A 144179-nucleotide genomic window follows, 5' to 3' on the forward strand; every position below is an offset into this window, starting at 1 on the left:
TTCAGGAGCCTGTTGGTGTCCGACTTGCTCCAGTACCGCTTGCCTTGCGGAAGCAGAGAAAACAGTCTATGGCTTGGGTGGCTGGAGTCTTTAACAATTTTCCTGGCCTTCCTGTGCTTCCGGGCGCATATTGTTTTGCAGAGAGACAACATCCCAGTGGGCACAAACTGGTTGAATCAATGTTGTTTTAGCGTAATTTGTCAACGTATTTTGACTTGAAATTTCAACCACAGGATTATGTCATCATGGTAACCAAATGTCTAAATAGACAAACCTTGTATAACATATGTTGAATATGTACAATGTGCCGTTCAGCAAGGCTCTTAACCCTAGTTGCTCTGGATAAGAGTGTCTGCTAAATTACTTAAATGTAAATATAGCATTTGCAAAGTCATCAGCTATTGTTTCAGTTCAACACAGAATTAAACAAAAAATAAACCATAAAATAGGCCTAGGCTTTCAAGCTCTGGTTGATTTCAAATGTAATTATATTTAGTGATGTTGAATTGTGTTTGGTTGTCAACACAACCAAATATCAACATTTGAAGACAAATGCTCTGTATGTCTTGTTCCATCTGTGCCACTGACTTAGTCTGGCTCTAAAGGCCCAATGCAGACATTTTTATATCAATATCAAATCATTTCTGGGAAACAATTAAGTACCTTACTGTAATAGTTTGACATTACAATTTCTCAAACAAGAATTTTGATAGGACTGTCGGGGAGTTGTCTGAGTTGGGAGGGGGAAACTGAAAACTAGCTGTTATTGGCAGAGCGGTTTGGAAGACCTGAATCAAATGTATCAATAATTAATTAGTAGACAAACTAAAATTAAAGCCAGACTTAGTCAGTGGCACAGATGGAACTATCCAAGCAGAAGATATTTGGTTACCACTTTTGAAATACAATAAATAGCTTTATTAACTTGTCAACAACTTAACCAATGATATGTTGGATTCACGTATTCAACTCAACCAAAAATGTAAGTTAAAGAATGAGATTAAACCAGAGGCGCCGATGGAACTATCCAAGCAGTAGATACATCTCCTTTAAATGTTGATTCCATATTACTTTTGTAATAGAGTAAGTTAAGGCTATTTTACAAGCTAACATAACATTCAATGTAGCCCTTTCCTGTAGTCAAATGACCTAGTGGCCTCATGAGTGGAATGTTATTAATATTTTTTTTAACTGCAGAAAATCCGGTGTTTCTATGTCAAATGGTTTTGTTATATTTCAGTCTTCTGTGATGTAAATAAATGTAATATTGGGATGCAAACTCAAAATGTAATACATTTCAACTCTGTATCTGACATGGTACAGGTGTCTTCTTTTCTTTAAGCCCATAACCATGTGTGTGAGGTGTATACTTTTGTTTCAAAGTAGATTTGTTTAAGACTACCAAGAAACACTGAGCGACCTTGATTTAGTCCATTGCAGTAAAAGGTTAAATGGTGTAACACATCCATGGCCACATTTTTAGGTCACTTTAACTATAAATGTCTTCTTATGTAATCATATAACGTGTGCATGTTCAAGAAAGCATGCATAGGTCATCGCAGGTCTACGGAGATCTTCATTGCTGTAATAATCTGCACAGAATCTCGAACGGCATTGATCACTTGCACTATGTACTTTTTATGTAATCTCAACTGCCATCCAGGTCATTTGGTTCTGTTATTAGATGAAGGACAATGATAACACAATCTGTGGTATGAACAAAATATCTGACATTGTATTCCCATTTGAACTTTGTTGTGCTTAGGAAAAGCATAGGGATAACATATTGGAAATTCAACTAACTTTTGGCTGTCTTTTTGAGTGGGTGAATATAGTTTGTAATCTCATTGACCAGTGGGATGGGACCACAGGGTGGCTTTGATAATGGAGTTTCACCTACCAAATTATAGTTTGTTTCTTTTTGACAGCGCTTCCCAGTCAATACCCCAATTAACAGATATAGAAATTGCCAAAGTCTCCTATTGACATGATCAAAGTGGGTGGTTATGAATGGTTATTTAAGAAAATGTATGATTATTGCTGTGTTGCCTTTACAGTTTGCTTTCATGTGTGAAATGACAATACATTATTTTCTCTACCATCTGATTGGGAGTTGCATGCTATAACCACTACGCCTCACGCTATTTGTCCAAACATATGAGCTCACCATTGTTGCGCTTTGGGCAGCAGGTGACATTGAACAGTCACAGGGGACTGGGTGGCGCGTGGGACAGGGTTGCACAGGAGAGAGGCTCGGGCGCGTCCTCTTACTGTGCAAATAAATAATATTGGTATACCCCATAATACAGTGGAAAGAAACAGAAGTGTTTTCAACAATATCACTCCATTACGCGCGAGCTTGAAATATATGAAGAGGGGGGATGGCGATTTGGCTTGTAGGCCTAGACCTACTGTAAAGGGATGACACATTTGCAAATTACTATAAAATATAAAAAAAGAGAGAACAAAGCTCCAGTAAAACGTTTCTCTCCTCTCCAGCTCGCTCTGCAGCCGGACCCCATGTAAATATTTCAGCGCTTGTTCCATCAGCCTCTCGAGTCGTAAAGGTGTTATTATAAAGTCACGGGGATTTACGGTGTGAGCCTGCACGCGAGTTCATTCCTGAAAAGGGAGTGTCACAGGTAAGTTAGTGACAGCTATGTTTAGGGGGAGATACAGAGTTGAGAGAGGGTAGATTCATATAAGGTGTACAGGTAAATGTAACTGCCTAAATAATGGAAACACGAGTAAATGAGGTATACAAAGTATATTGAAAGCAGGTACTTCCACACAGGTGTGGTTTCTGAGTTAATTTATCACGTAACACTATTAGCACTATTTTGGCTACCATGGCTATGCCCCCATAGAATGACATTGCCCGCATCCACAGGGCACAAGTGGTCACTGAATGGTTTGATGAGCATGAAAACAATGTAAACCATACACCATGGCCTCTCAGTCCCCAGATCTCCACCCAATTCAACACTTGTGGCCAGCCCATTATCAGCCTGAAAACATCATGCAGGCACATTTTTGCAAAAAAGGTCAAATGTCACAGTAGCTGATACATTGCAGTCAATGTGAAAAAAATTGTGTCAGAATGACAATTTCTTCAGTATATTGCAGTCAATGGGAAAAGATGAGTGTCAGAGTTGACGTTTTTCTCAATACATTGCAATCAATGGGAAAATATGAGATTCTCAGGGTTTAAGTTTTTTCTCAGTACATTGCAGTCAATCGGAGAAAAATGAGTGTCACACATTTTTTTCAATACATTGCAGACAATGGGAAAAGATGAGTGTCACAAATGCATTGGGTGCAATGTGAAAAGATGAGTGTCACAGGGTTGACATTTACACTACCATTCCAAAGTTTGGGGTCACTTAGAAACATTTTTTTGTCCATTAAAATAACATCAAATTGATTAGAAATACAGTGTAGACATTGTTAATGTTTGTGGGTTCGATTACAGGCTCAAAATGCCCAGAAACAAATAACTTTCTTCTGAAACTCGTCAGTCTCTTCTTGTTCTGAGAAATGAAGGCTATTCTATGCAAGAAATTGCCAAGAAACTGAAGATCTCATACAACGCTGTGTACTACTCCCTTCACAGAACAGCACAAACTGGCTTTAACCAGAATAGAAAGAGGAGTGGGAGGCCCTGGTGCACAACTGAGCAAGAGGACAGTGTCTAGTCTGAGAAACAGACTCCTCACAAGTCCTCAACTGGCAGCTTCATTAAATAGTACACGCAAAACACCAGTCTCAACAGTGAAGAGGCAACTCTGGAATGCTGGCCTTCTAGGCAGTTGCAAAGAAAAAAACATATCTCAGACTGGCCAATAAAAATAAAAGATTAAGATGGGCAAAATAACACAGACACTGGACAGAGGAACTCTCTCTCTCTCTCTCAAAAGTTGGGTAAAAAACAAAAAAACTAAATGCCCTTAAATTGAGGACTTTTTGCAAATCCAATCCATTTTCCACGTTGAGTCATCAAATAGATTGTTTTCCCAGTGGCTGGTGTGGTCGTTATCAGGAGGTCTGGAAACTATTGCTAGCGTAGGGCTGATCCCAGCTATCTGAGGGAGCATCGGGCCTAGTCAAACTGATAGTATGTGTGTGTGTGTGTGTGTGTGTGTGTGTGTGTGAACCCGGCTCTCACTGGTGGACTTACCATTAGGCAGAAGAGGAAATTGCTCTACGAGTGTCACGGGACTCGTCTGAAGGTACCCGTCCGAAAAAATGTATACAGGTTATTTATTCCACTGAAAACAAATATGATACTTTTTTTCTGATGTTTCTTATATCTCTCAGATATAGGACAGACACTTCAAAACATACTTCCAATTGATTACATTTTAGTTTTTCCATGTATGAATCTATTATTCAATGAGTTTTTATGGGGTAATAGAAGTAAGGCCAAATTAAAAGTTTTTTTTATATACAGTACCAGTCAAAAGTTTGGACACACCTACTCATTCCAGGGTTTTATTAAAAAAATGGTACTATTTTCTACTATGTAGAACTATCAAAACTATGAAATAACACATATGGAATCATGTAGTAACTAAAAAAGTGTTTAACAAATCAAAATATATTTTATATTTTTGATTCTTGAAAGTAGGCACCCTTTGCCTTAATGACAGCTTTGCACACTCTTGGCATTCTCTCAACCAGCTTCATGAGGAATGCTTTTCCAACAGTCTTGAAGGAGTTCCCACATATGCTGAGCACTTGTTGGCTGCTTTTCCTTTACTCTGCAGACCAAATCATCTCAAACCATCTCAATTGGGTTGAGGTCAGGTGATTGTGGAGGCCAGGTCATCTGAAGCAGCACCATCACTCTCCTTCTTGGTCAAATAGCGCTTACACAGCCTGGAGGTGTGTTTTGGGTCATTGTCCTGTTGAAAAACAAATGATAGTCCCACTAACCAGGTGGGATGGTGTATTGCTGTAGAATACTGTGGTAGCCATGCTGGTTAATGGTGCCTTGAATTCTAAATATATCACTGACAGTGTCACCAGCAAAGCATCTCCACACCATCACACCTCCTCCTCCATGCTTCACAGTGGGAACCACACATGCGGAGATCATCAGTTCACCTACTCTGTGTCTCACAAAGACACGGCGGTTGGAACCAAAAATCTCACATTTGGCCTCATCAGACCAAAGGCCAGAGTCTGGTAAGAAAGATTTTGGCCAGACAGCATCAGATACATGGGCTACGTATAGTAAGATAGAGGGGAGCTGTATCGCTAGCTTGGATGCTTTCTCTGGTGAGACAGTTTCAGCCACTTGCGAATTGAAGGAAAGGTGACGGGTGCACAGTGTACTTTCCGTATTCTGGAATTATTTTGGATGAACGTGCGTGCGACGGTAACCTACTTTTTGAAGTGATTTGTTTGAAAACATAATGACTGGTTGTTGTCATGGCATATTAGAAGGTAATACAGTTTTACAGTTACATTTTTACAGTTAAATTGCATCTTTAGTATAAAAGCCTCTGCATGGGGCCTCCAAATCACTAAGACTGCCCCTGCCAGCTCTAAGAGGTTGTGGTACTGGTGAAATCTGGTCAGAACATCCTGTGTTCCTATCATCCTGTGTCTCTCCACTGAAGGGACAGCATGTGGCGCTGTTCCCTGACATCAATGACTACTTACTGCCGCCTCTGTTTTCAGGGAAATGTCTTTATATGGTACATGTTGACCTAGCCATCGGTCATATGACATGGCACTCTTAAGGGGTCTACACAGTCTACACAAACGGAGCTGACTAAGGTCCCTATGCGTCGCGTTTCAAAATTGCAGCCACACAAAAGTACGTATAACTAAGTAGAGAGCGCAACGTTCCTCCATTGGCTCCGTTTCCGTAGACTGTTTAGACCCCTTTAATGCCAGTGGACCAGTACAATCTCAGAGTAACACCACTAATGATGGAGGGTCATATGGTTGCAGGTTATGATGCACTTAAAACACACAATCTGCAACATGATCTCAACAACTCACTGCGTTACTGTAATGCATTGCCAAGTTATCCAACATATTTCTAAGGGTGGACAATTCCTCATTTGGACACAAAATTATGAAATGTGGACATGCGGTAGACGAATCCTAGCACAAACAGAACGTCTGGACCGCAACGCTCAGATCAACTGTCACAACGTTAGTCCCTACTGAAGCTCTAAAGCCATGGAGTTGTAGTCTCGGTTTCAGTCACTATGTGGAGATCACTTACGGATTCCCCCAAGATCAGGTTCAAAGTGGGTTGGCCATAAAAGCAGGTGGATTGCGCAAACTTGGGTTACCAGGAGCTTAAATATTTGATTGAGAAATAACATCGGAGCATTTGGAACAGCTTGGGTTAAGGAGGAGAGGGTGGATGGGAGTGGGTAGGAGGGAGGGGAGGGTAGATGGGAGTGGGTAGGGGGAGGGTAGATGGGAGTGGGTAGGGTAGATGGGAGTGGGTAGGAGGGAGGGGAGGGTAGATGGGAGTGGGTAGGAGGGAGGGGAGGGTAGATGGGAGTGGGTAGGGGGGAGGGGAGGGTAGATGGGAGTGGGTAGGGGGGAGGGGAGGGTAGATGGGAGTGGGTAGGGGGAGGGGAGGGTAGATGGGAGTGGGTAGGAGGGAGGGGAGGGTAGATGGGAGTGGGTAGGAGGGAGGGGAGGGTAGATGGGAGTGGGTAGGAGGGAGGGGAGGGTAGATGGGAGTGGGTAGGAGGGAGGGGAGGGTAGATGGGAGTGGGTAGGAGGGAGGGGAGGGTAGATGGGAGTGGGTAGGAGGAGGGCGGGGAGGAGAGGGACGCATATCCCTCAGGATAAGGTTGGAGATATGAAACTTTACGAAATACATCATGAAAAAAAACTGCTAATTGTTATGTCTAACGGGCACCATCATTGTTCAAGACACTTTGTTCACTCTGTGTTTGGGCTGTCTAACAAAGGCACAATAACTTCTTACAGTGAATGTAAACCAGCAGTGAAGTTCTGTATATGAGTGGAACAAAGACCAAAAAGTTAAAAATAAAATGCATCTGGGCTAAATCTTCTGTTTTTGTGATTTGAATGCCTGAGGACCATTTCCTGCCATCGCAGAAACCATTTCCTGTGCTGCAAATTCAGCTCTGGAACACTGAAACCCTTCCATGATTTCCCAGGGTCCTGGATTACCTGTATTATATTTTTTATTTGATGCCGCAACCAAATTGTCTCTACTAAAGGGGCAATTGAGGCCTCCCTCGCTGTGTGCTGCTGGCCACATGAGGAAAGGGGTTTAACAGTCACACAGATTCTGAGACAGATCTAGTATTTACAGAATTCCCAAGGTTACCGATCTCATACAGATAGAGGAGAATGGAGCCAGAGGTGATGGCAGAAACGTTATGAGAAATGAGGACAGCAGGGGGACAGCAGGTTTGAGAGGAAATGGAATAGACGTTAGAAGAAAGAAAAGATGGGTGAGAGGAGTAGAACAAGAACTTTGCAGGCAGAAGCAACAAGAGAGAAAGAGCTGAGGATCATGTAGCAGAGAAGTAAGATGAAAGGGGTTGAGGAGAGAGAGGGGTGTGATCAGAGTTTTTGTTCTATGATTTGTTCTTCACCATGGCGATCTAACATGGTTACATAACAGTGGACAATCATGCCCCTCCCCTCTTGTTCCCTCCGTGCCTCCATCACCACCCCCCTTCCCCCAGAGAAACCATGTAGGCGGCAGTAAGGAGGCAGATTAGCAGTCCCCCCCCCCCTAATCCCAGGACAAGGTCCGATTGTCAGGGTCCGGAGTGTGTGACGCTCGTGTGTTGAACGATGCGTGTGTGTGAGTATGTGCGGAGTTCATCATGTGTGAGGTCTGGAATGTACATCAGTGGAGGCACACGCAGCCAAGTAAGTGTTGAGGGGAGCTGATTTGAATGAATGGTCCAGTGAAGGTGATAAGAGGCTTATAGTATCAAAATCCCCCATTTCAAACAACTCTGTTCTTTTAGCAACGGATCCCCTATACTGTGCATTGTACTCTATACTATGATCTATAGGGCAGCACAAAAGCCTAATGCCAGACATGAATCAGATGGAATTAGCCTGTATACATACACCACACACACAAAATAGTCTTTACCTATAGCAGGTATCCTTGGGTCTTTATCTTCCATTCACTGCTGACAGTCAAGAAGTTAGTTCTTAGTTATGTTCCGAATTCTCGAGTACAAGATTGACTTCCTGTTCTATATTTCAAATGTCTGAGTTGTGATCTGTGAGTGTGAACTCCTGAGCTGTGTTGTCTGGTGACAGAGGGCTCCTCTCCTCAACTGTCTGTTTAATTCACTCTGGCTCAGTTTCATCATGGCCGCTTCAGCGTGTGTCTCGGTCTCGGGTTGCAGCGTGCGCACACACACACACACACCTGGCTTATGTAACAGAGTAGGGGGCTCAGACACCTGCTGTTGGGAGAAGGAATCATCATGCCAGTGGAAAATATCAATAAACATTCAACTCAAATCCATATCATACTACTATCCAGAAGATAGTTAGAGCATAACCCTGTAAGCATATCAGCTTCTCACAGTGATATGAGTTTGTGTGTCAAAGAAAAAGATGGAAGAGGGGGTACAGATAAAGGAGGAGAAAAAAAAAAGGCCAGTGAGGTGTCTGATGTAAGCCACCCCAGGCCTGAATGAGGAGGGCTGGACAGAGCCTGTCTGTTAGTGAGCCAGACAGACAGACACAGAACTTTGAGCTCTCTTAAGAGACTGTTTAAAACGTGGGCAAACAGATGACACAAAACATCTGTTCCCTCAAAGCCATCAAAGAACCAGTCAGCCTGCTCAGAGGAGAGAAAGAGGAGAAGCTGAGAGAGAGTAGGGGAGAGATGTTTACATCACTAGGTCTTGGCAGGGTAAATAAAGGGATCTGTTGATTAAGAGGCAGAATGGCATTCCCCTGGCATCTCTTAGCGCTGGGTTAAAGAAGAGGTCCCTCTGCATTTCCCTCAGTAATGCAATCACGTTCATATGCAAACGAGGCAGACCGGTCCTGAACACAACTCATTCAAGCTACCAATGACTCAAAACAAAACAGTCAGTCACGCTCATGCACACTCACAGACGGACTAGCAATCTAGCATAGATCCAACTGTCAACTGTTTGGCAGTTAGTCCTGGAGAAAGATAGTGGAAATGCATTGTAGTCATTTTCACAACAGGCAGGCAAACAAACAAAAATGGACACTGTTTGGTGACAGGCCCACTGATTCTTCCTCATAGAATAGTCTACATAGCAAACAATGATGACAGAAGCTAAGATGTCATCATAGCTTCAGAAGATATGAGATGTGGACTATGAACTCAGAGCTAACTAGACAGATAGCTGACTGCACTACCATTTCCTAATGTTGCACTATCGTGGATAACAAGTTTCACAGATATCCCACACACATTTTTTAGACACTCAAATTAAACTTTATTAGGGATGTTATTATATACTGTGTACAGTCTATATTATAGGGGAAAAGTGCACATACTTTAGTACAGATCGTCGACCTGTATGAGTACTATATTATATTCAGTAAGTCATATTCAATGAAAGCACTGTATTAGTGTGTGAACCATTGAGTGTCATTGACAGTAGAACGTTGGATTTGTATAAAAGCAGTACGTTACAAAAATTGCACAATTGCTTCAATTTCACAACATTGTGGTTAAGATCATGGGTAACACTACTTGACACCTAATGTCATAACTATGTCATAATAGCTGACATAAAACTGTCATGACCCATATATTTACACCTATTGTGACATATATTGCATTATTTTATGGCTGGTTATGACACCTACATAAGCTCAAAACCCTAATTTATTCAAATTGTTTTTTTTCTCCTGAGTTTGATTTAGTTTGATTTAGTTGGAAAGTTAGTTTCTTAAATTGTTTGTTGAAATTGATTCTAAAGAATCATGTTTCCCCCATCATATAAAAAACATGTAGAAAATACACTTTATGACTGTCAAGAAGCACTATGACCATCCTATGTCACTTCACTTGGACACTGTCAAGAAGCATTATGACCATCAGAATCATATATGCCAGATAAGAGCATGTACATGATAGGCCTATGTTAGTCATCAGTCCTGCTCCTGAAATCTGATCCCAGTCATCAGCAACAGAACATTGTGGTAGCTGCATGTCTGACATCAATGTGTGCACAATTACAATGATAATTTAATAGAGTACATTTCAGAAAATGTTATATAACATAAAAATACTGTTGATGTAGGTTATGGTGTAATGGATGTTTTGCCTTTTGTGGTAGGTTTTATGTAGGGGTCATAACCAGCAATAAAATAACGCAATGTCACAAGAGGTCTAAATATGTGTCATGACAGTGTTACGACAGGTTATGTCAGCTGTTATGTATGTTTCATAACATGTTATGACACTAGATGTCAAGTTAAGTGTTAACGGATCATAAATAGAACATTTAAAAAAGTGAATTGTTACATATTTCAGGGTACAAGAAAAATTGTTTGTTTTGTTCTGTTCTTTTCTCACTTTGTTTTCTTTCTAGAATTCCCTTTCTCTTCAATAAGGCATATACACATACATTCAAAAGCACTACTACATGGTACTGTAACAATAGACCAGCATTATTGAAAGGCCAGCTACTGTATTATTCTTCCAGTTACCTTAAACATGTACCTTCTGGAGAAGTTGTCTAAATGTTCCAACATACAAAGTGTTAATACATATATCTATATCTGTCAAATTTTGAGAAAACCAAGAGCTGGAAATACAAACATTCATTGTATCTTGTCAGATACGTTTGATTTTCTCCTTTCAGGCGTCCATTCACACTCTGCCTGGCCTAGATCGACTTCCTGTATGTGAGAGAAAAACAAAGCTTTTACAAAGAACGGGTCACACACTTTCTGTTTTCAGGCCATTAGAAATCTTAAATTGTTCATATCCTGACTCTAAGGAATGGTGTGATAGTGTTCTAAAATCATGAAAAACCTTCCAATAGCTCACATAGCGAGTTGGCAAAGTTATGGTTTCTACTGCCCTCCTATGTTTACCCATGAAACCATCAGGAATGGTGTGTAATGCTTCATCTGTTAAAGGCACTGCTCAAAGTCTGAAGGCATCAGTGATCTGTAGTGTTACTGAGAAATAGAGGTAAGATCCCTCACATCATTTGTCCCCCAGTTTTAGATGGCTATAGTGACTGTGTCAATGGGTTCCAGGGGACATACCCACCTAAAGACATTTGTCCTGGTTTAGGTCCACATTGACAACCGGATATCTCGCACGTGTGAGTGTGTTTGTGTGTGAGTGTATGTCTTTGTGCGTCTAGCATCTTGCATCAAACACACACACACACACACACGAGACCAGAGGGGTCAGATTTCATCCCTACAGTACCGTCCAGTCACATAGAGAAAGACGGGTTCTGAGGTTGTTGACATGGTTAGGACTGTAGGCCCTTCCACTTCCTGCTATCCCAGCAGCACCCTCTGCAGGCGGTAGGCGGGCACGCTGATCTCATCCTCTGACTCAGCGTCGCTCTGGGGGTTGGAGCTGCAAGGTGAGGTGCACTCTGGGGAGCACAGGTAGTGCATGAGGGGCAGCCGGTACTTCCCACAGAAGTCCACAAACTTGATGTGGCGCACGCACGAGTCAAAGTACACGCCTGGGGAGGGAGCGGAGAAACAGAGAATAAGCACACTTAAATAAATTGACACATACGTATACATAATCAATTATATACAGACAAGCAAAAAAAGACAGGGACAGAAATACAGACACACAGTCCAATGAGAAATTAATGTGGAGTAGAGGTACCGGCACACTTAGGATTGGGACACTTGCTGGCCAGGTCTAGGTAGTGCAACAGGTGAGAGGGCATGTCGCAGGATGAGTATGGAACGTTACGGCTTTTGATGGTACGACCCGCCAGCTCCAGCAGTGATGGGGGGTCGTAGGTCATCTCCTTGACGAAGCGCACCACTAGGGGGTTGCCGCGGAGACTGAGCTCCTGCAGGCGCACCAGGCTGAGGATCTCCCGGGGCAGGTAGGTCAGCAGGTTGTTATGCAGACTCAGGGAGCGCAGGGAGTGGAGCCTGAGGGGGGAGAGAGATTGGCAAGGCCATGGTTATTGTTTTGAGCATTATAAACAGAAATCTAGACTGAGGTTAGGTTATGGTTAAGTTGTAGTAGTCCACTATGGATGTATTGTAGTAACCAGTTGAGCTGTGGTGCTGGTGGGTTATGACCGTCTTAGCAGTATTATTATTATTATTATTATTATTGAGTTGTAGTTGTATTAAGTTTAGTTTTATTAGTATGTAAGGGATACGCAAGGGATATGCAAGGTATACATTGCCTATTGCAATACTTACTTGCAGTTTCCTGTGGTTATATTATGGGTGTGTTGTGCTTACCTGGTGAGCTGTGACAGTATGCTCTAGATGTTGTGGCTACCTGGTGAGCTGTGACAGTATGCTCTAGATGTTGTGGCTACCTGGTGAGCTGTGGCAGTATGCTCTAGATGTTGTGGCTACCTGGTGAGCTGTGGCAGTATGCTCTAGATGTTGTGGCTACCTGGTGAGCTGTGGCAGTATGCTCTAGATGTTGTGGCTACCTGGTGAGCTGTGGCAGTATGCTCTAGATGTTGTGGCTACCTGGTGAGCTGTGGCAGTATGCTCTAGATGGGGTTGAGGCTGTGTTGTGGTTACCTGGTGAGCTGTGGCAGTATGCTCTAGATGGGGTTGAGGCTGTGTTATGGTTGTGTTGTGGCTACCTGGTGAGCTGCGGCAGTATGCTCTAGATGGGGTTGAGGCTGTGTTATGGTTGTGTTGTGGTTACCTGGTGAGCTGTGGCAGTATGCTCTAGATGGGGTTGAGGCTGTGTTATGGATGTGGTTACCTGGTGAGCTGTGGCAGTATGCTCTAGATGGGGTTGAGGCTGTGTTATGGATGTGGCTACCTGGTGAGCTGCGGCAGTATGCTCTAGATGGGGTTGAGGCTGTGTTATGGTTGTGTTGTGGCTACCTGGTGAGCTGCGGCAGTATGCTCTAGATGGGGTTGAGGCTGTGTTATGGATGTGGCTACCTGGTGAGCTGCGGCAGTATGCTCTAGATGGGGTTGAGGCTGTGTTATGGTTGTGTTGTGGCTACCTGGTGAGCTGTGGCAGTATGCTCTAGATGGGGTTGAGGCTGTGTTATGGTTGTGTTGTGGTTACCTGGTGAGCTGTGGCAGTATGCTCTAGATGGGGTTGAGGCTGTGTTATGGTTGTGTTGTGGTTACCTGGTGAGCTGCGGGGGTACACCTTGTATGCGGTTGTCACACAGGACCAGATAGCTGAGGTAGGGCAGGTTGGCCAGCTCAGGAGGAATAGAGGTGATCAGGTTACCACCCAAATACAGCATCTCAAGACTGACAGAGAGAGAGGTTTAATATGTTTAGCAGCATATCAAGTGGTAATTAACATTATGTTAACAAGTAAAGCATGCCTGAAGGGATTTGGGACTTTAAAAACACCATAACATATTGTATACTGGACAGTTCCAAGTGGACACATGACTAGCCATGTTGACACATCAGTACCACAATGGGGTTCCCACATGTTGACATTGATGCGTATGTGACAGCAATGCATTACCAGAGTGAGCGCAAGGCATCAAAGATTGAGCAGCCGGATCCATAGTAAAAATGAGTATAACAGGTGTATGTAGATGTGACTATGAGGAATGGGCTGGAGCAGTGGAACTGCTAAACAAACTGTTTCAAAGAGGAGACACACTATGCACAAAGAGGTGCTGGAATTTCAATAGATTTTTTTGCCTACCTGCCTGTGTGTGTGTGTTTACTCTGACTTTGTGCAAGGGCCACCAGAGGTAGAGAGGCATTGCTAGAGAGTCCCAGTTCTTTTTTTTTTTCAGACAGAAGTTTAGATCTAGTGAAGACTGACGTTTAGGTTTGGAGCAATCAAATGCAGTGTAGGCTAAATACACAGTTCTAAGCAGCAGACAATGTGGGGTAGTCACATACACTGTTGGGGCGTGGATCAGAAAACCAGTCAGTATCTGGTGTAACCACCATTTGCCTCATGCAGCACGACACATATCCTTGACCAGGCTGTTGATTGTGGCCCGTGGAATGTTGTCCCACTCCTCTTCAATGGCTGTGCAAAGTTGCTAGATATTGGCAGGAACTGGAACTCACTGTTGTACATGTCGATCCAGAGCATCCCAAACATGCTCAATGTGTGACATGTCTGGGGAGTATGGAAGGCCATGGGAGAACTGGGAATTTTTCAGCATCCAGGAATTGTGTACAGATCCTTGCAACATGGGGCCGTGCATTATCGTGCTGAAACATGAGGTGATGGCGGCAGATCAATGGTATGAAAATGGGCCTCACCATCTTGTCACGGTATCTCTGTGCATTCGATAAAATGCAATTGTGTTTGTTGCCATGGGGCACTCTGTACAAAACATTGACGTCGGCAAACTGCTCGCCCACACGGCACCCGTCTGCTGGTACAGTTGAAACCGGGATTCATCTGTGAAGAGCACACTTCTCCAGCGTGCCAGTGGCCATCGAAGGTGAGCATTTTCCCACTGAAGTTGGTTACGACGACAAACTGCAGTTAGGTCAAGATCCTGGTTAGGACGACAAGCGTCTCGGGAATGGTTTCTGACAGTTTGTGCAGAAATTCTTTGGTTGTGCAAACCCACAGTTTCACCAGCTGTCCGGGTGGCTGGTCTCGGACGATCTCGCAGGTGAAGAAGCCGAATGTGGAGGTCCTCGGCTGGCGTGGTTACTCGTGATTTTTTTATTTCAGATCATGAAACATTGGACCCTCACTTTACATGTTGCGTTTATATATTTTTGTTCAGTTTACAAAACTGATGACTGAGGCAGAGAGAAAAAGATTACTATTGTCCAATGTCCACAAATCACCAATGGAAATGTACACATACACAAGCATTCTGCTTTATCCCAATCCCTCTGAACAGATGAAAAAGTGAAAAAAACAGAGGAACACTGGGGAAATGGAGAGAAAGAGAGAAGAACAGAGGGAGCAGCAGGGACAGAGAGACAGGGAATGAAAGGGATATGTAATGGCCTGTCACTAAAAGTGAGCAGTCAGCCCATCTGCCCCATGGTCTGGTCTGCCTGTGGAACTGATGACACAGCAGCGAGTGGGAGAGGCCATTATGTGTCGGGGCCTGAGCCCTGAGCCAGCCCCTCTGTCCCAGAGGGTCTAAAGAAGCCATTCATGGCCATCTCAACAACTCACTCTACAGTTACACCACTAACACACACAGAGGCCTAGTCCCATACAACCTCCATCATTCATGACTGTAGATCTGAGACAGTGTATATGTTCAGCTGTTCTGAAGTTGTCGGTGAAAGGCTCTCTTTACATGTAATATGTGTTGGTTAGTATGTTTACAAGACACAGTGAGTGACTGACTGTAACCCTATCTTTGAATTTTACTCTAGCTTTGCGTTATTGGGACGGTTGAGCTAACTTGTGCTAATTAACTTGTGCTAATTAGCATGACGTAAGTAACAGCAAACTTTCCAGGACATAAACTTGTTTTATATGGGCAGAAAGTTTAAATTATTGTTAATCTAAAATGCACTATTGTTGTTAATCCCATATAAACTAGGTAGCGCATTGTTAATCTAACGGTCCAATTTACAGTAGCTATTACAACGAAAAAAATACCATGCTATTGTCTCAGGAGAGTACACAACAACAAAAACATTTAAAATCACGGCAACTGGTTTGATACATTCACCTCTGAAGGTAAATAATGTATTTACATTCAGTAAACTTGCTCTGATTTGTCAGAGATAAAATGTAGCATAGTTTTGTTTGATAAAATAAATGTTTATATTCAAATGAAGGAACTGGGTTCTACAGTTTGAGCCCCTGCGATCTCTGGCTCCACACCCACCCTGCCCGGCCATGTAGATGTGTGAAAGTTAGTGTATAAGCTAATGATCCATCATGTATGACATTCCTGGGAGTGTGTAAACTTACATTTTGTATTACCATATACTTCTTGTATGTTCTCTATAGTTATGTACTTGAAAATGTCAATTGACCAATTTGGCACATTTGGGCAGATTTGATACAAAATATTGTCCAGTACTGCAACGCTTCACTGAATCAATCTGAAACTTATTGCTATCATCTAGTGGACAAAATAAAAATTGCACCTAAACTGCAAAATTATTTTACGGTCTTTCGCTTGCATTTCAAAGATGATCGAACAAAAAAATAAATAGAATACGCATTTTTATTTTACCAGATCTAATGTGTTATATATAGTGATGCACCGATATAACATTTTTGGCCGATACCGATATCCAATATTTTCCTTGCCAAAAACCCCAATACCGATATTGAACATTTTAGCGTTCTTAAGCATTCTAGTACAGTTAAATAGTTAACACACGGATGCAGCGGTCTAAGGCACTACATCTCAGTGCAAGAGGCGTCACTACAATCTCTGGTTCGAATCCAGGCTGTATCACATCCAGCCGTGATCGGGAGTCCCATAGGGCGGCGCACAATTGGCCCAGCGTCGTCCAGGTTTGGCCGGGGTTGGTCCGCCATTGTAAATAAGAATTTGTTCTTAACCGAATTGCCTAGTTAAATAAAAAGGTCACACACGCCTATTTCTTTCACTTACTTGCTGTTTAGTTGTTCAGTCGTTTCATTCTCAACCAGGATTTCTATGGAACGCCGTTTGTGTCTCTGCGTGTCAACAAAGATACACGTCAAATAACACTATTTGACCAATCCGGACCTGAATAAGAGTGCACGTCACATAATTTAACTCCCTTAATTTTTTTTACATAGTTATTACACTATCACTTAAATTTCATATGCATTCGAATTTCATATGTCACAACGATTCATCGATACGTATGCTATGATGCTGGTAAAGTTGTCTCACGCACCAACAGTGCTGCTCATAAAAAAAGGCTAGCTAGCTCATGGATGCAAACAATGTTCTTCCCCAAAAACAACAATCTGTCTCAGTAGTTATCGTTAGCTAGCTAACTAAACTCAGGAAAAAAAAGAAGAAAAAAAAACGTCCCTTTTTCAAGACCGTGTCTTTCAAAGATAATTTGTAAAAATCCAAATAACTTCACAGATCTTCATTGTAAAGGGTTTAAACACTGTTTCCCATGCTTTATGGTTCACTGAACTGAAATCTGTTGAAATCACACTGGATGTATTATACCTTAGAATTGCATTGGGGGCATGATTATTTTACTGTACAGCCTTACCTATGGATTGTGGCTCAATGACATGGGGTATCAGTCTACTCAGTGACACTCAGAGAACATTAGGATCGTAGCTGTTATTGTGGGACTCTGAAACAACTGTGAATTGAGCCACATTTATCGTCAGCCTATTGAACACTATTCTCGAGGAAAAACAACACTGTGTGGATGTTTTGGAGTCTGATAACTGAGGAGGACATTGGGAAAAAAATATATTGGGTATTGAGTAGACTATTATCCCATTTCATTGATCCCCAATCCTTAGGTAAAGCTGTACAGTGCAATATGAATGTCAATAAACACAATAGGCTGACTGGGGAGGTGATTTCACACAGTCACAGTCCGCGATAAGAGCTACAACGCTAATATTTGCGTAAACTCTTCACAGTTGTGTTCTTAAGGTGTCACCGATTAGACTGATAGCCCATTTCATTGCTTCACATTCCAATCTTGGTTAACATTATCTAGTATAAATATGACATGATTCCACCAATTGTAACCTTCTGCATCACTTTCAAAGAGGTACTTTTATTTTGAAGGCAAACCGCAAATTCCACTATTGTGCCAAATCCTTATTGTGGCTAGCTTCACAACACATAACCCGGTCAGGTCAAGTCTCACTAGCCAGATGAAGCTAGCTGGCTGCATATAACGTTAACTTTGGGCAACAGGGTTAAGTAGCTGGCTAACACTTACTCACAAGGATTCCTAAATCATTGCTAAGAATAGTGAAAATGACTGCAGTTTCTACTGGTGCTAGCTAGGTACCAAGCTAAAGCTAGCTACCCTAGAAGTTGCGGTCAAACAAATCATGCTTTATTACCAACGTGGTATTGTAAACACCGTTAGTGGCTAGTGTTTGCAGACTTTTTTGTATAGCTTTGACAGTGCTACTGATAGTAGTGGTGGCGCTTGGCTTGCACGTGCAAATTCAGAACACAAAACATTCTATAATAGAACTGTGTAATTTGACGGTCAAATAGTGTTATTTGACGCGCATCTTTTTTGACACGCAAAGACCCAAACGCCGTTCCATAGTATGTTCTGAAGTTAATAGCAGTGACGCTATTACTGTAACTCCGGCAAGGCAACATCTGATGAATAGCGCACTTGGTAACGTTAGTGTGTACCGGTGCTCGACCAGTTGCGAAAGCCGACATCACCCACAACAGAGAACGGTTGATTGTCAAAGGCAATGATTTGCATTATCTTAGCGTTAATGGATTTCACCTTCGAGTTGTCTCACTGAAATGTTCTTACTCTTTCATATGACTGCTTGAGCTACATAGCAGACCGTAGGTAGCCTAGTGGTTAGAGTGTTGGACTAGTAACCCAAAGGTTGCAAGATCAAATCCCCGAGCTGATATGGTAAAAATCTGTTGTTCTACCCCTGAACAAGGCAGTTAACCCACTGTTCCTAGGCCGTCATTGAAAATAAGAATTTGTTCTTAACTGACTTGCCTAGTTAAATAAAAGGTCAAATATACAAATAAAATCAAAAAACATTGTGGGTTAGGAATGCTGTGTTGCACGTTTAGCGCAAATTTTTACGTGGCGTCATTACATCATATAGGAATCCATGTCAGCTTTGACATCATTTTTTCACATCGGCGTTAAACTAGACAGACATCGGGACGATACCGATGTTGGCATTTTTAGCTAATGTCAGCCAATTCCGATAGTTTTTTTATATAAGGATGCACGAGATAGATATATATATACACACACACACACACACACACACACACACACACACACACACACACACACACACACACACACACACACACACACACACTCATTTCCACAAACTTCAAAGTGTTTCCTTTCAAATGGTATCAAGAATATGCATATCCTTGCTTCAAGTCCTGAGATACATGCAGTTAGATTTATTTTTCATTTTAGGCAAAAATTGGGGGGGGGGGGGGGGGGGGGGAAGGTTCCGATCCTTAAGAGGTTTTTAACAACATTGTAGCTACTCCACAATACTAACCTAATTGACAAAGGAAGCCTGTACAGAATACAAATATTCCAAAACATGCATCCTGTTTGCATCAGGGCACTAAAGTAATACTGCAAAGAATGTAGCAAAGCAATTACCTTTTTGTCCTGAATACAAAGTGTTGTTTGGGGCAAATCCAATGCAACACATTACTGAGTACCACTCTCCATATTTTCAAGAATAGGGGCATCATGTTATGGGTATGCTTGTAATCATTAAGGACTGGGGAGTTTAGGATTAAAAAAAATAAAAATAGAATGGAGCTAAACACAGGCAAAATCCTAGAGGAAAACCTGGTTTAGTCTGCTAATAAAAATGGGCAAATGTTACAGAATCCAGGTGTGGAAAGCTCAGAGACATACCCAGAAAGACTAACAGCTGTAATTGCTGCCAAAGGTGATTCAAGGTATTCAGGTATGTGAATACTTATGGAAATTAGATATCGCTGTATTTTATTTTCAATAAATTGGAACAATTTCTAAAAACATGTTTTCACTGTCATTATGGGGTAGTGTGTAGATGGGTGAATTATTATTTTTTAATCCATTTTGAATTCAGGTTGTATCAAAACAAAATGTGGAATAACTCAAGGGGTGTGAATACAATACTTTCTGAAAGCAGTGTATGTTAGGCTTATTCTTCTTTTCTCACCCTTGAATAAGACATGTAACAAAACTTGTTGCCAAAGATGGTAAAGCCCAATCCTGACTGCTTTTTAGTGATTTTACTATAGTCAATCATCCAATTAGTTGATGACAGTCAGCCAATAGGGTCAGGATTGATTACTGTAACTGGTTCGTTCCATGATATGAGTGCCTTTTGATATTTTAAGTAGACATTGGTGTACAATATTGTACCCTCTGACTTCCAGGAATATTTTAACCCACTTGACCACAAAAATTCACCAAGTTTTCAGCATCAAGCCCTAGTTATTTGTTGAAGAACAGTGCAGATGTAAAGTTTGGTAACAGAATGATGGAACAGACACAAACCATAATTCTGTTACCATGCTTTTCTATAAAATGTTTGTGGAAATTGTTAAAAGTAGTCATTGTACATTGTTATATGGTCTGTTCAACTTTGTAATCATTGGCTTTTGTTTGAAATACATTTTAAAGTGAAAAACCTGAGTCTCAGTGACACTTAACATGGAATTTCCCAAAAGTAATTTCTGAAGAACATTTATTTCATGTGAGAATTATTTTTTTTGAATTCACTTTAATATGGTTAAACTATGATAAAAAAAATAAAATCATAGTGTAAAAGCAGGTGAGCTGGTTCTACTCTTTCTTGCTGTTTTGTGGTGGAAAACGAGCATAACACGTCAACCCTGTTATCCATAGAAATGTTAACAATTATTTAAAAAAATTAAATGAAGCTTGCATTAAAAATGTCCCCTGCTGTTGCACACAACAAGGGGTTTTATGGCTGATTGAAGATTAAATCATCAACCCTGTTACGATCAACCCTGTTTCTTAAATGTCGCATATGAGAGAATGTTAAAATTAGGTGAAATCAAACGTTCCCCCCCCCCCCCCCCCCCCCACCAAGTTACTCACCTCAAATGGCACAGAATGGGTGGAACAACAACTATTAAAGCCAATGTGGGTCTGTTCCAGATGAAGTCAAAGTATTTACACACTTATCTTTGGTAAACATATAAATGGGCTACTGTTTAACAGCATGACATGACCCACATCCCGGTTGTACTCACTGATCTCTGACTTTATGAGTTCTCTTTTATGATGTTAACTATATAGTCAGATCAGTGGCGGTCGGTGCCGTTTTAGATGATGGAGCATGGCCTTAAGGTATTTATATTACAGCATGTTGGATGACTGTCATTCATATTCCATTTCACCCAGCTCAATGTAACGTTGAATAGTTTAGGCTATTACACAACACTCAAATTTTCCCTGTACCCATCATGAGGTTGCTACAATTTAGCCTATGAATGAAAGTTTATAATGTAGGTGCACACGTCAAGCGAATTTATTGTAATCAAGGTGACAGACAGTGATACATTCAATGCTGCCTTGCACACACTTGCCTGCATCTAGCTGATCTAAAAAAATATATAAATATATAACCCTTATTTAACTAGGCAAGTCAGTTAAGAACAAATTCTTACTTACAATGAATGCCTACACCGGCCAAACCCGGACGACGCTGGGCCAATTGTGCTCAGCCCAATGGGACTCCCAATCACGGCCTGGTGTGATAGCCTGGATTCGAATCCAGGCTGTGTTTGTAGTGATGCCTATAGCACTGAGACGCAGTGGCTTAGACCGTTGCGCCCGTCGGGAGCCTGCATCTAGGGTTTAATCATTAGTGCAGTTGCAAATTAAGAGTTTCTATTGGACCAATTCAGGTATGTTAATCCCCGTTTCGTTCCATTTGTTTCCGTTTAAGAAAAGTTTTTGAAAAGAATCAGCGGAATGAATACACCCCGGATCGCACGCAAACACAGTTTATTTTCATAGCAACCACATAAAAACAGAATGATCACTTTGCTCGTTGTATGCATGTATGTATGTATATAAATAATTCCTTCTTGCAACTACAGTTGAAGTCGAAGTTTACATACACTTAGGTTGGAGTCATTAAAACTCATTTTTCAACCACTCCACAAATTTCTTGTTAACAAACTATAGTTTGGCAAGTCGGTTAGGACATCTACTTTGTGCATGACACAAGTCATTTTTCCAACAATTGTTTACAGACACATTATTTCACTATCACAATTATACAATTACTAGACTAAGTTGACTGTGCCTTTAAACATCTTGGAAAATTCCAGAAAATGATGTCATGGCTTTAGAAGCTTCTGATAAACAATGTCAATTAGCCTGAGTCAATTGGAGGTGTACCTGTGGATGTATTTCAAGGCCTACCTTCAAACTCAGTGCCTCTTTGCTTGACATCATGGGAAAAAAATCAAAATAAATTAGCCAAGAATTAGCCATTCTAGACCTCCACAAGTCTGGTTCATCCTTGGGAGCAATTTCCAGATGCCTGAAGGTACCACGTCATCTGTACAAACAATAGTACGCAGGTATAAACATCATGGGACCACGCAGCCAGCGTAGGAAGTAGACAAGTTCTGTCTCCTAGAGATGACTTGTACTTTGGTGCGAAAAGTGCAAATCAATCCCAGAACAACAGCAAAGGACCTTGTGAAGATGCTGGAGGAAACAGGTACAAAAGTATCTATATCCACAGTAAAACGAGTCCTATATCGACATAACCTGAAAGACCGCTCAGCAAGGAAGCCACTGCTCCAAAACCTCCATAAAAAAGCCAGACTATGGTATACAACTGCACATGGGGACAAAGACTGTACTTTTTGGAGAAATGTCCTCTGATCTGATGAAACAAAAATAGAACTGTTTGGCCATAGTGACCATCGTTATGCTTGGAGGAAAAAGGGGCAGGCTTGCAAGCCAAAAAACACCATCCCAACCGTGAAGAAAGGGGGTGGCAGCATCATGTTGTGGGGGTGCTTTGCTGCAGGAGGGACTGGTGCACTTCACAAAATAGATGGCATCATGAGGATGGAAAATTATGCGTATATATTGAAGCAACATCAAGACATCAGTTAGTAAGTTAAAGCTTGGTCGCAAATGGGTCTTCCAAATGGACAATGACCCCAAGCATACTTCCAAAGTGGTGAGTCAAAATGGCTTAAGGACAACAAAGTCAAGGTATTGTAGTGGCCATCACAAAGCCCTGACCTCAATCCTATAGAACATTTTTGGACAGAACTGAAAAAGCGTGTGCGTGCAAGGAGGCCTACAAACCTGACTCAGTTCCTCCTGACAGAGCTGGTGTAATGGGCCAAAATTCACCCAACTTATTTGGGTAGCCTTAGGGACGGCTACCCGAAACGTTTGACCCAAGTTAAACAATTTAAAGGCAATGCTACCAAATACCAATTGAGTGTATGTAAACTTCTGACCGACTGGGAATGTGATGAAAGAAATAAAAGCTGAAATAAATTACTCTATTATTCTGACATTTCACATTCCAAAAATAAAGTGGTGATCCTAAACTGACCTAAAACAGGGATTTTTTACTAGGATTAAATGTCAGGAATTGTGAAAAGCTGAGTTTAAATGTATTTGGCTAAAGTATATGTAAACTTCCGTCTTCAAATGAATCTACACGCTCTCCGTCTCACACCTTTTCCCTTCGCTTGTGGACTTTAGTGCACAACACATCAGCGGTCTGTGACCAGGCGAACCTTCATTTCATGAACACTAACCGCTACACATAGCCTACATCGTCGTCACCTCATAGTCAATATAGCTACTAGAACTAACGCGTCAATAAAACCAAAAGCTTACCTTGACTTGGAAGAGTTCCAGTGTTGGATAGCCATAGCCAGCTAGCTAAAATGGCAATATTTTCTGTTTGAGTAGGCTAAACCCCCCCCCCCCCCCCCCAAAAAAAAAAAACATTTATTTGTTAAACTATTGTCTTTCTCTCCCTTTGAGTCAACTGCTCACCACATGTTATGCAATGCAGTGTCAGCTATCTGTAGCGTATGCTTTCAGTACTAGATTCATTTGCTGATCCTTTGATTGGGTGTACAACATGTCAGTTCATGCTGAAAGAACTCTGATAGGTTGGTGGACGTCCTCCGGAAGTTGTCATAATTACTGTGTAAGTCTATGGAAGGGGGTGAGAACCATGAGCCTCCTAGGTTGTATTGAAGTCAATGTACCCAAAGGAGGACAGAAGATAGCTGTCCTCCGGCTACGCCATGGTGCTACCCTACAGAGTGCTGCTGAGGCTACTGTAGACCTTAATTTCAGAACAGTGCATTTTAATCAATTATTTGGTGACATTTGAATATATTTAGTACAGTTTTATCTAAAAAGAATAACTTTGTTTCACTATTTTTGAAATTCACTGAGGAACCTCCCCTGAGAAGGATCCTAAACTGTTCTCACTGATATTAACCTACCACTGGCACAGTGTAAACATGATATAAGGAGAGAAATAAACAATTCTTCCAGATGACCTTGTTTTTTAGTACCGTTGGAACGCACTGCCCTGCACTTTATACAGACTTGGCATCCTTCACATATTGACCACAAGAGGCACCATGTGCAAGTGAGTGTTTGTGTGTGTCATTTATGAATACTAGTTAGTCATCCCAAAGGCTGTTTACATGTATGCTGCGCAGTGTGTACCCCACCATATGAACCACACATTTCCTGCTCTGAGTAACCTTGTGAGTGTGGCAATGGCAGTCTGTTATGCCCCTGCCCAAGAACATATAAGATTACTGGATATCTCACACACCAGTCAGGGTTGCTAAAGGCCTGATTAGCTGGATGTTGTGATGGTATAAAGTTTTAATTTCCTGAAAAACATACAGGTTAGGTTTCGATATAAAGTCTGCTTTAGTTTAGGCTCAGGGAGTGAGGATCTGTTGAAATCCATTTAACCACAGTCCTGGCAATCAAATAAGTGCATTATGTTTGTAAAGGCAAGCTACCATGGTAGTGGGCTACAAGACAGCATAGCATCAATGAAATGTATTTCTAAAGCCCATTTTACAATCAGCCGATGTCACAAAGTGCTATACAGAAACCCAGCCTAAAACCCCAAACAGCAAGCAATGCAGACGTAGAAGCACGGTGGCTAGGAAAAACTCCCTAGAAAAGGCAGGAACCTAGGCAGGAACCTAGGAAGAAACCTAGAGAGGAACCAGGCTCTGAGCGGTGGCCAGTCCTCTTCTGGCTGTGCCAGCTGGAGATTAAAACAGTACACGGCCAAGATGTTCAAACGTTCATAGATGACCAGCAGGGTCAAATAACAATAATCACAGTGGTTGTAGTTGTATAGCTTGCTCCCTCATCTCTGCCTCTGACAAGTCACTGATGTAAGGGCATCAGTTCAGCCTTTACAACCCTAACCCCCAACAGCATTGGCAGTTGAACTATCCTGTACCCGCTGAACTGAGAAGGGTGCAATTGCGGCCTGCAAGTCGGGGCATTCCTGGATCGCTTTATACTTCTATTGGTCAATTTAAGCTAGGACAGGCGGGATTCCAGTACAGTAGGTGTACTCCAGTACAATAGAAGGCATTAACGCACAATAACGTTGGATGCCAGCCACCGATAAACCCCACAGAAGAAGGGGCTGGTGTGACAACGGTAGCTAGCAAGTTTCACACTGGTAGACAGTGTCCTTCATCCCTGCCTGTCGGGCACTGTTTTCCTGCAGTTCTGTTAAAGACGGCGAAGGCAGGTGTTCGGCAGGCGGGAGCTAAGGACACAGAGTGCCAGCTTAGCGAGCTAGTCCGGTACAGAGCAGGTTGGAGACGGGGGCGAAAACATTTGCTAGCTAACATCCTAACTCGCAAGCTAGCCAACACATGGTGTTTCCCCAGCCTCCCGCCTGCTGTTCTAGCGGGAGGAGGGGGTGACCGGTAAGCAGCTAGCACAGTGGATCTGGGCTGATTCCGGCTGAGAGTCGGGGCACTCGGCTGAAAGTCAGACTCGGCCGACGTCATGTGGCTTGAGTCTGGGCTGCCTTTGGCAGTATTACTTATGGCTAGGATGCGGGGATTGAGCTCGGGCCGATTCCAGGGTGAGTTATCTGGCCCAAATGTATTACTTGGGGCTCGGGCCGATTGGGGCTACTCTCTGGCAGAATATTACACTGGCTGCTTTATGGAATTAACATTTCATTATTTATTTTTCCATATTTTCTCATTGTTTGAAATTCTTTAAAGAGTCCTGTGTAGTATTTTGATACTTTGTGCAAGGCAATTGATACGATTTAATAGCGTTGAGGATGGAGCCTCCCGAGTGGTGCAGCGGTCTAAGACACTGCATCGCAGTGCAAACTGCATCGCTACAGACGCTGATTCAAGACCCGTGCCGGGATGTCCTTGTCCCATCTCGCTGTAGCGACTCCTGTGGCGGGCCAGGGGCATGCACGCTGACACGGTCACCAGGTGTATGGTGTTTACTCCACAAAAGAACATTGTGTCGGATGAGTATAATTTGTATGTATACAATGTATAATAGTAATATTTAAAATGACTAAATTGGGTAATTTTGTATACATTTATTTAGATTTGCATCGGGACGCTTCTGGGGGGGGATTCTGGTAAGATGCCGGCAAATTCGGCTGAATTCCGGAAGACAGAAACGGCCTGATGTACTTGTGCCGATTCTGGGCAATCAATCATTTTGATTCCGGGCCGAGTCCGACACCGGGCCGATTCAATCAGTTCCGGCCCCCCGGAAGAGGGCCACTTCCGGGCCGATTCCTCATTGCTAGCTGGGGAGTGTCCCTAGCCCCTGCCTGTCGGGCACGGTTTTCTCCGGTACAGGGGAGCGACATGGTGTGCAAGCTAACTAGCAAACTAGTATGCAGTGTCACTAACAAGCTACTGTAGATAGTTAGCTAGTACATGGTGTCGTTCCCAGCCTCCCACCTGCTGTGCTAGCGGGACGCGGGGACGACCGGTAGACAGCGTCCTTCGCCCCACCCGTCAGGCACTGTTTTTCCGCAATGACTGTGAAGGCAGGTGTTCGGCAAGCGGGATTGAGGGACACCATCTACCGGTGTTGCTCCCGCTAGCTAGCAAGAAAGACTCCGTGAGTCAGGGGCATCATTTTTTTTTTTTTAACTGATAATATTTTGATTTCCCTTTGACCAACATTCAAAAGTGTCACAAGCATTAAGATGTCATGTTCGGGGGGAGGCGGCATTCATGCAGGAACCAATGTAATACGAGGGGGGCTTCATAAAGGAACCAATGGGATGGGATGGAGGGGACGTTCCAGTCGGAATGCCCACATGCTGGAACACCCAGAATTGCAGGCTGCAGTTAAACGCTATTGGCTGAACTCGCTGTTCGCCCAGGAAACTGACTACAGTTGGCCTAAACTGGTCATTGTGACAGGCCGTTTGTTGCAAATTATGTGAAAGTTTGTGATGTAATCACTGGTGACTGCAACAAGCTAGTTACTGTGGTAGCAGCTGGTACCGTTATGTATTCTACATACCTGGTTAAAATCTCAATTTCCGCTGGAATACTTTGGAGTCTGTTTCCCCCCAGGGAAAGTGATTGTAGCCGCTGCAACTTCAGGAACTGCGCTGGCATCTCCTCAAACCTATTGCCACTTAGATTCAACACCTCCAACGGCAAAGACCCGAATTCCTTGGGAAGCGAGAATTCGTCCAGACGGTTGTTCTTGGCTATTAGTGTTCTGAGCTTCGTTAACCAAGTAATGCCTTCACAGATGACCGATAGTCCGTTGTTGCTAATGTCAAGAAACTCGAGGTTGGAGAACATGCAAACCGATCCGGGAAGCGAGGGCAGTCGGTTGAAGCTTAGATACAACTGCTTGGTGCCCATCTTTCGCTCCTCGCTGATGTTGACCAAGCTCAAAGTGTTCAAATTCAGACGCGACAAGTCTAAAACACCCTCACCGTGTGCGGCTCCTTCATGCAAATCCATTTCGCAGCGTAGGCTACTCTTCAATATTCTGGACAAACTGGTGATTGCACTCTTTGTAGTTCTCCAAATAAAGAGAGGAGTCCAATGCCAATGGCCCGAGTTGCATGTGGGTGTCATGAACAACATTACCGTGAGCAACAATAGTGGAATTGCCTTCAAAATAAAAGTCCCCATTGAAACTGACGCAAACGGAGGAAAAAAGTGGAATCACGCCACAATTGCACTAGATCATGCCAAACAAGGTTGTAATATTATATAAGGACAAGTGTTAGTTCATTTTACAAAAATACAAACTGTGGATGTATTAGACCTGATAATTACATTAGGGATATTTATATTGCACTCTACAGCCAAACCTATGGATTGTGCCCCCTTGAAATGGCGTATCAGCCAACTCGGCGAGACCCACAGACCACCACTTTAGAGTTTTCACAAATATTAGCGCTTTTATCTGTTCGCATGTTTCAACTGAGACCTTTATTTTGAAGGGGAAACGTCGAGTCCGCTATTGTTGCTCACGCACTCATGCAATGTTGTTCATGTAACGTTGCAGTTGACGAAATGCTCTGAGACCAGGTTGCAACACGACACACTATATTTTAAGGAAAATAATATGGGTCGGTCATTTACATTTGGCAAGATTATTGTGTAGAATAGAGAGAGATCACTGTAAATTGCCAGAACCTGGCTGGTACAGACAAAGCAACTATTCAGTAGTGAGTATGTGTAGTACATGTTTCGGGGTTGGCTTGTTCCAGTAGCTCCTCCCTAACTGTTGAAGCCGTTCGTTCATTGGCCTACATGCATTTATATCACTTGGATCTGATCTGATAGAGTAACATCACGACTTTTATTGTTTCCCGTTTGCTGGTAAAACAGGTTTGACGTGCATCAATTTGTAATGGGTCAATAATAAACTAAAACTGGGAGAAAGTTGAAGATGGTGATGAACCAGTCTGCGCCTCTCCCCTGGATATTATGCATTCATCCACTAGTAGACTACATTATGTAAGACATCATGCGAGAGTATAGCATTTTATATATACAAAACGTGTATAACCTGATGTAGGTTTAAAAAGCAACATCAATTCACCCATATCCTACTTAAACCACAATGCCTCCTTGCAGAATAAAAAAAAGCACACTGTTTACAATGTTTAGTGACTTTTAAAAAGGATTATCATATTACAGCCACAATATGGACCAGATGGCATTGGAACACTGCCTCTTGGACCAATACAAATGGAATGTAGGCTAGATTTTCTGTAGAAAACCACACCAGCAACAATTCTCTGATAGACAGCTCTGATTCAAAAATGTGATTATTTTATATTTTTTTGTGTTTTAAGATTTTTATTTATTACTGTTTGAACGTAAAAGATAAACACACAGACAGACAGACAGACAGACAGACAGACAGACAGACAGACAGACAGACAGACAGACAGACAGACTGACACAAACACAGAAAAACACACAGGTTGAGACATTTGTAGTACTGTATGGGTTGTCTTTTATTGGCATATATACTCCTTATACACTCTGCATTCCTTTTAGAATAAAAAGTTATTAACCAAACTAGTTATGGAACTTTTACACAAACATTTAACAAGGACTAAACCACATAGCTCTAAGGTTACTATAAAAATTCTGCCAATTATAGTCTTGCCCAATCCAATTGTGGTTTAAAGCTTGCTGGACACAAGACCTCGACAGTGTGTGTCTGCAGGCCTATGTTTGGGTGTTAAAGGCACTGATTTAACCACAAATAATTCTCAGGATGAGTGGGATTTTGACAAATAAAACATAAAACAAATATGACACTCACCGCCACACTAGTAGCTCACACTCTCTCAAAAAACACTCCCTCATCACACACACATTATCTGACAGACGCATTCACTCTGAGTTAGAGATGCATCTAAGTTATGTTAGCTGACAGCAAGGCTAATCCTTATAACTGATCTTTGATAAGCACAGGTATAGTGTTGTTGCTGGGTCCAGAGTAATGCTTTACCTGGAGGGGTTCGTACATCATTTCATCATCATAGTCATCATCAGGCTTTGGTTTCAGTTCTCTCCCTGCTGTACTCAGTTCAGCTCTGTGCTTGGTGCTTGTTGCTTTCATTCTATATTCAACGTTTCACATCTAGATGACTATTGCTTCGATGTTTCTGAAACAAGCACCAGAGAGCGCTGATTGAATACAGCACAGGAGCCATTGTGATCACATATGATCTCCAACTCAAGCATATAACAAATTGTACATAGGAGCAAGTGTATTTGTCAAAAAGCAGGGCGTACTAACTAAACGGGATGATTCACTAAGGCCTGAAACTACGCTGCTAGTCACGGAGGGTGAAGTGCATTGGTCAAGTAGTATCATGGCAGTTCTGTAAGCAAATAAGCTTAAAGTCAAGTGTATGACATCCCACTACCTTCCCCTACAATAGGACACTGTCATCGTCTTGCTCTACACTTCTCTAACACATCTTGAAGGACTTTCAAGAGGATTTTGTTTCCTTGATGAAGACAGCTCACTCCTAATATCTCTAATCTTTCTCATTCCAAACAATTACCGCTTGCTATTTTACTAACAAGAGCCATACCCATGAATACTGTAACTATATTGTATACATAGGAAGAAGAAGAAAAATGTAACAGTAGAAAATGGCCCCATTCCTAGTGCAGGGTGCAGTAATACAATCACAAATAAAGACAGTACTTAACACAAGGAACTCCTAAAATAATACTCTAGACTGCCCCTGCATCTAACAAACATCAACAAAAAGACAGTAAAAAAGCTCTAATAATTAACATATGAGTAAATTCAGCAAAAGCACAGGGCCTCAAGGTACATCAAGTATAGAGGAAGAGTGTCTCTCTCTCTCTCAAGCCCTTCTTCTTTGGGCCTCTTAGGCCTCCTTTGTGCTGGCCTTCATCTTCTCCACTGTTTCCTGTGTTTGAAAGAGGGAGGGGGTAGAGGGAGAGAGATGGTGTGAGAGGAGAATGTTATATATTGTCATGAGAATAGCAATATACTGTATGCCATGTACAGTGCCTTGCGAAAGTATTCGGCCCCCTTGAACTTTCCGACCTTTTGCCACATTTCAGGCTTCAAACATAAAGATATAAAACTGTAATTTTTTGTGAAGAATCAACAACAAGTGGGACACAATTATGAAGTGGAACGAAATTTATTGGATATTTCAAACTTTTTTAACAAATAAAAAACGGAAAAATTGGCCGTGCAATATTCTTCAGCCCCTTTACTTTCAGTGCAGCAAACTCTCTCCAGAAGTTCAGCGAGGATCTCTGAATGATCCAATGTTGACCTAAATGACTAATGATGATAAATAGAATCCACCTGTGTGTAATCAAGTCTCCGTATAAATGCACCTGCTCTGTGATAGTCTCAGAGGTCCGTTTAAAGCGCAGAGAGCATCATGAAGAACAAGGAACACACCAGGCAGGTCCGAGATACTGTTGTGGAGAAGTTTAAAGCCGGATTTGGATACAAAAAGATCTCCCAAGCTTTAAACATCCCAAGGAGCACTGTGCAAGCGATAATATTGAAATGGAAGGAGTATCAGACCACTGCAAATCTACGAAGACCCGGCCGTCCCTCAACTTTCAGCTCATATAAGGAGAAGACTGATCAGAGATGCAGCCAAGAGGCCCATGATCACTCTGGATGAACTGCAGAGATCTACAGCTGAGGTGGGAGACTCTGTCCATAGGACAACAATCAGTCGTATACTGCACAAATCTGGCCTTTATGGAAGAGTGGCAAGAAGAAAGCCATTTCTTAAAGATATCCATAAAAAGTGTCGTTTAAAGTTTGCCACTAGCCACCTGGGAGACACACCAAACATGTGGAAGAAGGTGCTCTGGTCAGATGAAACCAAAATCGAACTTTTTGGCAACAATGCAAAATGTTATGTTTGGTGTAAAAGCAACACAGCTCATCACCCTGAACACACCATCCCCACTGTCAAACATGGTGGTGGCAGCATCATGGTTTGGGCCTGCTTTTCTTCAGCAGGGGCAGGGAAGATGGGTAAAATTGATGGGAAGATGGATGGAGCCAAATACAGGACCATTCTGGAAGAAAACCTGATGGAGTCTGCAAAAGACCTGAGACTGGGACGGAGATTTGTCTTCCAACAAGACAATGATCCAAAACATAAAGCAAAATCTACAATGGAATGGTTCACAAATAAACATATCCAGGTGTTAGAATGGCCAAGTCAAAGTCCAGACCTGAATCCAATCGAGAATCTGTGGAAAGAACTGAAAACTGCTGTTCACAAATGCTCTCCATCCAACCTCACTGAGCTCGAGCTGTTTTGCAAGGAGGAATGGGCAAAAATTTCAGTCTCTCGATGTGCAAAACTGAAAGAGACATACCCCAAGCGACTTACAGCTGTAATCGCAGCAAAAAGTGGCACTACAAAGTATTAACTTAAGGGGGCTGAATAATTTTGCACGCCCAATTTTTCAGTTTTTTATTTGTTAAAAAAGTTTGAAATATCCAATAAATTTCGTTCCACTTCATGATTGTGTCCCACTTGTTGTTGATTCTTTAAAAAAAATTACAGTTTTATATCTTTATGTTTGAAGCCTGAAATGTGGCAAAAGGTCGAAAAGTTCAAGGGGGCCGAATACTTTCGCAAGGCACTGTAGCTCTGATTAGATAGTAACAGACTCAATACCCAAAATTCCTCTACCCAGTGTTGTAGATATGTGGTAGTAGAGTAGTGGCCTGAGGGCACACACTTAATGTGCTGTGAAATCTATTGTTAAATGTACTGTAATGTTTTTTAAATTATATAACTGCCTTAATGTTGCTGGATCCCAGGAAAAGTAGTTGCTGCCTTGGCAGCAGTTAATGGGTCGCATGGTCTGTACAAGGTTAGTCATCAATAAAGAACAACTCTACCACTGTTTCTTTCTCAGGACAACTAAACATGCTGTATTGGCATAACAAAGCATATCTCCCACTCCTGATGGTCTAGGTCAGGGTTCCTACCCTAATCTAGCGCACCTGATTCTAATAATTAACTGGTTGATAAGCTAAATTAGATTAGTTACAACTGGAAATGGATCAAAAACCTACTGGAGGGTAGCTCTCCAAGAACAGGTTTGGAGAGCCCTGGTCTAGGTTAACTATTTGCATAGTCTTGACTGTTCAAACCACCCTTGATGTTGTGAGATATGCATAATAATTACTCATGGGCTGTAGTACACATCTTTCAAGGGGTGAAACGGGTGTAATAAACTCATTTGTTCTAAACTTTCAATAATATTGCAGCTAGTTGATAACTCTGTCTAGACAAATTCCAGAGCTACCCATCTGTCTGGGGAGATTGGAGAGCAGCCTGGTCTGTCCGTTGAACTTTGACCAACTGTTTCCTTGGTGACAGGCTGACCTGATGCTTGTTAAGCTCGGTCACACGGAGACTCCATTCCTCCTCGGTCATCTCCTGCCCTGCCTCCGCGGTCTCCTTGACAACCGCTGTCTTGTCTGAGAAAGAGATGCAAAGAATGAAAGAATTACAGGAACAATTGGAGAGAGAGAAGGACAGTTGTTGATTCCTTATCTGTTGTGCTATATGTGATTCAGATGACTTGCAGATGAGTCAGTGTGTCTATGCAGGTGTGCTGGTGTGTCTTTCCTCACCAGTACAGGTCATGGCAGTGCAGACCCAGTTGCCACAGGCACACACACAGCGGTTACACTCCACCTGTGTCTCGGCCCCATCTTCATAGGTCTCATCCTCCAGGGCACACTCTGCAGGGGGGCACATAGAATTCAGATTAAAAATAGATTGAGTACAGCAGTTATGGTGCCTCTCATACACCCCACATCTAACAAAGAGATATAAAATTCTGTGTTTTTAAGTTAAATCAATTTATTCTGTCTAAATAAAACATTGGCAATGCAGTTGAGTAGTGATGAGTTTATGCATAGTCCGCAGCAGAAAGAGAGCAACAGAGCCATAGATAGTGTGAGTGTGTTTGCATAGTATGTTAGAGCACTCTACTACAGTATCTGTGTCCCTGGCTCTGGTGAGGACCCAGGGCAGGCTCTGTTTTCCGGACTGGAATGTGTGCAGCTGCCTGCTGCAGCTGTGAGTGAGGTCACATACTGAACTTTCCCCTACATCATTAACCTGTTATAACCCCAGCATTTTGGGTAATTCTGGGCAATTCCGCTTAGTGTAATTGTAAGGAGTGCGTACTGGTGGCAGAGAAGTCAGATGCAGGAGAACAAAAACTGTGTTTCCAAACGGCGCAGTTTAATAACAAAAACCCACCGGAAAACAGAACAATCAAATAATGGGTACATAACCCGACACACACCAGGACAGACATGCACAAGCACTTACAATAAACAATTACCGACAAGGACATGAGGGGGAACAGAGGGTTAAATACACAACATGTAATTGATGGGATTGGAACCAGGTGTGATTGAAGACATGACAAAACCAAAGGAAAATGAAAAGAGGATCAGCGATGGCTAGAAGGTCGGTGACTTGGACCGCCGAACACAGCCCGAACAAGGAGAGGGACCAACTTCGGCGGAAGTCGTGACAGTACCCCCCCCACCCCCGACGCGCGGCTCCAGTAGCGCGTCGACACTGGCCTCGGGGACGACCCGGAGGGCAAGGCGCAGGGCGATCCGGACGAAGACGGTGGAACTCCTGCAACAGGTCGTACCCCTCCCACTCCACGAGATACTGAAGGCCCCTCGTCCGGTGCTTCGAATCCAGAATGGGGCGAACGGAGTACGCCGGGGCCCCCCCGATGTCCAGAGGGGGCGGATGAACCTCCCGCACCTCAGACTCCTGGAGCGGGCCAGCCACCACTGGCCTGAGGAGAGACACATGGAACGAGGGGTTAATATGGTAATCGGTTGGAAGCTGTAACCTATAACAAACCTCGTTCACTCTCATCAGGACTTTAAATGGCCCCACAAACTGTGGACCCAGCTTCCGGTAGTGCAGGCGGAGGGGCAGGTTTCGGGTCGTGAGCCAGACCCGGTCCCCCGGTGCGAACACCGGGGTCTCACTGCGGTGGCGATCTGCATTCCTCTTTTGGCGCGTCACGGCCTGCTGAAGGTGGACACGGACGGCTTCCCATGTCTCCTCCGCGTGCCTGAACCAATCGTCCACCGCAGGAACCTTGGTCTGACCCTGATGCTAAGGCGCCAGAACCGGCTGGTACCCGGTGGGAGTGGGATCCATGGGCCGCTCCTCTGTGTCATACGGCCAGGACAATGCATCTGCCTTAACGTTCTGGGAGCCTGGTCTGTAGGAAAGGGTAAACATGAAACGGGTGAAAAACATGGCCCACCTTGCCTGGCGAGGGTTCAGTCTACTTGCTGCCCGGATGTACTCCAGATTGCGGTGGTCAGTCCAGATGAGAAAAGGGTGTCTAGCCCCCTCAAGCCAATGTTTCTATGCCTTCAAGGCCTTTACGACAGCCAACAGCTCCCGGTCCCCCACATCATAGTTTCGCTCCGCCGGGCTGAGCTTCTTCGAGAAGAAGGCACAGGGGCGGAGCTTCGGTGGCATACCCAAGAGCTGAGAGAGCACAGCTCCTATCCCAGCCTCGGACGTGTCCACTTCCACTATGAACGCCAAAGAGGGATCCGGATGGGCCAGCACGGGAGCCGAGGTAAACAGAGCCCTCAGGTGACTAAAAGCCCTGTCCGCCTCAGCTGACCACTGCAAGCGCACTGGGCCCCCCCTTCAGCAGTTAGGTAATGGGAGCCGCTACCTGACCAAAACCCCGGATAAACCTCCAGTAGTAGTTGGCAAACCCTATGAAGCGCTGCACCTCCTTTACCGTGGTGAGAGTTGGCCAATTACGCATGGCTGAAATACGGTCCCTCTCCATCTCCACCCCTGAGGTGGAAATGCGATACCCTAGGAAGGAGACGGACTGTTGGAAGAACAGGCACTTCTCAGCCTTGACGTACAGGTCATGCTCCAACAGGCGACCAAGCACCCTGCGCACCAGGGACACATGCTCGGCGCGTGTAGCGGAGTATATCAAGATGTCATCATTATACACCACCACACCCTGCCCATGCAGGTCCCTGAAAATCTTGTCTACAAAGGCTTGGAAGACTGATGGTGCATTCATCAACCCGTACGGCATGACGAGGTACTCATAGTGCCCTGAGGTGGTACTGAAAGCCGTCTTCCACTCGTCTCCCTCCCGGATACTCACAAGGTTGTAAGCGCTCCTGAGATCTAGTTTGGTGAAGAAGCGCGCCCCGTACATTGACTCAATCACTGTGGCTATGAGCGGTAGCGGGTAACTATACCTCACAGTGATCTGATTCAGACCTAGATAGTCAATACACGGGCACAGACCTCCCTCCTTCTTCTTCACAAAAAATAAACTCGAGGAGGCGGGTGAAGTGGAGGACCGAATGTACCCCTGACGCAGGGATTCGAAGACATATGTTTCCATAGCCTCCGTCTCCGCCTGTGAGATGGGATACACGTGACTCCTGGGAAGTGCAGCGTCTACCAGGAGATTTATCGCACAATCGCCCCGTTGATGAGGTGGTAATTGAGTCGCCTTCTTTTTAGAGAAGGCGAGAGCCGAATCGGCATATTTAGGGGGAATGCGCACGGTGGAGACCTGGTCTGGACTCTCCACCGTAGTAGCACCAACGGAAACCCCTAAATACCTACCAGAGCACTTTCGCGACCACCCCGTGAGAGCCCTCTGTGGCCAAGAAACAGTGGGGTTATGACAAGCTAACCAGGGTAGGCCCAGCACCACGGGAAACGCAGGAGAGTCAATAAGGAAGAGACTAATTCTCTCCTTGTGACCCCCCTGCGTCACCATGCCCAAAGGAGCGGTGACCTCCCTAATCAACCTTGACCCTAATGGTCGACTATCTAAGGCATGAACGGGGAAAGGCACAGCCACGGGAACAATGGGGATCCCTAAACTATAGGCTAACACTCTATCAATAAAATGTCCAGCCGCGCCTGAATCGACGAGTGCCTTATGCTGGGAATGCGGGGAAAACTCAGGGAAAGTGACATACACAAACATATGTGCAACATAGGGCTCTGGGTGAGAATGGTGCCGGCTCACCTGGGGTGATGCCAGAGCGCCCTGCCTGCTGCCTCGATCCCCAGAGGAACCAACCCGGTACCGACCGGCAGTGTGACCTCTGCGGCCACAGATGATGCACGAGCTGGAACCCCCTCCAGTCTCCCTGCGCACCGCCCCTCCCAGCTCCATGGGTATTGGAGAGGGGGTGCGGGAGGACGGAACCACCAGACCCCGATCAGAACGTCCGCGGGTAGCCAGCAGGTTGTCCAGCCGGATGGACAGGTCCACCAGCTGGTCGAATGTGAGGGTGGCGTCTCTGCAGGCCAACTCCCGACAGACGTCCTCGCACAGACTGCAGCGGTAATGGTCAATCAGGGCTTTGTCGCTCCATCCCGCGCCGGCAGCCAGGGTCCTGAACTCATGGGTGCTCCTCGTCTCCTGCCTCAGATGGAAGAGGCGCTCACCCGCCGCTCTACCCTAGGCCGGGTGGTCGAAAACTGCCTGGAAACGGTGGGTGAACTCCTCAAACTGGTCCAACGCCGCATCTCCCTCCACACGGCGTTGGCCCACTCCAGGGCTTTCCCGGTGAGGCACGAGACGAGGGCGGACACCCTCTCACGGCCCGATGGAGCTGGGTGGACGGTGGCCAGGTATAGGTCCAGTTGGAGAAGGAACCCCTGGCAGTTCGCAGCCTTTCCGTCGTATTCCTGGGGCAGGGAGAGACGAATCCCACTGGGACCAGGAGGAAGAGGGGCACTCAGAGGAGACCCCGGTTGTGTTGGTGTAGGCACTGGAAGAACTCCCTGTCTCTCCCAGCGGTCCATAGTCTGGACAACGCGGTCCATGGTGGTGCCAAGATGGTGGAGCATTGCTGAGCGCTCCCGGACGCGCTCCTCCACCCCTATACCCGGGGTACCTGCTCCTGCTGACTCCATAGTCGGGTCGGTGATTCTGTAAGGAGTGCATACTGGCGGCAGAGAAGTCAGACGGCGCAGTTTAATAACAAAAACCCACCAGAAAACAGAACAATCAAATAATGGGTACATAACCCGATGCACACCAGGACAGACATGCACAAGCACTTACAATAAACAATCACTGACAAGGACATGAGGGGGAACAGAGGGTTAAATACACAACATGTAATTGATGGGATTGGAACCAGGTGTGATGGAAGACAAGACAAAACCAAGGTTGGTGACTTCGACCGCCGAACGCCGCCCAAACAAGGAGAGACCAACTTCGACGGTCGTGACAGTAATACTCACCATCATTTTTTCATGAATTTTGTAAAAAAAAATTTTTTTTTACACCAAATACAAACATTGTGAGTGGACAAAGGGGTGATGCCCATTTGAAATAGCATACAGTGGATTCGGAAAGTATTCAGACCCCTTGACTTTTTCCACATTATTTTACATTACAGCCTTATTCTAAAATGGATAAAATAGTTTTCCCCCCTCATCAATCTACTAACAATACCCCATAATGACAAAGCAAAAACAGTTTATTTTTTATTTTTGCAAATGTATTAAAAATAAAAACGGAAATATCAGATTTACATAAATACTCAGACACCCTTTACTCAGTACTTTGTTGAAGCACCTTTGGCAGCGATTACAGCCTTGAGTCTTCTTGGGTATGACGCTACAAGCTTGGCACACCTGTATTTGGGGAGTTTCTTCCATTCTTCTCTGCAGGTCCCCTCAAGCGGTCCGGGCTCCGGCTGGGCCACTCAAGAACATTCAGAGACTTGTCCCGAAGCCACTCCTGCATTGTCTTGTGTGCTCAGGGTCGTTGTCCTGTTGGAAGGTGAACCTTCGCCCCAGTCTGAGGTCCTGAGTGCTCTGGAGCAGGTGTCATCAAGGATCTCTGTACTTTACACCGTTCATCTTTCCCTCGATCCTGACTAGTCTCCCAGTCCCTGCCGCTGAAAAACATCCCCACAGCATGATGCTGCCACCACCATGCTTCACCGTAGGGATGGTGCCAGGTTTCCTCCAGACATGACGCTTGGCATTCAGGCCAAAGAGTTCAATCTTGGTTTCATCAGACCAGAGAATATTGTTTCTCATGGTCTGAGAGTCTTTAGGTGCCTTTTGTCAACTTCCAAGCGGACTGTTGTGTGCCTTTTACTGAAGAATGGCTTCCGTCTGGCCACTCTACCATAAAGGCCTGATTGGTGGAGTGCTGTAGAGATGGTTGTCCTTCTGGAAGGTTCTCCCATCTCCACAGAGGAACTCTGGAGCTCTGTCAGATTGACCATCGGGTTCTTGGTCACCTCCCTGACCAAGGCCCTTCTCCCCTGAATGCTCATTTTGGTCGGGCGGTCAGCTCTAGGAAGAGTCTTGGTAGTTCCAAACTTCTTCCATTTAAGAATGATGGAGGCCACTGTGTTATTGGGGACCTTCAATGCGGCAGAAATGTTTTGGTACCCTTCACCAGATCTGTGCCTCGACCGAAGCCTGTCTCGGAGCTCTACGGACAATTCCTTCAACCTCATGGCTTGGTTTTTGCTCTGACATGCACTGTCAACTGTGGAACCTTACATAGACTGGTGTGTGCCTTTCCAAATCATGTCCAATCAATTGTATTTACCACAGGTGGAGTCCAATCAAGTTGTAGAAACATCTCAAGGATGATCAATGGAAACAGGATGCACCTGAGCTCAAATTCGAGTCAAGTAAGGTAAGTAAGGTATTTCTGTTATATATTCTTTATCAATTTGCCAAAATGTCATTAAGGGATATTGTGTGTAGATTGATGAGATTTTTTAAAATGAATTTTAGAATAAGGCTGTAACGTAACAAAATGTGGAATAAGTCAAGGGGTCTGAATACTTTTCAAATGCACTGTACATGTTACATTAAATATACGTCTTTCAAACTTTCTTAGGTCCATCCTACACACAAAATAATGTACAATTTATACGTAGAAGAAAGGAAATATATAATTGTAAGCCAAAGTTAATGTTTCCTTCATAGACATCCAAAATAATTTCAAACCGAGCTATTCTTACTCGTTCCTCGATAGATCGAAAAAGTGTCAGGGAGGCCCAACACCACCAAATATGTTAATGATTGGATGAATAATAAAAACATTTACATTACTTTTGGTGAACAGTGTGCAGGTCGCTATTATGGGTTATGCTAGCTTTCTTATTATGCTAGCTTCCTTTCTAGTATCTATAGCTAGCTAGCTAAAATATTTATGAAAATTATGAAAAATAATATTTGATTGTCCCTGTGGGACAGGGTGTTATAACAGGTTGCACGGCCTCTGCTCAACTCAGTACAGTACAACAGACTGAGGAAAAATACTCTTGTCTGTAAATAAACCATATTTAGCTGTTTTTGCTTCAATTAATTTCAAGTATGTTAGGGTGAGTTACAGTAGATATGCGTGTGGTTGTGGTGAATAGGTTTGCTATTTTGATTAACATAATGTAAATCCCATGCACTTTAAACACATACTGCAGTTTACTGCATGTATCGGAGAGGTTGATATAGAGGTATTTGTGTAATGAACTGAGAAAAAAAAACGTGTGATGTCAGCAGTAGTGTGCAATGTTGTCATCATAGAGTCATGGGGTCAAGGGTCATGTGTCTGTGAGCTCACTCTTCTCAGGTGGGTTGAAGCTGGGCTTCAGGCAGTTGAGGAACTCATCGAAGCTAAGCTTCCAGTCAGCGTTCTCATCTGACAGCTCGATCAGGGCGTCCACACATAGGCTTCTGGGAACAGGACAAAGAAACACACACACAAGTTCACATTCACTGCCTGTACTCATAGTTATGTATAGCTGTTGAGATGGTTATTGGGCATAGTTTCTGACTGATAAAACAGTTAGTGGATGATTTTGCATAGAGAATCTTCCTACATTGTAAAACAAATCTGTTGTTTCAACTAATTATTATTAAGTAACTGGTTCCACAACCTTTTTTTTTTGTTTACTCAAATTTTCAGTCCAAGTGTTACCTGAACCCCCCTCAAAAAGTTGCCTCAAATTTAGCTCCAACTTAAGAAACATTTAAAAATCTACTTAAAATGATGTGTTTCCTCAGAAATGGTCTAATAATTTATGTTCATTCAACTATAAATTATTATTTGGGCATCTTAACTAAAAAAGGCTCTGTAACTGGTTACACACACAATGCTTTTAACATACAATATTTGACACACATTAACATACATTGTGCATATTCTCTTATTCAGTAATTACGATTCAACATGTCCTCACCTGAGATTTGAATTCACAACCTCTTGGTTTCATGGCATTCCAATCTTCCTTCCATCATGTCTGTGTCGAAGACTGATTTTACCTGTATTTCTACACTTTGCACTTCAAAGTAAATCTCAGCTTTGTTAAAAGTACACTCAATAAAAACTATTTTATTTATCATGGTGATTCAGGACTAACATTAAAACAGAATAATATGCGCCACCAACATTAGACAACTATACAAAAAAACCTACACTTGCTGTAATAAGTAAATCAAATCAATGAGAGAATAGCCAGATTAACTTATAAATGACCCAGACGTGGAGACATAGCAGGAAGATCAGAATGCCATGAACCAAGAGGTTGCGAATTCAAATCCCAGGTGAAGACATGTTGAATAATAATGACTGTATCAATGCACAATGTAATCACGAATGTCAAATATGTAAGTTAAAAGCATTGTTTGTGTGTGTAACCAGTTGCACAAACTTTTTTAGTTAGAAAAATAATAATTTATAGTTGAATGAACATATGAGACAACTTGAGCAAACACATAATTTTAAATTGACTGAATTTTGCCTCCGTTTTCTCAAGTTGGAGCTAAGTTTGGGCCAACTATTTTTTTTTCTTCCAGGTAGCATTTGGACCAAAAAGTTGAGTAAACAAAAAAATGGCTGTGACACCAGTGACTTAACAATAATTAGTTGAAACAAATACATTTGTTTTTACAGTATATCCATCCTTCATTTGCAGGGCCAAGAGTTTTCCCTGGTCAAGTCACATGGCCAGGAATGACTCAGGGTCCTACTCATGTGTGGGCAATATAAGTGGCTGATTTAATCAGTTTATTTTCTCCAAACCTGAAGAAGCATTGCAGCACTGCTCCACTGAGCAGCACAGTGGAAACCCAGGCTCTGATAATGCACAGAACAGATGTCTGTGAGGGTAATAGCCACAGGAGGCCCCCGGTGCAGTTTAGACTGGGTCACACAGGGTTTAAGGCTCAGAGAGAGGGAAAGTAGGGCTTAATATAGCACCAGCTCCTCAGAAGCCCTCTACTGTACAGCTGAGGATAAGATATAGATACTGTAGAGGTATTCATAAACACTACACCAGAAATAGATAAGCTTTTTAAAGATGAAATAGCACACAAGCACGCACTCACTCACACACGCACACTGACCTGAGCAGCTTGTTGCTCTCCTGGTCTGCGTATGACTGCATGTCCACGTTGGAGTCATTATGTTGGATGAACTTGAGGAGCTCTGAGGAGTCCAGCGTGGAGTCACCATTGTCGTAGTTCTATGTACACGCACACACACACACACGCACACGCACACGCACACACCAACACAGAGTTAGTAGGAGTAGAGAAGAGTTTCTCTATCAATCACTTTCTAACAATATCTCCCTTTAACTGATAGAACACCTGCTTCTAGTCTGCTAATCCAGAGAGAGGGGGGACAAATGGAAATGGAACTCTATAACAGCCATAGAGTTCTATTCTATAAAGAGAGAGATTGACAGACAGATATGGTGAATAGGGAGCGAAAGTGAGACAGTCTCCAGAGAGAGAGGGGGGAGGGATGCGATGGCCCTGCCAGATGAGAGGATTGAGGGGTTTGGATGCAGGGACCTGTTGCCTTGGAAATAGATATGGTCTTTAATCCCTTCCCCCATGTGGGTCCCCCAGTGTGAACCTCTATATTGGGGTGGAGGGATACTTAAAGTCTCCATTATATCTTTAGTGCGTAGATGTGGTGGTATGTGGGACTATACTAAAGCCTCCATTATATCACTGTGCTCTGTCTCTGTGGAGAGTTAATGAAACTCTCAGACACAAGGCACATAGAGGAGACGGGAAGAGACACGAGGACAATGGTCTTTTCATTTCAAATGAATCTCTCTTATGTTTTCATGTGTGTGGAAGAAACTGTAACCAGTGGGGATAAAATCACAGAGTTATATAGAGATTGCAACGTTGAATCTGTCCCATTATGGCGTCTGTGAGAGCACGGACAGCGCCATTGAGGCCATTTCCATTTTCTTATTCTACTACTTCTGGTTGGTAAACAAACTGTAAGGGTGCATACTGACACCTGGAGTGTGTTGTTTCAACAGGTATAAAGCCAAGGTTGGTGATTTACTGCCACGTGGAGTTATGGAATGTTTACTCATGAGTATAATTAATTGGCTAATTCCTCTTATGTGATCCTTCCTTAACCCATAGGAAGTCCCATCAAGTTGACTACTTAAAAAAAAGTCCTCAATGGCGTTGCCCATGCTAAAACAGACTTCTGAGCCCTAAAGTCCTTGATACAACTCTCAGTCCCTGTCGCTGAAAAACCTCCCCACGGCATGATACTGCCACCACCATGCTTCACCGTAGGGATGGTGCCAGGTTTCCTCCAGATGTGACGCTTGGCATTCAGGCCAAAGGGTTCAACCTTGGTTTCATCAGACCAGAGAATCTCGTTTCTCATGGTCTGAGAGTCCTTTAGGTGCCTTTCGGCAAACTCCAAGCGGGCTGTCATGTGCCTTTTATTGAGGAGCGGCTTCCGTCTGGTTACTCTACCATAAAGGCCTGATTGGTGGAGTGCTGTAGAGATGGTTGTCCTTCTGGAAGGTTCTCCCATCTCCACAGAGGAACTCTGGAGCTCTGTCAGAGTGACCATCGAGTTCTTGGTCACCTCCCTGACTAAGACCCTTCTCCCCCGATTGCTTAGTTTGGCCGGGCGGCCAGTGCTAGAAAGAGTCTCAGTTGTTCCAAACTTCTTCCATTTAAGAATGATGGAGGCAACTGTGTTCTTGGGGACATTCAATGCAGCAGAAATGTTTTAGTACCCTTCCCCAGATCTGTGCCTCAACACAATCCTGTCTCAGTGTTCTACGGACAATTCCTTCGACCTCATGGCTTGGTTTTTGCTCTGACATGCACTGTCAAACTGTGGAACCTTATATAGACAGGCGTGCCTTTCCAAATCATGTTCAATCAATTGAATTTACCACAGGTGGACTCCAATCAAGTTGTAGAAACATCTCAAGGATGATCAATGGAAACAGGACTCACCTGAGCTCAAATTCGAGTCTCATAGCAAAGGGTCTGAATACCTATGTAAATTAGGTATTTATGTTTTTTTTACATTTCTAAAAAACAGTTTTCGCTTTGTCATTATGGGGTATTGTGTGTAGATTGATGAGGAAATTGTTTTTATTTAATCCATTTCAGAATAAGGCTGTAACGTAACAAAATGTGGAAAAAGTCAAGGGGTCTGAATACTTTCCGAATGCACTGTATGTGAGGGGTAAAAACTGCTTAATTTTTTTTTTTACATGTGGTCCATAGTTTTGGACTTCATAGAACCAATATCACAACTGGAACACACATACACACAGCGACACACACTGACACACACACCTTGAAGTATTTGAGCAGGATGTCGGTAAAGTTGGAGCCCTTGACAAACCAGCCGTCTGGGACCACCTCAGTCTGCAGCCACTGGATCACACGATGCCTCAACTCATTACGGTCTGCTACGTAACACACCACTGGAGAGAGGAATGAGAGAGAGAGACAGTGGGTGTGAGTGAGCGAGACGGACGGAGAGGGAGAGCGAGAGAGAGAATGTGACACAGTCAAAACCCACAATCTAGCAGGTACTCTAGCCTTTCTGACACTCTCTAGGATGATCAAGAGAATCCACATAATCCCTGTTCTGCCCAGAGCACACCAGTACCTCCCCGCTCAGTATGAGGTCAAATGTACTGTCCTAACCCCTAACACTCCCTTTCAGTTAAGTCTAGTGATAGGGAGTGGATAAGGTTAGAACACTATTACAGAAGTGTGCTTGTTACTAGAGCACTGAGAGATTAGTAGAGCACTGATAGGGCACTGCGAGAGGTGTACTCTGTCTGATAAAGCCCCATTAGGACTAGAGGAGATAAGAGCAGAGAGATACAGAGCTCTGATTGGCACAAAGCCCACAGATTCACTGTGTCACAATCACTCACCTGGGCTGGCAGCGGCTTGCTCTGCTTTCTTCTCTGCAGATGACAAAGAGAGAGAGAGAGCAACTTTAATTCATTGTGCTTTACAGTATCTAGCGTTTCTCCCTATCTAGTGTTTTTCACCATGTCATTGTCACATTGCCACAATAACCATTAATGCCCAAGGACACCGTGACATGATGGCCTCTTTGTGACACTCGTACAACAACAGAGGAGTAACCGATTTATCATCAACCTGATCAATGTCCAGGCCAACAGACAGACACGAAGAGGTCATTGGGTGTACAGGTTCAAAGTTCAACACTAGGAGATAATCAGTCAGGTAAATTAAAGATGAGTATGGGACCATATGTGTCACCTGTCAGTTCGCACATAGACTGACTGTCATGCCAACCAGAGTATATAGGCATCAGATAGAAATAGAGGTCAGTCGTGTGCTATACACCAGACCTGGGATAACTATAGTTTTAAATATGCTTTTTGGAAAGTAACAAATAGTTACGTTGGAGGTGACTACAACTATTTGAATACAGATCTGAAAAGCAACTACTTTAAAAAAAAAGACATATATTTGAATACAGATCTCAGAAAGCGACTAAGTTTGAAAACTATTTGAATACAGATCTGAGAAAGCAACTACATTAAAAATATATTTGAATATAGATCTCAGGAAGTGACTACTTTTCAGAAACTATTGGATTTGCTGCCTTTCAACTAATGGCAGGCCTGTATCTGGAACGTCATGTTGCAGATAGAAATGTGATGAAAAAAGCACACATTATGTCCTATACTATTCCAATCTATCTGACATTTGATCTACACAATACACTTCTATCTGAACATTCTGTAAATTTCCATTCTCCTGAACAGGTCCCAGGTGTAGATAATCAAGTCAAACCAATCAACCAATGATATTGTGTACAGATAAGTATAAATACGTTGTGACAATATACTGCACAGCAAATTCTCCAGTGTAATTTAAAAACAATTATTAACACTGACAGTGTTGAGTCTGTGGACCCATATAAACACTGGAATAGTGTTACATTAACACACTGCTTAGTGTAAAGCCTTATTCCAATATTTTAGAGAGTGCCTTTCGAGTAAATTGTAGAGTTACCACCCATGACTGTATTTGTTAAGGACAGAGGAATTGTATTTATTTTTTATTTCACCTTTATTTAACCAGGTAGACTAGTTGAGAACAAGTTCTCATTTGCAACTGTGACCTGGCCAAGATAAAGCATAGCAATTCGACACATACAACAACACAGAGTTACACATGGAACAAACAAAACATACAGTCAATAATACAGTAGAACAAAAGAAAACAAAAAGTCTATATACAGTGAGTGCAAATGAGGTAAGTTAAGACAATAAATAGGCCATGGTGGCGAAGTAATTACAATATAGCAATTAAACACTGGAATGGTAGATGTGCAGAAGATGAATGTGCAAGTAGAGATACTGGGGTGCAAAGGAGCAAGATAAATAAATAAATACAGTATGGGGATGAGGTAGGTAGATAGATGGGCTGTTTACAGATGCAGTGATCTGTGAGCTGCTCTGACAGCTGGTGCTTAAAGCTAGTGAGGGAGATATGAGTCTCCAGCTTCAGTGATTTTTGCAGTTCGTTCCAGTCATTGGCAGCAGAGAACTGGAAGGAAAGACGACCAAAGGAGAAATTGGCTTTGGGGGTGACCAGTGAGATATAGCTGCTGGAGCGCGTGCTACGAGTGGGTGCTGCTATGGTTACCAGTGAGCTGAGATAAGGTGGGGCGTTAACTAGCAGAGACTTGTAGGTAACCTGTAGATCATACATTTTTGGTCCTATGGACTTCACCAAGTGAGATCCTAAGCAAATATTTAATCATAATTTTTTTAAATTATTAACAAAATACCCTACATGCAGTATTTCAATGCCCATGAAATATTTGGCAGCCATCAAATAAATATATTTTTTGGTTTCAAATAACTTGCATATATTCAAATAGCTTCAAATATTATTTGTTTTTCTGAGAGGTATTCAAAATATATTCAAATATTATTAGTTTTTCTGAGACCTGTATTTGAATATTTGAGGTTAAAGGAAATACACCGACCAAAAATATCAACGCAGTATGCAAGAATTTCAAAGTTTTCCTGAGTTACTGTTCATATAAGGAAATCAGTCAATTAAAATAAATTAATTATGCCCTAATCTATGGATTTCACATGATTGGGAATACAGATATGAATCTGTTAGTCGCAGACACCTTTAAAAAAGTTAGGGGAGTGGATCAGAAAACCAGTCAGTATCTGGTGTGACCACCATTTGCCTCATGCAGCCTGACATATCTCCTTTGCATAGAGTTGATCAGGCTGTTGATTGTGGCCTGTGGAATGTTGACCCACTCCCCTTCAATGGCTGTGCGAAGTTTCTGGATATTGGCAGGAACTGGAAGACGCCGTTGTACACGTCAATCCAGAGCATCCCAAACATGCTCAATGGGTGACATGTCTGGTGAGTATGCAGGCCATGGAAGAACTGGGACATTTTCAGCCTTCAGGAACTGTGTACAGATCCTTGCGACATGGAGCCGTGCATTATCATGCTGAAACATGAGGTGATGTCGGCGGTTGAATGGCACAACAATCGGCCTCAGTATCTCGTCAAGGTATCTCTGTGCATTCAAATTGCAATCGATAAAATGCAGTTGTGTTCGTTGTCTGTAGCTTATGCCGTCCCATATCATAACCCCACTGTCATCATGGGGCACTTTGTTCACAACGTTGACATAAGCAAGGTGATCATTTGCCCGCTGAAGTGGGTTACGATGCCAAACTGCAGTCTGGTCTAGACCCTAGTGAGGACGACGAGCACGCAGATGACCTTCCCTGGGACAGTTTCTAGCAGTTTGTGCAGAAATTCTTCGGTTGTCAGCTGTCTGGGTGGATGGTCTCAGACGAGGTGAAGAAGCCGGATGTGGAGGTCCTGGGCTGGTGTGATTACACGTGGTTTGCGGTTGTGAGGCTGGTTGGACGTACTGCCAAATTCTCTAAAACGACGTTGAGGCGGCTTATGGTAGAGAAATGAACATTCAATTATCTGGCAACAGCTCTGGTGGACATTGCTGCAGTCAATATGCCAATTGCACGCTCCCTAAAAACTTTAGACATCTGTGGCCTTGTGTTGTATGACAAAACTTCACATTTTAGAGTGGCCTTATTGTCCTCAGCACAAGGTAATGTGTAATGATCATGCTGTTTAATCAACTTCTTCATATGCTACACCTCTCAGGTGGATGGATTATCTTGGCAAAGGTGAAATGCTCACTAACAGGGATGTAAACAGATTCATTCACAACATTTGAGAAACAAGCTTTTTGTGAGTATGAAAAATTCCTGGGATCTTTTATTTCAGCTCATGAAACATGGGACCAACACTTTACATGTTGCTTTTATATTTTTGTTCAGTGTAGTTGCCAATAGTTTCCTTTACTGTATTCTCTATATTCAACTACCTTGAGTATTTGAAAAGTTGGTATTTTCAAATAAATTACAAAATACAACTATTTTCTGCCCAGGACTGCTATACACACACAAAGTAAACAAGAAAGGGGTGGTGTGTGTGTGTGTGTGTGTGTGTGTGTGTGGTGTGTGTGTGGGTGTGTGTGTGTGTGTGTGTGTGTGTGTGTGTGTGTGTGTTCCACACCCTGGCAGTGTCCATCATGAGCCACCTGGATCTTGAGGCCGGTGAGACAGGCATCTCGGTGGAGCTCACAGTGGTTGCGGTACGTCTTACTGTTACTGCCACACACTGAACGCTTGTGGGGCTTACAGCTCTGGAAAGGGAGAGGGAGAGATGTTATAACTACATAAATATATGATCTTGACTCTCTTAAAGCAGCAATCAGCAATAGAAACAATAACAAAGTACTTTCCCCGCCCATGTTTCCGTAAAAAGCTGAGTGTTGGGGCAGGAGAAGTACCACTCTAAAATTCATAGACAGAGCTATGGATGCAAGGACTGAGCATCCATGACATAAAAATTATTGTTTTAACCATGTTTGAGGCTATATAGTGTTTGTTTACATTTACTTTGTTTACAAACATTGGAGTAAAACAAACTTATATTTTGGGTTCCGATTAGGTATGGCAATTGAAAAATGCTAATGAGGCATAAATTGTATTCTTCAAGAATCAATGGGTACATTTCATTCCTTTTTAAGTCAAAACATTTATGAAGCAACTGCTGATTGCCCCTTTAAGGTCACACTAACCATGTTTCTATCCACAGTTTTGTTGCGAGTAAAGTTATACCATATAAACAAATCATGACAGCTGTGATGAAAACAGGAAGTTAAGGAACAATTTTATCAATGCAGACAGATAATTTGTTTGTTCGACATGGTGGGATCTTTTTGTGTCTGTAAAATGTATTATGTGAGAAATGGCAATGGAAACGCCTTTATGTGTAAATATTTATATAATAACCATTATATCAAAGTAAACTTGGAGTCACGCGATGACATGGTGTGTGGTCCTCCCACTACGACTCGGGAAACAATGCAGTTTAAATTAGGCTACAAAATAACGAAGTTATGATGAACTTCACAGGGTGGTGAAAACTGACTCAGTAAACCATGCAGCTTATTAGGCTACAGATGAAATAAGTTATGATGAACTTCACAGGGTGGTGAAAGTGCAAGGTGATGATCTTGATGCTCCTTCCCAATAAATGTTGGGAGGTTCTTAATCTGGTGACATGATGATCGATGCTTGGCTGCAGTTTTGACAAATAAAAACATTCTCACTCTTATCCATGATCTCATCATGTAGACTAGCCTACCCGCACGGTCCCTGTGAGCAATTGGCTAGAGCGCAGATGCCAAAACAAGAGTAGGCACATTTTCTATTTAACGCAACAGTTTTTGTGACAAAACTATCAGTAGAGTTGAACATTAGATGGCAATAGATTGAAAACTAGATTTGTATTCTGTAGATGAAAATGTAAGCAAAAAAGTAGATTTTGTGTGCACTATCACGCAATGATTTTTATCTGCAACAAGTCCACTGATTGGGAAAATGTGCATATTTTCTTTATGCATATTTTAGAATATTTGCATGAAAAGCTGTCATTTGAATTAGCCTTCCCTGTAGCTCAGTTGGTAGAGCATGGTGTTTGCAACGCATGGTGTTTGCAACGCCAGGGTTGTGGGTTCGATTCCCACGGGGGCCAGCACAGAAAAAAAATGTATGAAATGTATGCATTCACTACTGTGAGTCGCTCTGGATAAGAGCGTCTGCTAAATGACTAAAATGTAAATGTAATTACACTGTGCTGATCTAGACTGCAATGTATTTTCAAAATACTGTAATTTCTATTTTCAAAATACCTATACCATTGTTTACAGCGGTTCACATTTTGTGGCTCCACTTTCACCCTGCATTGAAGTCAGAAGTCTGATAGCACTATGGTGTGATAAGAGGGTCTGCTAAATGAACTAAATATAAATGTTTTTGTAAAAATATTGATAAATACTTTGTTGATGGAAAATGTACTTGATACGATTGTGATATACTGTCTCACCTACCTATCTTAAGACGAATGCAGTAATTATAAGTCGCTCTAGATAAGAGCTAAATGACTAAAATGTAAATGTAAAAATGGACAATTGCAAAGCATGCAGAGTATTATTCTAATAATCTATGCCCTGAAACAGGGCCAATAATAATATCCAGTGTGCGTTGCAGTTCATTTTGGTGTGTTCATTTTCACATACAGATTTACATTTTGGTCATTTAGCATTTACATTTTAGTCATTTAGCAGACACTCTTATCCAGAGCGACTTACAGTTGTGAATGCATACAATTTCATACATTTTTTTTCCTGTGCTAGCCCCCCGTGGGAATCGAACCCACAACCCTGGTGTTGCAAACACCATGCTCTACCAACTGAATGACTTGCTCAACATATCACAGTCATAGTATTTTGTAGTTTATTTCGATACATTGATCTTTATGGTATTTTGCCCATACCTGCCTATGGGGCTAGTTAGGAACCATCAATAAATTACACCTTGTATAGTGGCTTGCGAAAGTATTCAACACCCTTGGCATTTTTCCTATTTTGTTGCCTAATAATCTGGAATTAAAATAGATTTTGGAGGGGTTTGTATAATTTGATTTACACAACATGCCTACCACTTTGAAGATGCAAAATATTGAGACAAATGAGACAAAAAAACAGAAAACTTGAGCGTGCATAACTATTCACCCCCCTCAAAGTCAATACTTTGTAGAGCCACCTTTTGCAGCAATTACAGCTGCAAGTTTCTTGGGGTATGTCTCTATAAGCTTGGCACATCTAGCCACTGGGATTTTTGCCCATTCTTCAAGGCAAAACTGCTCCAGCTCCTTCAAGTCATACCACAGATTCTAAATTCGATTGAGGTCCGGGCTTTGACTAGGCCATTCCAAGACATTTAAATGTTTCCTCTTAAACCACTCGAGTATTGCTTTAGAAGTATGCTTAGGGTCATTGTCCTGCTGGAAGGTGAACCTCCATCCCAGTCTCAAATCTCTGGAAGACTGAAACAGGTTTCCCTCAAGAATTTCCTTGTATTTAGCGCCATCCATCATTCCTTCAATTCTGACCAGTTTCCCAGTCCCTGCCAATGAAAAACATCGCCACAGTATGATGCTGACATCACCATGCTTCACTGTGGGGATGGTGTTCTCGGGGTGATGAGAGGTGTTGGGTTTGCGCCAGACATAGTGTTTTCCTTGATTGCCCAAAAGCTACATTTTAGTCTCATCTGACCAGAGTACCTTCTTCCATATGTTTAGGGAGTCTCCCACATGTCTTTTGGTGAACACCAAACGTGTTTACTTATTTCTTTCTTTAAGCAAAGGCTTTTTTTCTGTCCACTGTTCCGTAAAGCCCAGCTCTGTGGAGTGTACGGCTGAAAGTGGTCCTATGGACAGATACTCCAATCTCCACTGTGGAACTTTGCAGCTCCTTCAGGTCTGTGAGCTTTGGTGGGCGGCCCTCTCTTGGCATGTTTGTTGTGGTGCCATATTATTTACATTTTTTAATAATGGATTTAATGGTGTTGGGATGGGATGTTCAAAGTTTCAGATATTTTTGTATAACCCAACCCTGATCTGTACTTCTCCACAACTTTGTCTCTGACCTGTTTGGAGAGCTCCTTGGTCTTCATGGTGCCGCTTTCTTGGTGGTGCCCCTTGCTTAGCGGTGTTGCAGACTCTGGGGCCTTTCAGAACAGGTGTATATACACTGAGATCATGTGACAGATCATGTGACACTTAGATTGCACACAGGTGGACTTTATTTAACTAATTATGTGACTTCTGAAGGTAATTGGTTGCGCCAGATGTTACTTAGGGGCTTCATAGCAAAGAGGATGAATACATTTGCACGCACCACTTTTCCATTTTGAATTCTTTTGAATTTTATGAAACAAGTTATTCTTTTCATTTCACTTCACCAATTTGGACTATTTTGTGTATGTCCAGTACATTTATACCAAATAAAAATCTATTTAACTTACAGGTTGTAATGCAACAAAATAGGAAAAACGCCAAGGGGGATGAATACTTTACCAAGGCACTGTACATGGGACAATATGTTAAAATTCCAATAGCTCCAAATTCCAATGACTTAAAAACCTCAAACCAACTATACATTTCAGAAATTCATATACATATATTAAAAGCATTTAATGAAAAAACTAAAAAGGTGTAAAACATTAAAATATTGTCAACATATTAGAAATGCTACCAAAAATAATTTACAGAAACTTGCTACAAATGATATTTAGAAAGAAGAAGCAAGGTACTTCAACCATATCTTTAATTTCAGTCTTCTCCATTTCCACGAACAGAAATTAATTGAAAGGATTTTTTTCCCTATTAATAGTGTAAAATTAACAGCTATACAGGAAAAACTAATGTGAAGGCCTAATTACAGAGGAGGAACTTCTAGATGCAATTAAAGCCTTCAAGTCCGGGAAAACTCCAGGGCTGAAAGGCATACCAGTTGAGGTACACTACCATTCAAAAGTTTGGGGTCACTAAGAAATGTCCTTGTTTTTGAAAGAATAGCACATTTTTTGTCTATTAAAATAACATCAAATTGATCGGAAATACAGTGAAGACATGGTTAATGTTGTAAATTAATATTGTAGCTGGAAACGGCAGATTTTTTATGGAATATCCTCATACAGTAGGCGTACAGAGGCCCATTATCAGCAACCATCACTCCTGTGTTCCAATGGCACTTTGTGTTAGCTAATCCAAGTTTATAATTTTAAAAGGCTAATTGATCATTAGAAAACCCTTTTGCAATTATGTTAGCAAAGCTGAAAATGTTTGTGCTGATGAAAGAAGCAATAAAACTGGCCTTCTTTAGACTAGTTGAGTATCTGGAGCATCAGCATTTGTGGGTTCGATTATAGCCTCAAAATGCCCAGAAACAAAGAATTTCTTCTGAAACTCGTCAGTCTGTTCTTGTTCTGAGAAACGAAGGCTATTCCATGCGAGAAATTGCCAAGAAAGTGAAGATCTCATACAACACTGTGTGCTACTCCCTTCACAGAACAGCACAAACTGTCTCTAAACAGAATAGAAAGAGGAGTGGGAGGCCCCGGTCCACAACTGAGCAAGAGGACAAGTACATTAGAGTGTCTAGTTTGAGAAACAGATGGCTCACAAGTCCTCAACTGGCAGTTTCATTAAATAGTACCAGCAAAACACCAGTCTCAATGTCAACAGTGTCATGACATGGCCCTCTTTGGGTATAGCGAGTACCATCCCCCTCTCTCTCGCCACCTCTCTCTCCCTCCAACACCCAGGTTCTGTTATCTCAGGTCATAAATTCCTGGAGGAGACTCTCTCCCCCACGGCCATGCAGTATAGAGAGAGAGAGTTTCACAGTAGAACAAAGGAACTTCTTCTAAATCACAGAACGTGAGAACTGAACAATATCCATGTTTTGGAGAATGTGTAAACGGTCGGTGGAGTAGCCAGCTACGACCCGATCCGTTTTGTTTCATTTTGTGACCTCATGAAAGACAATACAGCCACATTACCATAACTCTGTTTATACAGGAGCCTCCGTTATGAGGTTTGTGTCTAATTATTGTATAAAATGAATGAGTAAAGATTAAACTATTTGTGAAATTATGTAAGGTGATGTTGAACCATTAATGTGAGAGAATTGTATTCCCTTCAAAGTTTAACTTAGTCATTGGCCCGCTCCGTGAGCACAGACATGATCTGGCTCATGGGACAGCTCTTTTCTACTGTTCCTAATAAAACCCCCACCTGGAGAAATCCTCTTGAGACCATGCGTACCTCGACTATCGAGGGGGCGAAGGTTTGCGTAGAGACCACAAAACTTCAGTATAAGCTAAGGTTGTAATGGTTGTTGAATTCCTAACCAAACCACGTGGAGCATTGGCTACACGGGTGGAAATGGTTCAACTCTGAGACTATATTTCCCGACAGAATAAGAGCAAATCTTCGATACTAATTACTAGTCTGCAGCTAGGAATTATGTCGACCTGGAATGCGAAGACCGACAACCGCTGAAACATCTATGCTATAAGAACATTTCTGAATGGGACTCTGACGTATCCATTCTAACCATGAGAGACTTCTTGGAAGCAGATGGAGAGACGAGCCGATGAACTTTCCAACAGAAAGATGGACGATTCCAACAGAGATCTCTGACGACACACTGAGCGTAAATATATATTGATTGCAGTGATTCCCGAATGAGTGAGCGTTCATGTGCAAAGGATTAGCATTTCAATCAATATAATTATCAACTGTATAGTGACTCTTGTAATTCCCGCCCTTCTCAGTCCTCACCCACTTCCCTTTGTCCACCAAGCCGGGAACCTCCCCTATCATTTCATTGTAACCATATCTATATCCATGTTTGTTTGTTTATGCATTTCTGTGATTATTTAGTTAGTTAGTAAATAAATGATTAAGACAATTGATGTATGGATGATTGATAGCGAAGGCTGGGTTCGTGCAGATAACCAACAACTTATGACGTTTGGAATGAGACTAACGTGAGGTAAAAAATAATTCATTAATTAGAAGACTAATTGATCAGATATTAAAATATCTGAAGAGTTATATTAGGAAAATTATAACTTTGTAATCTGAAGATTTTCCTTGGTGGCCCGACTTCCTAGTTAATTATATTTACATGGTTAGTTTAATCACGTAATAATAATTACAGAGAATTGATTTGATAAAATAACACTCTTCAATTAAATGATGCCAAAGACACGACAACTGTGAAGAGGTGACTCCGGGATGCTGTCCTTTTAGGCAGAGTTGCAAAGAAAAAGCCATGTCTCAGACTGGCCAATAAAAAGAAAAGATTAAGACGGGCAAAAGAACACAGACACTGGAAAGAGGAACTCTGCCTCGAAGGCCAGCATCCCAGAGTCACCTCTTCACTGTTGAGATTGAGACTGTTGTTTTGCGGGTACTATTTAATGAAGCTGCCAGTTGAGGACTTGTGAGGTGTCCGTTTCTCAAACTAGAATGTTATATACTGTATATAGGGGATACAGCCATCCCAGCTCTGCAGATTTTGCTGCAAAGTGACATATTCATTAGATCACTTGTTTTAGTGCTGTCCATATGAACAGTGCGCTTGGAAAGTATTCAGACCCCTTGACTTTTTCCACATTTTGCTACCTTACAGCCTTATTCTAAAGTGGATTAAAAAAATTATCCTCAGCAATCTACACACAATACCCCATAACGACAAAGCGAAAACAGGTTTTTATAAATGTTTGCCAATTTATTACAAATAAAAAACAGAAATACCTTATTTACATAAGTATTCAGACCCTCTGCTATGAAACTGGAAATTTATCTCAGGTGCATCCTGTTTACATTGATCATCCTTGAGATGTTTCTACAACTTGATTGAAACTAAATTCAATTGATTGGACATGATTTGGAAAGGCACACACATGTCTACAGTTGAAGTCGGAAGTTTACATACACATTAGCCAAATACATTTAAACTCCGTTTTTCACAATTCCTGACATTTAATCCTAGTAAATATTCCCTGTCTTAAGTCAGTTAGGATCACCACTTTATTTTAAGAATGTGAAATGACAGAATAATAGTAAAGAGAACGATTTATTTCAGCTTTCATTTCTTTCATCACATTCCCTGTGGGTCAGAAGTTTACATACACTCAATTGGTATTTGGTAGCATTGCCTTTAAATTGTTTAACTTGGGTCAAACGTTTCGGGTAGCCTTCCACAAGCATCAAACAATAAATTGGGTGAATTTTGGCCCATTCCTCCTGACAGAGCTGGTGTAACTGAGTCAGGTTTGTAGGCTTCCTTGCTCATACATGCTTTTTCAGTTCTGCCCACAAATTTTCTATAGGACTGAGGTCAGGACTTTGTGATGGCCACTCCAATACCTTGACTTTGTTGTCCTTAAGCCATTCTGCCACAACTTCAGACGTATGCTTGGGGTCATTGTCCATTTGGAAGACCCATTTGTGACCAAGCTTTAACTTCCTGACTGATGTCTTGAGATGTTGCTTCAACATATCCACATAATTTTCCATCCTCATGATGCCATCTATTTTGTGAAGTGCACCAGTCCCTCCTGCAGCAAAGCACCCCCACAACATGATGCTGCCACCCCCGTGCTTCACGGTTGGGATGGTGTTCTTTGGCTTGCAAGCCTCCCTCCCCCTTTTTCCTCCAAACATAACGATGGTCATTATGGCCAAACAGTTATATTTTTGTTTCATCAGACCAGAGGACATTTCCCCAAAAAGTATGTTCTTTTTCCCCATGTGCAGTTGCAAACTGTAGTCTGGCTTTTTTATGGAGGTTTTGGAGCAGTGGCTTCTTCCTTGCTGAGCGGCCTTTCAGGTTATGTCGACATAGGACTCGTTTTACTGTGGATATAGATACTTTTGTACCTGTTTCCTCCAGCATCTTCACAAGTTCCTTTGATGTTGTTCTGAGATTGATTTGCACTTTTCACACCAAAGTACGTTCATCTCTAGGAGACAGAACGCGTCTCCTTCCGGAGTGGTATGAGGGCTGCGTGGTCCCTTGGTGTTTATACTTGTGTACTATTGTTTGTACAGATGAACATGGTACCTTCAGGCATTTGGAAATTGCTCCCAAGGATGAACCAGACTTGTGGAGGTCTACAACTATTTGTCTGAGGTTTTGGCAGATTTTTTTTGATTTTCCCATGATGTCAAGCAAAGAGCCACTGAGTTTGAAGGTAGGCCTTGAAATACATCCACAGGTACACCTCCAATTGACTCAATTGATGTCAATTAGCCTAACAGAAGCTTCTAAAGCCATGACATAATTTTCAAGCTGTTTAAAGGCACAGTCAACTTAGTGTATGTAAACTTCTGACTAACTGGAATTGTGATACAGTGAATTTTATGTGAAATAATCTGTCTGTAAACAATTGTTGGAAAAATTGTTTGTGTCATGCACAAAGTAGACTTTGCCAAAACTGTAGTTTGTTAACAAGACATTTGTGGAGTGGTTGAAAAATAAGTTTTAATGACTCCAACCTAAGTGTATGTACACTTCAACTTCAACTGTATATAAGGTTCCACGGTTGACAGTGCATGTCAGAGCAAAAACCAAGCCACGAGGTCGAAGAAATTGTCCGTGGAGCTCTGATACAGGATTGTGTCAAAGCACAGATCTGGGGAAGGGTACCAAAACATTTCTGCAGCATTGATGTTCCGCAAGAACACAGTGGCTGCCATCAGTCTTAAATGTTAAGTTTGGAACCACCAAGACTCAGACAGGGCTCTAGAGTTCCTCTGTGGAGACAACAAAGTAGTGGCAGGTAGTTTGCCCCCGGTGATGCGTTGTGCAGACCGCACCACCCTCTGGAGAGCCCTGCGGTTGTAGGTGGTGCAGTTGCCATACCAGGCAGTGAAACAGCCTGACAGGATGCTCTCAATTGTGCATCTGTAAAAGTTTGTGAGGGTTTTATGTGACAAGCCACATTTCTTCAGCATTCTGAGGTTGAAGAGGGACTGTTGCGTATTCTTCACCAAGCTGTCTGAGTAGTTTGAACCATTTCAGTTTGTCCGTGATGTGTACGCCGAGGAACTTAAAACTTTCCACCTTCTCCACTTCGGTCCCATCAATGTGGATAGGGGGGTGCTCCCTCTGGTGTTTCCTGAAGTCCATGATCATCGCCTTAGTTTTGTTGACATTGAGTGAGAGGTTATTGTTCTGTACCACACTCCCAGAGCCCTCACCTCCTCCCTGTAGGCCGTCTCGTCATTGTTGGTAATGAAGCATACTACTGCTGTGTTGTCTGCAAACTTGATGACCGAGTTGGAGGCAAGCATGGCCATGCAGTCATGGGTGAACAGGGAGTACAGGAGGGGGCTGAGCGCGCACCCTTATGGGGCCTCTGTGTTGAGGTTCAGCAAAGTGGAGATGTTGTTTCCTACCTTCATCACCTGGGGGCGGCCTGTCAGGAAGTCCAGGACCCAATTGCACAGGGCGAGATTGAGACCCAGGGCCTCAAGCTTAATGATGAGCTTGGAGGGTACTATGGTGTTGAATGCTGAGCTGTCGTCAATGAACAGCATTCTTACATAAGTATTTCTCTTGTCCAGATGGGATAGGGCAGTGTGCATTGTGAAGGCGATTGCATGATCTGTGGACCCATTGGGGCGGTATGCAAATTGAAGTGGGTTTGGGGTGACAGGTAAGGTGGAGGTGATATGATCCTTGACTAGTCTCTCAAAGTACTTCATGATGACAGAAGTGAGTGCTATGGGGCGATAGTCATTTAGTTCAGTAACCTTTGCCTTCTTGGGTACAGCAACAATGGTGGCCATCTTGAAGCATGTGGGGACGGCAGACTGGGATAGGGAGAGATTGAATATGTCTGTAAACACACCATGCTCTGTGCATCCTCTGAGGACGTAGCTAGGAATGCCGTCTGGGCCGGCAGCCTTGCGAGGGTTAACATGTTTAAGCGTCTTACTTCACGTCGGCCACGGAGAAGGAGAGCCCACAGTCCTTGCTGGTGGGCCGCGTCGGTGGCACTGTATTATCCTCAAAGAGGGCAAAGAAGGTGTTTAGTTTGTCTGGAAGCAAGACGGTGTCCGTGACATGGCTGGTTTTCCTTATGTAGTCCGTGATTGTCTGTAGACTCTACCACATATGTCTTGTGTCTGAGCCGTTGAATTGCGACTCCACTTTGTCTCTATACTTGCATTTTGCTTGGTTGATTGCCTTGCGGAGGGAATAACTACACTGTTTGTATTCCGTCATATTCCCAGTCACCTTTCCATGGTTAAATGCGGTGGTTCGCACTTTCAGTTTTGCTCGAATGCCGCCATCTATCCACGGTTTATGGTTAGGGTAGGTTTTAATAGTCACAGTGGGTACACCTCCTATGCACTTCCTTATAAACTCACTCACTGAATCAGCGTATAAATCAATATTATTCTCTGAGGCTACCCGGAACATGTCCCAGTCCACGTGATCAAAACAATCTTGAAGCATGGATTCCGATTGGTCAGACCAGCGTCGAATAGTCTTCATCACGGTACATCCTGTTTGAGTTTCTGCCAATAGGAAGGGAGAAGCAAAATGGAGTCGTGGTCAGATTTGCTGAAAGGAGAGCAAGGGAGGGCCTTGTATGCATCGTGGAAGTTAGAGTAGCAGTGATCCAGTGTTTTGCCAGCGCGAGTGCTCCAATCAATATGCTGATAGAATTTAGGTAGCCTTGTTCTCAAATTTGCTTTGTTAAAATCCCCAGCTACAATAAATGCAGCCTCAGGATATATGGTTTCCAGTTTGCATAAAGTCCAGTGAAATTCCTTGAGGGCCATCGTGGTATCGGCTTGAGGTAAGATATACACAGCTGTGACAATAACCGACAAGAATTCTCTTGGGAGAAAATACTTTCGGCATTTGATTGTGAGGAATTCTAGGTCAGGTGAACAAAAGTACTTAGAGTTCCTTTTTTGTTGTTACAATTACAACACAAGTCGTTAATCATGAAACATACACCTCCGGAGAGATGTTTATTTCTGTCGGCGAGATGCACAAAAAATCATGGTGGCTGTACTGACTCTCGTGGCAGGGGGTATTTGTTTAGAGTGTTTCGGGGTTTGTTGGGCTATGTGTTTATGTAGAGGGGTGTTTTGTTTAGAGTGTTCCGGGGTTTTGGTTAATGTTCTATGTTAGTATATTTCTATGTTCTAGTCTAGTTGTTCTAGTTCTATGTTTAGTTTATTGATTTGGCCTTCAATTGGAGGCAGCTGTTCCTAGTTGCCTCTGATTGAAGGTCCTATGTATAGGGGTGTTTTGGTAATGGGAATTGTGGGTAGTTATTTCCTGTTTAGTGTATGTAGCACCTGACGGGACTGTTTAGTGGCGGTCGTTTGTTTTTGTATACGTGTTTCTTTTTTGTTTTTTCCTTCTTTTATAATAAATAAGAAGATGAGTATACATTTTCCCGCTGCACCTTGGTCCATTACATACGACGACCGTTACAGTTACAATCCCTGATGTTTCTCTGGAAAGCAACCCTTGCACTAATTTTGTCTACCTTGTTATCTAGAGAATGGACATTAGCGAGTAATATACTCCTAAGCGGTGGGTGGTGTGCGTGCCCCGAAGTCTGACCAGAAGGCCACTCCATCTTCCTCTTCTGCAGCGACATTGTTTTGGGTCACCCTCTGGAATCAGTTCAAATGCCCTGGGTGTTTCGGACAAAGGATCCGCTTCGGGAAAGTCGTATTCCTGGTCGTAGTGCTGGTAAGTTGACGTCACTCTGATATCCAATAGTTCTTCCCGGCTGTATGTAATAACACTTAAGATTTTATGGGCTAACAATTTAAGAAATAATACATAAAAAAACAAAATACTGCAAAGTTTCCTAAGGATTAGAAGTGAGGAGGCCCTCTCTGTCGCCGCCATCTTGCCTTTTGTTTCTTTTCAGTAATAAGGCCTGATTCATGCAGTCTCCTTTGAACAGTTGATGTTGAGATGTGTCTGTTACTTGAACTCTGTGACACATTTATTTGGGCTGCAATTTCTGAGGCTGGTAACTCTAATGAACTTATCCTCTGCAGCAGAGGTAACTCTGGGTCTTCCTTTCCTGTGGCGGTCCTCATGAGAGCCAGTTTCATCATAGCGCTTGATGGTATTTGCCACTGCACTTGTAGAAACTTTAAAAGTTCTTGACATTTTCTGGATTGACTGACCTTCATGTCTTAAAGTAATGATGGACTGTCGTTTCGCATTGCTTATTTGAGCTGTTCTTGCCATAGTAGGGCTATCTTCTGTATACCATCCCTACCTTGTCACAACACAACTGATCGGCTCAAACGCATTAAGAAAGAAAAATATTCCACAAATTAACTTTTAAGAAGGCACACCTGTTAATTAAAATGCGTTCCAGGTGAATACCACATGAAACTGGTTGAGAGAATGCCAAGAGTGTGCAAAGCTGTCATCAAGGCAAAGGGTGGCTACTTTGAAGAATCTCAAATATAAAATATATTTTCATTTGTTTAACACTTTTTTTTGGTTACTACATGATTCCATATGTGTTATTTCATAGTTTTGATGTCTTCACTATTATTATACAATGTAGAAAATAGTAAAATAAAGAAAAACCCTTGAATGAGTAGGTGTGTCCAAACTTTTGACTGGTACTGTTTATACTTAAAATAATATATGGGATATTGGAAAATATGCAGACAATTACACATTACTGTTGATGTAAGTCACATGAAAAGGTCCTGACTTTTCAAAAATTCTTGGTTTCCTACCTTGTCAGGACATTCTGGTCACTTGTGGTCCCGATAATGAACACACACACACACTCACACACACGCCTCACCTCTATACACAAGCAGCTGGGCTCTCCCTTCTCAGTGACGACACACTCTCTTCCTGCTCCACAAAACACATTGGCACACACCTTACTCTTACTCTGCACCTCCTGAGGAAAGAGAACACACATTGTTAGTGCTGAAAACAAACACACAGCTTTGGCACATGAGCACACTGTCAGCACAAACACACACACAGATGGGTAGTATTTCTGTTACATGTATTTTAATTACTGAGTATTCTGTATGTTGTATTGCACTGGGCTTAACTACATTCCAACGTATTTTGTAAGAAGATACCTTGGAAAGCTGTAATTTGTATCCTATTTCTTTATAGCTAACTAAATGTATTTGTAAAAATGTATAATTTCAAAGAATGCTGAGTATTACTCGAATTATCTCCACCCCAAAACAAGGCCAATGACAATACCCAGTGTGCTTTGTAGTTGTTAATTTTCACACATACATTTTGGTAATTTAGCAGATGATCTTATCCAGAGTGAAAACGCATTCAACTAAGGTATATAAACAACAACATATCACAGTCAAAGAAAGTAAGAAGTTTCTGTAACCGTTAATGAGAATGTTGTTGCTGTTCTACAAAATACATGTGTAGTAATTAAGTACAATACTTTGCAAAATCTATATTATATTTTATTTTGATACATTGGTCTTTAGGGTCATTTGCAGTTGTATTTTGTAATATATGCACGGACGCACGCACACACAAACACAGGACAAAATACAGCATTTACATGTCTCAGACACAAGGCGCCACTGTTGCCCCATTCTCAGAAGAGCCAGTGTTCTTCAGAATATAATTAGTGGTTTCACATGTAGGGTGAGGTTCATTGGGCTCCTATCACACTCCCTATCAGGATACTATCAGTTTCGCTGATGCAATCACATGAAAGAGACAGCATAACTCAGAACCCCTCAGGAACCACAACAAAACATTCAGCAAACGCGCACACACGCAAATTGCTTGTGAATTTACAGCTATCTACTGTAATTATAAATTAACATACAGTACTGTAAAGAGCAATGCATTATGGGGGCTCAACGGCATTCAACTACACTGCTGTACAATTTTACTTCACCTTTATTTAACTAGGCAAGTCAGTTAAGAACAAATTCTTATTTTCAATGACGGCCTAGGAACAGTAGGTAAACTGCCTTGTTCAGGGGCAGAACGACAGATTTGTACCTTGTCAGCTCGGGGATTTGAACTTGCAACCTTTCGGTTACTAGCCCAACTAACCACTAGGCTACCCTGCCGCACTGTATTACCTGTTTTGCTGTATATTCACAGCAACATACTGTGAATTATGGTAAAATGTTGTGGGAAGGGAAAGAATCGCTGCCTCCTTAACATATTTAGAGCCGTGCCTTGTAAAGGGGCTATATTTGTTGAACCTGTTAGTGATAATACTGTACTAATTGAACTGATATGTGCTATTACTGGCCTAATAGGTGCAACAAATATACAAACATGCACGCTGATGACTGCCTCTCTAGCGGGGCACAATTTTTGTTACAAACTCCCAGAAGACACGGTGGCTATCTCATTGCCATAACAACCGGTAATTGTCCTTAAATGGGGCCAAGGCAGTTCCCTTCCAACAGAGCACAGACAGGTTCTCTCTCTCTACCTGAGTGAAGGTCTCTCACACTCATTCCTGTTTGTGGCAGCTGTTAGTTACCATGTCAACTACGTCATGCTCACCTCAAGAAACGACATAGTGTAAATAGGAAGTGGCCTGTAGTAAAAACCTTAGCCAACACAATGTGGCGATAGGGACAATTCTTATATTAGTAATAAGGCAGTTAAGAACAAATTCTTCTTTACAATGACGGCCTACAACGGCCAAACCTGGGCCAATTGTGTGCCACCCTATGGGACTCCCAATCACAGCCAGTTGTGATACAGCCTGGATTCAAACCAGGGTGTCTGTAGTGACACCTCTAGCACTGAGATGCAGTGCCTTAGACCGTTGCGCTACTCGGGAACTCGAGTGTAGTGTACCGATTCGTGATGGCATCATTAAAAGTGTGTGTGTGTGGGTTGGTTCTTCTATCCCTGTGGGGACTGAAAATCCCCAAAAGTCCCCACAAGGATAGTTAAACAAGGAAAATGTCTCCCTTGTGGGGACATTTCCCACATCCCCATGAGGACAAAGGCAATGTTTAGGCTTAGGTTTACAATTAGGGTTAGAAATAACATAAGGGTAAGGGGTTAGTTCGTTAGGGTTGGGTTGCAGGTAGGGTTAAGTTAAGAGTTAGGGGTTAGGGACAATATGATCTTTAATGTAAATACATTTTAGGTCACCACAAGGACACAAGCTATGTGTGTGAATAGTAGGAAAATACTAACTGTATATGTATCCTGTGGAGAAGATATGACCTCATACAGAACACACACTAACAGTCATTTTGGTTTTGTTCATTCTCTTTTATAATGTTAAATGTTTCTCTTGCACTTTCTTTACGTTGATTCTCTATTTCTGTGCTTTTGTCTCTCCTGAAACAAGGGCAGTATACTTGCCAAGTCCAGTTCACATGAGCAACAGGCCAGCCAATCACCAGCTGCCAAGCACAGCTCTGGGAGTAGCTTTACAGCCCTCCCAACTACCCCCTCCCTCCTCATTTTCAATGTGTGTGTGAGTGTGTGTTTAAAACAGGGTGTATCCACATCTGGAGTCTGAGCTGTGTTTTCCTTTGGGCCCGTTCCCATGGTCTATGTAATTCTTACCCCACCCCCTCCTCGGCTCCCCTGTTCTTCGCTCTCCTCCCTCCCGTGTGTGTGTGTGTGTGTGTTAGCGCGTGCGTGTGAGTGAGTCATGGAATGTGGGAGAAATCCCTGAAGGCTCCTGTGACCTGCCATCTCTCCAATCAGCTTTCAGGAAGCTAATGACAGGCTAACATGGAGGTCATATGGGGGCTATACAGCCTGTTGTAGTGTACCAACTACTGACCCTTACCAGAGAGAGAGAGAGAGAGAGGAAGGGGCTATACAACCTATTGTAGTGTACTAACTACTGACCCTTACCTGAGAGAGAGAGGAGGGGGCTATACAACCTATTGTAGTGTACCAACTACTGACCCTTACCTGAGAGAGAGAGGAGGGGGCTATACAACCTATTGTAGTGTACTAACTACTGACCCTTACCTGAGAGACAACCAGTCTGTTCATTTGGTGGAAAGGCATATACGCACACACACAAATACACACTAACACACAACCCTGTTTGGTGTAAAAGTTAAAACACACTCACACATCCCCCCCCTTCCACACAACACACAGCTGAGGTCATACTATAATACTTCTTCAAATGCTTCCCTGAGGGTTGGTGGAGTAGTGGTCCATTCAGACAGTTAGCTACAGATGGCCAGAGACCAGAGAGATGAGCCTGTTGAAACCTGCAGTCTCTCTCTCTGATAACCCTAGCAGAGTAATGGATGTGTTGCTTAGTTTAGTCTAGCTCCAGCTACACCTCTCCAAATATCGCCTGCAGGACCACCATTCATTTTAGCTAAGAGAGAGCAGTTTTTGTTCCACCAGCTCTGAATGGGGAGTTTCTATGGTGATGGGGGATGCGAGGCTCAGAGAGACGCATGTCTTACTGTCCTATTGACAGGGAGAAGGTCAAGCATCACCTAGGAATACAGTCATATCAGAAAGATATACATTCATATACACAACTAGCATACACATGCAAGCAGGCACACACACACTGAGGCTCTTAAAATATTGTGTTAAGTAATGGCCTTTGTGTTTTACGTTATCAGTTCAAATAAACAATCTGTCTATTCTGAGCCAATAGCAGCCAAGAGCTGTCTGGGTGTGATTAATGACTGGCCAATAATAAACCCCAACTGAGCCAATCGGAAACCAGAGCTGTCTGAGCGTGATTAATGATTTGCTTATGAATGTGTATTGATCAGTCTTTAAACATTTTGAGGCACTACAATCTCGCTAGTCCCTTCCTTCAAATCTCTCCCTCTCTCTCCAGATGAGGGAAGTGTATTCAGACATCACAGCTCTTCTCTACCATTCTCTGTCACTCTATAAGCCATGTAATACATTTTTATTAAAACTGAAAAGCTGAAATGTCTGGAGTCAGTAAGTATTCAACCCCTTTGTTCTGGCAAGCCTAAATATTTTTTGAATGACTCTCATCTTTGTACCCAACACGTACATTTATGTGTAAGGTCCCACAGTCAAGCAGTGGATTTTTTTTATATTTTTCTCCCCAATTTCGTGATATCCAATTACGATCTTGTCTCATTGCTGCAACTCCCCAACGGGCTCAGGAGAGGCGAAGGTCGAGTCAAGCATCCCTCGAAACACCAAAACGCCCTTTTTAACACCCGCCCGCTTAACCCGGAAGCCAGCCGCACCAATGTGTCGGAGGAAACACTGTTCAACTGACGACCGGTATCAGCCTGCAGGCGCCTGGCCCGCCACAAGGAGTCGCTAGAGCGCGATGAGCCAAGTAAAGCCCCCACAGCCAAACCCTAACCCGGACGGCGCTGGGCCAATTATGTGCCGCCCTATGGGACTCTCGGTCACGACCGATTGTGACCCTGCCCGGGAACGGACACAGATTCAACCACGAAGAACCTGGAGGTTTTCCAATGCCTCGCAAAGAAGGGCACCTATTGGTAGATGGGTAAAAATAAAACAAAAGCAGACATGGAATATCCCTTTGAGCAGGGTGAAGTTATTAATTACACCTTGCATGGTGTACCAATACACCCAGTCACTACAAAGATACAGGCATCCTTCCTAACTCAGTTCCCAGAGAGGAAGAAACTTCTCAGGGATTTCACCATGAGGCCAATGGTGACTTAAATATATAATGCCTGTGATAGGAGAAAACTGAGGATGGATCAACAACATTGTAGTTACTTCACAATACTAACCTAAAATGACAAAGGGAAAAAAATTACGCCTGTACAGAATAAGAATATTCCAAAACATGCATCCTGTTTGCAATAAACACCAAAGTAAAACTATAAGAAATGTGGCAAAGAAATTAACTTTTTTGTCTTGAATACAAAATACAAAGCATTATGTTTCGGACAAATCCAACACAACACATCACTGAGTGCCACTCTTCATAGGAAGAAAAAGAGTGATGGGAGAAGAAGAGGAGAGAGTGGGAGAAATTATAGGAATTGAGCTGCAGAAAAAGAGTCAGAAAATCAGAAACTGGAAGAAAAAGTGGGGATGGGTGAGAGGTCTGAACTTTACTTTATGTCCTGAACACAAATAGTTATGTTTGGGGCAAATCCAATACATGTCACAGAATACCACTCTTCATATTTTCAAGCATGGTGGTGGCTGCATCATGTTATGGGTATTTTTTTTATTTAACTAGGCAAGTCAGTTAAGAACAAATTTTTATTTTCAATGACGGCCTAGGAACAGTGGGTTTACTGCCTTGTTCAGGGGCAGAATGGCAGATTTTTACCTTGTCAGGTCAGGGATCCGATCTTGCAACCTTTCGGTTACTAGTCCAACACTCTAACCACTAGGCTACCTGCACCCCATGCTTGTCATTGGCAAGGCCTAGGGAGTGTTTTAGGATAAAAAGAAACAGAATAGAGCTAAGCACAGGTAAAATCCTAGAGGAAAACCTGGTACAGTCAGCTTTTCACTAGACACTAGGAGACAAATTCACCTTTCAGCAGGGCAATAACCTAAAACACAAGGTCAAATATACACTGGAGTTGCTTACCAAGACGATATTGAATGTTCCTGAGTGGCCTAGTTACAGTTTTGACTTATACTGAAACTCTATGGCAAGACTTGAAAATGGCTGTCTAGCAATGATCAACAACCAACTTGACAGATCTTGAAGAATTTAAAAAAGAATAATATGCAGATATTGTACAATCCAGATTTACAAAGCTCTTCGAGACTTACCCAGAAAGACTCACAGCTGTATTCACTGCCAAAGGTGATTCTAACATGTAATGACTCAGGGGTGTGAATACTTATGTAAATTAGATATTGCTGTATTTAATTTTCAATACATTTGCAGAAATGTTTAAAAACATGTTTTCACTTCGTCATTATGGGTTATTGTGTGTAGATGTGTGAGAAAAAAATATTTAATATATTTTGAATTCAGGTTGTCATGTAATAAAATGTGGAATAAGTCGAGGGGTATGAATACTTTCTGAAGGCACCGTATGCCCATATAAAACATATAAGTAATATACATATAGTACCAGTCAAAAGTTTGGAAACACCTATTCATTCCAGAGTTTCTTTATTTTTACTATTTTCTACATTGTAGAAAAGTAGTGAATACATCAAAACTATGAAATAACACATGGAATCATGTAGTAACTCAAGTTTTTTTAAACAAATCAAAATATATTTTATATTTGAGATTCTTCAAAGTAGCCACCCTTTGAGGGGCATCAGTCTTCATAATAATGTTCATTGTGACGAAACGTGCAACCCATGAATAGCAAGAGTTGATGTGTGAAGAGGTGATCTCTGTAGTAATGTTCATGCATGTATGAATTAATAATTAATTAATATTTACCGTTCTCATTCTAGGAGTGGATTTTCTTCTTTTTTTGCAGAGTTCACAACCTACTACACTTGTGAGAAACAAGTTTTGGTTTATTTAATAAATAACCATAATTTTTTCATTGTCTTTTATTTGGAGTGTTCAATGTGAGCAATGAGACTCTGTCTGGTTTCTCTTTCCTGATAATGTTGAGGGAGCGCGCTCCTGAGCATGTGTCTGGTTTCTCTGTCCTGATAATGTTGAGGGAGTGCGCTCCTGAGCATGTGTCTGGTTTCTCTGTCCTGATAATGTTGAGGGAGTGCGCTCCTGAGCATGTGTCAGGTTTCTCTGTCCTGATAATGTTGAGGGAGCGCGCTCCTGAGCACGCATAGCAGTACCTGGCCAACTGCTCAGAAAAGTAGCAAAGTGTTTTTTTAACATCAATTGCAAATGATAATATATTATAATTATAGTTCCTCACAGTAAGATATTTAAAAATAATATGAAAAAAAAAAATTCAGGTTTCAAACAATTAAGTATGTTTTCAAAATGCATTTTTCCTCAAGCTCACATTGTAAAGTGGTGGGAGATGCACTGATAGCCTGTTGCTTGCACTTGAATGGTGAATGAGAGCCAGGCTTCAATTACCAGTTGAGAAATAACAATAGTAGGCCAAGCTTTTTTTTAACCATGCACTAAAACTGTTTTTAACACAATCGCATTCAGAATTGTTGCCAATGAATGGGCTTATAAAAGCACATGTTTTATTCCAGCAGCAACCAGCTGAGGAGCTGCAGGAGAAATCCAGCTCAAAATAGGCTCTCTATGCTGCACCCGTGTCATAGTTGTGTTGGATAAATGATACATGATGACTAACGAAAATACACACAGGCCAATTTTATTCCACTAAATTATGCAAATTGACCTATAGATCGATAAGTATGATGGTCAAATGTATTTACATCGACTAGTATTTACATCACTGAATAAAAAGCATTATTTTGCAATGGGATTTATTTTTCACCCGGTCATTTCTTGGCCGGTTTTATTTATTGGCTTAAAAAACAACAACTCTAAAAGCAAGCAATTGCCGGCTAACGGAAACCCTGGCGGCCTGCACGCATGCAAGCACAGATCATTAGAGCAGGAAGTATGGTATAACGTAGCACCATAATAGCACCGCATATGGAATGGGAGGTGATGTAGTAAGAAGAAACCAGTGTACACCCACACATCACAGTGGGGGTTTAATTTCATAAAATGGGATTACTTCTGCGACTGGTTTACTTTCTCGTTGAGTGTATATATGCATGTGCGTCCACATGTGCACATTTGTGTGTAATGATCAACTGAGTCAGCAGTTGGATTGATGCTTCCTGTTGTGGGGTCACTTTACAACCTCCATTAGTCCCTTCCCAGGATGCACCACTGCACTCATTACCATACAGAACGTTGATAGCCAGTTTAAAGCAAGGATAAAACCCATCCCCCGACTCCTTCTCTGCTCCCTCTCTTTTCACCTGCAACAGAATCTGTAACTATTTTTTAAACAACAGTATTGCTAACAGCAACCACAGTAAAAGGTCAGTGAGATTAGTGTTAATCAATGCTATACATAAGCAATAAGGCATGACGGGGTGTGGTATATGGCCAATACACCACGGCTAAAGGCTGTTCTTACAAACAATGCAACGCGGAGTGCCTGGATACAGCCCTTAGTCATGGTATATTGGCCATATACCACAAACCCCCAAGGCGCCTTATTGCTATTATAAACTGGTTACCATCGTAATTAGATCAGTAAAAATGAATGTTTTGTCATACCCGTGGTATACGGTCTGATATACTACGGCAGTCAGCCAATCAGCATTCAGTGCTCGAACCACCCAGTTTATAATTTGAATTAACAAACCAATGCCCATATACATACACCCCTCTACAGAAATGTGTAAGGGGAGTTTAAACATAATGGCTCACAGACTCTCTTTAGCTCACCATGGATGACATCATGCCTATACTCCCCTCCCAATGAAACATTCATAGCTCTCAGACACATGTTTCTTATTAAACTCCAACGGGGAGGGGTGGAAAGGAGAGCGAGGGAAAAAAAGAGCACGAAGGAAAGATACTGTAGGGAACAAGAGAGGGTAAGAATATGAATAAAAGGGAGCCAAAATCTCATCAATATCTGGGTAAGAGGGTATCTGGGTAAGAGGGATGTTCCCCCAAACTCCCTCCTCCATCCCCGTTTCCTATTTCCCTCCCCTCCCTGCTTCTCTACACAACTCCCAGCCTCCCCAGGGTTGTCCTAGCCTATGCACACAACTCAGACCCAGGCCAATGCCAGTCCAAACCAGGCCAGAGAGAGAGGAGAGGACCTCTCTGCTCGGCTAAGGGACACATTGGAGGATAGCCCAGAGGAAAAAATACTTTACAGCAGTTTTAATTATAACGTTTTATAATATTTTGGAGGAATATTTTTTTTTCTCCAATGTCAGCTCCTTCATTTCTAAATGTCTACTTTTAATTATCCCGAAACAGACCTGTATCCTACAAAAACTACATATGGATCTTCACACTTTTGAGCCTAAGTTCCAACTAATCAAGCTTTCATCATACCTTTACTCCACCGAGTACAATTTAAAGGAGTTATGGGAGTTAGGGAGGGAACCCCTGCTGAGCAACCAGTAGTGAACTGAAATGACCTGCAGTGCATTAGACACCACACTAGAGCATGACAGTGTTTTCTCATCCTCCTCTGAGCTGAAACACCTGGTTCCTATTCCATGCATTTATATTGGATTGAGAGCGGAATGACCAGTATGTAGCTGTGATGAGGAAACAGGGTGATATAAGGAACAGTTACAGAGAAAAATTACATCCATACACATAGGCTCTCTGGTAGTCTTTGTTCCATACACATTGGCTGTGTCCGAATATTTGTACTTGCGTTCTAAATAGTAAGCATTTTGGGTATGTGAAAATGAAATACATATATTTTTTGTATGTGTCACGTCTACTCCCGCTCCTCCCCTCTGGTAGTCGACATCACATGTATACTAACCACCAATAATGGCATCCATCCTTATGCGCACCTGCACGTCATCATGAGGCACACCTGGACTCCATTACCTCACTTATTACCTCCCCTATATCTGGCACACCCTTAGGTCCTTTCCCCATTCAGTATTGTGTCTAGGTTAAGACGCCACTACTATATTGTTTTGGTCCATGTTTGTTGGTTTATTAAACGTGCCACCTGCTTCTCGACTCTCAGCGTCTTCATTACAATATGCATTAAATACCAGGACGTCATACTCATTTAGGCTTTTCAGCTAGCAGAATTCACTGGACATTATTGAGAAAGGGAATTGTCTTTCCAGACCCACATGTTCGACAACAGCTGATTATCAGAGGTGACAAGCTGTAATTTTTCTTTTTTAAAACAGAATGCCGGGAATCAACGCAATTGCACATTAGACTACACATTCTCAGTATGTATGAGACAGTATGTTGACATTTTTTGCTTACTACATTCGTTTTTACTAAACAATACGTTCTAAATAGTATGCAGTACGATTAGTACATAGTATGTCATTTTAGGAAGTAGTAGGCAAGACAGACTTCGGACATGGCCACAGACCAGTGTTTGTGTCTGGTTCTCTGGCCAAATGAAGCAAGAGAAAATACCATCTTGTATTGATCTGTATTTGTTTCTTGGAGATGTCATTTTGTTATATACGTATCTGTAATGGAATCCTGTATGATGTCATTATAAAGCTGCACATTCCATATCTCGTAAGTGCATGAGATTCAAGATCATGTCAAAAAGGAAGTAAAACAAAGACAAATGGAGGGAGAGGGTGAGAAGGGGGAAAGAGAACGAAATAGGTTGAGAGAGAGAAAGAGAGCAAGCGTGAAAGAGAGAAAGGATGAGAAAGAGGTAGGGAGAGAGAGAGCGAGAGAAAGAGGGAGGGAGAGAGAAAAAGAGGGATGGAGAGAGAATGCGAGAGAGAAGAAAGCAGGGTGAGAGATGTAGAAAGGGATAGAGAAAAATAAGTAGCAAATGAAATAGTGAGAAGAAAGAGTGAAAGAAAAAGAAAATGAAAGCTGTTAGTTAGGAAGTTGTCATGGCCTGAGCTTATAAGCACATCTGCTGGCTGTTACAATGTCACCAAGAAAATAAAGTCCCTATAACAGAGTGCCACCAATTAACCCAGCGTCGTCCGGGTTAGGGCAGGGTTTGGCCGGCAGGGATGTCCTTGTCCCATCTCGCACTAGCGACTCCTGTGGCGGGCCAGGCGCAGAGCATGCTGACACGGTCGCCAGGTGTACGGTGTTTCCTCCGACACATTGGTGCGGCTGGCTTCCGGGTTAAATGGGCATTGTGTCAAGAAGCTGTGTGGCTTGGTTGGGTTGTGTTTCGGAGGACGCAAGGCTCTCGACCTTCACCTCTCCCGAGTCCATACGGGAGTTGCAGAGATAAGACAAGACTGTAACTACCAATTGGATACCACGAAATTGGGGAGAAAAACAAAATCAGAGTGCCACCACCACCCTACCTAACCCAGTGGGCACATGGCACAGTCAGGACAATGACACCTCTGTCCTGTTGCCTCCATTTCCATTGCTAAATCCAAGGCGGTGGCTTCTCTTTCTTTCTCTGTCCATCTCTCGTGCTGACTTTGTGTCCCACTTTCATTATCCATACCCTCACCTTTCCTTCTTTTCCTGTATCCCTCTTTATGTGAAAATATCTTATTTCTGTTGTAAATGATCCTTTCTCTCCTTCCCAGCTCCCCCACCCTGCCCCTCTCTCCCTTATCCTCCCTTCTCAATCCCTCTCTTACTGTTCTCTCTCTCTCCCTCTCTCTCCACCCCACTTCTCTCCCTGCCTGTTCTTGGCAGCCCTCCAGTCTGTCTGGGTGGGAGGGCTCAGACCCAGGCCCAGACCAGAGGAATTGGTAGTTTCCCTGCCCCAGACACTACTCCCTCCATGGGGCCACAGTCAGGGCTAATGGCTGAAAGTGTGTTTGGCAAAGGAAGTGGGCCTGTTTGCAGACCTCTACAGTACAAGATGGAATATGTAGAATGGACAGCCATTTTGGGGACTGGAATGTTCAGATGCATGTTGGAGACCACGGTTATCATCAAAGTTCAATACACTGTGTCAATTCAAGTGTTCCGCCGAGTCGGATAGGTCCGTGTCCATTTTCTACATTGAATTATTGTGTCAATAACCATTTCATATTGAAGCTGCACTGAAATTAGGCTGTGTGTGTGTGTGTGTGTGTGTGTATATTTTGTGTGTCTCCCAGGGCTCTGCTTGGTATTAATTGCCCGCCAATTTGGGCCCGATGTTTGGGCATGCTGCCAAGTGCTATCTTTGTGCCTGGTCCTATCCCCCGACACACACACACACACACACACACACACACACACACACACACACACACACACACACACACAAGATGAAGAGAGATGGAGCTAGCTACAGAAAAGAGAAGCTAGAGAGAGGGATGATGGTGTTATAAAGCAACCATAGAAGGCAGTGAGGCATGACGTCTTTGTACTGTGTGTCCGCGTGTGCGTGTGTTTCTGTGTCTCTGTGTCTCTGATGAGGATAAGAGAGCAGTACAGCTGGTTAATGAGGATTCCTTTCATGACTAGACAAGAGTGAGGAGATCACACAACATGGCCATAAAACACTGGCACACACTCTGTCTCTCAATTCAAAGGGCTTTATTGGCATGGGAAACATACGTTTACATTGCCAAAGCAAGTGAAATAGATAACAAACGAAAGGGAAATAAACAATAAAAAATGAACAGTAAACATTACACTCACAAAAGTTTCAAAGGTATAGAGACAATTCAAATGTCATATTATGTCTATGTACAGTGTTGTAACGATATGCTAATGTGACCCGATTCAGGAAACTAGGCGTATGTCGCAAGTCTTCACAGGAGAGCTGTTTGAACGTAAAACATGTATTTTAATCAAAATGTGTTTCTTGGCAGAAATGCCTTCTCGAACATGTGAAGTTCATGTGCCTTAATATCAAACTTGTATTCCATCTGTAAATGCAAATACAATTGTTAAATTACGAGCCTAGTCTGTTTAGTTTCAGATATTACACATTTCTCATTTTGACAGAACGTGGTTTCATTTCAAGTGTACTGTTAGCTAGCTAACGTTAGCTGGCTGGGTCGCTAGCTAACGTTGTGTATGATCTTATTCTTCGTCTCTCAGACACATTTGCTTGACTAGTTATAGCCATAGAACCTACCTGCAGATTCAGGTAGGGTAGTAACGTCATGAGTTGTGATTATGGTCCATTGTTTAGCTAGCTACATGTCTTAACAAAATACATTTTGGAACGCTCAACACCCGTTGAATATGTCCGGTGTCAGTAAACGTCGGCAACAAAGCATAATTAAATTGTTGCCAGCAGCACTGTTACAGTCACCAATGCCCTGGATAACATGAAAACTGCCTAACCAGCTCTGCTAGGGTGAGTAAAATGGTCAGAGTGGGGTGTTCTCTCATTATGTGTCTGGAAGTAGCTAGCCAATGTTAGCCATTTAGCTTGGGTCGTTGACTGTGGTTGTGAGGTCAGAGCTTTTGGATCAATCCTACTTATTGGCCAGAGCGTCCAGCGTGCGCTCTGAACGTGAAACGCTCTGAATTTACGAACAAACAATCTGACAGCACAGTTGCAGGTACCAACGCTCTGGATAACATACCAGCCTACATTTGTCAATAATAGCCACAGTGGTCTATATCCCCCCTCAAGCCGATACCACAACGGCCCTCAAAGATCTTTAATGGACTTTTTGCAAATTGGAAAACACATATCCTGAGGCTGCATTTATTGTACCTGGGGATTTAAACAAAGCAAATTGGAGGAAAAGGCTCCTGAAATTCTATCAACAAAAATTGTAGACCTCCACAAGTCTGGTTCATCCTTGGGAGCAATTTCCGAACGCCTGAAGGTACCACATTCATCTGTACAAACAATAGTATGTAAGTATAAACACCATGGGACCAAGCAGCCATCATACTGCTCAGGAAGAAGACACGTTCTGTCTCCTAGAGATGAATGTACTTTGGTGCGAGAAGTGCAAATCAATCCCAGAACAACAGCAAAGGACCGTGTGAAGATGCTGGAGGAAATAGGTACAAAAGTATCTATATCCACAGTAAAACGAGTCCTATATCGACATAACCTGAAAGGCCGCTAAGCAAGAAAGAAGCCACTGCTCCAAAACCACCATTAAAAAAAGCCAGACTATGGTTTGTAACTGCACATGGGGAAAAAGATCGTAATTTTTGGAGAAATGTCCTCTGGTCTGATGAAACAAAAATATAACTGTTTGGCCATAATGACCATTGTTTTGTTTGGAGGAAAAAGGGGGACGCTTGCAAGCTGAAGAACACCATCCCAACCGTGAAGCACGGGGGTGGCAGCATCATGTTGTGGGGGTGCTTTGCTGCAGGAGGGACTGGTGCACTTCACAAAATAGATGGCATCATGAGGTAGGAAAATTATGTGGATATATTGAAGCAACATCTCAAGACATCAGTCAGGAAGCTAAAGTTTGGTTGCAAATGGGTCTTCCAAATGGACAATGACCCCACGCATACTTCCAAATGCTACCAAATACTAATTGAGTGTATGTAAACTTCTGACCCACTGGGAATGTGATGAAAGAAACAAAAGCTGAAATAAATCATTCTCTCTACTATTATTCTGACATTTCACATGCTTAAAATAAAGTGGTGATCCTAACTGACCTAAGACAGGGAATTTTTACCAGGATAAAATGTCAGGAATTGTGAAAAACTGAGTTTAAATGATTTTGGCTAAGGTGTATGTAAACTTCCGACTTCAACTGAATATACTCTATTCTATACTATGCCACGGTATCTTAATCCAATGCCGCTCTGCCATATGTATATATTCTTAATCCATTCCTTACTTAGATTTACGTGTATTTTGGGTATATGTTAGATATTGTTAGATATTACTTGTTAGATATGACTGCACTGTCAGAGCTTGAAGCACAAGCATTTCGCTACACCCGCAATAACATCTGCTAAACATGTGTACGTGACCAATACATTTGATTTGATTTGGCAGGAGGTTAGGAAGTGCAGCTCTCTCTCTCCATTTGTGTGTCTTTGCATGCCTGCCTGCGTGCGTGTGTGTGAATGTAGAACTAGAACAATTAGAGCATTCCTGAGTAAAAAAGACAGAGGACAGGCTGTACTGTACCCCATGTTCCAGCTCTGTTCACTCCTCCTTGGCATGGTATTTATAGCCCAGGCAGCACCTTCCAATGAGAGAACAGTCATCAACAGCTTCACAGCATGGTGACTGGGATGCAGCAACTCTGTCACTGTCAGCTCTAGTAAGGATATTACCCATCAGCTTGGGAGGCAGTTCCTCTACTATGACTCTAAAGTAGTCTGCTAAATGTAGTTTTGTGATTCTATGACCAATAAACACAAGAACGTGTATTTGTTTATACAGTAGAACAAGTGAAAAACTCATGGCAAACAATCAGTATCTACCATTTTGATCCTATGTCCTACATCATGTCCTTCAGCTTTGAGAGTACACACTAAGAAAAGAGGATTCCTCAAGGGTTCTTTGGGAATTTGAGCCCTTCTATGGTTCTTTGCAGTGATAATTAAAATACAGGGACGGCCGCTCATTGAAATAATTTGGGCTGTGTTTAGCACAAAGCTCTTTTTGTGCAACCGTGATTGCGAGTGTCATTCCAGTTTATCTAATCTGTTATGTTATGTGATTGCATGCTATATATGACTATATATAGTGATGGTGTCTTGGGTAATACTCATGTATGGCCTTGTGTTAATTGAGAATGGTTGACAATATCAATGGTTCTCAATTCTCTCCTCGGATCTCCAGCAGTTCAAGATTTAGCACACCTGATTGAACTTGTACATTGCCATAACAATACCTATGGAATTTTAACAGACCAAAAAATGTGGGTTCTTCAAAAGGATCTATAAAGAACCTTTGATATTGAGAATGGTTCTATAAAGAACTTTTCTTGCTAACGAACCCAAAAGGGGTTGTAACCATAGCGGAACCCTTATTGGTGCTATATAAACTCAGCAAAAAAAGAAACATCCCTTTTTCAGGACCCTGTCTTTCAAAGATAATTCGTAAAAATCCAAATAACTTCACAGATCTTCATTGTAAAGGGTTTAAACACTGTTTCCCATGCTTGTTCAATGAACCATAAACAATGAATGAACATGCACCTGTGGAACGGTCGTTAAGACATTAACAGCTTACAGACGGTAGGCAATTAAGGTCACAGTTATGAAAACGTAGGACACTAAAGAGGCCTTTCTTCTGACTTTGAAAAACACCAAAAGAAAGATGCCCAGGATCCCTGCTCATCTGCGTGAATATGCCTTAGGCGCTAAAGGGAGACAGGACGGACAGCTGATCATCCTCGCAGTGGCAGACCACGTGTAACAACACCTGCACAGGATCGGTACATCCGAACATCACACCTGCGGGACAGGTACAGGATGGCAACAATAACTGCCCGAGTTACACCAGGAACGCACAATCCCTCCATCAGTGCTCAGACTGTCCGCAATAGGCTGAGAGAGGCTGGTCTGAGGGCTTGTAGGCCTGTTGTAAGGCAGGTCCTCACCAGACATCACCGGCAACAACGTCGCCTATGGGCACAAACCCACCGTCGCTGGACCAGACAGGACTGGCAAAAAGTGCTCTTCACTGACGAGTCGCGGTTTTGTCTCACCAGGGGGATGGTCGGATTTGCGTTTATCGTCGAAGGAATGAGCGTTTCACCAAGGCCTGTACTCTGGAGCGGGATCGATTTGGAGCTGGAGGGTCTGTCATGGTCTGGGGAGGTGTGTCACAGCATCATCGGAGTGAGCTTGTTTTCATTACAGGGAAGACATCCTCCTCCAGGTTCAAGTCCGGGCTCTGGCTGGGCCACTCAAAGGCATTCAGAGACTTGTCCCGAAGCCACTCCTGCGTTGTCTTGGCTGTGTGCTTAGGGTCGTTGTCCTGTTGGAAGGTGAAGCTTCACCCCAGTCTGAGGTCCTGAGCACTCTGGAGCAGGTTTTCATCAAGGATTTCTCTACACTTTTCTCCGTTCATCTTTCCCTCGATCTTGATTGGTCTTTCAGTCCCTGCCACTGAAAAACATCCTCACAGCATGATGCTGCCACCACCATGCTTCACTGCAGGGATGGTGCCAGGTTTCCTCCAGACGTGATGCTTGGCATTAAGGCCAAAGAGTTCAATCTTGGTTTCATCAGACCAGAGAATCTTGTTTCTCATGCTCTGAGAGTCCTTTAGGTGCCTTTGGCAAACTCCAAACAGGCTGTCATGTGCCTTTTACTGGGGAGTGGCTTCTGTCTGGCCACAGAGTGGCTTCTGTCCGCCATAAAGGCCTGATTGGTGGAGTGCTGAAAAGATGGTTGTCCTTCTCGAAGGTTCTCCCATCTCCACAGAAGAACTCTGAAGCGCTGTCAGAGTGACCATCGGGTTCTTGGTCACCTCCCTGACCAAGGCCCTACTCCCCCAATTGCTCAGTTTGGCCTGTCGGCCAGCTCTAGGAAGAGTCTTGGTGGTTCCAAACTTCTTCCATTTAAGAATGATGGAGGCCACTGTGTTCTTGGGGACATTCAATGCTGCATAATTTATTATAGTATCCTTCCCCAGATCTGTGCCTCGACACAATCCGGTCTCTGAGCTCTACGGACAATTCCTTTGACCTCATGGCTTGGTTTTTGCTCTGACATGCACTGTCAACTGTGAGACCTTTATATAGACAGGTGTGTGCCTTTCCAAATCATGTCCAATCAATTGAATTTACCACAGGTGGACTCCAATCAAGTTGTACAAACATCTCAAGGATGATCAATGGAAACAGGATGCACTTGAGCTGAATTTCGAGTCTTATAGCAAAGGGTACGTATGTAAATAAGTTATATCTGTTTGTTATTTTTGGTAAATTTGCAAACATTTCTAAACACTTGTTTTCGCTTTGTCATTATGGGTTGTTGTGTGTACATTGATGAGGAAAACTTTTATTTCATCAATTTTAGAAAAAGGCTGTAATGTGGAAAAAGTCAACGGGTCTGAATACTTTCCGAATGCACTGTATATCGACTGTGTGTGAGTACAGAGGTTGTCTATCCACTGTGTGTGTATAGGGAGGTTGTCTATCCACTGTGTGTGTATAGGGAGGTTGTCTATCCACTGTGTGTGTATAGGGAGGTTGTCTATCGACTGTGTGTGAGTACAGAGGTTGTCTATCGACTGTGTGTGAGTACAGAGGTTGTCTATCCACTGTGTGTGTGTGTAGGGAGGTTGTCTATCCACTGTGTGTGTGTGTGTAGGGAGGTTGTCTATCCACTGTGTGTGAGTAGAGAGGTTGTCTATCCACTGTGTGTGAGTAGAGAGGTTGTCTATCCACTGTGTGTGAGTAGAGAGGTTGTCTATCAACTGTGTGTGAGTAGAGAGGTAGTATATCCACTGTGTGTGAGTAGAGAGGTAGTATATCCACTGTGTGTGAGTAGAGAGGTAGTATATCCACTGTGTGTGAGTAGAGAGGTAGTATATCCACTGTGTGTGAGTAGAGATGTAGTATATCCACTGTGTGTGAGTAGAGAGGTAGTATATCCACTGTGTGTGAGTAGAGAGGTAGTATATCCACTGTGTGTGAGTAGAGAGGTAGTATATCCACTGTGTGTGAGTAGAGAGGTAGTATATCCACTGTGTGTGAGTAGAGAGGTAGTATATCCACTGTGTGTGAGTAGAGAGGTAGTATATCCACTGTGTGTGAGTAGAGAGGTAGTATATCCACTGTGTGTGAGTAGAGAGGTAGTATATCCACTGTGTGTGAGTAGAGAGGTAGTATATCCACTGTGTGTGAGTAGAGAGGTAGTATATCCACTGTGTGTGAGTAGAGAGGTAGTATATCCACTGTGTGTGAGTAGAGAGGTAGTATATCCACTGTGTGTGAGTAGAGAGGTAGTATATCCACTGTGTGTGAGTAGAGAGGTTGTATACTTTGCGTGGCGTTAAGGGCCATTGTTCGGTTTCTTTCCTGTATTTTCAAAGCCAGATCCAGCCGTGGTTCTAATAACTGAATGATCTACTGTGTTATTACACCGGCCACCATGGGTAATGCAATAACACAGGATGCCTGGAGAACAGAAAAGTGTGAGCGTGTGTGTGTGCCCCCACACACAGCCTTCGCATCTCACTCTCACAGTGTGTGTGTGAGTGGGAAACGTCCACATCTTATTCACCAGATGCATCTCTCTCCTCAGTCTTCACACAGCCAGAGAGAATAGCCGTGAGCCCAGCCGTACTATCTGCAAACACAGCAATTTCTTGCCTCAGGAAGTACCCAGGCATTCTCTCCTTCATAATAAATCTGGAGCCAGCTTTCACATTTTAATAACTTAGCATTCATATGTCAGCAATATAAAGAGCCATCAAACAGCAACACACACACACACGAACACACAAAACGCATACACCTAAGGTACAGTATCCGCAGCTAAACTAACTAAACAATAGGGATTGAGACTTGAAATAATCACCGAAGACCGCCATGCAGTGCAACACTGTAGTCTGCCTTAAAGGCGCTGAATGGTCAATCTGACATCTGCATTCATACTAATTGCGCTTCACGGAACAGCGTATAGCTGTTGAGGAGAGCTGTTGTGAAGGAAGTTGTCAAGGAAATTAATTTGTGTTTATACAAACCGCCCCCACCTACCAACAACCAATCATGTCAATGCAGAGCTATACGGAGCCCTCTGCATTGTTAAAACATTTGGGAGGCGCAAGGAAATGCGGTAGGGAGCTCAATTTGGCCTCTGCATGCCTCCGGAGGCGCCTCAATTGTGTCACACCCTCTATACAAAGCCTCCGATCACATTTTCGGATCAAGCATAAATTGGCATTTACTAAACTTTAAACTGTATACCAACACATTGTATAACTAAACAATCCCCAAGACCGCCTTAAGACGGTGTACTAGCAGGCCACTTTAACATTCCTACTGGGTCTGTCAATAGGCTGTATATTAGCAGGGTAATTACCCTTAAATTATATATGTCTTTATAATGCCTCTCCCACATACATATTCCACAGCCACATTCCACAAACTCTGGCCTGTACTCAGTCTTCTCAGTGCCAGATGTCACCAATGAGATCACGGATCACAGATCCAATAAAGACCCACACAAAGGGCCTTTTTTTCAGCAGGCAATGACAGGGGCAGCACTCGGAGGTCAGCAGAGGGCCTGGAGGGTGTACTGCTGGTACTGATAGTGATGACTCTCTGGACATGTAATGACAATGAGTAGAGGCTGACTTAGTTCACCCTGCAATCAAGTCTAGAGAGAGAACTACAACCATGCTAAACCTCAACCCAAAAGATAACCTCTCCCAAACCTTGACCTATAATCTTAATCCAGAAATAAGGGTAATCCTGAAAAGCAAAGTAATTCCAAAGTAGCCTAATTCCTGAATATCCTTGGAATTCCACAGTAATTCCTGAACATATTTGGAAATTCCAAAGTGTTTTCCACAATCTAACCCCGAAGCCTACAAGTGTGTCAGGCTTGGTGACAATTCTAATTGGTGTCAATTCAGGAATAATTTTTTATTTCTTTTTTACATAAATAAATATATTTTCAGTTTATTGAGAAGTCATTGAAAATAGACAACCTGTGTTTATGTATGTGACAGATCTAACCGTGTGTGGTTTCAAGAGACCTCATCTCCAACCACTTTAGGTTCAGTGTTTACTCAGGCATTACTTAGCACCAGTGTGTGAGACCCACCCGGGTGAGTGTTACACACACACACACACACACACACTGACCACCCAAACACAGCCCCAGCACAGCAAACAGTCCTCCTGATCCCTGTATAGTTAGCTCAGCTGTCTATTAACCCTTTACACTCATACCCATATACGGGTTGAAAGTTGCCGATTTGGACACTGATAAGTGCCTAAATTCGAATGCAGTGGCTGTATAGTAACATGTAAAATGGGTCTCAGGGTCTCCGCTTCACAGGTCTGTATGAGTTTTGACTGATTGACATTCTGAACTTGAGCCCCTCACGCGACAAGAAGTTGCACCATCCCTCCCGATAATTGTGCAACTTTTTTGTTTTCTGAGTTAGGGAATTGCTGTAAATTACGAGGACTAGATGTATTTTGAAAGAGGAGACGTTGAGGATTATAATAAATACCGCTTTGATGTCATACAAGCAAGTCAAACACCCGTGAGTCCAAAAGTGCACTTCACATTTCCATATCATAAAACTCAGGTAATATACAGTGTAGACGTTTATGATCACTATGTTTGATGTACAGTTACAAGATGACATGGCGTCATACCCTGGGTTGTCCTGTATTGTGAAGAAAATTTGCCACGGACCACGCATCTGAATGCACTCATGACTCCATTCTATGCACACCAAAATTACGATCTGCTTCTCCGAATTGCCTTGTGAATATTCGTATCATGTTCCTGAATGTATCGTCAATGTAAATGCACATAACATTTCTCCAAACTGTTCCCCTTTACAGTGAATAAAAATATAAAGACGACATGTAAATTGTTGGACCCATGTTTCATGAGCTGAAATAAAAGATCCCAGAAATGTTCCATATGCACAAAAAGCTTATTTCTCTCATATTCTATGGACAAATTTGCTTACATCCCTGTTAGTAAGCATTTCTCCTTTGAAAAGATAATCCATCCATCTGACAGGTGTGGCACATCAAGAAGCTGATTAAACAGCATGATCATTACACAGGTGCACCTTGAGTGCTGGGCCACTCTAAAATGTGCAGTATTGTCACACAACACAATGCCACAGATGTTTTGAGGAGCGTGCATTTGGACTCCAGGACTGTCCACCAGAGCTGTTGCCAGAGAATTGAATGTTAATTTCTCTACCATAAGCCACCTCCAATGTTGTTTTAGAGAATTTGGCAGTACGTCCAACCGGCCTCACAATCGCAGACCACATGTAACCACGCCAGCCCAGGACCTCCACATCCAGCTTCTTCATCTGCGGGATCATCGGATGGGGCCACAGTGTCTTCTGATCCCTCCTGTCTCAGCCTCCAGTATTTATGCTGCAGTAGTTTATGTGTCGGGGGGCTAGGGTCAGTCTGTTACATCTGGAGTATTTCTCTTGTCTTATCCGGTGTCCTGTGTGAATTTAAATATGCTCTCTCTAATTCTCTCTTTCTCTCTTTCTGTCTTTCTCTCGGAGGACCTGAGCCCTAGGACCATGCCTCAGGACTACCTGGTATGATGACTCCTTGCTGTCCCCAGTCCACCTGGCCGTGCTGCTGCTCCAGTTTCAACTGTTCTGCCTGCGGCTATGGAACCCTGACCTGTTCACCGGACGTGCTTGTTGCACCCTCGACAACTACTATGATTATTATTATTTGACCATGCTGGTCATTTATGAACATTTTAACATTTTAACATCTTGACCATGTTCTGTTATAATATCCACCCTGCACAGCCAGAAGAGGACTGGCCACCCCTCATAGCCTGGTTCCTCTCTAGGTTTCTTCCTAGGTTTTTGGCCTTTCTAGGGAGTTTTTCCTAGGGAGTTTTTCCTAGCCACCGTGCTTCTTTCACATGCTTTGCTTGCTGTTTGGGGTTTTAGGCTGGGTTTCTGTACAGCACTTTGAGATATCAGCTGATGTACGAAGGGCTATATAAAAATAAATTTGATTTGATTTGATCATCTGAGATGAGCTACACGGACAGCTGATGAAATTGTGGGTTTGTACAACCAAAAAATGTCTGCACAAACTGTCAGAAACCGTCTCAGGGAAGCTCATCTGCATGCTCATCATCCACACCAGGGTCTTGACCTAACTGCAGTTCGGTGTCGTAACCAGTGTGCAAATGCTCAAATCCGATGGCCAATGGCTAGCTGGCGAAGTGTGCTCTTGGATGTATTGCGGTTTCAACTGTACCTGGCACACAACAGCGTGTGCTAGTTCCCGCCAATATCCAGCAAATTCACACAGCGGGACAACATTCCATAGTCCACAATCAACAGCCTGATCAACTCTATGTGAAGGAGATGTGTTGCGCTGCATGAGGCAAATGGTGGTCACACCAGATACTGACTAGTTTTATGATCGACGCCCCTACCGATTTTTTTTTAAGGTATCTGTGACAAACAGATGCATATCTGTATTCCCAGTCATGTGAAATCCATAGATTAGGGTCTAATGAATTTATTTCAATTGACAGATTTCCTTATATGAACTGTAACTCAGTAAAATCTTTGAAATTGTTGCATGTTGCGTTTATATTTTTGTTCAGTGTAATTGCTACCATTTTGTTATTCATTTCTATATTTCTTCTGCAAAATACATTTAAATGTAGCCCTATACATATAGGCCAATTCCCATGGGTGTAAGGAGTTAACTCTGTTTGATACCCATGGAGCCAAAGATAATAATGCTTGCAACAATATCACTTCATCAACTTAACAAACACTGAAAGAGGAAATTCACAGGATAGTGTGTGTGTGTGTGTGTGTGTTTGAGTGTTTTTCTGTTCCATCTGTGTGGTCCAAAACACTGTCAAAAATATCAAACCTTGCCCTATTTCCATCAGAGATATAGAGGACACATTCACATCCTGTGAACATAGCTAAACTAAATCATCAAAGATAAATATCTGTGCTTTTTTAGGATAGTCCTACAAACCACGATGAATAATAATAAAATAATATACTGTGTGGCCATCATAATCTACAAATGGATTTGGAAGAAGATCTTCCAATTAAAATGCAATTTTCTATTTGTCTCCATAATGAAGTCTAGTGCCCTTGGATAATGCCATGTTAATCGGTTCTCCCTTGAAACGAAAACCTTCCGTCCATCATGAAAAATAAAAATCTAGAATAAATCCAGGCTTTTAATTATTAGGCCCTATGTTTGTCACAAATATAACTAGACTAGTCTACATTCTAAGCGCTCCAGCTGTGCCACGAAAAGCAGTGCTGGATTAAAAATCATAGGCCCCGGGGCTTAGATATTTTATAGGGGATTAGATATTTTTGATGAGTTTAATATTAAACACGTAATTTAACTGTGAAAATGTTTTCTCTGCCTCAAGGGCCCCCTTACGGGCTTAGGCCCTGGGGCTTCAGCCCCTGTAAGCCCCTGCAATAAACAGGCCCTGCCTAAAAGCACCATATAAAACCATAGAGCCAGTAAAGGGAGCAGAGCCTTTCGAGTTTAATATAGAAGTAACCTATGTCAATCATAATATGTTGTTTGGTTTTGCATTAATTGCCATTTAACAAAACAATCTGAAGTCCAACTTACCTCGGTTTGACAGAGCGCTATGGCCAGCAATAGGAGGAAAGGGACACTTTGCAACATCTGGGAAGACAGAGGCAAGGAAGAGAAAAATATGAAAATATACGAAAGTTTAAAAACGCATGTTATTGGTTAATGTCAAGTAAAATAGTCAAAGAAATAAAGAGCAATATTACAAAATTACCATTTTGAAAAGCGGCTCTGTTCAGACGTCTGTTGCGGGCAGAAGGTGGGCGCAGAATGTATCGGTAACCGAGGCGAACGAGAGGTCTGTGATTTCAGGAAATTTGAGAAGCGCTGAGGAATTCCTGGTCTAGAGTCTTGCCCCCGATATGGCGTGACCAATGAAAATCTCCGGAGCGCAGGAACGTTATGGAGCGTTCACGTGCTAGTCGGAACTACGAAACTCAGAAATGTCCTACTTGCTAAACGGTTGTACCCAGTGGACATACAACGTGATGAAGACGTATTTTATTGGTTGAAATATGGTCGGGACTTCTTATAAACGGATCACAAGCAGGTTAAGATGTATTTTTCATGATTTTTCATTTCCCCTGTCTTATTTTGGCTGATATCTAGTTGTTACTGACCAGTTATCTAAATGCTACTCAATTAATAGACGTAAATCTATATAAACATTATACAAATTGGAGTAATGTTATTTTTTAGCAGGGTTTGCATGATACAGCTTAGCACACTTGACAAACAACAGCTGGCAGAGTACACCAAAGCAGGTTATGGTCTCATGGCTTACTGTACCACACTGAAACAAATTGCTGTACATTTACAGAAAAATACTTACCTTTGCTATTATAATTCTATATTACACTACAGTACTGTGAAGAGGAGTGCATTATCAGGGCTAAATGGTATTACACTACAATTCCTCGACAATGTAATTTTACAGTAAAACATTGTATTACCTGTTTTGCTGTATATTTATGGCAGCATACTATGAATTAGGTTGCATTGTGGGAAATGTTGTGGGCGAGGAACAAATCTGTAGCTCATGAACACATTTTGAGGCGTGCAGTGTAAGAGACTATATTTGTTGCACCCGTTATGCTGTACCCCAAAGAAAATAGTACCATACCGTAAGTTTGGAATCTAAAAACCTTGTCCTGTAAAACTAAAGTAACTTACTGGCTACTATGCAGCCAGTAATTTACTGTAATGCAATAACATACTGTATTTTGGAATCTAAAACATTTTCCTCTAAATCTACAGTAATTTACCAGCTACTGTGCTGCCAGTACTTCACTGTAATTCCATACCAACCCCAGAGAATACAGTAACATACTGTTTTTTTTGGTTTGCCAAAAAACTTTTGAACACTAATGTGTCCATGATAGTGTTGTTTCTGTCTCATTTATATATTTTGAGGCATGCCTTGTAAGAGGTTATAAGGCCTTTAAGCACTACAAACCCCAAATATTCATTGGTATAATGTAATATATAATTACTGTTAGCAATTGCTGTAATTTTATTACCATACAATTTAACTGTCACGACTTACACCGAAGTCGGTCCCTCTCCTTGTTCGGGCGATGTTCGGCATTCGATGTTACCGGCCTTCTAGCCATCGCTGATCTACTTTTCATTTTCCATTTGTTTTGTCTTTGTCTTACACACCTGGTTTCAATCCCCCAATTACTTGTTCATTATTTAACCCTCTGTTCCCCCATGTTTGTTTGTGAGTAATTGTTTATTGTATTGCGGTCCGTATTGTGTGGCCTTGTATTTACGACACGTATTGTGATATATTTTGAGTAATTCTTATCTGCTGTCCTGCGCCTTTCTCATCTCACCAGCTACACACAGACGTGTTACAGAATTACTCACCAAGAATGGAGTCAGCAGGAGCAGCACACGACCATATTGCAACATCTGGGCACCGCCATGAATCGCATCCTGCAGACGATGGATCGTTGGGAGAGAGGAGGAGTACGTACTCCCAAGGGAGTATGATGGGACGGCTGCCTGATGTAAGGGGTTCCTCCTCCAGCTTGAGCTCTACCTGGCGACCGTCCACCCGGCTCCTTCAGGACATGAGAGCGTGTCCGCCCTCGTCTCCTGCCTCTCAGGCAAAGCCCTGGAGTGGGTCAACGCCGTATGGAGTGAGGGAGACGCGGCGTTGGACCATTACAAAGAGTTCACCCGCCGCTTTTGGGCAGTTTTTGACCACCCGCCTGAGGGTCGAGCGGCGGGTGAACGTCTGTTCCACCTGAGGCAGGGGACGAGGAGCGCGCAGGAATTCGCAGTCTGCGCGAGGACATCTGTCGGGAGTTGGCCTGCCCGGACACCACCCTCACGTTGGACCACCACTTTTAATTTTCCATTTGTTTTGTCTTACACACCTGGTTTCAATCCCCCAATTACTTAACCCTCTGTTCCCCCATGTTTGTTTGTGTAATTGTTTATTGTATTGCGGTCCGTATTGTGTGGCCTTGTATTTACGACGTGTATTGTGATATATTTTGAGTAAATTGCTTTCTTTACTCTTATCTGCTGTCCTGCGCCTGACTCATCTCACCAGCTACACACAGACGCTTTACATTAACAATAAAGTACTGTATTACTGTTTTTCTGTTTATTTACTGCGGTGTTCTATAAATTATGGTCAAATGTTGTGGGCTGGGAAAAAAAATCGCTGGCTCATTAATATATTTTAGAGGTGTGCCTTTATTGTGACTACATTTGTTGCACCCATTAAATAAACACCAAATACAGTATTTGTAGTACTGCAACATACAAGTAACTAGCATCCAACCTGCTTGCACCAATCACATGTATGTACAGTGAAATGCCAATATTTAAATTATAGTAGCATTTACTTTCTCACAGTATAGTAGGCAACTTTTACAGTATTGTGCAGTATCATTGCTCTGATATTACAGTCACTTACAGGAAACTGGTAACAAGTTACTGAATATTACAGTAACGTACTTGGCACAAACCAGAGATGGGCAAAGATACATCAAAAGGTATCTTCTAACAAATACAAAATACCTTGAAGACCAGTATCTTTAACTACAACATGCTCAGGAACAGTTACAGAAACGTTTTACCTGATATGACTGTGGTGTTTCTTTTCATCAATCTTAGTTTAATGCACTGACTGTACATCACTCTGGACAAAAGCGTATGGTAAATTACCAAAATGTAAATGTAAAAATGAACACTACTGGCTATTATTCTAATGATCCACCCTCAAAAACAATTCATATTTTGATCAATTTTGGTATTTTTTGGGGGTGGAGCTCATTCACTAAACTAAGGTATATAAACAAGAACATATCAAGGCAACGGGTGGATACTTTGAAGAATCTAAACTCTAAAATAGAGTTTGATTTGTTTAACACTTTTTTGGTTACTACATGATTCCATATGTGTTATTTCATCGTTTTCATGCCTTCACTATTATTCTACAATGTAGAAAATAGTAAAAATAAAGAAACTCTTCACTGAGTAGGTGTGTCCAAACCTTTGACTGGTACTGTAAATATGATATTTCAGTAAATGTGAAATTCTTCTTTGTAGTCGTCAATGTCTTTATACAGCATATTGTTCATTGAGAGAGGAATAGACAGCCCTTACAACACAAGCTGGCTCCGCATGTAGTATACTTCAGGAAAAATATCTCTGCCATCGAGCTTTATTGTCTGGAAAAAAAAGGATAATACATTAGACTTCCCTGCACAGGCATTTGTTGAAATATATCAGCACAATATTCATGGGACACATTTCACTTTGATTATAACCCACAGACCCCCAAGATGAAAATGAATTGTTAACCTAAGCAGCTGATAGTGCATGAGTGGCCATGTACTATCGGCTACTGTACATGGGCTAATTAGTTGTCTAAAGCCAAATCGTCCTCTAAGTTACTCGTCCTTATCAATATATTAAAAAAAATACTGGACAGATATGCATGCAACTTTCACCTAGTAGTAGTAAACACATTAGGCGTATGAATATGGGCTGGCATTTTGATAGAAATTGTATATCACAGTTGTTTGCACAGATAGCAGCTATGGTAGCTTTTCCCACCTGGAGAAAAGGAACACCTACTTGGGAAGGGTGTTCATTGACTACAGCTAAGTGTTCAACACCATAGTGCCCTCAAAGAAATCCCTAAGCTAAGGACCCTGGGACTGAACACCTCTCTCTGCAACTGGATCCTGGACTTCCTGACGGGCTGTCCCCAGGTGGTGAGGGTAGGCAACAACACATCTGCCACGCTGACCCTCAACACGGGGACCCTTCAGGGGTGTGTGCTTAGTCTCCTCCTGTACTCCCTGTGTGACTCCAACAGAATCATTAGTTTGCTGACTACCTGACGTTGGTAGGCAGTGGCATGTATTAATGGATGCCAAGGGAAGCCAGGCTTCCCCAAAAAATTGACCAAGAAAAAAATATATTAAATAATTTCTCTTTCGTCTCTGCACTTCATAATTTTCCTTCAATTCGCAAGAGTGGAGAAAGCATCCTAGCTAGCAAAACAGCATTTCTTGGCTTTGTATATGATGTCCATCTATCTGATGCTGTTTGGTCAAAAATAATATGATATTGTTGCCTCCTGTAGCATTGAATACAAGGGAAGCCAGCGAGCATTTGGCCTCCCTTGATCAATAAAAAAAGAATAATAATAGCCAATAAGCATTGAGCTAAGCGTAGTGAGCTCAAGTGTGAATGGTCCTGGTGCAACAAAAAGAAGTGTAAAGGGAAGCCAGTTTGGATTTGGCTTCAGACCAATCACATCACCCCAAAAGCCAAATGTAATTTATAGAAAAAAATGTAATTATTGTATCTCGTCGTGCTGTTGTCTTCCGGTGTCTAGCTAGCTAAAATTGGCCCCTTCCTTTATTAGCCATGGATGTAGATAGGGATTTGGACTTGTGGTTTTAAGTAATTCTCCGTACTGGCCAATGATTAGAACAGTGATTCTGATCCAACCATACATTTATACATTGTGCCTCTGGCCTGAAAGTATGGACATTCAAGATTAGGCTAGATGTAGTAGGCTAATGTTAATTTTAGCCAATTAGCCTAGGACAACAAAAACTAAAAGCACGTATCATGACAAAATCATAGACCGTTTAGGCAACATAAAGAGAAAGCTGCCATTGGTGTTTCTATTTTAGCTGTCACTATATTAGACTAAGCATAGGTGATTAGTATTAGATGATGTTGAAGTTTAAATGGTGCTGGAATAGTGGAGGCAGCACCTGTTTTCTTTGCGACTTGTGGTAACTCTCGGTGGCTCTACATCAATAGTTGATTAGTAGTCCAAAACATTTCGGAAACATGAACTTTAGAGACCATGCTGTAGGTCATGTAACTGTTTGTTACATCCAATATGTTTTGTGGACTTCACCGAGGTTGCTCTTTGGTGATGAAACAAAGGTGTGGTTGAATTTATTCTGCCACTGTGTCTTCTTATTGTCTCGACCTTAGGCCTATACAGTATATCAGTGTCAAGGCATATGAACTAACAGGTTATAGCGCAAACAACGCAAATATCAAAACACATAGGTTGTAATATGGCTTTTTTTCCTGTCTTGGCTTCCTCTGTGATTTTTCCCACGCGCCGCTACTGGTGGTAGGCCTGATCACCGACAACGATGAGACAGCCTATAGGGAGGACAGAGGCCTGGCAGTGTAGTGCCAGGCTAACAACTTCTCCCTCAATGTCAGCAGACAAAGGAGCTGATCATGGACTACAGGAAACAGAAGGCCGAGCACGCCCCCATTCACATCGACAGGGCTGTCATGAAGAGGGCACTGCAACGCCTCTTCCCCCTCAGGAGCCTGAAAACATTTTGCATTGGCCCTCAGATCCTCAAAAAGTTCTACAACTACACCATTGAGAGCATCTTGACTGGCTGCATAACCGCTTGGTATGGCAATTGCTTGGCATGTGACTGTAAGACGCAACAGAAAGTAGTGTGTATGGTCCAGTACATCACTGGGGCAAAGCTCCCTGCCACCTAGGGCCTCTATACCAAGTGGTGTCAGAGGAAGGCCCTAAAAATGTTAAAAGACTCCAGCCACCCACGTCATAGACTGTTCTCTCTGCCACCTTACGGCAAGGCGCCAACTCTGGAACCAAAAGGCTCCTGAACAGCTTCTACCCACAAACCATAAGATTGCTGAAAAGTTTATCAAATATCTACCCTGATTATTTGCATTGACCCCTTTTTTATTTGCTCTGACTCTCTTGCAGCGGTTCTATGCACACTCACTGGAAACTACCCACACACTCACACATACTACACTGACACTCCAACAAACACAATTCATATGCTAACATACACAAAACACACACACATATTGACGCCGCCATCCACCACCACTCACTCACTCACTCACTCACTCACTCACTCACTCACTCACTCACTCACTCACTCACTCACTCACTCACTCACTCACTCACTCACTCACTCACTCACTCACTCACTCACTCACTCACTCACTCACTCACTCACTCACTCACTCACTCACTCACACACACACTTTGACACTCTTCACATACGTTGCTGCTACTCTGTTTATTATCTATCCTGTTTGCCTAGTCACTTTTACCCCTACCTACATGTACATATTACCTCAATTACCTCGTACCCCTGCACATTGACTCGGTACTGGCACTCCTTGTATTCTGAACAAAAACATAAATGCAACATGTAAAGTGTTGGTCTACATGTAACGTGTTGTTCCAATGTTTCATGAGCTGAAATAAAAGATACGCACACAAAGCAAATTTCTCTCAAATGTTGTGCACAAATTTGTTTACATCCTTGTTAGTGAGCATTTCTCTTTGCCAAGAAAATGCATCCAGATGTGGCATATCAAGAAGCTTATTAAACAGCATGATCATTACACAGGTGCACCTTGTGCTGGGGACAATAAAAAGCCCCTCTAAAATGTGCAGTTTTGTCACACAACACAATGCCACAGATGTCTCAAGTTTTGAGGGAGCAGGCAATTGGCATGCAGACTGCAGGAACGTCCACCAGAGCTGTTGCCAGGTAATTTAATGTTCATTTCTCTACTATAAGCCACCTCCAATGTCATTTTAGAGAATTTGGCAGTACGTCCAATCAGCCTCACAACCGCAGACCACGTGTAACCACGCCAGCCCAGGACCTCCACATCCAGCTTCTTCACCTGCGGGATCCTCTGAGACCAGCCACACAGACAGCTGATTAAGCTGAGGAGTATTTCTGTCTGTAATAAAGCCCTTTTGTGGGGAAAAACTAATTCTGTTTGGCTGGGCTTTGCTGCCCAGTGGGTGGGCCAGTCTCTCATGTGAAATCCATAGACTAGAGACTAATGAATGTATTTCAATTGACTATATAAGAACCGTAACTCAGTAAAATTGTTTAAATTGTTGCGTTTATATTTTTGTTCAGTATATATAGTCTCGTTATTGTTATTTTATTGTGTTACACTTTGCTTTTTTATTTGTAGAACATTTTTCTTCATTTTAAACTCTGCATTGTTGGGTAAGTGCTCATAAGTAAGCATTTAACATTAAGTCTGTTGTATCAATCACGTGACAAAATGTTATTTGATTTGGATGTAGCTAGCTATTATTGTGTCTCACAGAATTAGCTATTCAAGTTAGCTAGTTTGCCCACGTTTTTCAAATATACCAAGATAACTAAGCTTCAATGTGTCCTACACGCTTAAACTAATTAACCCTATCAGTCCCGATACCCCAGCAATAATAGTATTTTCATTTATCTGACTTTAATTAATCTGCATGTCAAGCCCTTATATTTAGGTTCCCAATGAAGTGTTTCACCATTTTCTTTTCAGGACAACCAGGGCTAAAATTAGAACACACTTGACATAAATAGTTGCATTCATGAGTTTTATTGACAAATGTTAAAAATGAATTTATATGAATGCTGAAAGTACAGAAATGGTTTGCTCAATGGGAAATTAATATCAAACTAGTCAGTGACAACTGTATGGAGTTTGGAGTTTGTGACAAAAACTATGTGAGCTTATTACAGTATCATAGGATTTCCTATGATCTATGTAGAAGAACTCCTTACGTTCTAACGACTCTTGTGTAGCTTGTGGGCATCATAGAGCAGAACATGTACATGTTCATGAGAGTCTCAGCTTTTCATAAATAGCTCAAACCATTCAGACTCTACAGACATTTGTGACTCGTTTCAGGAAACTAGGCGTATGTCGCGGCCATTTTAATCAAAATTCGTTTTTGGGCAGAAATGCCTTCTGGAACATGTGAACTTTCATGTGCCTTAATAACAATCTTATTATTCGTGTCTCAGAGCCATTTGCTTTGCTAGTTATAGCCTAATGTTAGCTAGCTAACATTGAACCAGGTTGGTTAGACACCTGCAGATTCATGCAGGGTAGTAATGTCATGAGTTGGGATTATGGTTCATTGTTTAGCTAGCTAGCTACATGTCTTAACAAAAGACTCCACTATGGTAGTATCCATTTCAATAGAATGTCACTGCGACAGCTGTTGACAGACCTAGCTGGTAAATTCGCTCTGGCTATCTACTCCAATTTCAGAACACTCTCATCTGAGTGTGCCAGAGTGCAGAATAACTGACAAATTTACAAACACTCAACACCCATTGAATATGTCCGGTCTCAGTAAACCTTGCCAAAAAAGGGTAAATTGTTGCCAGCAGCACAGTTGCAGTCACCAATGCTCTGGATAACATAAAAACAGCCTAACCAGCTCTGCTAGGGCAAGTAAAATGGTCAGTCTCATTTGTGTCTGGAAGTAGCTACCAAGCTAGCCAACGTTAGCCAGTTAGCTTGGGTGCTTGACTGCAGTTGTTAGGGCAGAACGTATGGATCAACCCTTAAAGAGATGCATGGGGCTAAAGCTTAAGAGTGTGTGAACGATGCTGAACGGGTGTAGACAAAGAAGAGCTCTTCAGTAGGTACCAAAACATTCAAAGGCCATTTTCTCAAAAGTGATATACCATTCTGTAGCTCTGTGTCTCTGCTTTTATCCAATGTAAAAATAAAAAAAAAACACAATTTCAAATTTTGCTACATAAGATCGAATCTAGGTGGTCTGTCACATTTTTGTAAAAATACCTTTTGGGATCCGTCTTTGTTTCACAAAGACCGCTCTAGCTCAGCCCCCGTTAATCACACAGACTAATGTATGGTATCTACGGATGCAGAAGAAATAGACAAATCCAATGGTACAACCCAGAAGTCAATGTTTCAAAGGGGTGTTTAAAGGGGGTTAGAGGTCCAAATCGCACCTGCTACCAATGGTACTCATTGGGTTAAATAATGATAAGAAAGGATGGTCTTCTCTGCCTGGCTTAGCAACAAAAGATTACACACCCTTAAAATCTGAATTTAAATTAGATGAAGGATTAATCTTTCCAGTGTATGTTATGCATTATAGATGATCCTATCTCTCTACGGATAGCTATACCTGTTTAAGTAGATGCAAGGACCATACAGTGCCAACCCCCATGGATCGACACGTGTGTTTTGAGTGATTTTAATTCTCGTAGCGTGGCTTGCTCATTGAAGTGCAAAGAAGCCCCTCTTCCACATCTTCATGACGACAAGCACCGTATGATCAGACAAAATCAAAGCATTTTCACCTTTTCATAGTACCATTTCCATTTTTTCACCGTTACTAAATCGCACTCCCCCAACGGGATGTGTGTGTTTGTTTTTCATTCCCCCCCCAAATCTCCTGTACTCAGAGAGTGACCTTTCACTGGCATGCAGGGATATGAAACCAAAACAAGGGAGAGCTTTTCCCTCCAAATGGATGTGAGATTAGAATCAGATGTAGACTCACAGCACATAATGGCTTAGAATGTCTTGGTATCCAAGAGGGATACACAAACAGTGACAAACCATTGGAAAATGCAACTGAAGTGAATCAACAATGTACCCTGCCAGCTAGTACACAACAAGGATTGTTTTGTTGGATAGGTCTAATGACTGAGAGATGGCTGGCTTGCAGTCACAAACATAGATTTTCCCTTACTTTAAGCCTTTTACTCACCAGGGACTGATGGTGAGATATAATTTTAATCAGCAGCTTGAAAAGGAACAACTGTAAATTGTAGGCAAACGAAACAGATCCAGCATGCAATTCAGCAATTCATTAATGCGCCACTCCACTGAGCCTGCCACAAGGTGAGGATCTCCCTCCAACTACAGTGGTGAAGAGAATAGTAAATATGTACACACATACACACATGGCCGTCTCCAGGCATTAGCAACATAAGCGGTCGCGTAACATTTGTTTTTACTTACTATTGAGAGTAAGAATAGTAGAATATACCAGGTGCAATTTAGACATTTTGTTGTGCATCATCAGTTTTTCCCTTGTTATGTCAGTCACTCAATTAGCTGACAATTAGCCATGTACATTTTTAGATTGGTAGTTAGTCTAGCCAGCTATCTAAACTTAAATTAATCATGGCAGAATACTGACCAGGCACGTATGGCACGTGCCAAGGGGCCCTGACCTCCAAGGGGCCCACATTGATTTTGTTAGTCATTCTAACTCTGATATTATTTGAAGATGGCATAAGTTATGGCAAAATGTGTAGAATAAATAAATGACCATAGAACAAAACAAGAAACACGGGTAGCGTACAGACATGGAACACAAACAGAGTCAATAACAACTAGCGAAAAAGAACCAAAGGGAGTGACAAATATAGGGAAGGTAATCAGGCAGGTGATTGAGTCCAGGTGAGTCTGATGAGGCTCTGATGCGCGTAACAATGATGAGGGGTGTGCATAATAATGAGCAGCCTGACGAACTTGAGCGACAGAGAGGGAGTATAAGTGAAAGCTATTAGCCAAAGAAACGCATTGAATAAGAAATTCATACATGGAAAAACAGATACTAAAAAAATGTATCAAAAGGAAGTTTGTGTTAAAGTGTCTGTCCTATATCTGAGATATCTATCTTTTTTTAATAGTTATTCTCAATGGAATAACTATGAAATAACAGGTTATTGGTTTGGGATGGGGCAGTGTAACAATTACCCAGAAGGAGGTGGAGACTGAAGTAGAGTACACAATTATAACTTTTATTTTATTTTGCCCTTAAAAACACGGTCTACAGAAAAAAAATATTGAAAAATTAGAAAAACAATTCCACAAGAAAAATAGTAACTTTCAAAAGACAGTTTACTCCACCAGGTGGCGCCAACATCGTCCTCAGTCAAGTCCAAATTCACAGAGCCGGATTAGCGATCTAAACACAAGAGAATGTAGAGTCAGTGCCTCATTCCGCACAGCACTCCAAACGTACACTCAGAAAACGTTCTCTCTTCCGTATAGCTTGGCCGTGTTTTAAAACTACAACTGGACTAAAAATAATCACAAATGTTGAAAGGATAACTGTGCAAACAATGCTAAACAAAACACTCCACATAACTCTTTGTGGGTCTCTAACTTGCCACTGAGTAAGTAGTCCACAAGGACCCACAGCCGGCCTCATGTGGACCTCCACCATACAAACAAATCAGACCAGGTACAAACGATTTTCCCAGGTCGCAGGCTACAGCCTACAGGATCAGTGTGTGATGTGAATCGCATTCAGATACACAATGCTGTTACGCTTCAGGCTCTCCGAATTCTGGCTCGTTTCAGCAGTTGCAGCAGCCAAAGGAAGTGTTGGCTTTGGGGATGACCAGTGAAATATACCTGCTGGAGCACGTGCTATGGGCAGGTGTTGCAATGGTGACCAGTGAGCTGAGACAAGGCGGGGCTTTACCTAGCAAAGACTTGCAGATGACCTGGAGCCAGTGGGTTTGGCGACGAATATGTTGCGAGGGCCAGCCAACGAGAGCATACAGTTCGCAGTGGTGGGTAGTATATGGGGCTTTGGTGACAAAACAAATGGCACTGTGATAGACTGCATCCAATTTGCTGAGTAGAGTGTTGGAGGCTATTTTGTAAATGACATCGCCGAAGTCAAGGATCGGTAGGATAGTCAGTTTTAAGAGGGTATGTTTGGCAGCATGAGTGAAGGAGGCTTTGTTGTGAAATAGAAATCGATTCTAGATTTAATTTTGGATTGGAGATGCTTAATGTGAGTCTGGAAGGAGAGTTTACAGTCTAACCAGACACCTAGGTATTTGTAGTTGTCCACGTATTCCAAGTCTGAACCGTCCAGAGTAGTGACACTAGTCGGGCGGGCGGGTGCGGGCAGCAATCGGTTGAAGAGCATGCATTTAGTTTTACTAGCATTTAAAAGCAGTTGGAGGCCACGGAAGGAGTGTTGTACGGCATTGAAGCTCGTTTGGAGGTTTGTTAACACAGTGTCCAAAGAAGGGCCAGATGTATACAGAATGGTACCGTCTGCGTAGAAGTGGATCAGAGAATCACCAGCAGCAAGAGCGATATCATTGATGTGTACAGAGAATAGAGTCAGCCCGAGAATTAAACCCTGTGGCACCCCCATAGAGACTGCCAGAGGTCCGGACAACAGACCCTCCGATTTGACACACTGAACTCTATCTGAAAGTAGTTGATGAACCAGGCGAGGCAGTCATTTGAGAAACCAAGGCTATTAAGTCTGCCGATAAGAATGCGGTTGATGACAGAGTCAAAAGCCTTGGCCAGGTCAATGAAAACGGAGGCACAGTACTGTCTTTTATCGATGGCGGTTGTGATATCGTTTAGGACCTTGAGCGTGGCTGATGTGCACCCATGACCAGCTCAGAAACCAGATTGCACAGTGGAGAAGGTACGGTGGGATTCAAAATGGTCGGTGATCTGTTTGTTAACTTGGCTTTCAAAGATTTTAGAAAGGCAGGATGGATATAGGTCTATAAGAGTTTGAGTCTAGAGTGTCTCCCCCTTTGAAGAGGGGGATGACTGCGGCAGCTTTCCAATCTTTGGGGGATCTCAGACAATACAAAAGAGGTTGAACAGGCTAGTAATAGAGGATGCAACAATTTCGGCTGATAATTTTAGAAAGAGAGGGTCCAGATTGTCTAGCCCAGCTGATTTGTAGGGATCCAGATTTTGCAGCTCTTTCAGAACATCAGCTGTTTGGATATGGGTGAAGGAGAAGCGGGGGGGGGGGGGCTTGTGCAAGTTGCTACAGGGGGTGCAGAGCTGTTGGCCGGAGTAGGGGTAGCCAGGTGGAAAGCATGGCCAGCCGTAGAAAAATGTTTATTGAAATTCTCGATTATCGTAGATTTATCGGTGGTGACAGTGTTTCCTAGCCTCAGTGTAGTGGGCAGCTGGGAGAAGGTGCTTTTATTCTCCATGGACTTTACAGTGTCCAAACACGTTTTGGAATTAGTGCTACAGGATGCAAATTTCTGTTTGAAAAAGCTAGCCTTAGCTTTCCTAACTGACTGAGTATATTGGTTCCTGACTTCTCTGAAAAATTGCATATTGTGGGGGCTATTCGATGCTAATGCAGAATGCCACAGAATGTTTCTGTGCTGGTCAAGTGCAGTCAAGTATGAGGTGAACCAAGGGCCATACCTGTTCTTAGATCTACATGCCTATTTAAGATGGTGAGGAAAGCACTTTTAAAGAGCAACCAGGCATCCTCTACTGACGGGATGAGGTCAATATCCTTCCAGGATACCCGGGCCAGATTGATTAGAAAGGCTTGCTCGCTGAAGTGTTTTAGGGAGCGTTTGACAGTGATGAGGGGTGGTCATTTGACCGCGGACCCATTACGGACGCAGGCAATGAGGCAGTGATTGCTGAGATCCTGGTTGAAGACAACAGAGGTGTATTTAGAGGGCAAGTTGGTCAGGATGAGATCTAAGAGGGTGCCCATGGTTCCGGATTTAGTGTTGTACCTGGTAGGTTCCTTGATAATTTGTGTGAGATTGATGGCATCTAGCTTAGATTGTAGGACGGCTGGGGTGTTAAGCATATCCCAGTTTAGGTCACCGAACAGTACAAACTGTGAAGATAGATGGGGGGCAATCAATTCACATATGGTGTCCAGGGCACAGCTGGGGGCTGAGGGGGGTCTATAAAAAGCAGCAATGGTGAGAGACTTGTTTCTGGAAAGGTGGATTTTTAAAAGTAGAAGCTCGAATTGTTTGGGCACAGACCTGGATAGTATGACAGAATTCTGCAGGCTGTCGCTGCAGTAGATTGCAACTCCGCCCCCTTTGGCAGTTCTATCTTGTCGGAAAATACTGTAGTTGGGGATGGAAATGTCGTGAATTTTGGTGGCCTTCCTAAGCCAGGATTCAGACACGGCTAGGACATCAGGGTTGGCAGAGTGTGCTAAAGCAGTGAATAAAACAAACTTAGGGAGGAGGCTTCTGATGTTAACATGCATAAAACCAAGGCTTTTACAGTTACAGAAGACAACAAATGAGAGCGCCTGGGGAATAGGAGTGGTGCTGGGAGATGCAGGGCCTGGGTTAACCTCTACATCTCCAAAGGGACAGAGGAGGAGTAGGCTAAGGGTACGGCTAAAGGCTATAAGAACTGGTTGTCTAGTGCGTTCGGAACAGAGAGTAAAAGGAGCAGATTTCTGTGCGTGGAAGAATAGATTCAGGGCATAATGTACAGACAAGGGTATGGAAGGATGTGAGTACAGTGGAGGTAAACCTAGGCATTGAGTGACGATGAGAGAGGTTTTGTCTCTAGAGGCACCAGTTAAGCTTGGTGAGGTCACCGCATGTGTGGGGGTGGGACAAACGGGTTATCTAAGGCATATTGGGCAGGGCTTGGGGCTCTACAGTGAAATAAAACAATAATCACCAAAACAGCAATAGACAAGGTGTCACGGCTGTCGAAAGGATTGGACCAAAGTGCAGCGTGGTTGTAGTTCCACATTTTATTAAATGCGTGAAACTTTTGCAATACACAAAATAACTGAAATTACAAAAACAACAAACTGTGACGCAGAGAGAAACAAACACTGCTCAAAAGATAATCACCCACAAAACTCAGGAAGAAAAACCCCTACTTAAATATGATCTCCAATCAGAAGTAACGAGGACCAGCTGCCTCCAATTGGAGATTAACCCCAAAAACAACAACATAGAAAAACTAGAACTTAAACATAGAAATAGAAAACATAGAAAAACACCCCCTGTCACGCCCTGACCTACTCTACCATAGAAAATCACATCTTACTATGGTCAGGACGTGACACAAGGCATATTGACATTAGGGAGAGGCATGCGTAGCCGAGTGATCATAGGTTCCAATGAGTAGCAATAGGTGAGTCAGGGAGCCGATTCAGTAGTCGCTATTTCGCTAGGCGACCTGGAGACACAGCGATTCAGACAGCTAGCGGGCCGGGGCTAGCCGATGGCCTTTGGCGACGTCGCAACGGAAAAGCCTGTTGAAACCACCTCGGACAATTATGTCAGCAGACCAGTCGTGATGGATCGGCAGGGCTCCAAGTCGGCAGTAAAGGGTCCAGGCCAATTGGCAAGAGGTATTGTAACCCAAGAAATTAGCTGGTGGACCTCTTCGGCTAGCCGGGAGATGGGCCTAGCTCGAGGCTAACTCAAGACTAACTGGTGCTTGCTTCAGGAACAGAGACGTTAGCCAGGAGTTGCCACTCGGATTGCAGCTAGCTAGCTGCGATGCTCCGGTGTAATGGTTCAGAGCTTGCGGTAAAAATCCAGAGATGTGGTAGAGAAAAAGCAGTCCGATATGCTCTGGGTTGATATCGCGCTGTGTAGACTGACAGGTATTGACCGAGCTGAGGCTCGTGTCCGAGTTAACGGTGAAGACCGCTAGCAATGGCTAACTGACTACTAGCTATTAGCTAGTTAGCTGGCTAGCTTCTGATGGGGGTTCCGGTTGTAAAGTATAAAAATAGCAGATCCGTACCACATTGGGTGCGGCTGGTTGCAGGAGAGTATATTCAGTCTGTAGATGGAAAGTGAGATTAAAATACATACAAAATATATACGAAAAAAAATGAGGAAAACTATATTTACACGGGACAGGACAGAACAAGACAAAACACACGTCTGACTGCTACGCCAACTTGGATAATAAGTGAGTAAAGTACTGAGTAAAAGGTCTGAATAAATTTACAAAAATGTTTAAAACCTGTTTTTGCTTTGTCATTATGAGTTATTGTGTTTAGAATGATATTTAAATATTTAATACATTTTAGAATAAGGCTGTAACCTGGAAAAAGTCAAGGGGTCTGAATACTTTCCGAATGCACTGTATCCTGTGGGAAACATGCGGGCAGCACCCACAGTTCAGATTCACGCAGGGTCTAGTTCATCAGAGTCGATAATCCAGTGCGAATTAAATTCAGAGGTCGTCATCTGCATGGGAGGTTCCCAACAAAAGAAGCATGCAAAAATACAAACGTGATAGAATACTCAAATTGTCTAAAACAAATGTAAGGAATAAATACTCTTTAAGAAGGTCAGTCTTTCAATTCTACTGCAAATCATAATGTCTTCATGTAAATTTAAGTGATCATGCACACAGTCCACAGCAAACATAAGAAAAAGTTAAAGTTATCATGCAACATTCCAGCACCGTGACAAATGTATATGCAAAAACACAGATTTTAAAAACAATCCAAAAAAATTAACCTTCAATAGAGCTGGTAAATATGATAATGATGGGCATGGTTTTGATGGGAGTGTTTGATGGGATTGGTTATTTTACACCACTGAGTGTTCATTTCATTCTTACAGGGTGAATTTAACTCCTGAATCAACACTGGAAATGCAACACTGAAAAATCAACACTGGCCAATTTGCTGTGCAATAGAATGTTTTGCCGCGAGGTAGGGGGCCCTCCAACCAAATCTCACTTAGAGACTCCAAAAGACTTGAGCTGGCCACACACACACACACGCACACGCACGCACGCACACACACACACACACACACACACACACACACACACACACACACACACACACACACACACACACACACACACACACACACACACACACACACACACACACACACACACACACACACACACACACACAGAAAAAGGAACCTGTATTTGTATTCACCATAAGGGGATGTGGTCCTCTCTCTACCCAGTATGAGGTGAGGGACCTGGGGTAGAGGAGCAGGACAGATGGGCAGAAGTAATCTCATTCCCCTTCATCATTGTTTAAACAGTACCTGCACCACTCACCTAACACCCAGGGACAGAAATGTTAAACAAGCATGTATGTTTTTATTCCATGGAGAAATGAAGAAAGAAAGCGTGACAGAGAGAGAGAGAGCAAAAGCGAGAGAGAGTGTGTGTGTATGTGTGTTTGTGAGAGAGAGAGAGAGCGAGAGAGAGAGGGAGAGAGAGAAGAGAGAAGAGAGAAAGGTGGGGAGACGAGAGGAAGAGAGCTTGTTTGACAGGGTGTCTGGTTTCTCCTGTGAGGTGTGTGTAAGAAGACCATATCTCTATAAAGCTGATATGATACAGAATCATCAACACCTTTCCGATCTGCTCTATCAGAGTGGGTGACAGTCTGGCAGATATAACCTGCCAGGTTGACAGTGGCAGCAGAGAATATCTGATTAAATATACAGATGTAGGATCTTAATTTGAGACAGTTTGCTACAGCAGGAAAATAACCCTGCAGCAAAAGGAAATGTAAATTACTATGTAGATTATAATTAATGGACATTTTTGTAGGGCTTGAAACATTTTTCATTAGGGAAAATGAAGTCTAAAATTACTAAGTGGAAATTGCAAACTTCAGAAGCCTTTTTAAACCTCAAATACACAAGTTTAAAATGTCAAACATTGCAGGAAAGTTCTGCTGCAAAAGGGTGATGCTACATACAGTTGAAGTCGAAAGTTAACATACACCTTAGCCAAATACATTTAAACTCAGTTTTTCACAATTCCCTAACTTAGGTCAGTTAGGATCACCACTTTATTTTGAGAATGTGAAATGTCCGAATAATAGTAGAGAGAAGGATTTATGCATTTTGGCCCATTCCTCCTGAAAGAGCTGGTGTAACTAAATCAGGTTTGTAGGCCTCTGTCATGTCCTGACCAGTAAAGGAGTTATTTGTTATTGTAGTTTGGTCAGGACGTGTCAGGGGGTGTTTGTTTTATGTGGTTCGGGGTTTGTTGGGCTATGGTATTATGTAAGAGGGGTGTTTGTTTAGAGTGTTCCTGGGTTTTTGGTCTATGTTCTAGGTTAGTGTTTTTCTATGTTCAGTCTAGTTTTCTACTTCTATGTTTGGGGTTTGTTGATTGACCTTCAATTGGAGGCAGCTGTTCCTCGTTGCCTCTGATTGAAGGTCCTATGTATAGGGGTGTTTTTGTAATGGGATCTGTTTCCTTTTTTGTGTCTGTGCACCTGACAGCACTGTTTAGTGTCGTTCGTTATTTTGTATACGTGATTTGTTTGTTTTTCCTTCTTTTGATTTAATAAAGAAGATGAGTATACACGTTCCCGCTGCACCTTGGTCCAATCCTTACGACAACCGTTACAGCCTCCTTGCTCGCACACGCTTTTTCAGTTCTGCCCACAAATTTTCTATAGGACTGAGGTCAGAGCTTTGTGATGGCCACTCCAATACCTTGACCTTGTTGTCCTTAAGCCATTTTGCCACAACTTTGTAAGTATGCTTCGGGTCATTGTTCATTTGGAAGACCCATTTGTGACCAAGCTTTAACTTCCTGACTGATGTCTTGAGATGTTGCTTCAATATATCCACATAATTTTCCATCCTCATGAAGCCATCTATTTTGTGAAGTGCACCAGTCCCTCCTGCAGCAAAGACATGATGTTGCCACCCCTGTACTTCATGGTTGGGATGGTGTTATTCGGGTTACAAGTCTCCCCCTTTTTCCTCCAAACATAACCATGGTCATTATGACCAAACAGTTCTATTTTTGTTTCATCAGACCAGAGGACATTTCTCCAAAAAGTGTGATCTTTGTCCCCATGTGCAGTTGCAAACCGTAGTCTGGCTGGTTTTGGAACAGTGGCTTCTTCCTTGCTGAGCAACCTTTGAGGTTATGTCAATATAGGACTCATTTTACTGTGGATATAGATACTTTCGTACCTGTTTCCTCCAGCATCTTCACAAGGTCCTTTGCTGTTGTTCTGGGATTGATTTGCACTTTTCGCACCAAAGTACGTTCATCTCTAGGAGACAGAACACGTCTCCTTCCTGAGCGGTATGATGGCTGCGTGGTCCCATTGTGTTTATACTTGCGTACTATTGTTTGTACAGATGAATGTGGTACCTTCAGGCGTTTGGAAATTGCTCCCAAGGATGAACCAGACTTGTGGTGGTCTACAATTTTTTTTTCTGGGGTCTTGGCTGATTTCTTTTGATTTTCCCATGATGTCAAGCAAAGAGCCACTGAGTTTGAAGGTAGGCGTTGAAATACATCCACAGGTACACCTCCAATTTACTCAAATGATGTTAATTAGCCTATCAGAAGCTTCTAAACCTTTGACATAATTTTCTGGGATTTTCCAAGCTGTTTAAAGGCACAGTCGACTTAATGTATGTAAACTTCGGACCCAGTGGAATTGTGATGCAGTAAATTATAAGTGAAATCTGTCTGTAAACAATTGTTTGAAAAATGACTTGTGTTATGCACAAAGTAGATGTCCTAACCAACTTGCCAAAACTATAGTTTGCTAACAAGACATTTGTGGAATGGTTGAAAAACGAGTTTTAATGACTCCAACCTAAGTGTATGTAAACTTCCAACTTCAACTGTATATACAGGGTTGCTGCCTGTTAAGGTCTACACTGGAGAGAAATAAGAAACATGTCTCCAATGTGAAAATATGATATTATGTTTACATATGTGTTATGTGTGTTAACTAATGGAAGAAAACAAAGATATTTGAATATTTTTTACACCACATTCTATTCAAACATGAAAATACATGCTAATAGGAGCAAGATACATTATCAGATCTGTGTGTATTCTCTCTTTGAGGTTTGTGCTACATAAAGACTCTCTCTGCTTGGCTTGATATATGTGAACATGTGGAATACTGTTTATCTCCAAGCTGTCAATGTAAAGCAATCTGTTCTTATATTGATTGAAAACCGCACATAAGGCAGGGATGGGCAAAAATGACAAACTACAATGACAAAATACAGATACAAAATACCATAAAGATCAATGTATCAAAATAAACGACAAACGTGTATTTTGTAATGTATTTAATTGAGTGTGATATGTTGCTATTTAACTTCCTTAGTTGAGCAAGTCACTCTGGATAAGTGTCTGCTAAATTACCAAAATGTAAACGAATATTTGAAAATGAACATGCCAAAATTAACTGCACACTGGGTATTGTTTCGGGGTGGAGCTCATTAGAATAATACTCAGCATACTTTGCAATTGTTAATTTGTACATTTGCATTTATATTTCGTTCCTTTTGCAGACGCTTTTATTGCTTTTATTATTCCTGGGAGCTCCCCATGCAGTGTTCAGATTGTAGAGGAGAGCAGCAGCGGTATTACTTTTCTCTTGTGTGGTGTTGTGTTGAGCCAGTGGTTCACTAGGAAAACATCTAAAATATTCACAAACTACCATCAGTGTCTGACAGGACAATAGACGTGCCATGATCTGAGCAACATTGAATTACACACACACACGCATGCATGCACACTAGAGGATATAAAGTAACAGCATAACCAGGAAAAGGCTTGCTCATTCTTTTTGCATACAGTATGTGTATTTTGAGCATGCAGTTTTAAAGGATGTTTTCTGCAGTTCTTCACATTTTGCAATGGGGTAGAGAGAAAAATGTGCAATTTTATAACAAATTACATGCGATTCTAATCGTTCTGCCATTGGACAGAGATACATTTTTGGTATTTTAAAGCCAATTTACTGCAATTCTACACATTTGGCCATGACTTATGTCATTTTTTATGATACTGTATCTGAGCGAGAGTGACTAAAACAATCAATGGGGGCCCCCTGGAGGTCAGGGCACGTGGGTAAGAGCCTGGTCGGTATTGGGCCATGATTACTACAAGTTTAGATAACTGCCTAAACTAACTAACTGCCTAGACTAACTAACAGTACCAATCTAAAAATTGTTAGCTGACATGGCTAATTGAGTGACTGTCAGTGACTGACAAAACAAGAGAAACTGCTGATGCACAACCACATTTCTAACTTATTCTACTATTCTTAATTTTTTTTCTCCCCTTTTTCTCCCCAATTGGTAGTTACAGTCTAGTCCCATCGCTGCAACTCCTGTGCGGACTTGAGAGAGGCAAAGGTCGAGAGCCATGCGTCCTCCGAAACACAACCACCAAGCCACACTGCTTCTTGACACACTGCCCGCTTATCCCGGAAGCTAGTCGCACCAATGTGACAGAGGAAACACCGTACAGCTGGCGACCGAAGTCAGTGTGCATGCGCCCGGCTGCCACAAGGAGTCGCTAGAACACAATGGGACAAGGACATCCCAGCCAGCCAAACCCTCCCCTAACCCGGACGACGCTGGGCCAATTGTGCACCGCCTCACGGGTCTCCCGGTCACGGCCAGCTGCGACACAACCCGGGCTCAAACCTGCATCTATAGTGACGCCTCTAGCACTGAGATGCAGTGCCTTAGACCGCTGCGCCACTCGGGAAGCACTATTCTAACATTCAACAGTAAGTTGAGACTCTGACTGAGTTCCTAAAAATATATTATTATTATTATTATTTATTTATTTTTGGTTGGGGCCCCTTAGCGGCCGGGGGCCCTAATGTTTCTTATGCCTGGAGACGGCCCTTGGAGTGTTACTGTGAATTTAATATGAGCACTGTCTGCAAAACACTGGAGTTAAATTAAGGAGGGAAAACAGTCGGTAGAGCAAAATGGGACAAGAACATCCCAGCAGGCCAAACCCTCCTCTAACCTGTACGACACTGGGCCAATTGTGCACCACCTCATGGTCATCCTGGTCGCGGCCGGCTGCAACATAACCCGGGCTCCAATCTGCATCTGGAATTATCAACCCCCTCATGAGAATGTAACCTACCTTGTGAGAATGAAAGTACCAATAATCCAATGTTCTCCCCATTGGTGCTTGACAATATTTTAGTGTCCATTTAAACAACCCTTGTAAGTCGAAGTCGTTGTGGGGTCTAAGCTGACATATGGAACTGTTTTTAAGATGGTCAAAATATGGATCATTTAGCTGTTTTGATTTTGAATTTCAGGACCCCTTTAGGAATAAAATAAATATATACTGCTCAAAAAAATAAAGGGAACACTAAAATAACACATCCTAGATCTGAATGAATGAAATAATCTTATTAAATACTTTTTTCTTTACATAGTTGAATGTGCTGACAAGAAAATCACACAAAAATAATCAATGGAAATCCAATTTATCAACCCATGGAGGTCTGGATTTGGAGTCACACTCAAAATTAAAGTGGAAAACCACACTACAGGCTGATCCAACTTGATGTAATGTCCTTAAAACAAGTCAAAATGAGGCTCAGTAGTGTGTAGTGTGTCAAAATGAGGCTCCACGTGCCTGTATGACCTCCCTACAACGCCTGGGCATGCTCCTGATGAGGTGGCGGATGGTCTCCTGAGGGATCTCCTCCCAGACCTGGACTAAAGCATCCGCCAACTCCTGGACAGTCTGTGGTGCAACGTGGCGTTGGTGGATGGAGCGAGACATGATGTCCCAGATGTGCTCAATTGGATTCAGGTCTGGGGAACGGGCGGGCCAGTCCATAGCATCAATGCCTTCCTCTTGCAGGAACTGCTGACACACTCCAGCCACATGAGGTCTAGCATTGTCTTGCATTAGGAGGAACCCAGGGCCAACCGCACCAGCATATGGTCTCAAGGGGTCTGAGGATCTCATCTCGGTACCTAATGGCAGTCAGGCTACCTCTGGCGAGCACATGGAGGGCTGTGTGGCCCCCCAAAGAAATGCCACCTGTGGACGTCGGGCCCTCATACCACCCTCATGGAGTCTTTTTCTGACCGTTTGAGCAGACGCATGCACATTTGTGGCCTGCTGGAGGTCATTTTGCAGGGCTCTGGCAGTGCTCATCCTGCTCCTCCTTGCACAAAGGCGGAGGTAGCGGTCCTGCTGCTGGGTTGTTGCCCTCCTACGGCCTCCTCCACATCTCCTGATGTACTGGCCTGTCTCCTGGTAGCGCCTCCATGCTCTGGACATTACGCTGACAGACACAGCAAACCTTCTTGCCACAGCTCGCATTGATGTGCCATCCTGGATGAGCTGCACTACCTGAGCCACTTGTGTGGGTTGTAGACTCCATCTCATGCTACCACTAGAGTGAAAGCACCGCCAGCATTCAAAAGTGACCAAAACATCAGCCAGGAAGCATAGGAACTGAGGAGTGGTCTGTGGTCACTACCTGCAGAACCACTCCTTTATTGGGGGTGTCTTGCTAATTGCCTATAATTTCCGCCTGTTGTCTATTCCATTTGCACAACAGCATGTGAAATTTATTGTCAATCAGTGTTGCTTCCTAAGTGGACAGTTTGATTTCACAGAAGTGTGATTGACTTGGAGTTACATTGTGTTGTTTAAGTGTTCCCTTTATTTTTTTGAGCAGTGTATATAAAAAAATATAATTTGATAAAATATTGAGTTTGGCCTTTTGTACAATTCATAAATTGCCCAAAAAAAGAAAGTAAAATAATAAATCAGAAGGAAAAAGGTTTTGAAGTGTCTGTCCTATATCTACACTCTAAAAAGAAAAGGTTCCTGGAGTATCCTTTAGGGGTTTTTCAAATTGAAACTGTGGGGGAACCCCTATAAGTTCTTCAAAGAAAGGGTTCCTCAAATAACCCCTTTTAATGCATCCTCAAATAACCCTCAGAATAACCTTTTGTGGTACATTTAACTGCCTGCCCCCATCCTGTTTTTATTATTAATAAAAATAATATGCATAACAATAACAACAATAACGCTATATTTTAGTTCTCTGTGTTTATTATGATTTTAGTGGCAAAGCAGAATATTTTTTTTTAAATGAGGTACACTCCCAGAAGAACCACAAGTCCAATGGGTATATCCTCTGGCGTGTTGATGTTCTCCGTATCCATAGCCAGAATGATTTTGCAATGCATGGTGATTTTACAGGTTTCCTGTTATATTCATCAGGTGTAGGGAAGGTGAAGTCTCTGAATTTTATTATACATATGATTAACAAAACATGCACATGACAGTATTCATACCTTGGTCTTTGTGGTGATTGAGAAATAAAAAAACAGTTTAATGGTTTTCATACACATACCTTGTCCATAATGTAGAGGCCTATGGGATATTCATTGATGAGAAAAGAGGATGGTAAATGTGATCTGCACACCAATACCAATTGACATACCTTTGAATGCCTCCTTGTCTGTATATCGGCAGACACACACGTGAGCAGCTCAGTCTTCTGCACCCAAGCATTCAACACATTCTTAGCCTACATATTCTTACCTCTTTGTTGATTGATATCCATTGAATTGTATCCATTTTCTGTTTTAGAAAGATTTGCACAAATATGGAAAGATAGATGGTGTCATCATGAAACAATATCAATTTAGATCATTGTTGTGACTTGACTTTAACATTAATCTAAATGTCAGAGTCTATGTGATGTGGGTAAGGCGGAGTCAGGCGCAGGACACAGAGATGAGTAATAATAGTAACTTTACTCAAAAATAATCCCCCAACAAGGAGAACGAAAATCCAGAATTACATAAACGAGACAATTGACAACAATAAATACACACAAAACCATGATGTCTCTAGAGGGTTAAATAGGGAAATAATTCAAACAAAATGGGAACCAGGTGTGTACAATACAGACAAAACAAATGGAAAAAGAAATGTAGATCGGTGGAGGCTAGAAAGCCGGTGACGTCGACCGCCGAATGAACAAGGGGAGGCACCAACTTCGGCGGAAGTCGTGACACTGAAGACTGTTATTTATCTAATTACCTAAATACGTGAAATTGTTACCCGATTAAATTAATCATGTAACAATGAACTCATTAGGTTCTGGGGCACCACGAGAACGGTACTTTAAAGAGTTACCATCTCCCAAGTTAAACTCTAAAGGTCTTTACCTATCACATCTATAAACAGTCAACTTATTAACCTGTTGGGGATAGGGGGCAGTATTTACACGGCCGGATAAAAAACGTACCCGATTTAGTCTGGTTACTACTCCTGCCCAGTAACTAGAATATGCATATAATTATTGGCTTTGGATAGAAAACACCCTAAAGTTTCTAAAACTGTTTGAATGGTGTCTGTGAGTATAACAGAACTCATATGGCAGGCAAAAATCTGAGAAGATTCCATACAGGAAGTGACCTGTCTGACAAGTTCTTGTTCATCTTGGCTCTTTTTATTGAAGACTGAGGATCTTTGCTGTAACGTGACACTTCCTACAGCTCCCATAGGCTCTCAGAACCCGGGAAAAAGCTGAATGATATCGAGGCAGCCCCAGGCTGAAACACATTATCGCCTTTGGTAAGTGGCCGATAAGAGGACAATGGGCTTAGGCGCGTGCACGAGTCGACCCCATGCTTTATTTTCTTTCGTCTTTTTACCTAAACGCAGATTCCCGGTCGGAATATTATCGCTTTTTTACGAGAAAAATTGCATAAAAATTGATTTTAAACAGCGGTTGACATGCTTCGAAGTACGGTAATGGAATATTTAGAAATTTTTTGTCACAAAATGCGTCGTGTTCGTCACCCTTCTTTACCATTCGGATAGTGTCTTGAACGCACGAACAAAACGCCGCTATTTGGATATAACTATGGATTATTTGGGACCAAACCAACATTTGTTATTGAAGTAGAAGTCCTGGGAGTGCATTCTGACGAAGAACAGCAAAGGTAATAACATTTTTCTTATAGTAAATCTGACTTTGGTGAGTGCTAAACTTGCTGGGTGTCTAAATAGCTAGCCCTGTGATGCCGGGCTATCTACTGAGAATATTGCAAAATGTGCTTTCACCGAAAAGCTATTTTAAAATCGGACATAGTGAGTGCATAGAGGAGTTCTGTATCTATAATTCTTTAAATAATTTATGTTTTTTGTGAACGTTTATCGTGAGTAATTTAGTAAATTCACCGGAAGTGTTCGGTGGGAATGCTAGTCACATGCTAGTCACATGCTAATGTAAAAAGCTGGTTTTTGATATAAATATGAACTTGATTGAACAAAACATGCATGTATTGTATAACATAATGTCCTAGGGGTGTCATCTGATGAAGATCATCAAAGGTTAGTGCTGCATTTAGCTGTGGTTTGGGTTTATGTGACATTATATGCTAGCTTGAAAAATGGGTGTCTGATTATTTCTGGCTGGGTACTCTGCTGACATAATTTAATGTTTTGCTTTCGTTGTAAAGCCTTTTTGAAATCGGACAGTGTGGTTAGATTAACCTCTCTAGGGTATGTGGGACAAAATCGTCCCACCTACTCAACAGCCAGTGGAATCCCGTGGCGCGTTATTCAAATACCTTAGAAATGCTATTACTTCAATTTCTCAAACATATGACTATTTTACACCATTTTAAAGACAAGACTCTCGTTAATCTAACCACAAGCGTCCCACCTAGCCCAAAGAGGTTAATCATAACCTCGTATAATATCATCATTCTGAACAGTCATAACCTCCTTGCATCTGCAAAAACCCGAGCCTTACTTACGATTCAGTACTACACAAATTGGTTTAATTATTTATTTACTAGCTACCGAAATGGTGACACAGGATAAAAATACACACTTAATGTGTTAAAAACAGGTCCCTAGTGGACTGACATCAATATGGCTGCTTGTTACAAATTACATGGAGAAGGCGAGAGGGACGGAGACACTTAACATTGGCAAATTTAGAAACTACTCTCACTTATAGTACTCCTATACTTTGCACACAAACCACCACTCGCTTGGAGTAAGAAATTATGAACATATTTACGTGAAATGCCTTGGTTTCTCTCGGTGGACAGGGCCTTGGAAAGGGGTTTGGGCCATTTCGGGGTACGCTTGTAAGACTCTGATTGTCCCAAAATGTTTCCAATAAGTCTTCTACTCTGCAACTGGATCCTGGACATCCTGACAGGCTGCCCCCAGGTGGTGAGGGTAGGTAGCAACACATCTTCCACGCTGATCCTCAACACTGAAGCCCCCCAGGGGTGCGTGCTCAGTCCCCTCTGGTACTCCCTGTTCACCCATGACTGCATGGCCAGGCACGACTCCAACACCATCATTAAGTTTACAGAGGACACAACAGTGATAGGCCTGATCACCGACAACGACGAGACAGCCTATAGGGAGGAGGTCAGAGACCTGGCCGGGTGGTGCCAGAATAACAACCTATCCCTCAACGTAACCAAAACTAAGGAGATGATTGTGTACTACAGGAAAAGGAGGACCGAGCACGCCCCCATTCTCATCGACGGGGCTGTAGTGGAGCAGGTTGAGTTCCTTGGTCCACATCACCAACAAACTAGAATGGTCCAAATACACCAAGACAGTCGTGAAGAGGACACAACAAAGCCTATTCCCCCTCAGAAAACTAAAAGGATTTGGCATGTGTCCTCGGATCCTCAAAAGGTTCTACAGCTGCAACATCGAGAGCATCCTGACTGGTTGCATCACTGCCTGGTACGGCAATTGCTCGGCCTCCGACCGCAAGGCACTACATAGGGTAGTGCGTACGGCCCAGTACATCATAGGGGCTAAGCTGCCTGCCATTCAGGACCTCTACACCAGAAGGACCTAAAAATTGTAAAAGACCCCAGCCACCCCAGTCATAGACTGTTCTCTCTACTACCGCATGGCAAGCGATACCGGAGTGCCAAGTCTAGGACAAAAAGGCTTCTAAACAGTTTTTACCCCCAAGCCATAAGACTCATGAAGAGGTAATCAAATGGCTACCCGGACTATTTGCATTGTGTACCCCCCCCCCCCCCCCCTCCCAACCCCTCTTTTACTCTGCTGCTGCTCTCTGTTTATCATATATGCATAGTCACTTTAACTATACATTCATGTACATACTACCTCAATTGGCCCGACCAACCAGTGCCCCCGCACATTGGCTAACCAGGCTATCTGCATTGTGTCCCGCCACCCACCACCCGCCACCACCTCTTTTACGCTACTGCTACTCTCTGTTCATCATATATGCATAGTCACTATAACCATATCTACATGTACATACTACCTCAATCAGCCCGACTAACCGGTGCCTGTATGTAGCCTTGCTACTGTTATAGCCTCGCTGCTGTATATAGCCTCGCTACTGTTATTTTTCAGTCTTTTAACTGTTGTTTTTATTTCTTTACTTACCTATTGTTCACAAAATACCTTTTTTGCACTGTTGGTTAGATTCTGTAAGTAAGCATTTCACTGTAAGGTCTACACCTGTTGTATTTGGCGCACGTGACAATTAAACTTTGATTTGATTTGTTGTTCTCTGTAGTTTTCTGGAATCCGGTGACTTGTCCTGTAGTCCTGAACAGAACTACAGAGTTGATTCAGGGGTGTGACTTGTCACTGTGCAAAGTTTATGTAAAACAATTATTTCTTATGGCTCCTAAAATCATATCCCTCTCTTAACAAAAACACTTTCATAAGTGTCCATATTTCATGCACAACGCATCGGATGGAAAATGTGTACATATAGTGGGTATACTTTCCAAGTTACAGTATTTCCTTGATAACATTTTTCATGACATAACAAAATAACACACAATATGACAGTGTTCTATAGATCACCTCTGACCATTCCCCACGTTCTATGTTAGAAATATTGTTCCAGTAGTTGCTTTTGAGTGTTCGAGTTTCGGGGGGGAAAAGGTATTCTTGTAACAAAGCACATTCATTGGGTGAATTTGGAGAGGGAGAGCTGAATGTTCTGTCCTTCATTTCCAACAGGGTGTGAGTTATTAACCCCCACCAGTTCCCTCCTCCCCCCTCTGCAGGTGAGAGGGGGTCTGGTTGAAGTCATTCATTGCAAATCTGTTCTGACCTATTTGGATCCTCACAGGACACTCACGACAGTCCCCCTCTAGTGGGTTCAATCTTGGAAGGATTCTGCAAGTTGCAACCCACCACATGAATGATCTCAGGGTGTCCTGGTTTGTGAATCATCATGACAGTCCACCTCTGATGGTTAAACCTGGTAGGATTTCTGCAAGCTGCAGACCCCCACAAGAATGGACATGGGATGTCCTGGTTGTGGATTGTCTATCCAGACCCGTCGTCCGGTTGTCCAGGCTGGTGGATCTATGCAGTAACTTAGACAGACGTTAATAACGCACAACACTCGTGCAATACATCATTACATTTCTTCCCCAAATTAACGGCATTGTGGCCCTAACTGGTGGTTGTAGCGGTGTGTTGCTTAGGGCCTAAGTTGATAACTACATGATGAGTCTACATTTGTAAGGCACTAGCTTTGAACAGTCTACAGGGATGACCTTTGGACCTCTTGGGAGAAACGGGTGATTAATGTAGCTGTAGAGTCAAAGGGGCTTCAGGGTCTATTTTCAACTTTACCAAGACTGGTATTTTGCTCTGAACCTTTGTATTTTGCTCTGATCATAGTATAAATCCTCATTAAATGTTTCATTGTGCATGTGCGTTTATGCTTGCACAAGTGTACATGCCAAGGGCAAGAAAACCAAGTATCCTGGTAGACTGCAACCTGGGCAGAATGAGTCTGACGTCATCAGATAATTTCCATGTCAATGACCATGTGTCAGTAAGAATGGGTGCCGACCTCAAGCCATATGCCAAGGGGACCTGTAGTGGTTTTAGTACAAGTCAATGTGTCTTACACTATTGTAGTGGCAATAGGTATGAAGAAGTCTATTTCATAGCTATGTTATCCATGGAGGAGCTAACCTCACGACGGAAGTACTCTATAAGCACTGAACCAGTCATATGCGGTGTGATCATGGTTCATGACTTCTAATAACTTTACTCCTGAATGGAGGGTTCTATTTATTAATGGCATGTGTATTAACCATCAGAAGAGTGTTTTGGAGATTCCCTTCCATGTGTTGCAATCTGAGTGACTACTATCTCCTCTGTCGCTGTTATCAAGGGCAATTTGACAATGTTTGGTCTCTAACCTTCTTACTGACTGTCGCTGGACTGACAGTTGCTGGCATTGGTACTGTTACCCAAGGGGACCAGCTACCCTACCAATTTTTGCCGAAATGTTATCCTACTGGAACACATGATTAGAGCATTTTACTAGTTGCAGTGTAGTTGAGACTACACATGGCAAGGAATAATCATTGTTACTATTTTTGGGGGGGGTAGGTGGAAAGTCCACTGGACTTCTTTTAAGACCAGTGTGGGACACCTCAAGATGTATTCTAAGGTTATCGCCATCGAGGGGCTTGTCCGCTCCTCTTTGTTTTCATGGGGAGGGTTACAAATTGATTTGTTTCCTGATCGGGCGGCCTCATACAGTGTTGCACGTAGCCTCGACCCCCCCCCCCCCCCCACTAGCCTCGACGAGGCTCATCATGGGTCTCGGCTAGTATTCCCCCCCTTTGTGTCTCGGGACCCCTCTCCCAGTGGTTGATGTTGGTGTCTGAGGCACAAACTAAAAGATTGTGCCCTTTGTACGAGTTGTCAGCAGCCATGTTGTAAGTAGATTGGTTGTAACCTTTGTAACCAAGTTGTACGTGCTTCAAAACGCTCAGTGGCTGTTGTGGCCTGCCATTCACCACAGTGTGCACGTGTGGCAACCGTTCCTGTACTTGCAAACTGAGACGAGGATATCTTTCAGCAATATCGCACAGTGTTTCACCAGTTGGAGTCACCGGATCAGTGGCGGGACTGACTCCGTTAGTTGCATTTCAAGGTGTTTCAGTCCCCCTCAAAGCGGAAAATGTATCATCAGAGGCAGTGTCCACTCTGAACGTTGATGCTTTGTTTCCTGATACGGCCGCGGTGCTAGTGGAAATGTCTGAAGGACAAGATAAGTTAATCTTAGCTACAGTATCGCATGACTCCAAGGAGGAGGATGTTGCTCTCTCACAGAGACTGTGGACTCAAAACCATGAAAAGAATAGTCTACCATGTTTGTTGATTGTATGTGCCGAGATATCGTAATATCGGCTTGAGTCAGATTCTGCACGAAGAGGTATTGAAAAGTATTTATCCCAAGGGGTCCTGTCGACAGATACGCCTTGTGGATGACTGTGTTGCAGCCAGCGTTAGGAGAAGACAGTGTGGTCGGTGGAGACGGCACGGTTACTTGTGACCAAAATTGGTTGTTTATCCAATCCATCAGTGGGACCAAACGATCCATCAAGTCTGCTCCGAGTAGAAGGTGTAAAGTTTCGAGGCTTGTAACCATACACAGGGTGAACAAGCGATACGTTTTGGAAGTGTAGTTTCAGCATGAGTCTCAATGTGAGAGGAGAGGTAGTCTGAGTGAAACCTCAAAGTTTAGTGTTGCATCGTTCCGTTTTTAGCCAACGTTTAGCTGGGTTCACAGCCCTTTTGAGATCATTGAACAATGTTTGAGAGATGAGCGATATTGTCGAGCCTGAATCAATTAGCGCATCACGGTTTAACCTCTCTAGGGTCGGCGGGACGAAATCGTCCCACCTACTCAACAGCCAGTTGAATCCCGTGGCGCGTTATTCAAATACCTTAGAAATGCTATTACTTCAATTTCTCAAACATATGACTATTTTACACCATTTTAAAGACAAGACTCTCGTTAATCTAACCACACTGTCCGATTTCAAAAAGGCTTTACAACGAAAGCAAAACATTAGATTATGTCAGCAGAGTACCCAGACAGAAATAATCAGACACCCATTTTTCAAGCTAGCATATGTCACATAAACCCAAACCACAGCTAAATGCAGCACTAACCTTTGATGATCTTCATCAGATGACAACCCTAGGACATTATGTTATACAATACATGCATGTTTTGTTCAATCAAGTTCATATTTATATCAAAAACCAGCTTTTTACATTAGCATGTGACGTTCAGAACTAGCATACCCCCCGCAAACTTCCGGTGAATTTACTAAATTACTCACGATAAACGTTCACAAAAAACATAAAATAATTGTTAAGAATTATAGATACAGAACTCCTCTATGCACTCGCTATGTCCGATTTTAAAATAGCTTTTCGGTGAAAGCACATTTTGCAATATTCTCAGTAGATAGCCCAGCCATCACGGCTAGCCATTTAGACACCGACCAAGTTTAGCCCTGACCAAACTCCGATTTACTATTACAAAAGTTTGATTACCTTTGTTGTCTTCGTCAGAATGCACTCCCAGGACTGCTACTTCAATAACAAATGTTGGTTTGGTCCAAAATAATCCATCGTTATAACCAAATAGCGGCGTTTTGTTCGTGTGTTCAAGAAAATATCCGAAGTGTAAATAAGGGTCACGAGCATGGCGCAATTCGTGACAAAAGATTTTCTAAATATTCCATTACAGTACTTCGAAGCATGTCAACCGCTGTTTAAAATCCATTTTTTATGCCATTTTTCTCGTAAAAAAGCGATAATATTCCGACCGGGAATCTGCGTTTAGGTAAACAGAGGAAAGAAAACAAAGCATTCTGTCGACGCGGGCACGAGCCTGAGTCTCACAGTACTGTAACCAGCCACTATCCAAACGCGCTACTTTTTTTTCAACCAGAGCCTGCAAAGCCACGATTCAGCTTTTTGCTGCCTTCTGAGAGCCCATGGGAGCCGTAGGAAGTGTCACGTAACAGCAGAGATCCTCTGTAATGGATAGAGATAATCAAGAAGGGCAAGAAATTGTCAGACAGGCCACTTCCTGCATGGAATCTTCTCAGGTTTTGGCCTGCCAAATGAGTTCTGTTATACTCACAGTCACCATTCAAACAGTTTTAGAAACTTTGGAGTGTTTTCTATCCAAAGCTAATAATTATATACATATTCTAGTTTCTGGGCAGGAGTAATAATCAGATAAAATCGGGTACGTTTTTTATCCGGCTGTGAAAATACTGCCCCCTAGCCATAACAGGTTAACTTCCTTGTTAAATCGAATAATTAAAGATATCCAATCAGATGAGATTGGTTGGATATTATAAGTGTAACCAGTTGTTACAGATGTGAGAAGACGTTTTGCTCTCACATTGGACATTTTGTTTTTCAAAAACATTTCAGGGGTGATTCTTCACCAGAAGGGGTCACTTACCCCTGAAAGTAGAAACATTCTGCAGCGATTTCGACGTCATCAGAGCACAACGTATGTTTGTTGTTGTTGAACGCTGTCGAACGCCGAAACTGAAACCTGTCGGACGCTGAAACCCGAACTAAAGACCTCGGTTTAAAAGCTGACTGTATTTTGATATACTTTTATTTTATTTTGAATCCTGCGGCTCTGTCGGGCTAAATTGCTGTGAGCGCTGCCATCTGTCCCAGGATCCTGCCAGATTCCAAATATAGGGGGAGAGACACGAAAGACCAGCTAGCCTAGCTGGCTCAGCGGTCTCAATTGGAGGCCACTATTGAACGTTTCCAACGTTGCAGGAGATGTGTTTACTTTGCTTTGTAGCTACTCTTAGCAAGCAAGTAGCAAACCTACATAAGCTACTGGGGAACACACGTCCACCTACTTTTTATTTTTCTTTCACCCCTGTAGCCGGACGTCGCTCTGGTCTGGTGGAAGTGTCGCCGCCATGCCAGCTCTCCACAGCCGACTGGCCGGTGCTAGGCAGGGTTCCATCCCCGAAGGGGTCTCCCCCTTCCCTGGAGAACGGAGCTGATCTCGACCCAACCAACCAGCCATGGAGGTACGTCACTCACTGTGGAAGTTGAAGAAGGCGTCCTCTGGCAATGGGGGTCTCCATGGAGATGTTGAGCCCAGATCTGACAAAGACCAGAAACAGCTTTGCCGCCTTGGATCCAGATGTTCCGGCGCCTTCGTCCGTGGTGGCATCCCAATCAAGATCATATCCGGAGGTACCTGCGTCTTTATCCTCGGCACTGTCTCCCTCTCCGGTGGCTTCTACCTCAGCTTCAGATCCTTGGAGCTCCCAGCCTAACCAGACTGTGAGGCTGCCTGAAAGACCGACCCATTCAACATCACCAGCTGTCATTATAGGCAGCTCTATGGTGAGAAACATCTCGGTCCCCAAGGCAAAAACCCTGTGCTACCCAGGAGCACAAGTAGAGGACATAACATGGCTGCTTCCGACTGTTCTACCACAGATGCCGGAAACTGACATGGTCTTAGTCCATGTGGGGTCAAACGACATCGGGAGGGCTAGCTCAGAACATTTGAAAATTGATTTTAAATAAGCATTTAGCATTAAAAGACTCCAAAAAAAATGGGCAATAATTTCTGGTCCAGTACCTGCGTTGGGCCGCGGGTGTGAAAGATTGAACAGACTGCTGGCATTACACATCTGGCTAAAAGACTACTGTAGCTCTGCTGGAGTCACTTTTATTGATAACTTTGACACTTGGAAACAGAAGATACTCTACAGGAATGATGGAGTCCTATCCAAATCATCCTGGCCCCTGGACTCTTGTCACGGTTGTCGAAAGGAGGAGCGGACCAAAGTGCAGCGTATGTGTCGTTCCACATTTTATTTATACTGTGAAACTATGCAATACATAAATAAACTGAATGACAAAAAAACAACAAACCGTGACACAGAGGTGAAACATACACAACTAAAAATGTATCTCCCACAAACCCAGGTGGAAAATGATCCAAGACCGTCAGCGGGACTGAGTTTGACAATAGCCAGTGAAAAATCAGAGCACCAGATTCAAAACCACAAATCTAATAATTTCAATTTCTCAAACATAGGACTATTTTACACCATTTTATAGATACACTTCTCCTGAATCGAACCACGTTGTCCAATTTCAAAATGGCTTTACAGCCATTTTCCAAGCAACTAGATGCATCACATATACCCAAAACACAGCTAAATGAAGCACTAACCTTTGACGATCTTCATCAGATGACACTCCTAGGACATCATGTTACACAATACATGCATTTTTGTTCGATAAAGTTCATATTTATCTAAAAACAGCATTTTACATAGGCGCGTGACGTTCAGAAAATATTTTCCCTCAAATACTGCCGGTGAATTAGCACAACAATTTACAAAAATACTCGTCATAAACGTTGATAAAATATTAAACTGTCATTCAAAGAATTATAGATGAACATCTCCTTTATGCAAACGCTGTGAAAGATTTCAAAATAACTTTACTGGGAAAGCACACTTTGCAATAATCTGAGTACTGCGCTCAGAAAAATACACTAGGCAATACAGATAGCCGCCATTTTGGAGTCATCTAAAATATTAAATACCATTAGAAATATTCACTTACCTTTGATGATCTTCATCAGAAGGCACTTCCAGGAATCCCAGGTCCACAATAAATGTTGTTTTGTTCGAATAAACTCCATAATTTATGTCCAAATAGCTCCTTGTTGTTCGCGCGTTTAGTTAGCTACTCCAAATGTAGGAAGCGCATGGAAAATGTCACGACGAAAAGTAAAAAAAAGTTATATTTACCTTCGTTCAAACATGTCAAACGTTGTAAAGCATCAATCTTTAGGGCTTTTATAACGTGAAACTTCAGTAATATTCTAACCGGACGATTTCAGTGTCTTGAAAAACATTTTTGAACACAGCTATCTCTCGCGTGAATCGCGCCAATGAACTGATGTCCTTCCCTGGGTCAACAACTTCCCAGCCTTCTCGTTCGGTCTCTGTTCTTCATAGACGCATCAAACAACGTTCTAAAGACTGTTGACATCTAGTGGAAGCCTTAGGAAGTGCAAAATGATTACTACGTCACTGTGTGTTCGATAGGCAATGACTTGAAAAGAGTCCACGCGTCAGATTTCCACTTCCTGGTAGGATTTTTCTCAGGTTTTTGCCTGCCATATGAGTTCTGTTATACTCACAGACATCATTCAAACAGTTTTAGAAACGTCAGAGTGTTTTCGATCCAAATCTACTAATAATATGCATATCCTAGCTTCTGAGTTTGAGTAGGAGGCAGTTTAATATGGGCACGTATTTAATCTGAAAGTGACAATACTGCCCCCTATGCGATTGGTGTCGTAAGAGGTTAAGTATGATCTCCAATTAGAGACAACGAGGACCAGCTGCCTCTAATTGGAGATCATCCCAAACAAACCCAACATAGAAATACAAAACAGAAAAACACCTCCTGTCATGCCCTGACCTACTCTACCATAGAAAATAACATCTTACTATGGTCTTGACATGACAACTCTGTCCACACACTTCAAGGCTGTGTTGAAACAATGACTGGTAAATGATCCAAGACCAGCTCAGTTAATCCCTACCATTGTGACAATGAGCCGTCATAATGCTGCATCAAATGTACATGAGCTTAGGGACATCGGCAAACACAATGTAAGTAATTTAATTTATGTACCCCTAATTGCACTGAATACATCTGTTTATCCTACAGCTATTATTAGCAGTACTCATGATCCTATAAACCAGAGTTGCACTGTTAGCACTGATGCAGTGTGCAATAGTAGGAAGACCACTTTATGCAGCTCACCCTGCACTATCAGCTCCAATGTAAATAACATGAGTAAGTCTACTTCTGATACGCTTCCCAGTAAAGCATTAAAAACAATCAAGCAACCCAGAAAAGTGCTAAAAATAGCGCATATTAACATATGGAGCCTAAGAAACAAGGTCCATGAAGTCAATAACTTGCTAGTAACAGATGACACTCATATTCTGAAATGGCTACAGGTTCATCTGCCTCTCCTAAAGCCCATTCTTTTGGGAAGCTGCTATAGACCACCAAGTGCTAAGAGTCAGTATCTGGATAATGTGTGTGAAATGCTTGATAATGTATGTGATACTAACAGAAAAGTATATTTTCTGGGTGGTTTAAATATTGACTAGCTATCATCATTCTGCCCACTCAGGAAAATACTTCAAACTGTAACCAGAGCGTGCAACCTGGATCAGGTTGTCAGTCAACCTACCAGGGTAGTTACAAACAGCACAGGAATTAAATCATCAACATGTATTGATCACATTTTTACTAACGCTGCAGATATTTGCTTTAAAGCAGTATCCAAATCCATAGGATGTAGTGATCACAATATAATAGCCATATCTAGGAAAACCAAAGTTCCAAAGGCTGGGCCTAATATAGTGTATAAGAGGTCATACAAGAAGTTTTGTAGTGATTCATATGTTGATGATGTAAAGAATACTTGCTGGTCTGTGGTGTGTAATGAGGAGCAACCAGATGCTGCACTTGACGCATTTATGAAACTACTTATTCCAGTTACTAATAAGCACGCACCCATTAAGAAAATGACTGTAAAAACTGTTAAATCCCCTTGGATTGATGAGGAATTGAAAATTGTATGATTGAAAGGGATGAGGCAAAAGGTATGGCAATTAAGTCTGGCAGCCCAACTGATTGGCAAACGTACTGCAAATTAAGAAATGATGTGACTAAACTAAATAACAATAAACTAAACTATGAAACAAAGATAAATTACATAAAGAATGATAGTAAAAAGCTTTGGGGCACCTTAAATGAAAGTTTTGGGGGAAAAACTCAACTCGGCTCCTTCATTTATTGAATCAGATGGCTCATTCATCACAAAGCCCACTGATATTGCAAACTACTTTAATTACTTTTTCATTGGCAAGATAAGCAAACTTAGGGATGACATGCAAGCAACAAACGCTGTCACTACACATCCAAGTATATCGGACCAAATTATGAAAGACAAGAATTGTACTTTTGAATTCTGTAAAGTCAGTGGAAGAGGTGAAAAAATTAATGTTGTCTATTAGCAATGACAAGCCACCAGGGTCTGACAATCTAGATGGAAAATTACTGAGGATAATAGCAGACGATATTGCCACTCCTATTTGCCACATCTTCAATTTAAGCCTATTAGAGAGCATGTGCCCTCAAGCTTGGAGGGAAGTTAGTCATTCCGCTACCCAAGAATAGTAAAGCCCCCTTTACTGGCTCAAATAGCCGACCAATCAGCCTGTTACCAACCCTTAGTAAACTTCTGGAACAAATTGTGCTTGACCAGATACAATGCTATTTTACAGTAAACAAATTGACAACAGAATATCAGCATGCGTATAGGGAAGGACACTCAAAAAGCACAGCACTTACACAAATGACGAATTGGCTGAGAGAAACTGATGATAAAATTATTGTGGGGGTTGTCTTGTTAGACTTCAGTGCAGCTTTTGACATTATTGATCATAGTCTGCTGCTGGAAAAACGTATGTGTTATGGCTTTACACCCCCTGCTATAATGTGGATAAAGAGTTACTTGTCTAACAGAACACAGAGTGTCATAGGCGTCGTAAGGATTGGACCAAGGCGCAGAGGGTAAAGTGCTCATCTTCTTAAATTATTTAAAGATAACACCTGAACAAAATAAACAAAACGACAAAACAGTTCCGTAAGGCAACACAGGAATACAACCACCCACACAACACAAGTGAAACAAACACAACTAAATATGGCCTCCAATTAGAGACAACGACAACCAGCTGCCTCTAATTGGAGGGCATTGCCAAAACCTCAACATAGAAATAGAAAACTAGATATCAACATAGAAATAGATAACATAGAACCTAAACCCAAAAAACACCGAAACACACAAAACAAACACCCCCTGCCATGCCCTGACCAAACTACAATGACAAATAACCCCTTTTACTGGTCAGGACGTTGACACAGAGGGTGTTTTTTAATGGAAGCCTATCAAATATAATCCAGTTAGAATCAGGAATTCCCAACGGTAGCTGTTTAGGCCCCTTGCTTGAAATTTTTTTTACTAATGACATGCCACTGACTGAGTAAAGCCAGAGTTTCTAAGTATGCGGATGACTCAACGCTATACACGTCAGCTACTACAGCGACTGAAATGACTGCAGCACTCAACAAAGAGCTGCAGTTAGTTTCAGAGTGGGTGGCAAGGAATAAGTTAGCCCTAAATATTTCTAAAACTAAAGCATTGTATTTGGAACAAAACACTCACTAAATCCTAAACCTCAACTAAATCTTGTAATAAATAATGTGGAAATTAAGCAAGTTGAGATGACTAAACTGCTTGGAGTAACACTAGATTGTAAACTGTTATGGTCAAAACATATTGATGCAGTAGTAGCTAAGATGGGGAGAAGTATGTCTATAATAAAACTATGCTCTGCCTTCTTAACAACACTATCAACAAGGCAGTCCCTAGTTTTGTCGCACCTTGACTACTGTTCAGTCGTGTGGTCAGGTGCCACAAGAAAGGACTTAGGAAAATTGCAATTGGCTCAGAACAGGGCAACACGGCTGGCCCTTGGATGTACACAGAGAGCTAATATTAATAATATGTATGTCAATCTCTCCTGGCTGAAAGTGGAGAGATTGACTTCATCACTACTTTTATTTATGAGAGGTGTTGACATGTTGAATGCACCGAGCTGTCTGTCTCAAATACTGGCACACAGCTCGGATACACATGCATACTCCACAAGACACGCCACAAGAGGTCTCTTCACAGTCCCCAAGTCCAGAAAAGACTATGGGAGGCACACAGTACTAAACTCAGCAAAAAAAGAAATGTCCTCTCACTGTCAACTGTGTTTATTTTCAGCAAACTTAACATGTGTAAATATTTGTATGACCATAACAAGATTCAACAACTGAGACTAAACTGAACTAAACTGAACAAGTTCCACAGACATGTGACTAACAGAAATGGAATAATGTGTCCCTGAACAAAAGTGGAGTCAAAATCACAAGTAACAGTCAGTATCTGGTGTGGCCACCAGCTGCATTAAGTACTGTAGTGAATATCCTCCTCATGGACTGCACCAGATTTGCCAGTTCTTGCTGTGAGATGTTACCCCACTCTTCCACCAAGGCTCCTGCAAGTTCCCAGACATTTCTGGGGGGAATGGCCCTAGCCCTCACCCTCTGATCAAACTGGTTCCAGACGTGCTCAATGGGACTGAGATCTGGGCTCTTCGCTGGCCATGGCAGAACACTGACATTCCTGTCTTGCAGGGAATCACGCACAGAACAAGCAGTATGGCTGGTGACATTGTCATGCTGGAGGGTCATGTCAGGATGAGCCTGCAGGAAGGGTAACACATGAGGGAGGAGGATGTCTTCCTTGTAATGCACAGCATTGAGATTGCCTGCAATGACAAAAAGCTCAGTTCGATGATGCTGTGACACACCGCCCCAGACCATGACAGACCCTCCACCTCCAAGTCGATCCCGCTCCAGAGTACAAGCCTCGGTGTAACGCTCATTCCTTCGACGATAAACGCAAATCCGACCATCCCCCCTGGTGAGACAAAACCGCGACTCGTCAGTGAAGAGCACTTTTTGCCAGTCCTGTCTGGTTCAGCGACAGTGGGTTCGTGCCCATAGGCGACGTTGTTGCCGGTGATGTCTGGTGAGGACCTGCCTTACAACAGGCCTACAAGCCCTCAGTCCAGCCTCTTGCGGACAGTCTGAGCACTGATGGAGGGATTGTGCATTCCTGGTGTAACTCAGGCAGTTGTTGTTGCCATCCTGTACCTGTCCCGCAGGTGTGATGTTCGGATGTACCGATCCTGTGCAGGTGTTGTTACACGTGGTCTGTCACTGCGAGGACAATCAGCTGTCCAGCCTGTCTCCCTGTAGCGCTGTCTTAGGCGTCTCACTGTACATACATTGCAATTTATTGCCCTGGCCACATCTGCAGTCCTCATGCCTCCTTGCAGTATGCCTAAGGCATGTTCACGCAGATGAGCAGGGACCCTGGGCATCTTTCTTTTGGTGTTTTTCAGAGTCAGTAGAAAGGCCTGCTTAGTGTCCTACGTTTTCATAACTGTGACCTTAATTGCCTACGGTCTGTAAGCTGTTAGTGTCTTAACGACCGTTCTGCAGGTGCATGTTCATTAATTGTTTATGGTTCATTGAACAAGCATGGGAAACAGTGTTTAAACCCTTTACAATGAAGATCTGTTGAAGTTATTTGGATTTCTATGAATTATCTTTGAAAGACAGGGTCCTGAAAAAGGGACCTTTCTTTTACATAGAGCCATGACTACATGGAACTGTATTCCACATCAAGTAACTGACGCAAGCAGTAAAATTAGATTTTAAAAAACAGATTAAAAAAAAACACCTTATGGAACAGTGGGGACTGTGAAGCAACACAAACATTGGCACAGACACATGCATACACACGCACACACACACTATAACATATCGCATACCCCTAGAGCATCGAGCCAGCGGGGTGGTGGCACTGGAATCCTCATCTCTCCCAAGTGGACATTCTCTCTTTCTCCCCTGACCCATCTGTCTATCTCCTCATTTGAATTCCATGCTGTCACAGTTACCAGCCCTTTCAAGCTTAACATCCTTATCATTTATCGCCCTCCAGGTTCCCTTGGAGAGTTCATCAATGAGCTTGATGCCTTGATAAGTTCCTTTCCTGAGGATGGCTCACCTCTCACAGTTCTGGGTGACTTTAACCTCCCCACGTCTACCTTTGACTCATTCCTCTCTGCCTCCTTCTTTCCACTCCTCTCCTCTTTTGACCTCACCCTCTCACCTTCCCCCCCTACTCACAAGGCAGGCAATACGCTTGACCTCATCTTTACTAGATGCTGTTCTTCCACTAATCTCATTGCAACTCCCCTCCAAATCTCCGACCACTACCTTGTATCCTTTTCCCTCTTGCTCTCATCCAACACTTCTCACTCTGCCCCTACTCGGATGGTATTGCGCCGTCCCAACCTTCGCTCTCTCTCTCCCGCTACTCTCTCCTCTTCCATCCTATCATCTCTTCCCTCTGCTCAAACCTTCTCCAACCTATCTCCTGATTCTGCCTCCTCAACCCTCCTCTCCTCCCTTTCTGCATCCTTTGATTTTCTCTGTCCCCTATCCTCCAGGCCGGCTCGGTCCTCCCCTCCTGCTCCGTGGCTCGACGACTCACTACGAGCTCACAGAACAGGGCTCCGGGCAGCCGAGCGGAAATGGAGGAAAACTCGCCTCCCTGCGGACCTGGCATCCTTTCACTCCCTCCTCTCTACATTCTCCTCTTCTGTCTCTGCTGCTAATGCCACTTTCTACCACTCTAAATTCCAAGCATCTGCCTCTAACCCTAGGAAGCTCTTTGCTACCTTCTCCTCCCTCCTGAATCCTCCTCCCCCTCCCCCCCTCCTCCCTCTCTGCGGATGACTTCGTCAACCATTTTGAAAAGAAGGTTGACGATATCCGATCCTCGTTTGCTAAGTCAAACGACACGGTCCTGCTCACACTGCCCTACCTTGTGCTTTGACCTCTTTCTCCCCTCTCTCTCCAGATGAAATCTCGCGTCTTGTGACGGCCGGCCACCCAACAACCTGCCCACTCCCCTCCCCTCCTCTCTTCTCCAGACCATTTCCGGAGACCTTCTCCCCTTCCTCACCTCGCTCATCAACTCATCCTTGACCGCTGGCTACGTCCCTTCCGTCTTCAAGAGAGTGAGAGTTGCACCCCTTCTGAAAAAACCTACACTCGATCCCTCCGATGTCAACAACTACAGACCTGTATCCCTTCTTTCTTTTCTCTCCAAAACTCTTGAACATGCCGTCCTTGGCCAGCTCTCCTGCTATCTCTCTCAGAATGACCTTCTTGATCCTAATCAGTCAGGTTTCAAGACTGGGCATTCAACTGAGACTGCTCTTCTCTGTGTCACGGAGGCTCTCCGCACTGCTAAAGCTAACTCTCTCTCCTCTGCTCTCATCCTTCTAGACCTATCTGCTGCCTTTGATACTGTGAACCATCAGATCCTCCTCTCCACCCTCTCCGAGTTGGGCATCTCCGGCGCGGCCCACGCTTGGATTGCGTCCTACCTGACAGGTCGCTCCTACCAGGTGGCGTGGCGAGAATCTGTCTCCGCACCATGCGCTCTCACCACTGGTGTCCCCCAGGGCTCTGTTCTAGGCCCTCTCCTATTCTCGCTATACACCAAGTCACTTGGCTCTGTCATATCCTCACATGGTCTCTCCTATCATTGCTATGCAGACGACACACAATTAATCTTCTCCTTTCCCCCTTCTGATAACCAGGCGTCGAATCACATCTCTGCATGTCTGTCAGACATATCAGTGTGGATGACGGATCACCACCTCAAGCTGAACCTCGGCAAGACGGAGCTGCTCTTCCTCCCGGGGAAGGACTGCCCGTTCCATGATCTCGCCATCACGGTTGACAACTCCCTTGTGTCCTCCTCCCAGAGTGCTAAGAACCTTGGCGTGATCCTGGACAACACCCTGTCGTTCTCCACTAACATCAAGGTGGTGACCCGATCCTGTAGGTTCATGCTCTACAACGTTCGCAGAGTACGACCCTGCCTCACACAGGAAGCGGCGCAGGTCCTAATCCAGGCACTTGTCATCTCCCGTCTGGATTACTGCAACTCGCTGTTGGCTGGGCTCCCTGCCTGTGCCATTAAACCCCTACAACTCATCCAGAACGCCGCAGCCCGTCTGGTGTTCAACCTTCCCAAGTTCTCTCACGTCACCCCGCTCCTCCGCTCTCTCCACTGGCTTCCAGTTGAAGCTCGCATCCGCTACAAGACCATGGTGATTGCCTACGGAGCTGTAAAGGGAACGGCACCTCCATACCTTCAGGCTCTGATCAGGCCCTACACCCAAACAAGGGCACTGCGTTCATCCACCTCTGGCCTGCTGGCCCCCCTACCTCTGAGGAAGCACAGTTCCCGCTCAGCCCTGTAAAAACTGTTCGCTGCTCTGGCACCCCAATGGTGGAACAAGCTCCCTCACGACGCCAGGACAGCGGAGTCAATCACCACCTTCCGGAGACACCTGAAACCCCACCTCTTTAAGGAATACCTAGGATAGGATAAAGTAATCCTTCTAACCCCCCCCCCCCCCCCCCCCCCACTTAAAAGATTTAGATGCACTATTGTAAAGTGGTTGTTCCACTGGATATCATAAGGTGAATGCACCAATTTGTAAGTCGCTCTGGATAAGAGCGTCTGCTAAATGACTTAAATGTAAATGTAAATAACATATGCACTATACATACACATGGATAGTACTGTAGATATGTTCATAGTGGTGGAGTAGGGGCCTGAAGGCACACAGTGTGTTGCGATATCTGTGAATGTATTGAAATGTTTTACAATTGTATAAACTGCCTTAATTTTGCTGGACCACAGGAAGAGTAGCTGCTGCTTTGGCAGCAGCTAATGGGGATCCATAATAAATACAAATACAAATCATATAGGATTCCAGCAAAGTTGGCTTCTCTCGGTTTGCTAGCTTAGCTAATGCAAAGCTAGTTGTTCTTGTACAAGAATGTTCACTTCAAGCACAAAATGGTCCTCTTCAATTGGGGAATGTTGGTTTACTAACGACGTCTCACGTTCAACCCAATCAGTGTTTCTTGCTACAATGTTACAGGAATACACGGTAACATAAATAAATACTCGCCGTGTCTACTCACGCTCCTGAAGCGCGCAAGAGAGATAATACTTTGCTTCGGCCAAACGAATATATCTTCTCAAATTTCTTTAAATCGTCTGACCCTTATGTCGTAGCTCTGGAAACTTAATAATTCACCCTACACACTCTGACCTTTTGTCAGGTATTCAACACCGGAGTCAATCTCTCCCTGCTATCTGGTTGAAATGAAACACACACACACACACTCAACGACAATCCTGCCTACTGCTCTTTCTGGGTATAACGTAATTTGCTACACCATTCATGTAGAGGACTAATTCAGCATTAAGGCCTAATTCTGTTTTAGATGCCTTGCACGGGGCACCAATATGTCGTGACTTGACTTTAACATTAATCTGAAGATTTATTTATCTAATTATCTAAATATGTTTAATTGTTACCCGATTAAATTAATCATGTAACAATTAACTCATTGGGATCTGGGGCACCACGAGAGCGGTTCTTTAAAGAGTTACCATCTCCCGAATTAAACTCTAAAGTTCTTTACCTATCACATCTATAAACAGTCAATTTATTAATCATAACCTCGTATCATATCATCATTCTGAACAGTCGTAACCTACTTGCATTTGCAAAAACCCGAGCCTTACTTATGATTCAGTATGACACAAATTGGTTTAATTATTTATTTACTTGCTAATTAGATGGTAACACAGGATAAACATACACAGTCCCTAGCAGACTGACAACAATACGGCTGCTTGTTACAAAATACATGGAGATGGTGAGAGAGAGAGAGGGACAGAGACAATTAACGTTGGCACATGTAGAAACTACTCTCACTTATAGTACTCTTATACTTTGCACATGAATCGCCGCCCACTTGAAGTAAGAAATCATGAATGTATTTACGTGAAATGCCTTGGTTTCTCTCAGTCGACAGGGCCTTGGAAAGGGGGTTGGGACTTTTCGTGGCACGCTTGTTAGGCTCTAATTGTCCCAAAATGGTTCCAACAAGTCTTCTACTGTTGTTCTTCTCTGTAGTTGTCTGGTATCTGGTGACTTGTCGTGTAGTCCTGAACAGAACTACAGAATTGATTTTCCTTCCATTCGCTCCTGAAGCTGCCTCTTTGAAGATATGCTAGCCAGCTGTGTCGATGGTTCACAGTAGTGTGATGAGAGTAGCGTAATACAATGGTTTGAGCAGAGTAGTAGAATGGTTCCACTTCAATTCCCTTTTCTAGATACTTAGGACAGCTAGTCAGCCGTACCAGTGATTGTTCAGGAGGTGAGTTTATAGGAGGTGAGTTTATCATCTCTACCTCGTGTTGAGATTCAGAGATCAAACCACTTGAAACGTAAAGCTGCAGCTCTACGTCTCTCTGGTCTGGTATGTTAATTTTTAACCCATCATTTTATACAGTTTGTTCAAAAGGGGCGGTTCCGTCAGGCTGACACACACTCCACATCCTATCGCCATACACACACATATCAATACAACTTATGTCATGTTATATAATTGCCGTGTTGTTCTCTATGATCAATGTTTTGTTTAATCTCTTTTTTCTTTGCAGGTCTCCATTAGAGGAGTGAGAGGCAGATTCAGAGATAAAGAAGCTGAGCAGAGCCGTCTGTCTGGGTCTGCACCACAGGCTCACACCAACATCTGTCAGATGTGTGTAGGGTTTACCAACTGGGACTCACAGCAGGTTTTGTTTGTTTGTGTGTGTACTCATATCTATGTTCTCAGTGATCACAGAACTTTAAAGTATTATGGAGTCCTATTTGTAAATGAGTATGTGTGTGTGGAAAGGGGATGCCTAATCAGTTGCACAACTGAATTAATTCAACCAAAATGTATCTTCGCATTTAACCCGTACTCCAGCACTCCATAAAGAGGGAGGACACGCTAGGCCAAGCAAGGACAGGTTTGCTCGCCATCCTGCTCTACTCTGTGTTAAATGTAGCTGGAACTCTGCTCTCTCTTCTCTAGGTGTGTGAGCTGGTGAACATACCAAAGGAGTCTGCGACTGTAGCACACATTGATTCATTAACATGAGAGAGAGAGAGGGGGATAGAGAGAGATAGGGAGAGCATGATTAGGGTGACCATAAGCAAGGGCATGTATTACTGTAAGACATACATCAGAGGCCTGACATCTTCAAAGCTGGCTCAATCACGCATGAATGTCAAAAAGAGAATCAGAATGAGAGAAAGAGAATTACAATAAGAGAGACAGACAGACCTATACCACATCACCATGGAGACACAACTTGGCAATGGTACACCCAGACGACATTTCCTCTAGGGGAGAAAAGACTGACGCTTTGTTAATTGACTTTATTCCCTGCATGTCAAAGCTGAATGCTTCCCAATCCAAATAATTTCATTAGACACCCCCCCCCCCCCCCACACACACACACACAGACACACGCACACAGTAGACACATCATAGAGAATGATAGACCCCTCTAGTGGCCAAAAGTGTATTTAGCATGGGCAGCACCATTGAGGGCTTCCACCATTTTAGTGTAGTCAACTGGGTGGGACTTCCAACTTCTTTGGCTTATCCTTCCTGGTGACCCTGTTGGAGTCATGTCTAGGGTTGCACATTTTGGGGAATATTCAGAGGTGGAAACTTTCCATGGGAATTAATGGGAATATATGGGAATATGGGAATTAATGGAAATATATGCTAATTATTATTAATACCATTTAAAATGTAGATGTTTTTTTTGCATTGGATATATTTACCACATCATATGGAGACAGAAACATAAACCTTTTACCTTATCATAAGTAGACATAATTGCATTTTTTTTTTTAAAGAGTTACAAATTGAACTTTCATTAAATGAGTTGACTCTTCACATGGGATGATTTCACTGAACAACAAAAGAAAGGGAATATTGAATGATCCCCAATGATCCATCGCATCTCCCAAAAACGTTTTCAACATACATCTGTAAAATGATAGTCTTGAAACTAAAGTTTTTCATTTGTCTTCCTCTCAGGCTTCCATGTCTTCTCCCTGGACTTCCTCAATGTCCACCTCTTGAACATCAGACTCTGAGGCCTCATCTTCACTGTCACTTTCCAACCTTGTTGAGGATGGCTCATTGTCAGGCTCAAAAAGCCTCAAATTTGCCCGGATGTCCACCAATTGTTCGACCCTTGTATTGGTCAGCCTGTTGCGTGCTTTAGTGTGTGTGTGTTCCCAAACAAGGACCAGTTGCACTCTGAGGCGGCTGATGTTGGTGGGATTTGGAGGATGATGGAGGCAACAGGGGAAAGAGCCTCAGATCCACAAAGTCCCTTCCACCAGGTGGCTGATGAGATATGTTGGCACGACTGCCATATTGCATCTCCATCCCAAAGCCCTTGCTTGGAAGTGTACTTCACCAGACTGCCAAGAACCTTGCTCTCATCCAGGCCAAGGTGGCGAGACACGGTAATGATGACACCATAGGCCTTGTTGATCTCTGCACCAGACAGGATGCTCTTTTCAGCATACTTGGGGTCCAACTTGTACGCTGCGGCGTGTATGGGCTTCAGGCAGAAGTCTTCACGCTTTTTGATGCATTTCAGAACTGCAGTTTCCTCTGCTTGGAGCAACAGTGCTATAGGTTTCAGGAGTTTCAGGCTGCTTACCACTCTCTCCCAAATTACATCATCCAGGAGGATCCTCTTAATGGGGCTGTCCATATTGGCAGACTGTGATATGGCCATTTCTTTGAGAGACTCCTTCCCCTCCAGGAGACTGTCAAACATGATGACAACACCACCACAACGGGTGTTGCTGGGCAGCTTCAATGTGGTGCTCTTTTCTTCTCACTTTGCTTGGTGAGGTAGATTGCTGCTATAACTTCATGACCCTTCACATACCAAACCATTTCCTTGGCTCTCTTGTAGAGTGTATCCATTGTTTTCAGTGCCATGATGTCCTTGAGGAGCAGATGCAATGCATGAGCAACACAGCCAATGGGTGTGATGTGAGGGTAGGACTCCTCCACTTTAGATCAAGCAGCCTTCATGTTTGCAGCATTGTCTGTCATCAGTGCAAATACCTTCTGTGGTCCAAGGTCATTGATGACTGCATTCAGCTCATCTGCAATGTAGAGACCGGTGTGTGTCTTGTCCCTTTTGTCTGTGCTCTTGTAGAATACTGGTTGAGGGGTGGAGATGATGTAGTTCATTTTTCCTTGCCCACAAACATTCGACCACCCATCAGAGATGATTGCAATACAGTCTGCTTTCTCTGATTTGCTTGACCTTCACTTTAACTCTGTTGAACTCTGCATCCAGCAAACGAATAGATAAAGCATGTCTGGTTGGATGGGTGTATGCTGGGCGAAGAACATTCAGAAATCTCTGCAATACACATTGTCTGTGAGCATCAGAGGTGAACCACTTGCATACACAGCTCGAGCAAGACATTCATCAGCATTTCTCCTCCATTGAGTCCAAAAACCTTCTGATTCCAGGAGGACCATGAGCTGTTGCTATCGATAAGGTGTCTGATTCATAATTTTCACCTTAAATAGAAGTAGAGGGACTTTTGTCTGAGGTTGCTTGTTTAGAGTGCTGAGGGAACTTTATGCACTTGGCCAGTTGATTCTGCATCTTTGTTGCATTCTTCACATATGATTTGGCACATTAGTGAGAACTTGTTCTCAACTTGCCTACCTGGTTAAATAAAGGTGAAATAAAAATTTGTTGCAAAAATACACAGCTTTTCCTTCTACATTAGCTGCAGTGAAATGTCTCCACACATCAGATAGCGCCCATGGCATTTTCCTGTAAAGATTAGAAAAAACGAGTAAAAAAACACCAAATACAATTCAATGTACAAATAAATAGTTAACCTGTTGGGGCTAGGGGGCAGTATTTGCACGGCTGGATAAAAAAATGTACCCGATTTAATCTGGTTACTAATCCTACCCAGTAACTAGAATATGCATATACTTATTATATATGGATAGAAAACACCCTAAAGTTTCTAAAACTGTTTGAATGGTGTCTGTGAGTATAACAGAACTCATTTGGCAGGCAAAACCCTGAGACATTTTCTGACAGGAAGTGGATACCTGATGTGTTGTATTACCTTTAAACCTATGCCATTGAAAAACACAGGGGCTGAGGAATATTTTGGCACTTCCTATTGCTTCCACTAGATGTCACCAGCCTTTACAAAGTGTTTTGAGTCTTCTGGAGGGAGATCTGACCGAACAAGAGCCATGGAACGATGATGGCCCATTAGACACCTGGCGCGCGAGTTCATGTTGGGTACCCTCGTTCCAATACGTTATAAAAGAGAATGCATTCGTCCACCTTGAATATTATTCATGTTCTGGTTAAAAAAGGCCCTAATGATTTATGCTATACAACGTTTGACATGTTTGAACGAACGTAAATATATTTTTTCCCCTCGTTCATGAAGTGAAGTCCGGCGGGCTTAGATCATGTGCTAACAAGACGGAGATTTTTGGACATAAATGATGAGCTTTTTTGAACAAAACTACATTCGTTATGGACCTGTGATACCTGGAAGTGACATCTGATGAAGAGAATCAAAGGTAATGGATTATTTACATAGTATTTTCGATTTTAGATCTCCCCAACATGGCGGCTAGTCTGTATCGCAACGCGTATTTTTCTGGGCGCAGTGCTCAGATTATTGCAAAGTGTGATTTCCCAGTAAGGTTATTTTTAAATCTGGCAAGTTGATTGCGTTCAAGAGATGTAAATCTATAATTCTTTAAATGACAATATAATATTTTACCAATGTTTTCTAATTTTAATTATTTAATTTGTGGTGCTGACTTAACTGCCGGTTATTGAAGGGAAACGATTTCCTGAACATCAACGCCACAGTAAAACGCTGTTTTTGGATATAAATATGAACTTGATAGAACTAAAAATGCATGCATTGTCTAACACAATGTCCTAGGAGTGTCATCTGTTGGAGATTGTAAAAGGTTAGTGCATCATTTTAGCTGATTTATGGTTTTGGTGACGCCTGTCTTTGAATTGGCACAACATTACACACAACTCTTGTAAATGTACTGTCCTAACATACTCTAAATTTATGCTTTTGCCGTAAAACCTTTTTGAAATCGTAAAACGTGGTTAGATTAAGGAGATGTTTATCTTTCAAAGGGTGTAAAATAGTTGTATGTTTGAAAAATTTGAATTTTGACATTTATTTGGATTCAAATTTGCCGCTCTTGAAATGCACCTGCTGTTGATGGAGTGCACCACGGGTGGGACGCTTGCGTCCCACCTAGCCCATAGAGGTTAAGCAGATAGATTAAACTACTCCTTTGTAAGATAAATGTTTTCAAATGAAACATGTATGGAAACAGGTGAATTAACACTCCTCAACTCAAATCAAATTTGATGCGCCAAATACAACAGGTGTAGACCTTAAAGTGAAATGCTTACTTATGAGCCACTAACCGACAGTGTAGTTTCAAAAAATATGGATAAGAATAAGAGATAAAAGTAACAAGTAATTAAAGAGGAGCAGTAAAAAAGAACAATATATACAGGCGTGAGCATCAGCCCCCCCAGAGTCAATGTGAGGGGGCACAGGTTAGTTGAGGTAGTATGTACATGGCGGTAGAGTTAATTGAAATGACAATGCATAGATGACAACAGAGAGTGGTGTGGAGAGGGGATGGGGGCAATGTGAATAGTCTGGGTAGCCATTTGACTAGATGTTCAGGAGTCTTATGGCTTGGGGATAGAAGCTGTTTAGGAGCCTCTTGGACCTAGACTTGGCGCACCGGAATCGCTTGCCGTGTGGTAGCAGAGAGAACAGTCTATGACTAGGGTGGCTGGAGTCTTTGACAATTTTTAGGCCTTCTTCTGACAATGCGGTCCTGGATGGCAGGAAGCTTGGCCCCAGTGATGTACTGGGCCGTGCGCACTACCCTCTGTAGTGCCTTGCGGTCGGAGGCCGAGCAGTTGCCATACCAGGCAGTGAAGCAACCAGTCAGGATGCTCTCGATGGTGCAGCTGTAGAACCTTTTGAGGATCTGAGGACCCATGCCAAATCTTTTCAGTCTCCTGAGGGGGAATAGGTTTTGTCGTGCTCGCTTCACGACTGTCATGGTGTGCTTGGACCATGTCAGTTTGTTGGTGATGTGGACACCAAGGAACTTGAAGCTCTCAACCTGCTCCACTGCAGCCCCATCGATGAGAATGGGGGTGTGCTCGGGTCTCTTTTTCCTGTAGTCCACAACCATCTCCTTTGTCTTGGACATGTTGAGGGAGAGGTTGTTGTCCTGGCACCACACGGCCAGGTCTCTGACCTCCTCCCTATAGGCTGTCTCGTTGTTGTCGGTGATCAGTCCTACCACTGTTGTGTCATCTGCAGATTTAATGATGGTGTTGGAGTCGTGCCTGGCCGTGCAGTCATGGGTGAACAGGGAGTACAGGAGGGGGCTGAGCACACACCTGAGGGGCCCCTGTGTTGAGGATCAGCGTGGCGGATGTGTTGTTACCTACCCTTACCACCTGGAGACGGCCCGTCAGGAAGTGCAGGATCCAGTTGAAGAGGGAGGTGTTTAGTCCCAGGGTCCTTAGCTTATTGATGAGCTTTGAGGGCACTATGGTGTTGAACGCTGAGCTGTAGTCAATAAATAGCATTCTTACATAGGTGTTCCTTTTGTCCAGGTGGGAAAGGGCAGTGTGGAGTGCAATAGAGATGGCATCATCTGTGGATCTGTTGGGGCGTTATGCAAATTGGAGTGGGTCGAGGGTTTCTGGGATGATTGTGTTGATGTGAGCCATGACCAGCCTTTCAAAGCACTTCATGGCTACAGATGTGAGTGCTACGGGTCGGTAGTCATTTAGGCCGGTTACCTTTGTGTTCTTGGGCACAGGCACTAGGGTGGTCTGCTTTAAACATGTTGGTATTACAGACTCGGACAGGGAGAGGTTGAAAATATCAGTGAAGACACTTGCTAGTTGGTCAGCGCATGCTCGCAGTATACGTCCTGGTAATCCGTCTGGCCCTGTGGTCTTGTGAATGTTGACCTGTCTAAAGGTCTTACCCACATTGGCTGCAGAGAATGTGATCACACAGTCTTCCGGTACAGCTGGTGCTCTCGTGCATGTTTCAGTGTTATTTGCCTTGAAGCAAGCATAGAAGTATATTAGCTCCTCCGGTAGGCTTGTGTCACTGGGCAGCTCTCGGCTTCCCATTGTAGTCTGTAATGGTTTGCAGGCCCTGCCACATCCGACGAGCGTCAGAGCCGGTGTAGAACATCTCGATCTTAGTCCTGTATTGACGCATTGCCTGTTTGATGGTTCGTCGGAGGGCATAGCAGGATTTCTTATAAGCTTCCGGGTTAGAGTCCCGCTCCTTGAAAGCGGCGGCTCTAGCTTTTAGCTTATTCAGGATGTAGCCTGTAATCTATGGCTTCTGGTTGGGGTATGTACGTACGGTCACTGTGGGGACGACGTCATCGATGCACTTATTGATGGAGCCAATGACAGATGTGGTGTACTCCTCAATGCCATTGGAGGAATCCCGGAACATATTCCAGTCTGTGCTAGCAAAAAAGTCCTGTAGCTTAGCATCCGCTTCATCTGACCACTTTTTTATTGATCTAGTCACTGGTGCTTCCCGCTTTAATTTTAGCTTGAAAACAGGAGGATAGAATTATGATCAGATTTGCCAAATGGAGGGCGAGGTGGAGCTTTGTATGCATCTCTGTGTGTGGAGTAAAGGGGGTCCAGAGTTATTTTCCCTCTGGTTGCACATTTAACATGTTGATAGAAATTAGGTCAAACTGATTTAAGTTTCCCTGCATTATAGTCCCTGGCTACTAGGAGCGCCGCCTCTGGGTGAGCGTTTTCTTGTTTGCTTATGGCGGAAAACAGCTCATTCAATGCTATCGCAGCTTATCATGAGAAACTCTACCTCAGGCGAGCAATAGCTCGAGACTTCCTTAGATATTGTGCACCAGCTGTTATTTACAAAAATACATAGACCGCCGCCCCTTGTCTTACCAGACGCCGCGGTTCTATCCTGCCGGTACACCGTATAACCAGCTATGTTGATAGTGTCGTCGTTCAGCCACGACTCCGTGAAACATAAGATGTTAGTTTTTAATGTCCCGTTGGTAGTTTAATCTTCCAAATAACTTGTACATTTTATTGTCCAAATATTGCATGTTTGCGAGCAGAATTGAGGAGAGTGGGGGTCCATTCGATCGCCTCCTACTCCTCAGAAGGCAGCCCGCCCTCCGGCCTCTCTTTCTCCGCCTCCTCTTCACGCAGATCACTGGGGTTGGGGCCTGTTCCCGAGGGAGCCGTATATCCTCCGGCTCGGGCGTGTCAGAGTCGTGGATGAAGAAAAAAGATTCTGCTAGTCTGTGGTGAGTAATCAAAGTCCTGATGTCTAGAAGTTATTTTCGGTCATAAGAGACGGTAGCGGCAACATTATGTACAAAATTAATAAAAAAATAAGTTACAAACAACGCAGATAAACAAACAAAAAACACAATCGGTTGGGGGCACGTAAATCGTCTGCCTTCTGCTCCAGTGCCATTTTAGGAATCCTCAGTTAGCAGGCTCAGGCAAGCTAAAACCCACATGTTAGCAAAAACTAACTAGCAGAAATTGTTAACAAATTAGAAATTATTTAAGCACACTTTGCTGTAGGCTACTATTTATTAGTTAACAAAAAATAATGTATGTCATATAAAATATATTCACCCCTTCCAGTTTTGTAATCAAAACTTGGCTCAGACAGTGTAGTAGTGTGGGCTCAATAGCATCTCATTAGTGTGCAAGATCTTGAGAATCATCTGTACATGTGATGGAAGAATGCACCGTGCATGCAGAGGGTTGCAATTCCATTGAATTGGGGATAGTTCAACCAAAATATGCCACAAGACCTATAATTACCTTCTGTGTATCCCACAAAAAAACGAGCTTATTTTGATGAATTTAAGCAAAATTACCCAAATTCCCAGGAAAATTTCAGAAAAAATGCTGGAAGTTTACAGGAAAGTTTCCGAGCCTTTGCAACCCTTGTCATGTCCAACTGGGTCATCAGGAGGGATTAGCCAATTGTGAAGAAAAAAATGGTCTACTTCAAAATGGAGATTGCCTCAGTGGCACCGCCCATGCTGTCACATACGCTTATAATGGCACAGATACACAGATGAGTCCTCTTTCTATCTCTATGAGTCACACATATGTGACTCACCACCTGCATTCGATCTTATGTAGCAAAATGTGAAATGGTGTTTTTTACATTGGATAAAAGTAGAGACTCAGAGCTACAAAATGGGAAAGTAATTCTGCTTTGAAAGTTGATCAACTTGTAAACTCACTTTTGAGAAAATCGCCTTGGAATGTTAAGGTATCTAGTGAAGAGGTCTTCTTTGTCTACACCCATTCAGCATCGTTCACACCCTCTTAAGCTTTAGCCCCTCCCATCTCATTTCGCTCTCGGAGCCACACTTGACACTCTGACCGATGATTTGTTTACCTCTGGATAACATGAAAACAGCCTAGCCAGCTCTGGTGGCAACAATTTCATTACGCTTTTTTGCAGACGTTTACTGACACTGGCCATATTCAACGGGTGTTGTACACACGTCACGTAACCTAACGAGCCAGACATTTAACGTTAGCTAGTTAAACAATGAACAAAGTGCCAACAATGCCTAACATTGGCTTTAACTAGAAAAGCAAACAGCTCTGGGAAACAAATAAAAACGTCCGCTAGGGAGCCGCAAGCTAACGTTAGCTAGCTAGATAACAGTGCACTTTAGCTTAAGACCTATAGCTAGCTAGCTACAGTGAGGGGGGAAAAGTATTTGATCCCCTGCTGATTTCGTACATTTGCCAACTGACAAAGAAATGATCAGTCTATAATTTTAATGGTATGTTTATTTGAACAGTGAGAGACAGAATAACAACAACAAAAATCCAGAAAAACGCATGTCAAAAATGTTATAAATTGATTTGCATTTTCATAAAGTTAATTCACGAAAATTGCTATTTAGCAAGTTATCTGACTATCTAACATTAGCCAGCTAGCTAGTGTTAGGAGAATGACTTTGTAATTCATGTTTAATGTTTTAGCGACTCCTGAGAAAACCAGCAAACCAGGCTGTCGTCTTGTGAAACAGTGGATGTAAAGAAGCTAGCTAGCTAAAGCATTTACTGCAAATTGAATGTATAATTGTGTAAGCTTGCCTTGCAATGCAGCTGAAGTAACATACAGTTGAAGTCGGAAGTTTACATACACCTTAGCCAAATACATTTAAACTCAGTTTTTTTTACAATTCCTGACATTTAATCCCAGTAAAAATTCCCTGTTTTAGGTAAGTTAGGATCACCACTTTATTTTAAGAACGTGAAACGTCAGAGTAATAGTAGAGAGAACGATTTATTTCAGCTTTTCTTTCTTTCATCACATTCCCAGTGGGTCAGAAGTTTACATAGTTTACTCAATTAGTATTTAGTAGCATTGCCTTTAAATTGTGTACCTTGGGTCAAACGTTCCAGGTAGCCTTCCACAAGCTTCCCTCAATAAGTTGGGTGAATTTTGGCCCATTCCTCCTGACAGAGCTGGTGTAACTGAGTCAGGTTTGTAGGCCATCTTCCTTGCACACGCTTTTTCAGTTCTGCCCACAAATGTTCTGTAGGATTAAGGTCAGGGCTTTGTGATGGCCACTCCAATACCTTGACCCATTTTGCCACAACTTTGGAAGTATGCTTGGGGTCATTGTCCATTTGGAAGACCCATTTGCGAACAAGCTTTAACTTCCTGACTGATGTCTTGAGATGTTGCTTCAATATATCCACAGAATTTTCCTTTCTCATGAGGCCATCTATTTTCTGAAGTGCACCAGTCCCTTCTGCAGCAAAGCACCCCCACAACATGATGCTGCCACCCCCGTGCTTCATGGTTGAGATGGTGTTCTTGCAAACCTCCCTCTTTTTCCTCCAAACATAACGATGGTCATTATGGCCAAACAGTTCTATTTTTGTTTCATCAGACCAGAGGACATTTCTCCAAAAAGTATGATCTTTGTCCCCATGTGAAGTTGCAAACCGTAGTCTGGCTTTTTTATGGCGGTTCTGGAGCAGTGGCTTCTTCCTTGCTGAGCGGCTTTTCAGGTTATGTCGATATAGGACTCGTTTTACTGTGGATATAGATACTTTTGTACCTGTTTCCTCCAGCATCTTCACAAGGTCCTTTGCTGTTGTTCTGGGATTGATTTGCACTTTTCGCACCAAAGTACAAGTCATCTCTAGGAGACAGAACTCGTCTACTTGCTGAGCGGTATGATGGCTGCGTGGTCCCATGGTGTTTATACTTGCGTACTATTGTTTGTACAGATGAACGTGGTACCTTCAGACGTTTGGAAATTGCTCCCAAGGATGAACCAGACTTATGGAGGTCTACAATTCTTTTCTGAGGTTTTGGCTGATTTCTTTTGATTTTCCCATGATGTCAAGCAAAGAGGCACTGAGTTTGAAGGTAGGCCTTGAAATACATCCACATGTACACCTCCAATTGACTCAAAGTATGTCAATTAGCCTAACAGAAGCTTCTAAAGTCATGACATAATTTTCTGGAATTTCCCAAGCTGTTTAAAAGCACAGTCAACTTAGTGTATGTAAACTTCTGACCCACTGGAATTATGATACTGTGAATTATAAGTGAAATAATCTGTCTGTAAACAATTGTTGGAAAAATGACTTGTGTCATGCACAAAGTAGATGTCCTAACTGACTTGCCAAAACTATAGTTTCTTAACAGGAAAGAACAAGTTTTAATGACTCCAACCTAAGCGTATGTAAACTTCCAACTTCAACTGTATATTTTCTAAATATAAAATAAGTAAAATAAAAAGTAACACAATAAAATAACAATAATGAGGCTATGTACAGGGGGTACAGGATAGTCAAGGTAATTTGTACATGTAGGGGTAAAGTGACAATGCATGGATAATAAACAGCGAGTAGCAGCAATGTAAAAACAAAGGGGGGTAGGGTGTCAATGCAAATAGTCCAGGAGACCATTTGATAAATTGTTCAGCAGTCTTTTGACTCTGGGGTAGAAGCTGTTAAGGAGCCTTTTGGACCTAGATTTGGCGCTCCGGTACCGCTTGCCGTGCGGTAGCGGCGAGAACTGTCTATGACTGGGGTGACTGGAGTCTTTTACAATTTTTTGGGGCCTTCCTCTGACACTGCCTAGTTATATAGGTCCTGGATTGCAGGAAGCTTGGCCCCAGTGATGTAATGGACCGTACGCACTACCCTCTGTAACGCCTTACTGTCAAATGCCAAGCAGTTGCCATATCATGTGGTGATGCAACCGGTCAGGATGCTCTTGATGGTGCAGCTGTAGAATTTGTTGAGGATCTGGGGACCCATGCCAAATCTTTTCAGTCTCCTGAGTGGATAAGGCGCTGTCGTGCCCTCTTCACGACTTTCGTGGTGTGTTTGGACCATGATAGTTTGTTGGTGATGTGGAGACAAAGGAACTTGAAAAACTCTTGACCCACTCCACTACAGCCCCTTTGAATGGGGGCATGTTCGGCCCTCCTTTTCCTGTAGTCCATGATCAGCTCCTTTGTCTTGCTCACGTTGAGGCACCACACTTCGGGGTCTGACCTCTTCCCTATAGGCTGTCTCATCATTGTCGGTGATCAGGCCTATCACTGTTGACTCACCAGCAAACTTAATGATGATGTTGGAGTCGTGCTTGGCCACACAGTGGGTGAACAGGGAGT

General features: G+C 42.8%; 2 protein-coding genes across 2 annotated transcripts; both read right to left on the reverse strand.

Moving 5' to 3' along the window:
• Window positions 1-11215: 11215 nt before the first annotated feature.
• Window positions 11216-27916, reverse strand: LOC106582117 (leucine-rich repeat-containing protein 58). The gene is made up of 4 exons (XM_014164870.3): window positions 27343-27916; window positions 13300-13428; window positions 11837-12114; window positions 11216-11684 (listed from the first exon to the last, which is right to left on the reverse strand). Exons 1-4 carry the CDS (start codon window positions 27912-27914, stop codon window positions 11491-11493), a joined length of 1173 nt encoding a protein of 390 aa, XP_014020345.2. The 5' UTR covers window positions 27915-27916; the 3' UTR covers window positions 11216-11490.
• Window positions 27917-30242: 2326 nt separating this feature from the next.
• Window positions 30243-86303, reverse strand: LOC106582116 (follistatin-related protein 1). The gene is made up of 11 exons (XM_014164869.3): window positions 86164-86303; window positions 85986-86042; window positions 62041-62142; window positions 48809-48938; window positions 45118-45150; window positions 44525-44655; window positions 42290-42408; window positions 40506-40618; window positions 33481-33591; window positions 33230-33324; window positions 30243-30754 (listed from the first exon to the last, which is right to left on the reverse strand). Exons 1-11 carry the CDS (start codon window positions 86164-86166, stop codon window positions 30713-30715), a joined length of 936 nt encoding a protein of 311 aa, XP_014020344.1. The 5' UTR covers window positions 86167-86303; the 3' UTR covers window positions 30243-30712.
• Between the last annotated feature and the right edge of the window lie 57876 nt (window positions 86304-144179).

This window comes from Salmo salar, chromosome 21 (genome assembly GCF_965601325.2).
Source record: "Salmo salar chromosome 21, fSalSal1, whole genome shotgun sequence".
NCBI classification, from domain to species: domain Eukaryota; kingdom Metazoa; phylum Chordata; class Actinopteri; order Salmoniformes; family Salmonidae; genus Salmo; species Salmo salar.

What these genes read in the sequence shown, in the direction of transcription:
- LOC106582116 (XM_014164869.3), bottom strand. An exon ending in CTTCAACCCACCTGAGAAGA is followed by an intron (nt 33,592 to 40,505) that starts GTGAGCTCACAG and finishes GCCCCCCTGCAG; the next exon opens with AGTGTGCCCTGGAGGATGAG. An exon ending in CACTGCCATGACCTGTACTG is followed by an intron (nt 33,325 to 33,480) that starts GTGAGGAAAGAC and finishes TCTCTTTCTCAG; the next exon opens with ACAAGACAGCGGTTGTCAAG.
- LOC106582117 (XM_014164870.3), bottom strand. Translation starts at nt 27,914, where the DNA reads ATGACACCCACATGCAACTCGGGCCATTGGCATTGGACTCCTCTCTTT. An exon ending in GTACCCCCGCAGCTCACCAG is followed by an intron (nt 12,115 to 13,299) that starts GTAACCACAACA and finishes CTCCCCCCTCAG; the next exon opens with GCTCCACTCCCTGCGCTCCC. An exon ending in TCCCAATCCTAAGTGTGCCG is followed by an intron (nt 11,685 to 11,836) that starts GTACCTCTACTC and finishes CTCCCTCCCCAG; the next exon opens with GCGTGTACTTTGACTCGTGC.